This window comes from Spea bombifrons, chromosome 1 (genome assembly GCF_027358695.1).
Source record: "Spea bombifrons isolate aSpeBom1 chromosome 1, aSpeBom1.2.pri, whole genome shotgun sequence".
NCBI lineage: Eukaryota > Metazoa > Chordata > Amphibia > Anura > Pelobatidae > Spea > Spea bombifrons.
The window spans coordinates 28,735,335-28,879,513 of record NC_071087.1 but is presented as its reverse complement, the minus strand read 5'-3'; the positions used below and the strand labels follow the sequence as shown (position 1 = coordinate 28,879,513).

The window sequence follows — 144,179 nt, the reverse complement described above, 5'->3', positions numbered from 1 at the left end:
CTATGCCTACTCTATGTATATTCACCAAGCTGTTAGGTAAGTTATTTGCATGATAATTGGTTCTATAGCACTAAAAGCACATTTGAAAAATTAGCCCTGAACCCAGAAAAAGAGACACCAAAATGTTTTTAAAAAAATGTCCCCAAAGTCAGGGAAGGAGAGATACTAAAAAAAATTGCCCCAAAAGCCAGTATGCCAGTATGCCCCTATTCAGATTTTATGGGCATTGAAAAGGTCAGTAAAAAATACCTAAATACATTTTGTTTCTTTTTTATATGCCTATAGTTTTTATAGTTTTTCCATACATTTTTTAAAAAAAATCATACTATATATATATATATATATATATATATAATTATTATTTTAAAAGAAAGCCATACTTGAAAGAAACAATATATAATTTGTGGGGTAAACTAAATGAGTAAGCGAGAATTCACAGTTGAAAAAGGAAATAGCAAAATTAGGAAAATTGGGGTTAAACATAAAACAAAATTCAAATATACATTAGAAAGGCATAAGGATATCCAAAAAATAAGATGCAAAAAAGGACTAAATAAGGTTTTAGGTTTTTACAGCAGGAGAAAAAATGGGCAGTCTAGTATTGACTGCTGAATAGTTTTCTATGTTCTATGTTTATATACCTGAAATAAGCCATTCTGTCAAATAGCTGTGCATCAAATGACAGGGTTCCTGATTCTATAAGGGTTACCTCAGTAAGCCAGTCACTGACATCATGCTGCTATTAGAAGATAAGTAACTATCATTTTCTTTTTAGTATATCAATGTGAGGGAAAAGACTGAAAAAAGACTGAAAAAAATCATAATTCTTACAATATGTACTCACCTAGTATCTGATCTGATGACTAGGTACAAAAACATTTGGTTTACATCATTTTTCTGCCTTATTAAAATGTCCAAAAAACAGGCTTAAAACGTTTCAGGAATGTATGTCTGTGGTTAATTCTCATTTTGCATCCTTTTATTTTTTTCATTGCTAAAGAATACAAAATAGAAATGGAAACAGATTTACCTACTCATTCTACTATTCATTATATGTGTTATAAAAGGTTGCATCTCGTTTACAGAATTACAGAATTCAGGTAGAGTATAGACTGGATATAGTTTGGGAGCTGTATAGACTAGTTTTCTCTTGGTAACCGTAGGTTGGGTTATTAGTGGCTTTCCAGCAGTTATGAAGTTGGTTAAAACATGGCAGATATTTCATATTTTCATATAAAATTCTTTGTAACATCACCACTCAGCCGACTAACAATATTCTGTAATCCCCCTCTGTATGGGTTCCATGGCCATGGCAGGCGATATAACTTGTTTAAAGCTACAAAGTAATAGATACAGTTTGAGCTATGATTTTAAAACAAACATATAGTGTTCATTTAATAAAGAAACAAATTTGGGATAACATATAGCAGTGCTTTGGTTACTTGAAGCTTTCATGTAAAATGCTGTCATGTTAAGAAAGGGTGAATACCTTTTCATTGCACTCTATAACACAGAAAGTCATGAGGTAGGCTGCTCTGTGTTGCATTCTGTCCCCATTATATTTGTAATCATCAAATAATTATTGGACAAATACCATGACCTTTTTATGTTTTTTATTGGAATTCACTGATGATTCCCAGATTAGACATAGCTATGGCTTTAAGTAATCAGTCTAAACTATGTAATTATGTTTTGATCTTTTGACGTTTTCCATAAACAATTATTTAATGGTTTTTAAAGAGGAATTGTATTAATATTTTTTTAGTTGAGTACATTTTATTTCTTCCAAAGGAATTGAAATACTTATATAGAACCTTATCTGTTTACTATTATAAAAGGCCAAGGGAAAAATAAATGCTTTAGTATTTTGCAGCAATTAATCTGTTATTTAAATGATCAAAGCTAAACTATAATGGGGTTTTATGTAAACAAAAAATTGTAAAAACAAAAAGTAGTAAGAGAGGTAATAAACACCATTGAGTTGATTCTCCACCAATGTCCTATGTGCCCATATGGGTATATGGTTAAATGGGCACTTCAATAATATTAGTAAAATGTCAACGGGTTCTTATGTTGCTTGTTGTAATGCATCATTTAATCTCTTGTCTAATAATTTACGATTGTATTGTAACTGTTATTTTTTATCTTAACATTGTTATGTCAAAGTTATAGTAAATCATTCATTTTATACAGGAAACAAGAACAACAAAATACTACAATGTGTGTAGAATGCTTACTGAAGTTGTATTTCAATCATATTCTCCACTTAACTCAATGTAGTGGATTATATATTAGCTGGAACATTTCCAAACATTTTCCCATTTAATGACCCCTTATGTGAATGCACTTAGTCTGGTGATGTCAGCCTGCTCCTATTTACAATGATTACCATTACAAATGTTATAATTTGTCAATAACATTGTATAAGTAGATATATGAAAAAATAAGTGTTATTTTTTACTTGGTTTTATTTTTTCAAACTGTATGTATATTTATGTAGTTTTGTTAAAAGTACATAGTCTTGTTATTTAGATGAAAAACACATGTGCAATATAGGAATTAAAGACACATTTAAAACAAAAATAGGGGAAATAATAATATAAATGCCATCTAGATTTTATGAAGACTATACCTTGACAAACAAAGCTCCTGTAAGATGAAGTGAGCAGTTATATTCAACCACTATTTTCCAAAGTCATTTGTAGCTACACAGGTATAAAGAATCTCATGGCAGATACCAATGTGGCCATGACCTGGTTCTTGGCCTTGTCTTATGTTCAGATTAGCTCTATGTCTGTCATGGAAATGCTTAAATAAACTCATTATGTTAACCTCCACCACTTCTGATAGATGACAATGTCAATTAGATTAACTAGCCCACTGAAACAAAGGGGGCTTTGATTGCATGATAGGGCAATCTGTCCCAAGGTTTTGTGCCACGCGGACTGTCACCCTTCTGGACCTTGTCTCCCTTGGCCAGGATACGTCACTGGTCTGAGTTTATGGCTTTGCAAAATGTTAATTATTTCATAACCGTAACAACAAAATATTATAATTTTTCTTTGAACAAATTCATAACAAAACATTGGTTGGAGAACCTGCTATCAGCCTATTAAACATACGTGCATTTTATAGTTTCTATGTTTCAGCATGGTTGGGAATCATTTGGATATCAAATATTTTTTCAACAGTAATTCACGGAAAGAAATAAAATCACTTTATGGCCTCCCTTATGAAGAGTACGTAGAATATTTTATCTGTATTTCCAATGAAGAGCTGGACAGTGTCGTGTAGGAATAGAAAAGTATTTCATAAGTAACCTTGGAAATTAGAGCTCCAACTCTCTGAGGTCAAAACGGCCAGCCGCAAGCAGTTTATGAATCATTTTCTTACATAGGTTATGTTGAAGTTGGCTCGACTATTATTTTACGGTCCTCATATCATCTTATTAACCTTCAGCATGGGGGATAAGGCAAAAGTGTTGGATGAAATGCACTCAAACAAACTACAAAACTCTTTCTTGAAATGTAGAACAAATACCGTATTTGATGTGGAATATCTAATATTGAGTTTCTGCCATATGAAAAAGTCATTCCTGAATTTTTCTAGACTGTAATAATAAAAGCAACCTGAATTATTCTGCAAATAATTTTACAAATGCAAATATGCTATTGCCTAGAAAAATGTTGATAATGACACGTTCTAAATGTTTATATGATTTTTATCATTTCTGTTTTGATTAAATGCCTCCAAATAGTGATTCTGTACATTCTGCAGTCGATGCATACATACAATTCCTGCTAACAAGCACAGTACCCTAAAGTCCCTAAAATAAATAATATTTTGCTAGATAATCAGGGTGCCTTTACACTGGTGCCTATATGTCTGACCCCATGCTGGCCATCACCATTGTTCAAGGATTCCTCAAGAATCAGTAGCAACTATCTAATTATGTTTCATTTTATTTTAATTGTGATTATGTTTATAATGTATACACCCACACTTTAAAAAGTTAACCATAATTCAGTTTAATGTACAGTAGGCCATTCAGCTGAGATGATGTAACTCTAAATAATTCAGGTTAAATGTAACTATATATTACTACAATTACTAAGATATCAAGTTCTAGCATTGGTAATTGTAACTATTTGCTCTTGGGAGAAGCTTGTTCTAATTTTGTGAAATTAAATAAAAGTTATATCATTGAGTATCGGGTATCTGCATTGTTTCTAGTTATTGTTCTGCCTGCTTCTAAATACTCAGCCCTATTCAATAAACACTTCAAGGATCGCATGAAAGTTTACGCAGATGTGGATTAAATTCATTGAATTAAAACAAATTTGGCATAGAAGTATTTCTTTTATACAGATTACTGACATATTTATGGAAAATGCGTACAGCACATTATATCAGCTGTCAATGTTTACAAAACTGTCTGAAGGGATTATGTGCTGCACAGTGAATGTAAGAAAATATCACAAATGGTATGACATTAGCTTTCCTTTTCTATTTCCACTTAAACTTTTTTAAAGGACAACAGTCATGCACTGTTAAAAAGGCTAAAATAAGAACATCAGATTACCACATTTCATATTTTGAGAAAGAAATTCAGATTTATTTGTATTTTGTTCCATGTGATAATCACACTAGCTGTCACCAGTGTTGCTCCCTCCAAGAGGAGCAATCCAGCATGACAATTGTTAATTAAGGATTCTTAATAAAGGACTTATTGTGCAGGGTTGTACTAAAAGCCTAGTATCCAAGTGCACCAGTAAGGTTTTAACTATTTCAGTACTGCTGATGTTATAAGAATGGTTGCATTGTATTATACTATTATATATTATTATTGCATTAAAACCTTTTCAGAGACATAGTTCAATGTCCATTAATGCCTTTTAACCCACAGATTAATTAGACAAAGTAAAAAAATGTATCCAATTAAAAACTAGCAAAACCAAGACCAGTAACCTTCAAAACTCAACGGTCATAAACATTCACGAAGCTATAACAACTGTGGTTTGTTATATGGGCAAAGGCAGACATGCAGTTACATACCTGGGGGAGGGGGGCCTCCCACCCCGGATGCCACTCACCGAAGGGTGCGACACTGGCACACAGGGCCCTTGTGAACAATTTTGGACCAGCCCAGTGGGTCATATAACACAATTAAATGTGAGGCTACTTGTACAAAGAAAGCTTGTGAATGAAATCTGGAGTGGAGTTATGAAAGTGAGTGAGGGAAGGAGGGAGAGGGTAAGGGAGGAGGTATGCATGCATGGCTGCATGTACTACAGTGTAGTATTTCTGTGTGACCATGTATGTGTTCGTGTGTAAGCATGAATGTGTATGTGTAAGTGTGTATGAGCATGTGTATGTAAATGTGTGTGAGGATGCATGTATATATGCGAGCATGCATGTGTATGTGTAAATATTTGTGAGCATGAATGTGTATGTGTGTGTGAGAGGGAGTGTGTGTTAACATGAGTGCGTAAGTGTGTGTTAGCATGCATATGTATTTTGGCATCAGTATGTAAGTCTGTGCAAATGTGAGAGAATGTGTAAAAGTGTGTGCCTGGGGGGAGGGCAGGGGGCCGATGGGGGGGGTCAAATATAGGATCTGACTCTGGTGCCAAACACTGTAGGTATGCCCCTGCAGCTGTTACTTAAACTATGTCTGATTTTCACAGAAAGTTATATTTCCTATTCTGTATGGACTGTGTAGACGTATCCTATGAAAAGGACCAAGACCTTTTTTCAGTTGTGGAAGTAATATATTAACACACCAGACCTCTCCCTTAGATGTCAAATTCAAAATGCCTTTTATCAAGCTGCTTGTTATTTGATGCAACTCCTTAAGAATACTCCACTGATCATCTGGTACACAAGAACTCCAGTGACTGATGGGAATTATTGTGTACCACCATCAGTGTCTGACTCAGCATAAAGTGATGAGATTTAAGGTGTACAGTGCACATTAATTCCTATCACTATATACTAAGCCAGGCACTGATTGTGGTACCTCTGTCAGTGTCTGGCTCAGTAAATAGCGATGACAGTTATGCTGTAGAACTTTCAAGGTCTGAAACAGTATATAGTGATGGCAGATACGCTGTACCACCATTAATTTCTGTCTCAGTGTATAGTGATGACAGATATGATGTACCACTGTCAATCTCTGGCTCAGTATATAGTGATAGAATTTATGCTGTACCAACTTCAATGTCTGGCTCAGTAAATAGTGATGGAAGTTATGCTGCACCACAATCAATGTCTCACACAGTATATGGTGATGGCAGATATGCTGTACCACCGTCAATATATGGCAGTTATGCTGTACCACCGTCAGTGTCTCGCTCAGTATAAAGTGATGGAAGTCATGCTGTACCACCTTCAATGTCTGGCTCAGTATAAAGTGATGGCAGTTATGCTGTACCCCCATCAATGTCTGGGTCAGTATAAAGTGATGGCAGTTATGCTGTGCAACTTTCAATGTCTGGCACAGTTTATAGTGATGGTAGATATCCTGTACCACCGTCAATGTCTGGCACAGTTTCTAGTGATGGCAGATATCCTGTACCACCATCAATGTCTGTCTCAGTATAAGGTGATGGCAGTTATACTATACCAGTGTCATTGTCTGGCACAGTATAATGTGATGGCAGATATTTTCTGTACCACCGTCAATGTCTGGTACAGTAAATAGTGACGGCAGTTATGCTGTACCACTGTCAATTCCTGGTTTAATATAAAGTGATGGCAGATATGCTGTACCACCGTCAATGTCTAGCTCAGTATAACGTGATGACAGTTATGCTGTACCACCTTCAATTTCTGGCTCTGTATAAAGTGATGGCAGTTATACTGTACTGCCTCAATTCCTGGCTCACTATAAAGCGATGGCGGCTATGCTGTACCTCTGTCAATGTCTGGCTCAGTATAACATGATGGCAGCTATGCTGTACTACCATCAGTGTCCGGCTCAGTATAAAGTGATGGCAGTTATGCTGTATCACCGTCAATGTCTGGCTCAGTATAAAGTGAAGGCAGTTATGCTGTACCACCCTCAATGTCTGGATTAATATAAAGTGATGGCAGATATGTTGTGCCACCATCAATGTCTGGCTCAGTATATTGAGCCCCATTTGCCTCATTTTTAATCTGCCCCTGCCTGAAACCTTTGCGCTCTGCCTCCAGGATCTTCTTCTGATCCTGCATCTGTCCTTGTGGAACTTGTGGATTCCAAATTCAAGCAAGGTCTAACAGTGCAGGTGTTCATACAGATTTAAGAGGCACTAAATCGATGGATGTAAATTATGATCTCTAACCCATTTATCTAATAATAGGGGTTGGTTGTATTATCAAGTTTAATTATATTCTGTATGTTATTTCATTGAATCTGGGCCAGTCAGTTAATAAACTTCAGAACACATATTAATGCCACAAAGGCATTAGCCTGCTTGTTTTGACACCTATTTCAGATGCCCATCCCCATGTTCACATATTTCCAATCTACTGATTTATGGCTCTGCTTCATTTGGATCATTAGCAGTTAAAGTTTGACTTTGAATCTATATAGAGGTGGGGTAGATGGTCAATGGTGCAGCTCATAGGAATCAAAACCCTAAAAAAGGATGGAATTTCAGCCAGCTTAAACATGGTTCAAGTCTTGTTTTAAGTCCGTTCAGTCAGTTTTGTGATGATTCCTAAAGTACACCTTAACTTTAGATGCAGTCGTGGGCTATGATTAGTACAAGGTAAGGAATCAGCAACAACCTGGGAAATACATGCTGCAAATGCTATTTAAAAACACCTTTCTGAAGCATACATATTGGCAATTCCATCACAATATATGGTAATATATTTCACGGCCCACCATTATATCAAAGTACTCCGAACTTGGCAAGTTCCTTCCTATCCAAACATGGCCATATTGCTTGCCATGGAGCTGAATCAGTGGTCCTGCATTGCTTTTGACTCTATGAGACTGTCATGCTATTAATAGGCCTTTCCGGACACCATAAACAAGGTATCTCTGTGGTAGGATTCTTAACTCAGAAGTCTGTAATGATTTTGGATTTGTATTCTTTTGTATGCTATGATTAGAACTGAGTTTTCTTACACATAAAGAAGCAGTTATACTCACTTAACAATAATATCTTATTTTTTCTAAGTAAAGTGAGCATACTTTCAGAGCAAGTCTGCATGTTTTTCTTTAATTCATGCTAAATCAAAGCACACACTTTTCCAAATCCTTGATGATACTTCACTATTTTTTGTGTTATTCAATTGCAACTTTGGTAGAGTTCACACTTATTAGAAGTGCTAATGAACTGACACTTAGATACTTTAACAGAAACCACTACCCTCATCAAGACATACAATGGCTCAACATTTCATCTCATTTGAAATGTGGTATAGAAATGTGAAGTAATGTTGGCTGCATACCTTTTTTATCTGTTTCTGGTTAGTTAATGACCTTAAAAGTACATTAAAAGAAAGGAAATTCAGCTGACCTATGAAAATATCTTTATGCAAGCTTTAGCCTTTTAACTCTTCAGGTAACAGCAGACATATGCTCAGTCTCAAACTGTGATGCAGTAAAGATTTTACCAGCCATTGATATTCTCCAATGTTGTTTTGTTTTAACAATTGTTAATTGGAGAGTAACTAGAAACTACAGGGCCTAAGTGTGAAAATTACCCCAGGGGCCCCAAACATCACCAACCAACATGTCCCACAGTACCACCTTTGCTCTGAACAGCTCAAGAGTGATGCCTTTGCCCTAAGCATGTTATCAGTGCCATCCTAACCACCTAACAGCCTACCAGTGCCTTCTTTGCCCTAGCTTGTCAGTGCCCCAAATAGCTTACCTGTGCCATGGTTGCCCCAAAACAGCTTGTTTTTGCCCCGTGCACCCCCCAACATACTTTGCCACAAATACTACACGTAACACACAAACACTTACACACATCTGCAGTATCTCACAAAAGTGAGTACACCCCTCACATTTTTGTAAATATTTTATTATATCTTTTCATGTGACAACACTGAAGAAATGACACTCTGCTACAATGCAAAGTAGTGAGTGTACAGCCTGTATAACAGCGTAAATTTGCTGCCCCCTCAAAATAACTCAACACAGCCATTAATGTCTAAACCTTGGCAACAAAATATATTCCAGTCCATATTTAAAGGCATCAATTGAATTAAATATAACCTATGTTAGTATTGAATTCCACATCATGACCTCTTGTTTATTACATAGTCTTATTAATGAACAGAGCGAGGGTGGTATTGTCTTGATATCTCTTTATATAATGGTATCATAACCTTTCCGAGGATCTTGCCTTTCTTCATAACTAAGGTGTTTCATTCCTCTTATAAATTTTGTAGCCTACCTCTGACACCTTTTCAAGAACAGGCTTTCACACTTGCACTGCATATTCAAGGTGGGATCTTACCATTGAGTTATACAGAGGCAAAATTATGTTTTCCTCACGTGAGTCAATATAAATACCCCTATTTTAAACATGACAATATCTTGTAACAGCTGGGTGACATTGAACACTTTTGTTAAGTTTATTGTCAACAATTATTTTCCTTCTCATTTGATGATTTCCCAAACACAAGGTTTTAGGTAGAATGTGAATATTTCTTTTCCCGAAGTGCATAACTTTGCATTTGTCAATATCAAATCTCAATCTGCTACTTGGTTACCCAGTCCTCCAATCAAAATCATATTAAGGTGCTCTGAATTTAAAAAAATGGGCCCTTAGTAAATAAATCCTAAATGTAATCTTTGGCTTATAACAACAGCATAAGTGTATAATCATTATAAATATTCCAGGTGTTTTATCATTTAGTATATCTTTAATCAAGAAGATCCTTTAGAACAAGAGTCACCAAATCCATCTTGGTGATCTGCTTTAATTAACCCACTGATGTTAACCAATTCATCCAAGTTCTGTGACCTTTTGGCACAGCCCTCTTTGTCAGCTAACTCATGGTTCACATAGCAGACAGTGGAATATGACATCGCATAACAACATTGTGTGTAGCACAAGCCAGCCAATCACACAGAAGTATGTGCTGATCTGAAACCTTCACCACGATTTTGTTCATATTTGAATTCAACGTCAAGGCTCTCCACATGTCACAAGAATTTTCGCTGAGATACGATATTCCATCCCGTCAGCCTACTATTTAGCGATGGAATAATGAGAACAATTTACCCTATAAATACAATAAATAAGCATCAAGGGGTTTATAAAAAATACATTACACTATATTTACAAGTGTTTTGACATTAATAACAGTTTGAGCCAAAGTTCTTCATGTTAATAAACTGAAATCAGTGAGTCCAACTGAAAATTACAAATATTGGCTGCAATATTGAATGGTGAAAATAATACTGGTAAGTTTAGAAAAGAATTAAAATATGTATTATATTGTAAGTGCATGTTTTTTTTCTTCCTTTAAATGAAAAACAAATCATCAAATTTCATCCCAAAGGGTATGTAAGAATGGACTTTACCCCACCTTATGTGAGCTCATTTTTTATTTGAAGGGGCACTCCAGCCATTTTTAACACTGAAATGCATATGATAACTGTGTGGTCCCTTAAAATGTTTGTGAAGTCCATTTTGAAAATGATTCTGCAGCATCCCCCAAATGCATTTTCCCCTCTCCTCATGCCCCAGCCAAATGCCTTGCAGTAGATGTGTTTGGCTAAACACATCTTGTTGCATGTAATATATACAGTAAAAAACTTTGGTATAATGCACAGAATTTACCCGCTTTTCAAGCTTCCTAAAAAGAGGGGTGCATATTACACCACAGTACTAAGAAAAAGAATAAAAACAAACAAAAACCCTAAACTGTGGTTGCAATGCGGCTTGTGTCTGATCTCTTGCTCCCCCGCAGTCCTCCGATGCTGTCTGAGTTTGAGAGCCGGGAAACACTGCCATATCCTAACACTGATGGAGAGGGTTTTGCTGGTGGCTGTGCTTCGACAGTGTAAGAAAGCGTGAGGGAGAGTGGAAAAAACATCAAACATACAAATCCAGAGCTCTCTGCTTTATTTCATTTGTTTCATTGGGGGTCCCTCCCCATTTCCTCATTTAAACTTGTATAAATCCAAATGCACAAGTCTGGTGTGTATTATACATATGTACTTAACTTTTTCCTAAAACGTTTGGGTAAATTTGTGCTTGAGGATTATACACAAGAGATTATACTTAAGAGGTACAGTACTTACATCCAGTCAACCCCAGCACTGGCTGGGTTGAGCATTGCGTGCAGGGGTCTGTTCAGACATAAATACTTGTACGTGAAAAGTCCTCCCATTGATTCAATGGGAGTACTTTCTTGCCACTGATTGAGAGCTTCAAGTAGCCAATCAGTGGGGAGAACAGTTGGATCATGTAGGAAGTGGGGAGCTGCCACTTCAAGTTGTAGAAGGGGGTATAAAACCCATTGCTTTGGCATGTCCAGTACAATATAACTATTTAATCAAAAGGAATATATGGTGGGTATATCTCCCAGGCTATTTCTTAAGTATAAACCACCCACCAACAAAGAGGAAGAGAGGAGTACTGGTTTGGTCAACCCCATCCCAATATTTATAAACCCTGACCCTAAAGCATATATAATGGAGAAGTGGTTATTGCAGCCATGCCCAGTTATAGTATTTCTCAATTCACCCACACATTGTGTAATGTTTAAGAGGGGAAAGATTTTCAATTCTAATAACAACATCTATTAGATATTTCACAAACGAAACACAGCATATACACACACACATATATAGTGTCATATATATATACAGTATATATATTAATGTGTTTGAAATTTACAGTATATATAGATAAAACCAGTAAAAACATAAAAGCAACGTCAGGAATTCACAACCTTGTCCAAAATGACATTGGCTGCAAGTTGTTAGAATTATTTTTCAATATGCTTTACCCTTCACAGTTTCTGGTTGTTAAAACATACACAACACATGCCAAAAACTTTTTCCTCCAAAAAGGCTAAAGATTGATAAGGAAAGAATAGACATGAATCATTAGAGTGCTTGTATAGATGGTCAAACAGATTGTACATGATGTGTTTGGAATTTGGCTACATGCAATAGTTCCAAAAGGTAATCACGGCAATAATGTTCTGAACAATGGAATTCTGCTATTTCATTAAGAGGCCCAAAAGGCAAATTTAACCCCTTTGGGACTGGGGCTTTTTCATATGCTAATGACAAGAGGTTTTTTTTTGTCATTTTTACCATATGTTTGTTAAACCATGATTCCCCTTTTCCATGTTTGATGAACACAAATTATACATTGTTCTTTTAGGAGAAGTAGGCCCTTCTTTTAAAATCATAGAAATACATAAAACATAATAATTATTAACGATAATAGATTAAAAACACCCTATATTAAAATAGAATTTATTTATTTTTTGCAATTTTGTGTAAACATTTTTCTGTAGCTGCCATGAGTGAACAAAGACTCAATTTAAGTTCAGCAAAATCTTTTTATTACAGTCATACCCCATTTATTTTTTCATTTTTTGAAAGGAGAAGAAACGTTTTTCCCCCTCTTCTCCTCTTGATTTGTCTGTGCTGATCTCACTGTCATCACCAAGCAGGGCTCCATGTGATCAGCAATCGGAGATCCATACAGGGTGTAGGGACACAGAGAGGGGGATAGATAATTGAAACAGCCTCTCATCAGAAGTGGTAGGGGCTATTATGGTTAGAGAATTTAAATATGCATTGGATAGACATAAAGACATCCTGAGAAAAGAAAAAATGTCGGTGCGCTAAGCTAGTCACAGGCTCAAATAATATAAATGTGTAATACGAGGCCTACCAAACAGGTGTAAGCATGCTGCAAGAAACAGTGTATTGGCTGTACAATGTATACAAAAAACAAAAACTGTCTGCGCTTCTTACCCTAATAAAGTTGGCAACAAATATATAAACATAATATAAATGAGAGGTTTTGGTTATATGAATTGGCCAAAGCATAATTAAGCTCACCCGCCACGTCAAGGCACACTCTCAATAGGGTGAGAACCTACTCTCACCTCCTACATAGTGGGCACACAAAGCAGTTTATACGGCTACCAAAACCTTATTAATGTGTTGGGGGAGGTGCAATTAAACCTCCTCCCTATTAACCCCTGGACAGCAAGCTGCAACCAGACTGATGAGGAGCCAACAACCTCAAATATGTGCAAACAGGGAAAAGAAAAAATGTCGGTGCGCTAAGCTAGTCACAGGCTCAAATAATATAAATGTGTAATACGAGGCCTACCAAACGTTTAATTGCACCTCCCCCAACACATTAATAAGGTTTTGGTAGCAGTATAAACTGCTTTGTGTGTCCACTATGTAGGAGGTGAGAGTAGGTTCTCACCCTATTGAGAGTGTGCCTTGACGTGGCGGGTGAGCTTAATTATGCTTTGGCCAAGTCATATAACCAAAACCTCTCATTTATATTATGATTATATATTTGTTGCCAACTTTATTAGGGTAAGAAGCGCAGACAGTTTTTGTTTTTTGTATAAAGACATCCTGAATCTAGGACATGACCAAGGACAGGAAAGTCCAATTGCATATTACAAAAAGTACTGGTTACACAGAAGCATGTACATACACTCCCATGCACTAGCAGCCCCAAGTGGAAGGAGGATAGATAGCATTGACTACTGATTAAGTAAACCAGATTAAGATTGATTAATTTTGTTTTTATAGATTTTATATAGTATGCCTAACTGGCCTAACTAAAACACATTTGATTGTCTATAGAATTTATGATTAATCAGATATCTGATGTCTCTTGCGGTCAGTATGGGAGATGTTAACTAATTAATTTGCACAATCCCTCCCTTTGTTTTGTGTAAACTTGCCATCCCTAGAAAAGGAATAACTGAAGTTACAGTCCTTATCTCCATCCCCTTTAACCAAAACTACCTGATATGGCTAGACATTGCAATCCAAGCTGGAGCAGACTTTGACAGCAACAGTGTGACATGTCTGCTCCTAAACAAAGTCGTAGGGTCTTCTATCTTATGAGTATGAAGTCTCACTTGAAATATGCAGCTGTTTTGATCCATACGCTTGCTTTGTAGTAAGGCTTTAAAAGCTGATCAGAATTCCACATTGTGGTCATCATTTTATGGGACCATCCACTGTCTTTAATTTATCACCATTCATGTTTCAGTTGGAACCCTGTTAATGTTTTCGTCAGACTTCAAATTTAGCCCATAGTGAAACTAACATAGTTTACTTCACTGTTGTTATCCCAATGTAGTTGATCTTCTCATACCCACAGTTTAACCTAAGACTTGCATACTAAAAGAGGCAGAAGTACTGCAAGGTTTAAATGCTATTTCTTAGACATCTCATAGAAAATATTTTTTTCCTAAAATTTAGGTTACGACTAAGAAAAGCCTTGTTTTTAATACATTTTTCTCCAATATACGTTCTTTGATTCTATATGGAATGTTAATGAAATGCGGCTAGTAAAATGTAGACCCTTTTCTCCATAGCTAGTGTCAGTGTCTGGATGGTTAAGCCTGAACCATTCACTGTTAGTCTAGCAGACTGAGCTAAAATAACACATAAAATTACTGAAATGCGGCTGTCTGAAACCATTATATAATGCAAAAACTAGAATTCTTCAAACACAAAAAACAGTGCAATGCTTTTGAAAACCTTCTTAGATAGCACTGCTTAAAGGTATTAGGTATTGTTTTTCTCAGGTTATCTCCACACAAGGGAAAATTCAACATCCCATCCGCTCAGGTTTCAGAAGGTTAACAGTATCAGTGTATGCTGATGTGGAGAATGTGCTAGAGGCTTTATTTAAAAAAAAAAATTACATATTGTCAGAAGTATTTGTTAGTATAATAGGTGTAACTGGAGCAACTTCAGTTGAACCTGTTCTAACCTGAATATATAAAAAGGTAAGTAATGTAAGATTTGATCAGCACTGCAGTGGGTGAACAGTTGTGTTGCGGTTATAACTTTTGAGTATAAGTGCTAACCAGAAATTGTGTGATCTTCTTAGTCACTGGAAGCCACGTTTTGTTTGCTTGCATTTTTACATTTTGTGGCACTGGAGTAACTGAAGCTACTAAAGTTATTGGAATAACTATTAAAATTAAGCTTTAATCAGATATTAGATATCAGCCACTGGACTAACATTTCAACAAGAATTATTTCAAAAAGCATCATCAAAGGGCTTAGGGAGAGACTAGGGCTAGACTAGATTGTGCATTGCAGGACCACCAACAGCAGCACTACACTGTGCTATGGGACAGTATTTTATCAAACAATGATGCCGAATACTGAAAGAATCATTTAGATAAAGGAAAGTGATAGAGCAGCAGCAACAGAAGCATCAGTAGGGCAACAGACAGATGTTGGCAGATTGACACATGCAACCACATGGTATGGGGCACAATTTCCTCCAAAATTGGACCATTTTGATAAATTGATCCTTCAGAGGACGCAAGGTGATTGGGCAGCAACACTAGAGCAATTGGCCGACAGCGGATGCAAGAATCATACCTTACTAAATTAGAATATCAAGTGCTGGTTAACCTAATTTGGGCTGATTGCCTCAGCTTTGCAATGAAGAAAGAAACAATATGGTGTCCAACAGCAATATGGTGTCCAAATAGTCACGTCAATTTATTACACACTACTTTTGAATCGTTTTTTAAACCTTCGCTGTTTTATTGGAAAACAAGGAAATATCTAGCTATGCTAACATAATTGCAAAATGATGATCAATTAGCCTTTTAAACATAAATTGGGATTAACACAACATGCAATCAGAACACAGAAGTGATGGTTCCTGATAAAGGGCCTCTGAACACCTAAGACGATATTCCAATTTACAACATTAACTACAACGTATTTCTGTCTACGTACACATATATGAACTCTCCTTGCGTGTATACCATTGCAGAAGGTCTTATAGTTCTCATGCTCAGCATTCCCATTATGGTATATTTCCCTTGTTGTTAAGTTACTGATTGTTGTTGTTTGATTCAGCAGCTTTTGTAAGGATGGATGAGGGAAAAGGAAAGAACTTCAGCATGTGAAGTTTATTAAAATTGCTGGCTTAGCCACATGCAGCCACAGTCATTTCAGCCTCCAATAAAACTATGTGATGAAGTTGATCAGAGCTGTACTCTGTTGTTATTAACCCCAGCACACTAACTACACAGTATCAATTAAAACGTTTATAAAAAGAATTAACCCCTTAGGGTCAGGTGAAAACAAAAATGTATATATATATATATTTTTTTAAACCTCTTGGTTTTCGTTGAATATATGTTCTTTATCTCTCCACAGTTCCTGATCACAGAGAGAAGGGGAGAGCCAGAGAACAGAGACAAAGGCAGTGCTTACAAGCACCCTTTCTGTCATCTGACTGTATCTGTGCACAGTCGTGGAGCAGTCATCAACAGCGGTGACCCCACATTCAAGGTGCAGTGGGACCATTTTGAAGGGACATCTTTCATGACATATCTAGTACTTTATTGGTCATGAAGGGGTTGAAAATGTATTTAAATGAATAAATGTATTAATTTTCTAACTTTTTAACCTTTTGAAGGGGGCAGGCTATTTAGGGTAAGGGAAGCATCTGTGGTGTCCTTATCCCTGTTAATGTGGTTTTTCTTTACAAGTATGCCAGACAGCTGAGCTCACAATAGATCGCTGTATGTTGCCCTTTTTTTAACATCAATATGTTATTATGGTAGCAAGCAGCCATGTTAGATTGCCTGTTCCCTGGGTTGACAACTTCTCTACAGAAGGTGACATCATTCTAAAGGCAACTATGAAATGTTAGAAAGAAAACAGAAATAAAAGTATATAAATCAATGCACCTAAAACTAAAATGAATTAGTAACAGTCAAAAATAAGGGATAAAACAAATAAAGGCAACTTTCCTTGATATAATACGTGTTGTCAAATTCTTCATGGGTATCTCTTTAGATTCATATAAGGGAATAAAGAAAAGGAAAAACAAATATATGCAATATATTACGTTTAAAAAGGGAAACATGAAGAGGATATATGATTAGATTCTTGCCTTTAACTTTTAGCCTTTAACTATTAAATTTTACTTACTTTTACCAGTCATGAAGTGCCAACCAAATATCTCATATGTGTTTGCACTGTGCAAACACATATGAGATATTTGGTTGGCACCCTGGGTCCACTTTGCCTAAAACATATCACATATGGGGTTGGCACTGAAAGAGTATCAGCCTGACAAACTTACGTAGAATTCATATCAATGTCTGTAAAAATACTGTAAAAGTATTAAAGTCAACAGAATGGGTGGAACACAACCTCTAATCACTAGCAAATGTGAAACAAAATACTATTCAATATCATTACCCTCATTGTGCACAGTAGGAATGTTTGCTATTTTCCCAAGAAAATCAGGAGGAGTATTAAACACAATCAAGGTTAATGCACTGTGATAAATTATTGGTCACAGCATGTCAAGTTCAGGATGTGACCAAGTGCAAGAATTATGTTCTAGGCCATTGTACTCACCAAATCCATCATAGATTAAAATATCCTGACTGTAATGTGAATTCAGTTTCCCCACGAATATAATCTCATAAATATTACCATTTTCTTATAGTACTGTTAGGTTAATACTACTATAGCTAAAATACCTAATATAAGATATCTGCATTGATAAAATATATGAAACAGATGAAGCATAATGTAGAATTGTCAGCAAAAAGTAAATTAGATGTGTATTCCCTCTAGCATTCGTATTGGTTATTTCTAATGATAAAGCTTATTCACTGGCAGACCTCAATTTACAGTCTGATATTCATTGGACATCCTATGTGTGCCGAGTGGCTACATGGCATGATACCTTGTGGTAGATTGTTATCTCATTATTTTTACCAGCTCTATAATTTACACTGTAAGCTCAATGGGTCTGAATCTCTGAAAAACTATCTATCAGGACCCCGTTGGAAGCCATATATGTTTAACTGCACATAGAACATCACTGTTGAAGAGGAAAGCCACACAGTTAAAGTTAAGTGTGGAGCCATCCTGTGGAGTACAGATATCTGCTGATTGGTCTGTGACTGATCTGCAGCTTTTCTATGAATTACAAAAAAGGAAGTAAGATCCCATCACTGCCTTTAGGTCCATGGTGTAGCCAGCCTAATATGGCTGCTTGCTGCAATAGTAATAGTATGCTCCCAGCTGATAGATCAAAATCTCTGATCCCTGTAGACATACAGGGATCAGTGACTGTGATGTCACAAGTGCCCTCTACTCTAAAACCCCTCTCCCAATAAAAAAAATACATTTCTTTATTAATGTATCCCACAAAATTGGATTTACCAGAGATGCAAAAAGGTTGGCATAATTATGCATATGTGTAATTTCTACCCATCTTTTGTTTCTTTACTATGGTTATGGAAATGTGCCCCTTATATATAATTACCATGCATTATATTGTGTACAGTAACCTCCATGGACTGTGTGTGCAATCTACATGTGCAAGCATCTCATAAATGCATTTTTAAAGGGAGGGGGTTAAGACAATTATTTGGTTTCTGTAACTGTGTGAGATGCATGTTTTGCCTTATATATAGGTTTCTCTAGTTAAAGTGTAATTTCTTTATACGATGATCTCCTAACTATAACTAAAGCAAAAACACAAAACTTGGCCCAGTCTCCCAGAGGACCATGACCTTGAGCACACAAAGCGTTAAATATTTTTACCTATTCATTTTTTTTTTTAGACATGTTGGAGTCCTTTTTTGCATGTAATGTGCATTATTTTGTTTTTTTGAGTTAGAAATTGAGATTTCTGTCTCATTTAAGTTCTCAGCCTGACAAAAACAAACTGTTAAAATACATCTATATTACATATATAATTTGTTGCTCAACATAAAAGAACAGTAAAGTTTCACTTTTTTGTGCCACTCAGATAGCCAAGCTTTTGGTTGGTTCAAGTGATTTGTGATGATCAGTAATAGGAATCAGGGAGTTGCTTCTCTACAAAAGGTGACATCATTCCTCAAAATATGTATTGATTGTGAGCTTTGCATTACTTACACAGCAATTCTACTGATGACAACTTTCTAACTGTAACAGTAACTAAATTGAAGTCTGTCTTTGATATATTCCTTAATCCTAAAGACTCATAAGAGGTACATGTGCTTTTCATACTGAGATAAGCACAGCATGGGGAATTATTGAATGATGCCACATGTTTATAGATCTATTTGGTAAAATGCTAAAATATACTCACACCTATTGTTCCTTGGGTCAAGTAATTTCACAATGCATTATGAAGGCCTAACTTCATAATGTATTCTGATAATGCATAGTTAATGACGCAATCTCTCACCAATATAACTATGGCAAGGTTTGTTATACTTCTCTAGTGAGGACATTTTAAATACGTTGACAGAGATACTTAATGATATCCAGTAAACACAGTATTCCATTGCATCTACAAAGTACATAATTAGCAAGAAGTTGTTTTATTCAAATGACCAATATGTCAGGATGCCTGGGCAAGATTTCCCACACTTTAGGCAGACCGTTCCATAGCGGAAATGTTTCCGCCATGACCAACTGGGCAAGTAGTAATTCTAAATTAAAATAAAGAACAGCCATGGAGTAAGAGGATTGGGTGGAAGGGTAACATGACTCAGGGCCAGGAACAGGCAGTCCGTCTTAAGTTTTGGTGCCTGGTGGGTACCTGGAGGCTTACGGGATCCTGCTTACGGGATCCTTCAAATTGGGGAGAAAGAGTTACGGCCCCTGGGAACCGGTTATATAAGAGAGTGTGATCTGGTTACCGGATAGTTAAGTTATAAGTATAAGTTTATTTATAAAGGGAAGGGCTGGCCTCAGTCAAAAGCCAATTCTAGTTTATATGTTTCTAAGCGTTTGGCCATGCCTAAAATAGTGATATTGAAGTACAACAACTATGTTTAAGGGACACATATGTATTAAAAGCCTTTGTAATAAAGTGAAAAGCTACCACTTCTTAATCCATAAAAAACATGCTTGCAAATAGTTGATTTATGGTTTACATTATTCTTTTCTTACAGACTTTGTTAACTATTGTTTTTATGATTTGTGACAAATGTGCATTGTTTTCAAGAACAACATTCATAATTTCCTTTCAGCTGCTGCCAGTATTTCTCATATTCACTTTAGGAGCATTCATATATTGGATCCTGCTGATCTTCTACACCCAATGCATATGTTTTATGAACATATCAGTAAATCTTTTACATATTATAGTAGTTTAAAACTATTTGGATTGTGGGAATTAAATAAAAATGTCTTTCCTGTGTCGTTGATTATAATTGTATTACTTTAGAAATCTTTTTTTTACTTCTAGGTGCCATTTATTTAGTTATTAAGATGTAGTAGTTTTTTTCTTATTTTGCTTATGTAATGGTACAGCCACCACGAAACAAGCAAAGCTAGTTGCATATGTGGTTTTATATTAGAGCTTATGTTTCTATTATCATGTTGACATCACAGTACGTATGCCTTCAGAACATTCAAAAATACTCAGTATCGCTTCGCATTTAGTGTGCTTCCAATTATATTACATTCAACAATGCCATGCTACTAGAAAAGTGCAGAATACAAAGTTACTAATAACCTGAAAAATGACAATATAAAAAAGTAGCAACAACATAAACACATTTTAATTAGGACATACAATAGCAGAAGCGCACCCTGCTCTTCTTAAATTTGCACTCTATTAGGAAGGGGGATGAGATAGAATGAAAGACTTTTTTTAAGATGCCACGTCAAATGGGCTTGGGATATTTATAGGAGAAAACATACCTTTAAAACTGCAAACTTTTCTTCTCAGTGACCTCTGGCATTTTTAAGTTAATGTAACTTTAGGCCTTACTATAATAATGTATAGAACAATATAGAGCAATTGACAATTGGTCTAAAAAGTTAGTATTGCCTTTTTAGACCAATTGTCAATTGCTCTATATTGTTCTATAAATTATTATGTATTTTGCTAGATTAATAAATGAGGTATATTTCTTGCATAGAACACCTTATTTTACTTATATACGTAAAACTGACTTTTATATTATTTACTACCATGGACCAAGGACATAAGAACAGATATGTTTTCTAATCTCATAATCTCAAGGAATTTGCTATTGGCATCAGTATTTGCCCATTAGCTCATTTTGTAACCAGATGTAAATACAAAACTGTTAGATGTAATAGAGCAAGAGTGCTTAAATCCACATTAAAGCGTGGTCCAAAAGTATTAAGATTACACGCAGACACTGGGAGTTTAGTTTACACTGCCTCACTCAGATTTATCTTTGATGCGTGTTAATCCAAAACAAAAATGACAGTTGTATATTAGATTATCAGCCATGGATGTTTCTAGTATAAAAAGAATTGTTATGCTTCACTCAAAACAATAATAAAACAGCGACTATTGAGCATCTAGCTGCATCCCCTGACAGTGCTTGTATGATAAAGTGGATATACAATGGCAAGCACTAAAGAAGTCATTGTTTAAATACTTTCAGGAAACAATGTACTCCGAGTTGTTTACAGATGTGACTACAGTTGGCTTTGGCACTGCACTGACATTCTGCAAGTTTTTGTTCCACTTACGTTGACTAAAAGGGAGTATTTTCTTCATCACAATTAGAGGAAATCTCATTTGCTAGATTAAGCGTTTCAATCCTTATCTTCTTTAGCAATTTCTAGTAACTATAAATTATGTTAACAAACACTGATCAAATGGAAAAAGCAGAAACATGCCCTTTATCTGCTATTGAGGGTTATATGCAGGTGACATGCCTTTTTCAAAAAGTGACCTGTCCTTTAAATGTCAATATTTAATCTTTTCACGTTCAGATACAGCCGAGGGAGAACTCATTTTCTGTTTCATAATGGGAACGATTTTCATTTTGATTGCCAAATAAGTTTTTTTTGTTGTTGTTTTAAGTAAGGCATAGGTTTCCTAAATCTACAGTCACATAACATTTGTATAAACTATGAGCTGTACATAGATTTTGATCGATTGAGTTTTTAAAAAATGTTTTACATTCTGAGTAATAATGTCCACGGTACATGTAAACCAAAATTTCCTACTGGAATGCACACACAGGTAAATTAGCATTGATGCTGTTGGGAATTTCTTAAACTGAATAGATTTGTTAATTCAACAGCTTTGATCTATTGTATTTAAGATCGAATAAACTTTTTTATATGCAAGCTTTTGATGTAAAAGAAAAAAGTAAATCCCAATCCAACTCCCTACCCATGCCTTGGCAAATGCTTGCAGTTGCACGAGATACTAATGATGCCAATATTCTTTACCTTTTCTCAACTCTTTTGCTCATCTTAATAGAATGGGAGCTCTTCTTCATTGTGATTAAGCTCCTTTCAGCGCAAAACGCGTGAGGCAGTTGGCATATCTGAGCCACCATGGGCTTGTGAGTATTATTCTGAGGGAATATGAAGGCTTCTGAATGGTGATGCCCCATGGAGTATAGGAGGTGTGTGTTACAATTTGCTAATTACCTAATCTTAATAACCCAGCATACCAAAAAGGCATGTGCAGCAAGGACATTATGAGGATTGATCCAGAACCCAGTCTCTATATTGCATTGGAAGGCCATGAATATGCTGTACATTTTCAGTTAATGTGAATATAGTAGGTATCTCAGTGGTAATCTATGTATAAGACAAACTCTCCTCCCTATATTTACTTGGATTTAAAGAGAAAAAAATCCCGTGTGTCCCCTGAAAGCTGTGTTTATTTGCCTCAACCTCTGGGTATGTAACATGTTCTACATCTACATGTCTGTGAACAGGAACATGTCACCTTTTTTTTCTATGAATTCTATAATGATTTTCTATCCTCATTCATTATGTGGTGTTTTATTACGGACTAAAATAAAGACAAGTTGCCATTTTCTTCATAAAAATAATGGCAAAAACCTTGCCATAATTGATTGGTTAATTCAAGCCATGTTAGCACCAACAATTCATCACAGGTGAGTATCATAATTCTTTAAGAGGGTGCCAAAAATCAGTTGTCCCATTTTTATACTTTTCTTTTTTTTTTTACATTGTTATTGTTTCTTCCTCTGCTGTTCTGTATCAAATATATAGATCAAAGAGTGCATATAGACCAGTTGATTACACACTTTTTCAGGATACTGTACACGATGTACAAAATATTCAAGGGTGCCAATAATGTTGGCCATAACTAGCTGGAGAAAATAAAGTCCGGGCCTGTAACATCCATAGGGTAAGAAAGGCTACCACGAGTACCACAAGGTGAGGGCTGCAATGCCCCAGTGCCCCCTTCCACTTACAGAAACAGATATGGAGAAAGCACAGGGCTGGACCTCTGCCCATGCCTTGGACACCAAAAGCTCTTGTGTGATTTCCAATAAATGTATCTTTTAAATTCATAGTCAATTAAATCACAAACCTATTTCTTAACTAACACTAACTGCAGAGAAATAATGGAGCTTACCTTAATTTAACACACATTCTCAGCAGTGTTCCGGTTCTCAGTGATTATTGCTTGCTATGAAATTGGCTGATCTAGTTCTTTTTGATGAATTGCATTTTATATTATTTGGCTAAAACAAACAGTGTGGATGCAATAAATGAAACACAGGCTATAAAATTCCATGTGCTTTGCTCAATAAAAAGCACAATTCATAACACATCAACATAATTCCAAAGTAAACTCTGAAAATTAAACATGTTTAAATCTCCGATCAATTAATTAACCTTTAAATGGCGCAGAATCATCTCTGGACTTTCTGAAGCTACGTTGTTTCAACAGAATTTCCTGGGACGTGTTACTGCAGAATGCTTTACAATAAGCTCTTTGAAATTACATGGAGCACCCCCCCTCCAAAAAAGCGATCCGAAACAAGCTATTTTACTTGGATATTTGTATACAAACGTGGCTATGCATCATAGAACATGACAATTATGCACACAGAAGGTTATCAAGGCAAAAGTGGTGCTGTTATAGAGCCCAATGATAGGTCCTGACTTACTTAGTGTATTACATCGCAGGAAGCTGTTGCTGTATAAAATAAATAAATAATGAATTAAGATTGGCTCTCCCTAGGCCAATCAGTGGCTTTTCTCTCATGAAAATCCTTGAGAACGATTGTACAGCATTAACCCCGCAATTCCCAGTTTGCCAGTGTTTTGCCAGTGAAGCTTCCAGGACAGGGTTAATGTTGTCTTACCAGTTCTGATCTTCCCCTGCTGAGCAATCGCAGCATGAGAGCAACTGCACAGCGTTAACCCCTGCAATGACCCGATCACATCTATAACGTGATTGCGGCATTGAAAAGGTTCATGCCTTTTTTCTTCACCCCCCATAAGCTTGTGGGGACCCAATCACAATCAATGCTGTGCTGCGATGGAGCACTAGCATTGAAAGATAAAAATATTTAAAAAAAAATCGTAAACTTGTTACTTGGAAGTCAAAGGCCTTTTCAGTAAACAAAACACACACACATTACTAATAAAATTATTTTTTTTATTAAATGTTATGCTTATTATATTTTTTTTTTACTTTACTACAGTGTCTGATCACTGATTAGTGACACATTAGGTCACTGGTCATTCTCACTGATAAATGTCAGGTGGCTAAACTTATCCCTTACAAGTGATCTGATAGCGATTACAAAAAAAATAGGAAAGTCTCCAATGTGCAGCATTAATCCTGATAGATGCAAAAAAAGTTAAAAGGTAGAAGAAAAAAAACTAAATATCATGTGCCTGACATGTAAAAGAAAAAAAAACTTCAAAATGCTGTGTTCCCATTAGATTTGTGGTTGCAGCGAGCCACTTATAGCGGTAAAGTGTGTGTCTTTCAAATCTTTAACAGGTGTGCTTTTAGGGAATATATATTTAGATATTTCGGTAGTTTTATTAGATAAAATAGTATGATTATTTTTTATGTACTTAAGGCTTTTATATCTTCTCCCACAGTACAAAATTCTTCTGAAGTCAGCTACTAATGAAAAGTTGAAGTTCTGCCTAAAAAATGATATATAGTTTTTCTGTGGGTAAATTGTTGAAAATGGCCTGACCTCCCGGGGGGGGGGGAGATTTTGCCAAGATTATCACCCTTTTAAGAATCTTTCCTGTTTTTGATTGAAAAGAAGGCAAACTTTGCAACTTAAAAGGGAAAAAATCCTTTTTGACTCCAAATGGCTCCAAATCAGATTTCTCTTTGGATCAATTTATAGCCCTGCGTATTTCTAAAAAGATATCTAGACCCTTTTTAAAGGTATTTGTTGTATTTGATAGAACTACCTCTCATGGCAGTGAATTCCATACATTCGTTGTCCTTATTGTTGTCTATGAAACCTTCAATCTTCCAATGCCTTGTTCTTTGTACATTTCTGTTAACAAATAGGTCACTGGGGAGCTCTTTATATTATTTATATATATCTATATCTATATATATATATATATGCACATATTTATATAATGCTATAATATCCCATCTAAGATGCCTTTTTTTCTAGTGTATATCAATGCAACAGTTTTTTTTAGTTCTTTTTTGGTTTTTAAGGACCGATGCCCAGAATTGCATCACATCTTTGTGGCTAGTGAATTCTACATCTTTACTATTCTAACTGTAAAGAGCCCTTTTCACGGCTTTAAGTGAAAATTCCTTTGCTCAAATCTGAATGGATGAACTCTTGTTTTTTTTGCACAGTCCTATTAATTACCAGGTCATGGGGGGGGGTGGCTGGGATTGTCAACATGTATTTGATACTATATATAGTACTAACCAATGTTCTTGTATACTATACAGTTGTGATCAAAAGTTTGCATACCCTTGGAGAATTGGTAATATATGTGAGCAGGCAAAACACAAAAACACATTTTTTTTTTTCTTAAGGGATTTATATTCAACTGTAGATTATAAGAGAATGGCACAATCATAAAATAAAACATGGCAAAATAAATAAATAAATGAAATGACCCCTGTTCAAAAGTCTGCATTCCCTTGGTTCATAATACTGTGTATTGCCCCTTTTAGCATCAATGACAGTGTGGAGTCTTTTCTAATAGTTGTCTATGAGGCCTCAAATTCTTGCAGGTGGTATAGCTGCCCATTCATCATTGCAAACTACCCCCAAGTCATGCAAAGTCTTCGTCATCTTGCATGAACTTGCATGCAAATTGGCTGTCAGTATTTTCTGATAACATGCTGCATTCATTTTGCCATCAATTCACAAGATTCCCTGTGCCTTTAGAGCTCACACACCCTTAAAAGATCAGTGAGCCACCACCATGCTTCACAGTGAGGATGGGATTCTTTTTGCTATAGGCATTGTTGACCCCTCTCCAAACATAGCGCTTACGGTTGTGACCATAAATCTCTATTTTGAGCATGTCAAGGCATATTGTAACCAGGCTTTTCAGTGACATTGGCGCATTAAATGCTTCTTTCTGGCAACTGGACCATGCAGCTCATTTTTGTTTAAGTATTGTCATATTGTGCTCCTTGAAACAACCAAGGATTTTCTTCATATCCTGAACAATTCTTCTGGCAGTTGTGGCTGAAATCTTTCTTGGTCTACCTAATCTTGGTTTGGTATCAAGAGATCCCCGAATTTTCCACTTCTTGTGATTGAACAATACCGACTGGCATTTTCAAGGCTTTGGATTTCTTTTCATATCCTTTTTCCATCTTTATAAAGTTCCATTACCTTGTTACACAGGTCTTTTGACAGTTCTTTTCTGCTCCCCATAGCTCAGTATCTAGTCTGCTCAGTGCATCCACGTGAGAGCAAACAAACTTATTGCCTATTTATACACAGACACTAATTGCTATTTTAAAAGCCACAGGCGTGGGAAATTAACCTTTAATTGTCATTTTGACCTGTGTTAAACAATTATGTGATAATACATGGCTTCATATGATCACTAGCCTAATAAAAAAGACAATTTTGTTGCATGATCAGTCATATTTTCAAAATCAATGCCAACATTTCACAATTTCTGTCAAGGTATGCAAACTTTTGAGCACAACTGCACATAGTGCTGGTTAAGCAATGCAGCATGTAATGCTGAAACTGTTTCTCTAAATATAACTTGCCAAGACATATTATTGCATTGAAAGGGATCATAATGCCAGATAAGATTCCTGTTATGTGAGATAAAAATTGGCCAATATGTTCCAATTGTTAAGGAGAGATTATAATATTAGAAAATATTAACATTGCAACATCAAATGTACTTTTACACTGCATTTCACATATTGAGAAGCACCATGAGGCACGCGTGTTAACATTACCCATTATTAATGATTAGTTACCAACAAAAGGTATTGAAAGGAAATCCCAGTTCTGTTATACCATAGTAAGTATAGTAAAGTTATTCTTTAGTGTTCACATTACTTTTCACAAAAATAATTTACCAGTATAACAACATGTATATATATATATATATATATATATATATATATATATATATATATATACAGATGATGCTGTAAATGCATATTTGGATATACATTTTTGTGAGTGGAGAGAGGTCAACATCTAGAAATATAACCTGCAGGAACAGACAATATTCTACAATATTCTATAATAACAGGTGAACAAATACCCCAAAAAACAAAATCCTAAAAACACCCTAGCTCCCCATTGGATCCCTTTCCTATACTTTGCTGGCCCAGGCTGACCAACCTAAACACCCTCTTAACTTAAACCTCCCTGCTAGACCCAGCTAAGATGGGCTCTGTAGAACCTCCCTCCAGACAGGGCACACAGGTCCAGGCAGGTAATGCCTCACTTGGTTGAGGCATCTTCTTCAGTGCCTCTCCTTGCCCTGGCAGCACAGGAGAACTCCCTCTCCCCTCAACAGTCTCCCTGATTATGAGGCTTCAGGGAGTTTAAATGTCTATGCCATGATACACCACGGTTCATTAGGATTATTAAATGACTGTGGATTTGCAAGAGTAAGTCCCTCTTCTCCTTCTGTACTAGTATGTCTTAATGTTTCTTATTATTGTACCATGGCAATTTTAATGTTACTGTTTATTTTCACAACACACTGTTGTGAACGGCCCAAAGCTTTTGTCAGTTTCTGAAATATTTCTGTTTGTAGTATCCATTTTCCATGGATAAGAGGTTGACAGCTAAGAAAGTATACTTCAAGAGTATAGTTATCCCTGTTGTCAACGTATACAAATCAGGGGCATTCCTACAGTATTTGGCTCCAGGGGTGTATTCTGTATGTGGTCCCGAGGCTGGCCAAGCATCACTGGAGCTGCGCAAGCGTCTATGCAGCTTACCACTGTGACACCTGCACACTGTGTAAGGAAACTATCTTCTGCCGACCAGGGGGAGCAGGAACCTGGGCGGAAAAAGAGAGTTTCCTCGCACAGCCGTGGGCCCCATTGACATCTGCTCCCCGACTCCCTTCTTCCCCCCTGACGAGTGGCACCCGCCGTTGGGTATCACTACTGAAAAAAATGATATGCACTGAATATTGCCCTTTATGACATCTTGTGCCTTTAAACCTCCTAGAGATGTGCAGTTTCTAACCACAACTTAATGAAGATATTTAATCTGTTCAGAAGTTATGATCTCCTCTCATTAAGAACTTTCTGAAAATGTATATTCTTAGGGATGATGGTATATGATTTTTTCTTCTCTGAAAAGTCAACCTACACTCTACAAAGCCTCTACAAAAAAAACCTTTCTCTATCTTCAGACGTGAGCATCTTTCTTAAAAAGAATGAATTGCAATTATAGAGGAGGATTCCTTATTTTGAGTAAATAAAACATTGCATGAGATGGTCTGGTTTTATTGTGGCTTTGCTTTTAGCAAAAGCCAGGGCTGATCTAACAGCTGTGATTTACTTTCCAAGGAAAAATATGCCTCAATGACTTCCCCTCTTTTTGTCTGAGGAAGTCAAGTCATAATACTTTGGTTCAGAAGTGGACTAGCAGGGTTTTCTTGCAAAATAGACACAGGTGTCTGTATTGGTCCAGATGCTGCACACTGACCAACAAAATGGCCAAAGCGGCATTACAATCTAGTGTAAACCATTTCACAAAGTGAAGGGCTGACTTTTCCTCAAAGGGACGCTCCAGCGATCAAATGCACGTTAATGCATATGATAGCTACATGGTCCCTTTACATTTTTGGGTTCTCCTTTTGTCTATTTGCCCCTTTTGACACCTCCTATTTAAATGTCTTGCAGGAGATTTGTTTGGCTAAACACATCTTGCTGCATGTGATATACTCACCTCCAGTCATCGCCAGCACTGTCTTGGTAAACTCTTGGTGTGGAAATCCCTCTCATTAATTCCAATGTAAGCACTTTCTTGCCCCCAATTGACTGCTTCAAGCAGCCAATCAGTGGCAAAAAATGTTGGACCACAGAGGACAACAGCTGCTGCGGGGCTGCAAGTTATGTAAGGTAAGTGCTTCATTTTTATTTTGATTTGGTTTTGAATGAATGCACTCACAGAGTGTTTTAATATGCGTTCTTCTGTAATGGGGCTGTCAGGGACACTAATCTGTGCTGTTATTGTTAAATACTTAAACAATTATATTCCTCTAAACGCCTTTAGGAGACAGAGAGAAAAGAAATATGTCTTGATTATTTTCCTTCTCTTTACATGATGCAGTATGTATTTAGTGATATTTTATGAGGTATTCTGGGTGGAACAGCAAATGTAACCATATATATATATATACACACATATACACACGTCTCACATCTCACAGATTTTTCACTTCAATTTTTAGGCACACTGGCCATGTTTATCAGAGGTAAGTAGACATTTTAATTAAGTGCATGGCCAAAGAAAATGGGATTGAAACGGATATCTACTCCTTATCCGATGCATTGTACTTAAGAATGTTATAATCAAGTGTTGAAGGAAAGCCAGCAATGAGTTCATTTAAACACTAGTAACAAATTCTAAAATAAAATGAACATTCCTTTCGAATGAAAGTTTGTCATGTTGATAAATGAGCTTAATTCAGAGATGTTGCCTTATTTCTTTTAATGCATGCTGTATATTACATAATAACATTATTATATTTATGAAACGTATGCTGATTAGTTATTTATTTGGGGCAGTGCAGTTAAAAATTTAGAATTAGGTCAATACCCTACCACCTATTTTGACTATGGGAGATATTATGTTTTTTTAGCAGGTTCCGCCATTTTTGTAAAGAGGAAGGTAAAGAGTGTGCAGGAGAATTGTATCCTATTGTATCATATCATTACAGGAGAACTTGATGGGACAAATTAAAGGAGGGACTTGTGCATGAGCGAGTTACTGAATTTAAAAGGAAAGTTATATATTTTTCTTTGCATATTAGGAGCCACTAATGCTGGAACGTTTTTCATAGACATTAGTGAGGCCTCACCGAAACACTTCTTTCAGTAAAACAAAGAGTGTTTCACTTGAAAACTGCTTATTCATTTTCCCTGGAAGCCACCTACTTGGCACCCGTCCATTTCAAAGTGTTCCTGATCCAATCAACAATAATATACTTAACAGTGAAGCAATAACTTAATAGGGCACACTAATTAAGCAGATCCTGGAAAAATCCAGTGAAGATGGTTACTCCTATTATATATGTTCACCCATACAGCCATCTGTTCAATCCCAGAATTGCATGAAAAACATTCTCTGCCATAACATGGTGGATTATGGGTGTGCATGCATCCTGGGGCCATTTTTACAAATATGTTCACTCATTTTCTATTGTAAACAGTCTTGCACATTACAAATTTAAGATTAGACATGACTTTTTCGCCCATAAATGTGATAGCGAATTGGCTAGAAAAATGTATAGATGAAAAGTTACCCTCCTTTAAGTGACATGTGATTTTGTCAATGGCAGGTGCACTTTAATGTAGGTTACATTTATTAACTGATGTTTGTTACCACAACTCTAAAAACGCACACTTCTGTTGGTTTGTAACAGTACAACATTCAACAAACGGTTGGGCACAGTGTCTTGAAAAATGAATTGGTAAATATCCCACCTTTGGCAATTAAGGCATACTACAGATGAAGTCTATAATAAACTGGCTAACTGTTGTGGAATCATAATTTTTATGTTGCTTAGCCAACTCAGGTTGAAGTTTTTTGATATGGGAGCCAGTCCAACCGTGAAAAGATTGAGTTGTTAGTCAATATACTATATTGTGAATTTTACTCAATGAGTTTAAGGCCTCTGCTATTAATGATATCATGTGAGTGTTAAATATTAGCAGCTTATTTTCTGAACCATGCTTGATAATTAAATTTGCCATCCCTTACAATAGACTTATTTTTTACCATAACTCTCTGTGCTATTTAGTGAAGTCATTGTCAGGTTAACATTCTATCTTATTATTGCTTGCAGATGGGTATGATCGTTCATATGAAAAAAAAGAAATAAACCTTTCTTGCTAGATACTGACCAGATGATATGAAGAAACTGTAGGATATTGAAAATGAAGACCTTTACCCAGTTCTTTCCACCCTTGCATTCTTTTAATTTTTGTTGTCTTTTGTCATTCATTAAGCTATGTCTATAAGTTGTAAAACATACCTATAACTGTCATGATTTAACATTCTATCTGATCCCATGATATAAATATGCCTTCCACTTCCGCTTATATTTCAGCCTTAAGCAAGATACAAAATGGATTTCATTTAAGTGTCAAAGGCAAACATTTGTTTTTAGGATGTTAATATATGTAGTCAATTTTTAGCCTGTGAGAGTATATATATATAATGGCAGATTACAGTAAATGGGTTGATGGTACTTTACTTTAGTCAGCGATGATTACGTTTTTTAATGCTCAAATAATGTAAAACAGACACTTTGTAGCTGCTTCCTAATGGATCAAGATACAGTCTTACCCTATACGCCTTATTTTTACACAGCCATGAGAGTCCCCCAAATCAAGAGTGCGCAAAGTGGTTTCAAGATGAAAATTTTTCAGAGGTGAAACAATACAAAATCTGGCTATTGATTTTACAGTAATAACTAACCCAACAAAATATATATTACCAGGATTTTAAAGGTCCGTTAGAGCGACTCCATTGGTCGTCGGCAGGGGCCTCCTCTTGCATTAGCTGCCCTTCATTGGTTAATGCCAGAGGAGCTCCTTGCCGGTGACCAATAGAGTCGCTTGTACAGACCTTTAACTCTTGGATCCTCCCTGGGCCAAGTTTTTGCACCAGGAATTAAAGGTCTATTAGATTTCCATTCCCGTTAACTCCTGCAATGCTATGTAGACAAGGAAGGCTACAGGCCATGGGAAGGGACCAGGAAGATTAGCTAGGAGATATTAACGAAGACAAGCAGGACGGTTCTTCGTGTTGTGCTTCTTCGTCTTCGTGTACGTTTACTTGCCGCCATATTAGTTTATTCGGTTTGAACAACAAAAATGCACCATTCGTGTTTGTTTTAATGTTCTCCCGAATGCAGAAGTCTAATGAAAACACAAAAGAAACAATCTCCCACTTTTGTGCACATATCAGGAAATGTTCTTAGCACATATTGCATGGTTTTTCCATGTGCTTTTTACTGTCTCTCCTTCCCTGTGCTATGGGGACATTTTTAAAATGTTTTTTGTTACATGTTTTTTTTTTTTTTGAAATGTAAATTTTTTCTTTATTTTCAACATTTTGTTTTTAGTCGTTTCCAATACAGTGTACAAGTACAAAAGAACAAGCTTTCACATCAAAGCGGTCACGTAGAACAATATCCTTGAGTTTAGAAAATGTACAGGGTAACATGACACATACAGGCGTAGATAAAATAAACATAGCGACATCTAGTACACACAAAACTGAGTAGTGAGCTAGGAGAAGCCAACAGGAATATAAAAACGAGAAAGGATGCACACGGCAGCCCCTCAAAACAGAAGACACTCGACCATTTACGCAGTACTAGAAAGCACTGATGATGGAAAACAACCTTGGCTTCGAAACACTTTGTAACATAAAGAAAAAAGGAAAAACAAAAAAAACAACAGGCAAGGACTTATAGGGATCCAGTCAGGCAAGGTGGTACATCAAAGATAGCTATAGTCAGGTATAATAGAGAGCCATCCAATAAGCACATAAAAAAAAAAAAAGAATAATACATTGTAAGGTAAGTAGAGACCGGGCGCAACACATCAATTGACACCAATCCCCTCAAGCTTGCCACAAGGACGAGAGACGAATTTGGGGCCAGGGAGCCCAAATTTTCATGAACAAAGGTAACATTTGGTCATTTTGGAAAGACCTACGTTCCAGAACATGGATATGGTCAAGATGGTGTAGGACATCAGAGAGGCGAGGAAGCGCAGGCGATTTCCAGTTACGAGCAATTGATAATTTAACAGACAAAAAAAAATGAAAAACTAATTTCCGAACATGCGAGGGAGTATCATCCGGAAACATGTGAAGTAGTGCCAACTGCGGGGTTCGAGGGAGAGGAAATTGTAATTCAGACTCAAGTATATGAAATACCTTCCCCCAGAGCTCATGTATAGGGGGACAAGACCACCAGACGTGCAGCATGGATCCAACGTCTGGACAACCTTTCCAGCATAGAGGAGAGCAAGAGGGGAACATATGGGCCAACCTTTGCGGGGTGAGATACCACCTACACGCCAGTTTCTTTTGGAGCTCAATATGCTTAAAACAATGAGAGACACCCCGCATGGATTCTTCGGAATCTAACCAAGTTTCAAGGGAAAAGGTAGATTGCAAATCACGTTCCCAAGCTAACATATGGGGGAGTTTATTTTCCCAAAGACGCATCAACAGGGAAACATAGCACTGAGAAATCATGCCCCTAAAGGAGGAGGTTTTGGTGCACATATGAACAATAGGGTCATCATAAAGAATGTTAACCGTGTATGAAGGGGAATGTGAGAGCAGGAAGTGTCGTATTTGCAGGAATTTATAAAATTCAGAGTTAGGTATCAGATAAGCAGAGCTGACATCAGAGAACGATCGCAAAGAGCCCTTATCATAAAGGTCACCCACCCTCAGGAGCCTCTTACTTTGCCAACAATGGAGTCGCAGTTCTGGGATCAGGAGTTCTAGGGAAGTAAGCGGGGTAGCCCTAGTAATGTGAAATAGAGAATGTCGGCGTCTAGCTAATTCAGACCATATCTGTAACGAGCAAAGCGTGGTGGGAGGGAGTGGAAATAATTTCGGCCGAAAACGTGGTTTAAGCCACAATAATTGGGAAACCACTTCTAGAAATGCGCAATTGTTTGTTACATGTTTCATAACAAACAAGCATACAAATAATGAAGGAAACAGCTTAATGATTATATTTAGCTGTTGGGCTAGGAGTCTAAGTGGTAGTGTTGGGGTACTGTTGGTGGATAGTGGTGGGGTTGGGTGGGTTAGATGCTCATCATTGGTCATCATTGTACGCCACTGGCTATTGATTGGTGAGATTGATCAATGATCAGTGATTAAAGGGTCACTAATAAGTGATCAGATAGCAATTGGTTAAGTTGAAAAAAATAAAAAAAACAAATTGTGCATGTGTTCTTACCAATTGATCTGGGTGACCTCACTCTCTTTCCGACAGATGCTGTTAGGAGGGGCCATCCAGTGGATATTATAACCATTAGATTACTCCTATTGGTCAGCAGTGATTTGATCATCACCAGCCCACTCCAGATTGGCCCTGCAGCACTTTCAACTGCTGCAGAGTCTGACTAAAAGCAACTGACTTGGAAGAACCTTTTTTTTTTTGACACCCATAATTGCATCATAGAGGACGTGATCAAGGCATTACAGGGGTTAACATAGCATGATACATGGAGCAACCGTGCAGCAGCTGAATGTCAGCACCAGTCTCCATACTAGTGTAGCGAATTTCCTACTTTAAGTCTTTGAAGCTTTGGCTCAATTGCAGGTAAACCAGTGATCGTAGAGTTAAAGCTGCACAAGCACACACACAGGAGATCCGCTATCTTCTTTCCATGCAGGGCGGCATTTGAAGTAGCTACATAGCTGGCCCAGTTTGCCAACTATGGCATACATAGTTGGTACTTTACGGGTTAACCAAGCATGGCATTTGTTGTGTACTATCATCTATATGAGCTGTGTGTAACCTACACATATGGACAACTAAATACATTTGATAAATAAAGGGGGCAGGAATAATAAGACTGTATTATTCATTTGGCATAGACAGGAAAATAATGGAGAATATTTTTTGTAACGTACCATGTCATGTGATTTGATCTCGTAGTTTGCCTTAAAGTAAACTTCTATGAATAGTTCCACTTGGTGTTGGAAAAAACACATAGGTTTCCCTAGGAATAGTAAAAGCAGTTTATCATTTTGTTACCTAGATATAACTATAGCAAAATTATGAAAGTGTAACTGATCTTAAAGTGTTAATATTCGGTTTCTCCTTATAACCATGATTTTAAAACTTTTAAAACATGATTATAGACATGTAATGTTATGCAGTGCATGATTGATTACTGTACTTAAATATTAACTAAATGTTCATGCAAAAAAATCCTCAGTGTGTCACGTGGTTTCTCTCATCCTCTGTACATATACAGAATAACTCATCCAGTATCTGGTTTATAATATTCAATTTAAGACAGGGGAACAATGGCATATTTGGATGAAGCTTTAGGGATGGGTGTTGAAGAAAAGGCTTCCTTGAATTATTTCAAAATGTGTTTCCTGCTGGGTTATGTTCGGAAGGAGCCTGCAGCAGCACAGATTACTTTACAATCATAGTCTCAAATTATATTTCCTGCCAGGTTACTGTTGAATTTATTCATTACATAATTTGTGACCATTTCATCTGATTATTTCCAATGTTTATAATGCAAGGACCTATATATTTTTAATGCTAGCTCACTAAATTTTGGTTTTATTTAAAAATAAAAATTCCTATGTGCAATTAAAAATGAAGACAATGCAATTGTATTCTCTGGAACATTCACAAATGCACACATTCCCATACTTATTACTACAGTAATACGTATTACTACAGGCTGTAGGTTATAATTATGGTTGAATTATTTACACTGTTATAGGTTGTACACCATATGTGTTCTAATGCTATATGGTATTGAGGCCCATGGGGGCCAGAATGGGCTATAGTGGGCCTTGACTCGAGCACAGAGTAGGAATAGGCTTTTGGCAGGAATTGGGATTTAGGGGGAGGGGCTTTGGTGGGAGGTTATTTATGGTGAGGATTTCCCGGGCTTGGGAGCTATTTTTTGTAAGCATATCTAAGTTGCATGTCTCTATCTCCCCTTATTTTTCAGTTTGGGAGAAAATGTTTGCTGAGTTTATTTACTTTAATAAAAAAATTGGCTGTGGCCTTTTGTTACCCAAAATAATTTTGGTGGTTGTGCTTTAATTATTGGGCTTACCCAGAAGTTGAGGCTACAACGGTCATGCCCAGAATACCTATTCCAATTTTACATTGTATAGCATATTATATGTATTACAATTCCACATTGTATTGAACACTATATGTTTTATAATTTCACATTGTATTGCACCGCATAGGGTACACACAGTGGCGGAACTACCGGGGTTGCGACTGCAACCGGGCCCTGGAGTTCTGCCAGTCAGGGGGGCCCAAGGGGTGCTGAGCAGTCTTTTTCAGTAACCGCTCTGCGCCCTTCTGTCCCCTCTGCTCCCTGCCTCAGCGCTGCCCTGACTGCAGTGATGGGAGTGTGAGGCGTCTGTCTCGGGTGCCGGCGTTTCACGCTGAGCGCCGGCATATGATGTCATATGCCAGCGCGCAGCAGTGAAGCCGCGCGCACCGCGACAGAGAAATGAGACAGAAGCCTTGCGTCCCCACCACAGGAGTGCACGGTAAATGAACTACAAAGGGGGGTAGGGAGAGGGTAGATAGTGGGAAGGGGGTAGGGAGAGGGTAGATAGTGAGAAGGGGGGTAGGGAGAGGGTAGATAGTGAGAAGGGGATAGGGAGAGGGTAGATAGTGAGAAGGGGTAGGGAGAGGATAGATAGTGAGAAGGGGGTTGGGAGAGGATAGATAGTGAGAAGGGGGTAGCGAGAGGGTAGATAGTGAGAAGGGGTAGGGAGAGGATAGATAGTGAGAAGGGGATAAGGAGAGGATAGATAGTGAGAAGGGGGTAGGGAGAGGGTAGATAGTGAGAAGGGGTAGGGAGAGGATAGATAGTGAGAAGGGGTAGATAGTGAGAAGGGGGTAGGGAGACTATAGATAGTGAGAAGGGGGTAGGGAGAGGGTAGATAGTAAGAAGGGGGATAGGGAGAGGGTAGATAGTGAGAAGGGAGATAGGGAGAGGGTAGATAGTGAGAAGGGGTAGGGAGAGGGCAGATAGTGAGAAGGTGGGGTTGGGAGAGGGTAGATAGTGAGAAGGGGTGTAGGGAGAGGGTAGATAGTGAGAAGGGGTAGGGAGAGTATAGATATTGAGAAGGGGATAGGGAGAGGATAGATAGTGAGAAAGGGGGGTAGGGAGAGGGTAGATAGTGAGAAGGGGGTAGGGAGAGGGTAGATAGTGAGAAGGTGAGGTAGAGAGAGGGTAGATAGTGAGAAGGGGAGGTAGAGAGAGGGTAGATAGTGAAAAGGGGGTAGATAGTGAGAAAGGGGTAGGGAGAGGGTAGATAGTGAGAAGAGGGGTAGGGAGAGGATAGCTAGTGAGAATAGAGGGGGTAGATGGTGTGAGAGGAGAAAGATGGTGTGAGAAGATGGTAGATTGGGTTGGGAGTGGGGGGCCCTTAACAGGTTCTTGCACCGGGGCCCCGAGGCTTCTAGTTATGCCCCTGGGTACACAGTATTTCTTGTGGTCTTCAATCACTATTGTTGGTTATTAACGGAGTGTGGATAGGGTTTCTTTTTTTACACAAGAGTGAGCTGCGTATTATTAAGTGTGATTATTAGAAACCTGTACCCCTGATCACATTGACATTGTTTTTCTGTCCATTACATTATTTGTAGCCTTGTAAAATACATTGCAGGTCATAACATATAATTATATTAGATATTAAGATATTTAATAGTATGCCTTAAAATGTGAATGTTATTGTCCATTTTTTACATTGTATATTTCAATGTTGTTATTTTTCACTACCAAACGGCACTACTGAATCTACTGGTGCTTTATACCGTATTTGCTCGATTATAAGACGAGGTTTTTTCCAGAGCAAATGCTCTGAAAAATACCCCTCGTCTTATAATCGGGGTCGTCTTCTAATCAGACCCCAAAAAAATGGCTGGGGCCATGCTGCTTACCGGTCGCGAGCAGCGTCTCTTCCGTTAGAAGCAGGAGGACAGGAAGCTTGTAGCTTCCTCACAGAACTCTATCTCCCCCTCCCTCCTCTGGGGGCGGGGCCAGAGAAGTTGCTGGTACAGCCGGTCCCCTGCAGAAGTCTTCGAGTGAGAGATCTGCAGTTCAGGTAAGGGGGTGGGGGAGGGTTTTTGGGTAAGTATGTGTGATTAATGTGTGAAGTATGTGTGATTAATGGAATGAATGAGTATTTAAATGTTTGTGAATGTGTGTTTGTGTGTGATAGCATGGATGTGTAAGGGGGGTGGGGGTTGTAGCATGGCATAGGGAGGCTGTAATCCCACTACTATCATCCCCAGGTTCCAGCATGTACTGGCTGCCTTGGCTTGATAGGAGTGTGATTGCTGTTAGCAGCAATCACATTCCTATCAAGCCAAGGCAGCCAGTACATGTTGGGTTAAAAGGCATATCATGGGGCTGAGTGGCATATAGGGGGTTAAAATGCATTTCTGGACCTCCAGAAATGCATTTTAACCCCCTATATGCCACTCAGCCCCATGATATGCATATATACCTCCAGAAATGCATTTTAACCCCCTATATGCCACTCAGCCCCATGATATGCCTTTTAACCCCCTATATGCCAGAGTGGCATATAGGGGTATAAGGCATATCATGGGGCAGAGTGGCAAATAGGGGGGGTATAAAGCATTTCTGGGGGCAGAGTGGCATAACTGGGGGGGGCAGGTTGGCAAATAAAAGGAAATTTAAAAAATATATTTACATGAATTAATATTTACTGGTAAAACTTTTTTTCCTATAGGGTCGTCTTATATTCAGGCTTTTTGTTTTTTTCCTAAATTAATATTTTGATTTTGGGGGGTCGTCTTATAATCGGGGTCGTCTTATAATCGAGCAAATACGGTAAATACAATGTAATGTAATTTTGTAATGTTTTTAAATCCTTCTTAGGTTGCTGGCTTCTTTTCTGGTTCAGAATGATCAGAGGCTATATACAGGAATTACTTTCTCTTTCTAAAATGCAGCTGTGGAAGCTGAATGAAGATGGATCAGTGTAAAGGACAGACATTGTCACTACAGTTGCAGCAATAAAAGCAAGAAAACATCAATTACCCAAGACTCTTTTAATGCCCTAGGAGGAACAGTTTACTGTCCCTGACATCACCTCCAGACATGTGCATGGCGAGCAAAATGAGGTGAGGTCAGAGCATACAAAACCAGTTAACTAAAAGTTATGTAAAAAACAAACATAGGAAGAGAAAAAATATTTTTTCAAAATCAAAATGGGTTTTATAGATGTGGAGGATGTGTGGGTTGCAGGGAAACAAGAAAGATGGACAAAAAGATCTTGAAATTTGAGGCCCATACAAATGGAAGAGTCTTCTCTATTAATTCACTGATAACATGTAATACCAATAATCTTATTTATTTACTGACGTGCCCCTGCGGTTTGCAGTATGTGGGCAAGACCACAAGACTGCTTAAATCCCGCATTGCGGAGCACGTCAGAAATATAAAAAATCAAGTTTCCAATCATAGTGTATCATCCCACTTTAAAGAGCATCACAATTCCGACCCCAGTTTAATGTCATTTCTAGGAATCCATAAAATAAATAAAAATTGGCGAGGGGGGGATCATGGCAAAGAATTAAGCCGAACAGAGATGAAGTGGATGTTCGAAATGAACAATATTTCCCATAGGGGTCTAAACATAGACTTCGAAATCAATGAATTTTTGTGATGGGAAGACTCTTCTTAATATAGTTTAAAGGTTACACCAGGACCGGAAACCGGAAGTGCCCTACCGGGAGTGACATGCCGGAAACCGGAAGTCTGTGAAATTGGCGCCAAAACAATTGTTAGGCACATTATAAATATGTAACCAGAGGATAAGGACAATACACTTGAAAAAGACATAAAGTCGAAACATGTTGTGTTTTTAAATATACTTTTTATATTTGGGGAAATATAGGTTTTTATACCTAGTTTTCCTTATTTTAATAATAAAAGAATCCAGAAGGAAAAGAACTGTGTGGATCCTTTTACTACCTGGAGTGGGTTCAGAAGGAAGGCATCCTTTCGTTTACACCCCAAGTGGGCACCTGGAGCTGTTTATATAGAGCCTGTTTACGGCTCTATCCCATGTGAGTCTATTCTATACCCCATTACAATCATTATTGCATTTATGGGTTACACTATGATCTCTCTGTGTCTCTAGTTACAGGGCTAAAAGAGAGGCCTATAGCACATTTTATGCAAGTATATATATACAGATTTACTCTAAGGTTGTGTATTGGGGCATGTGTGCTTACACCTTTATGTTTATTGTTATTACTATTTGTCTATATGTTTATCTTGTTAGTCCAACAGTTATATTGTATAATAAACAGTATTTTTTCTTTAAACCATCAATGTTCTTCTTAGGATCCATTTTCAAAATCTGATCTCTATCTGGTGAGCACGCCCTTAGGGCTGCCTTTCTAACCAAATTTTTTTTAAATATATCATTTTATTATAAACTGTTCTTCCATTTATTTCAATTATTCCTTAAAGACACAATCCTCCAAACATTTTATCCTTATGTGCCCACATTGGCCAAAGGGATGCTGCCAAGCAGAGAGATGATGACTAGAAGATCTTAACGTAATTAGAATAATCTACCTTCAAGTTTTAGAGCAGATATGAAAGCATTATATAATTACTTATGGGGGCAATACCAGCTGCTTTTTGATGACCTGCTCATTAATTGGAGAGCCCTAAAAGGCCATCAATTCCGACTTGAAGAAAGGAGTTTTCACTTAAAAAACAATAAAGATGTGGAATTCACTACCCACAGACATGCTGCTATCAAATTCAATAGGTGTATTTAAATTTGGGCTAAATTATTTTTTTTTGCAAAGAAGACATCCAGTGATGTCATTGGTTATAAGGACATCATTGGTTGCAGCTGCCCTCCTCAAGCCAAGCATGTCTCCTGCATGAAAACAAGCAAGGGGTATGGAAAAATGTCTAACATTTTGTCAAGTATACTTTAAAGGAAACCCCACCCATTATGTAAACTTTAATGCATATGATAGCGACAGCGTTCCACCATGCATTTGCAAAAGAAACACCACTAAAATTTCAAAGGACCAGACAGCTATGATGATATAAGCACATGATATAAGCACAATACTTGGATAAGCTAGCATGCCACCGGCCCACATACAAAAACACTTGTGGTTATAGTGTTTGATGTTGTTTGTAAAATAAAATGTCATTCAAAGAAAATAAATATCTGTATTGTTAAGGCTCTTGAAGTCACTGGTTTGTCCGCATGATTGACATTATCTATTAGTACACTTAATCAGTAGGTTAAAGTTTACATGATGCCAAAAACAAGATGAACTGTATAGTGTTCCCTTTAATTGCCCTTTTTCTTGTTTTAGATAAGAAAGGTCAACTGTTCACTTTGTTTCCCAAGGGAAAATAGTAACACAATGCACACAACTCTAATATTAAAATAGAAGCAAGCAGCATTTGACATTTCCCAGTCAGTTGTTTTAAGATTTCTAAATATAACAAGTATTGTACCTCACTGCACAGCACTGAAGACCAGAATTCCTGCATATGAAATATAGAGAACATAGAAAATATTCTTGGTATTCAACAAAATTTGTCCGTCGCCATGTTCATATTCAACGAAATTCATCCAATATTTTAGTTTTCAGAAATCCCAGTCCGGGTGGCCATGGAAACAAGAAATAGAATTGTTTAATTAAAATGGTGAAATTCTCCTCCTCTTAGTGTAGTTAAAATGGCAGCCACAGCCACTGTATTATATTATAATATTTTATTTTTTATAATATATATATTATAATATTTTCATATTGTGCACATTTGTTTTCTTTTTCTTTTGTCCAGTGTTGTATTTGTTAGTTATACGGACGAATGGAGGAAATGGCAACATTTGTCATGAAAATGCATTTGTACGAAAACGAATGCGCAAGTCTAATTTAAACCCTCACAAGTGTTGTTCTCTTCATTCAAGGTTTTCCTCAGCTTCAGTTTGTGCTCGTTTGGGTCGCCGTGAGAACTAAGCTGCTGAGTGGAAAGAGTAGGCTGGTTTATTTTGCTTATTAGACCCGGGTATGCTCCATTGTGTCTAGCATCTTTATTCCCTGACTCTGGCTAATCCAGGTGGACACAAAAACTCAATGGCTCAACTCCCAGGGGACGTGGCTGTTATCGGTGAAGATCAGTACCTATAGTTAGTTTAGCTCTTTGAATTTCTACCAAGCCCATCCGAAAGTGCAACAGTCCAACACGCACACAAATCAAAAAGCTTAACAATAGCAGTTATTGGATACAGATTGACAGAGGGACTTAGAAGAGAAAAAGCTCCAAAGGCGAATCAGTAACCAGGATCAAGATTTCAGGACAAGCTGTCTCTGAACTAAATAGTAGAAGTGTCAAAGCAGAATCAAAAAACAAGATCTCAGGTCAAGCACGATCAAAACACCAAAAATAACAGAACAGGAACCGCAGAACAACACAATGAGTAACACCAACCAAGGGCAACAGAGAAATGGAGTAGGGATCATTAAATACCTGGCTTCCAGGTTCAGTCCAGGTCACCAGAGAGGTGGGGAGATATGGGTACCGTGCACCTTTGTGTGTGAATGTGAAGTGTGAATAGGGCTAGCATGCGACACTGTGGGGTGTTGCAAGCTGGCGTAGGAACAAATGTAAATACACTTAACAGAGTGTTGGAGGGGGGGTGGTAATCTGCTATGTTCTCACCCATAAGTGGAATACTCTGTGCTGTATTGTCTAAAATATCTTCCGGTACATAAGAAATGACAGTTAATCTAGACAAGCATTGATTGGTATCTGTGGAAAAATTGCTTTTTCCCTAAGTGATCTAAAGAAACAATATAAATCCATATAATAACCCCTTTATTCAATGTGTTTTTTCAATCTCTGTCAGGGCTCTACCTGATATATTGTGTACTAAGTCTTGTTGTGGAGGGTCGGCTCCTCAATACTGGTCTCCCTCATAATCCTCAAGTCTCCTGTGCTTTGGCAAATCAGTCGGAACCCTGGTGTAAAGGATTGCTTAAATAAGAGGAACTTGAGGAGGATGAGGAGAGTATTGTGTGAATGCCATTGTGATCTAGGCTGGTCCCCTTTGTACCAGTTATATATTCTGTTATTTAAATAAACTTATCTCTAATCAATTTCTTTCTCTTGGGCTCTCTTTCCCTCCAAAAGATATTTATTTGTTTTGTCCAGTTGTTTTTTTTATGTTTGTAAGCTGATAATGATCCACCGTGGTTTCTAAGTCTTTTTCTAATTGGTAAATGTTTTTTTCTAAACCTGTAATCTCTCTCTGCAGTGTCTCAATCATCATAGTCATGAAGTCTATGGAGCACTTGCTAAGTATCATAAACCACCCAGTGCACAAATCTTTATTATGCTTAGAAATTGTGGGTTGTAACCTGACCCTGAGGCCTCATGGAATTCTTTTATGTCATAAGTATTCCACCAAAGTTTTGGCATGTAATTCACAATTTACTCTTTTCTTAAACTGCCTTTAAGTTTAGTAATCAAACTATCCTCCTTAATGCACTGGATACCATAGTGTGCAATATACCGTATTTGCCCGATTATAAGACGAGGTTTTTTTCAGAAAAAAAATTCTGAAAAACCGACCTCGTCTTATAATCGAGGTCGTCTTGTAATCAGACCTCAGATCATCCCCCATGATACCTCACAATTACATCGGCAGCCGCCGCCGCCGTATCTGCCGCAGCCGCCGCCGCCTCCGTATTCGCGGCAGCCGCCGCCGCCTCCGTATTCGCGGCAGCCGCCGCCGCCTCCGTATTCGCGGCAGCCGCCGCCGCTTCCGTATTCGCGGCAGCCGCCGCCGCCTCCGTATTCGCGGCAGTCGCCGCCGCCTCCGTATTCGCGGCAGCCGCCGCCTCCGCCTCTGTAATCCGCGGCTTCAGCATCCTCCGATGCGGACGAATCACAACATTCGCCGGAAGCTGTGACCATAACTGATGCGCGGGTCACGTGGGTCGCGCTGTTCTCACCTGACCCAGCTTCGTTTTTTATGTTTTGTACCTATGATTCTATGCAAATCAGTCCTACCTGACAGTCTGTGCTCCTCTTCACAATTTGTGAAGAGGAGCATAGACTGTCAGGTAGGAATGATTTTCATAGCTGGTTCAATTAGGGACACAACCTAGAGAACTACATTTCCCATGATTCCCAGACCCCTTTAAGCGTGACTGAGGAGCATGGGACATGTTGATGGGACAAGTTGATGGGACATCTATAGATCTGCTATTCCCACTGACAGGTGAGCTATTCCCACTGACAGGTGAGCAAGTTTTTTTGCACATGTTTGCTATTTTACAGATAATCTGGTTGTTATATGTTAATGATTAAACTATTTTTATGACAAAAACAGTGGTTTTGATTTTTTTTCCCATTAGGGTCGTCTTATATTCAGGCCTTTTCTTTTTTTCCCCAATAAGATCCAAAATTTGAGGGGTCGTCTTATAATCGGGGTCGTCTTATAATCGAGCAAATACGGTAATGTGAAATTAGAATACATATACAATGTAGATCTAGAACACATATAGTGTACCATTTTTTTTCTTTTGGCAGGGCCTGGAACCTGAATGACTGCATTTTATAGAATATCTGAATTCAAATAATTGGAATATTAAACTTACTTCAGATCTATGTGGAAAGTATAATGATTAGGACCAAGATAGCTACATCCAATTTGACATTGTTCATCATGGCTTACCAATATCCCCAAAAATCAATCAGTTTTTATGTACTCTTCAACACTCTCTGTCACTTGTCACTGGAAGCCCCCCCCCCATTTTGTGCTACGATAACCGTGTGTGAACTTCCAATAAAACACTGGTGCTTCTGGTGACGTTCTTTTCCCCGAGTGGAGGATCATTTTTGCGGAAGTTCACCAGGAGGCTATGACTGAGAAAAGAGGCGAAAGGAGAACAATAAGATGCAGAACAAGAAAATGTGAGACATGGAAGCGGAGCCGTGAGACACGGAAGTGGTCAGCAGAGAAGTCAGGGAGAGTGCAAAAGAGAGTGAAAGACAATCAGTGTGTAAGAGAGTAAGAGTCTAAGAGAGTAAATGACCCCTGATTTTTGTCTGACACGAATGGGCAGGGAAAGGAATTCGTTGTCCGAAAAGGAAAAGTATTATAAATTGAATTTAGATAAACCTGTCCCCAAGGCTTCTTTATTTATTCCAAATGCATTCAATTTATATTCCCAGGTCTTTCCTTCATAGAAGTGAGATTATTAGATATGTCTTGTGGGGATTTGAAGTTACTATGAAGGCCAAACAAGAAGGGGAACTAGGTTTAACAGACCAGAAATTTTACTTTGTTTACCATCTGCAGACATCAACAGAATGGCATAACCACCCACCCCATAAATTGTTGGCTGGATTAGAGAAATCGAAGGTTTGTTTCCCTTTGAGATAGTGCTTGTCATTTAATTTATTGTGGTCTAAAGGCAGTGGGTGCGCACCTACTCATGGAAGTGACAATTAGGATTTGGCATGCTGGGTGAATGAGAGGGTTGCTTACTATTTGGTTATCGCCCCTACTTTCTTCAAAAACTTTTGCCTGTCCACATCTGCAATGTTCCAGAACCACAGGCCCTGTGGACTAGATGGAATTCAATATATACAGGTTACCTATTACCAGGAAGACATCATCTGAGCTGAGACTTAATAAAATTTGGACACATTTGCGCCCAAACAGATTCCCCAACATCTCCATCCTTTACAGGCACATGCTTAAGAAATATCTATCCCCTCATGGGTAAATGGGAGGAGTTATTACAGCAAACATTATTAGATCAACAGTAAGATAAGATATGTATTTTGACGCAAGCTTTTTCCCCAGACTCCAAAAGTCAGTAAACCACCTATAAAGTTCTTAGCTTTTGGTACAAATGCCTAAATTGGTTAACCAGATATTGACTTTCCTGTTGTGAGGGCCCCAATGTGATTTTTGTTTTGGTAAAAGAGGGTTTAAAACTATATAGATGGTAGTTCAGACACCATCGCCTTTTACTCTGGGTGTAATGCCCCCTTTAACATACTACACAGACGATCTCCATATACATATAAGTGTTCACTAAGCAAACATTTGTTAAATGCAGCCAAACACATGATTCTTTTATACTGGAAGACCCAGGTGATTTCTTTTTATAGAGAGAGGATCCTTAAGGTGTTGGAGGCAGCAATATATTTATCTTTTGTGCTGCCCTGACCGATGATGGGGAGGGCGGCAGGGGGTGATGCCCCAGGTCAGGCCAAGGGCCAAACCCCCAGCTGCCCCCCCCATCGGTCAGCATCCTCGATGTGCATTAAAAGTCATGCCATGCCTTTAAGACACTAAACACCAGTCACATTTCCGCACCCCCATGTCTTAAAGGTGCACAGTTGAAATTGAAATCTAGCAACTACATAACACCATTTTTCTACCATTTACTGATGTACGAAACAGTATTTTACTAAAAACATCTAATCGGTGGCAGGAAAGAAGAGAATAAAACTAATACGTTTATAGAACTGCTGAATTCCAGTTGACTTTTAGATTTTTTTTAGATCTTCTTGATTATATGGCTTGAAGAAAAAAATACAGAAATTAAAAGAAAAAAATAAGGATCTTAAGGATAGACATCCAACTGGAAATTCCTGAGTTTGTAACACCATTTTTCAATATACAGATGGGCATTTGGCTGAAAATTATCAATGATACCATAATTCAAGTGACAGTTTCTCTACCAAAAATATAGTATAAAAATTATTACGTTAACTTAAATAATAGGCATGCTCATATGCAATGTAAAAATATAAATTAAGTTATAATTAACTTTCCTTAGGCACAAAGACGACAAAGGAAGGGATTCTGTACAGTAAGGACAATAAAGGTATGGCATTCACTGCCAAGGGAGGTGGTGTTATCAAATACATTAGATGCCTTTAGAGCTTCTTGATCCAAGGAGAAATCCGATTGCCTCTTGTAGTCAAGAAGGATTTTTTTTCCCCTGATGGCAGAATTCGAAGTAGCTTAATTAGGGTTTTTTTGCCTTCTTTTGGATCAAGAGTACGAAGGTTATGTAGAACGGTTGAACTTGATGGACTTAGGTCCTTTTTTAACCTTATGTACTATGTACTATGTAACTATGTAACAAATCTGGCCGTACGAGTTATTAAGGAACCAGCGTAAAATATTAGTGGTTTTTCTCAACTTTACATGTGTTTTTCACCTTGATTTATTTAAATAAAAAAAAATACTAATTACTTTTCCAGTAATTAAGAAACTTAAGGAAACAGTGTTTGGCATAGTCCTGGCCTATACCGAGGGTAAGGATGGGTTCGGAAGAGGTTATATTATTGTTAATATGGTAATAGTATATTGGTTGTTATATTTTTGAAATCAGCATATGTACTAATATGCTTTATATTAAAAAAAGAAAGAAAGAAAAGCAGTGGGAATGAATGCCAAAAGCAATTAACTCCTCTCAATCTGGCACTTTCAATAGTACAGTGTGATTTATCAATAAATACACCCAATGCAAACCATTCATATGGTAACGCCCAGCCTATATCAGAAACAAATGTCAGGTACAAAACAAATAACTCATCAGAAAAATATGAATGTATCAGAAATGCACATATGAAAATCTGATTGAAGAGAATAAATTTTAAACATAATAAAATCAAAAATAATCAATCAATGTAAATCATAAGAAAGTCTTAAAACAATGAGGTCTGTGACCCTTCCAGTGTTAGAACACTTAAGGACATCTAGCAGCTGAAGCTGTTTTTGAGCACCAAAAACAGCACTTGCATGTATAGATCAACTCAATAAAACTCTGTATTTGAAGGTATACATAAATAATCTATAGAAACATAGCATTGCAGGTAAACTCAGCACTGAGGTTATAGATCACATAAACAACATATGGAAACAGCACTGCAGGTATTGATCAACTTAATAAGACACACAAAACCCTGTATTTGCAGCTATACATAAATAATATATGGAAACATAGCGTAGCAGATATGGACCAAAAGAATAACACAAAAACTCAGCATTAATGGTATAGATAAAACTCCCTAAATTACAGGCATAGATCACAGGTTGCACACCCCAAAGGCCAGCCCTGGCGTCCACATTGCCAACATAGAACCTGACCAAATTATGCACATAGGACTTGCCATCTTTGTCCCGAAACAGCCCAGCATGAGTCAACTTTGTCCCCAAACAGCCCACCCTGTGCCATCTTTGTCCCATAACCACCCTGCCAGACATTGATGGTAGTGCAGCATAACCCACAAGGCCAGACATTGACGTGGTAGGCCTCTGCCCCTAAAACAGCCTGCCTGTGCCACCACTGCCCATTTAGCAGCCTGTCTGTGCCACCGCTTCCCATGAAGAAGCCTGCCTGTGCCATCGCTGCCCCTTAAGCAGTCTGCCTATGCCACCGCTGCACCAGAAACAGTGTGCCTGTACCTCCTCTACCCCTGAAGCAGCTTGCATGTGCAACCGCTGCCCCTGAAGCAGCCTGCCAGTGCCGCCTCTGCCCCTGAAGCAGTCTGCCTGTGCAACCTCTGCCCGAAGCAACCTGCCCGTGCCTCCTTTGCCCTTGAAACATCCTGCCTGTGCCAACTCTGCCCTTTAAACATCCTGCCTGTGCCACTTCTGCCCACCTACTCACCCTGCCTGTGCTACCTCTGTCCCCCTAATCAGCCTGCCTGTGCCACCTCTGCCGCTCTAATCACCCTGTCTGTGCCACTTCTGCCTCCTTACTCACCCTGCCTGTGCCACTTCTGCCTCCCACTCACCCTGCCTGTGCCACTTCTGCCCACCTACTCACCCTGCCTGTGCCTCCTCTGCCCCCCTAATCAGCCTGCCTGTGCCACTTCGGCCCACCTACTCACCCTGCCATGTGCTCCTGAATACCAACCACAAAACATCTACTAGACTTTCAAATTTGTCTGAATTTTAGTTTTAACAGAATTTGCTATTTTTGTCAATGCATACAAATGTCCAAGAAGAATAAGGGACCCCAACGAAGCAAACGAAAATTAAGCTCTGCATTTTGGTTTGCGTTTCATTGTGTTTTCTCACTCTCACTCATGTAATTTCACTCTCTCACACGTTCTCATTCACACTATCTCATGCTCTATTTCAATGTCTACCCTACCTTATGCTGTGTATAAACAAACGCCCCCAAACCTCAATGAGCTGAAGTAACATTGTAAATAAGAGTGGGCTAAAATTCCTCCACAACGATGTGAGAGACTGATAAAGTTACACAGAAAACAATTACTTCAAGCTTTATTTTTGTTAAATAAATCATGACACAGTGTAATATGTCATGTGTTGTTTTTCTGAGGTTGTATTAATCTATTTTCCTAGACCTGCTAAAGAACAGATGTTATAATGTCCTGATATGTAAAACCATAGAATTCAAAGAGGGTATACATTTTTGTTTTTTTCATATGACTGTATACTGTGAGGTTGTCTGCCGTAAAACTAATAACTGGCTACATATACCGTATGACCATCATGCAGCCCTTATATCGAAGAATGTTCTTTTCAGATGTTGAAAGCTCTTCTTTTCCCATAAATCAATGGTATGGTACTAAGTAAATACTAAACAATGCAACCAGCTCTATATAACATTGCCAGTGCTGTAACAAACATTCAGAGGCTCTTCAACATCTACAACACAGCCTAGTCTGTGATGTTCATGGCAGCTGTTACTTTTGGTTTATAATTGTGTTATCTTTCGCTACGTCAGTCATGAAATGTGTGAGTTTGGTTGGAAAATTAGATATCACTTCATGGGTACTGTAAATACTTCATTTTATCAAATATGGACATTTGACTAAAGTATAAGGTCAAATGCAGAGATTGTTTTATTATCAACTTACAGATATTGATTTATGATATACTAATGTTCAGAGATTGCTAAAAGGGGTAAACCCATTTTAATAGGTTAGCTAAATGATGAAATACATAAAATATGCTCCTTTTCAAAATGTATTTTTATTCAAATACAATTACCTTGTGTGGTGGTTAATCCAGGTATTTTAAGTTGAAGTTTATGTTGAAGTTCTTAACCAAGTTTTTTCCCTGACGATATACGGTAACTCCTTTGGAGTTTATTGAATCCACCCTAAATCTTTAGCTTATTAAAGCGTACTACAATCAAAAACTGTATTTCATTTCCTTTTGATTTTTTTTTTTACCATTTCTGCTGGCATATATGGATTGTGCTAAGGCCAAAGGTATATTAAAACTGTTTGTAGATCCAAAACTGATTTCTTTATTCATTAATAGCACCACTCCTTTTACTAACCAGCATGAATTCTGTTTTTTAAAATTCTAATTTTCCTTAAGGGAATGAATGTTGTTTGGACCTTTACAGTTTTCTTGAATTCTTTCCAGAAAGCCTGTGCATATTCATATTTGCTATGCTAAAACAGCCCACTTTATTTTCTTTCAAACTATGTAAACATCTGTTTGAAGTTATTTTTTTAAAACAATCCTAAATATTCTATGCATGGTTTTAAGATGGATCATAATAATGGCTTACAGATACTATTTTTATCATGTGTGTATATATCTTTAAATTTATATCAAGGGGCACAAACATTAAAAGTAACAAAAGAAGAGCATTATTAACAGTAATCATTAACATTAACAGTGACATTAACTATAGTGGAATTTTGAGAAAATGTAGTCACCTTGAAAGAGCAACCTGGCCAAAGCATAACTCCACAAATACTAGATCCAATTGGAGTATGGTGTTTTTTATTATGTTAATATATTTTCTTATAATATTTTCTTATATAAAATACATATAAATACTGTCCATGTATTTATATGTTTATATGTTAACAATTTATTGTACTTGAGACTGCTTTTTAGCAATAATGTGTTGTTAATGTGTTGATAAAACTCAACTGGAATATCGTGCAGAATCAACAGAAGTGCATGGCATCTGTATAGTAAAGGCTCTTATTTTCATCCTCCCTTTTGGTTGGCGTTGTTAAAAATGTACTTTCAAACTATAGCCACAGACTGACTCAGAGCTCTATTAAAACAGTGATGTAGATGATTACATCAAACCAGACTCGGATGTGGCTCTCTCATAAAGCAAGGTGAAACATACCTCTTTAACTACATAATGAATCATGATAGTTTTTAAATGAAACTCATCTTAGAGTACAAAGATTGATGGTGAACTGGAGACAATTAACAAAATTGAGAGAGAAACAATGGAAGTACCTTAAAATCTTGGGTATAATACCCACAATTTACCCCTTTTTTAGGAGTTCTGATAAAAGACATGCGTATAATACCTGAATTGTTGCGTAATCACTTCCATGAGGGCAGCGTTTAACCCCACAATCACCACATTTGACCAGCGATCTTGTCCTAGTTGCCATTAGCAACTTCAGGGACAAAATCCAACCTGGAATTAAAGGTGCTTAAATTTAGTAACAAATAACAAACTCACCCACATAGATTATTCAATATAAAATATGCAATATTTAAAATATGAACATTTTAGGGAGTGATAAAATATGCACTGGGGGTATAAACCCCCAGCTATACCCCACCTCAAGCCTGTTCACTGCTTGAGAGTTCCAAAGTATATGTGTGTGTGTATGTATAAACCTTACTTCAGAATGGATAATGGGATTTAAAATGCACTTTTACTGGCATAACCATAGGCTTGTCTTTGAGCTGGCACTGCTGGGTTGTTTTTTATTCATTAAACAGTGTGGGAGAAAAATGCTTATCAGTAAGGACTTCTGAACTGCTGAAGCCCTGCTTCATGGATTTAGGCCTACTAAATTGTATGCACTTTATGGGGCTTGTACACCTCATCTTCTGAGGGCTTGAATGAGTGAAACGGCTTATTTTAGGTCTAAAGGTCTATCAGCAACCCTGGATATCATTCAGAATTGTTTATAATAAAGCTTGAAAAATAAGCTTGTGAACCTATTTGGAGTTCTCAATGTAGTACTATGGGTAACCTTCTCATGCCAATGACATTTTCAACTCTTTGAATTTTAGATTAAATTAGGTTATAGTGACATCAATAGGCAACTTTGTCCTGAAATTTAAGAAGTACCTTTGTTATTCCAACAGCATTTCAACATTACATCTAATGTGCTATTTCCACAGGGCTGGAGCTTCCTCTTCACTTCCTGATACAAGAATTGATTGTTCTTATAAAATTTCTCAGGATATTTTGGAATTATGCAGTAGTCATGTAGCCTGGTACTCCAATGCTCCAAGAAAGCACTTACAGTAGGTTTACTATGTAACGTATAACTCATTGGACTATGTACCAGCCTAGAAACAGGACTCGAAGCACACAAATCTTACTTACAAAATTAGTCAAATGACCACTGACCTCATGTAAATTAAATCACATTAATAGACATGCAGATGACATATATGGGGAGCACCGTGCAAATTTAAAGGGACTTCTTAGCTCATATTCATAAAAGTGCATGTGATGGCTGGAGTGTCCTTTTAAAGAAAGGTGTCCTGTTTAAAACAGTTGTTGGTGGGATATTAGTTAAGCTGATAGACTTTTGAAAATATTTACACATTCTGTTATAAGCCTACAATCAAATTCAAAAAACAAATGAATGTGAAAATGCCGGCCTAAAAACAAAGAAGGAATATGTGAAGCGAATATAAACTGCTGTTGAATTTGTGTGATGTTAATGGATTTTTCGAATAACATTCTAAACAGGTTTAACCCACATGAAAGCTTCTAAGTACAGTTGGAACGTGATAAAAGGTCTAGTATAACTGTCAACTCTTCATTATTTTTTCTCATTTCCTTAAATAGCCACAAACTCCCAGAGAGGTTTAAGTCAGACTTGTGAGCTGACATTAAGTGTGTCATACAAGAAAAAAATAATTTGCTTGACAACTTTGTCAGTTATTCTCAGTCATGATCCATAAAGGCTTTTGTTATATCCCAAAACAGCAGAAATAGCAGGGACAGAGGGGATATTTCGGCTCATCGAGTTCCCTATGAGAGCACCAGCAGATTCTAGAGCACAGTTACTAAAGGGAAGAATACAAAATTACTAATAATATTAAAATATTAAAAATGAACAGTACATGTAGTAACAATAACATGAACACACATAAAGCTTATTGGTGCAGAAGGAAGATGTTTCAAGCTAATTGTTGTTCAAGAACTCTTCCCACATTAAATATGCATTAGGCCAGCTCAGCCCTTCTTGCAGGAGAAACTCAATGGGGTTGGCACTTCCTAGTAAAGTCAGTTTGGCAAATATACCTCAAATAATGGTAGAAACAGGTTTAAATAGAGAAAACAGTACCCTTGTATAAACCTTTTTAGTTCTCGGTAGGGCTGCTGACACTATACCCTCGCATTGGGTATACTAGGGTGCATTCGTAACTGAACTATATACTATATACTTATATTTACACAGTGAACAGTAGCAATGAGTAAGTCACATAATCAAAAAGTGGACGGCTTGCAACTTTTTGCTCAAGGAAAATGTATAGCCAAATGCCCCCTACACACTGTATATTAGCTTGCGCTTCAACGTTGTTCTTCTAAAGCACACACCCAGCCATACCAGTTTACCTACCATACAAGATGCCATGGGAGTACTTGTCTGACACATCTCATTGCATTAAATGACCCTGCTCAGTCAGACTACCCCCCCAATGAGAAACTGGAACTGGCCCAGCTGCCACCAGTGTCACCCTGCCACCCTGGCTGACCCGTCCCTCTCAGGAAATAAGTGCTACACATTATAAGACATAAAGAACATGAATCTATTATCAAACCTAAACATAACATGTTCCCACAGATTTTCATTTTTTTTAGAGAGAAAAGCACTTGTATTTTTATAAATGATGTTTTAATTATTCATAATAAAAACATTTCAGGGATGTGAGAAAACCTGCAGGGAATACATCAGTGCATTCCTGCCCCTGGGTACATGCATGCCACAGACAGTTTTGTGAATATTATATTTACACAGATATAATTTTTAAAATAAAACTGGAAAATGTTATCCTCAGGAGTAAAATGAACTGTTTCTATTCTGTTGACATAACGTGACTAGCTTGTATACTATATGTTTGTAGGTTATCGGGACCAGGGGACATTATCTAAAGCCGTCTTTTTTGTTAACTGCTGTTTTTGTACATATGGGATATAGCGTGAGTTATTAATCAAATACACATTAGCCATAGTGAGCGCCAGGCTGCTTTGACATATCAATCACTAATTGCTAGTTTATACTGACAAGTCATTCTGTATCCTAATGATGCTTGCTTAAAATTATTCACTATTAATGGTGAAAATATTACAAAAAAAGCTAAGAGAGCTAATTTTTCCAACAAGTAGGATCCATCATCCTCTTCATGTATGAGCAATGAACATTACTAGAACAACTGGCCGCAATGTGCTGTCAACTACAAATCTAACCATGCTAACTAGCTGAAAACTGAAGCTTCAGCTGGTTACGTATTTGGGGAAAGTGTCTATATTTGTTGAAGGGAGAGTTTGTCGGTGTATATGCTGCTTCCTACAGCTTAAAAAAATGACCTACATTCACCCCTTCCAAAGATGCAACTCATTCCAGCATGATCTCCCATCTTCATTTCTGCTACTCCATCTTAGCTGGTCCTCCTCATGCTTGTCCTACAATTTATCATAAATGCTGTGTCCAGACTTATCTTCCTTACCCGTTGATCTACTAACACCCCACCTCGTGTTTTTTATTCACTGGTTGCCTGTATGCTTTAAGATTCAATTTAAAATCCTGACTTTCACCTTAAAAGCTCTTCATAGCGGTTTCCCTACCTACAGCTCCTCGCCTACCAAAAACAAATACACTTCTACCCAGTACCTCCACTCATCTGATGATCTTCTTCTGTCCTCTGCGCTGATTTCTACATCCCATGCACATATACAAAACCTCTCTAGAGCCGTCCTTCATATCAACTGATATTTTCATAGAATATGACATCCATGGTTATACACTTAACATATTATAATATTAAATAGTAGAGGGTTTTTTTAAAAATACTTTTATATATATAGTTCAGTCAGATTTCATTTATTTGACATTTTGCATGGACTAACGTACACATTTTATGGAGGGTATTTCCATAAGATGATTGTATTTTGCTATTTCCTTACAAGAATTTTAATACATTGCATGTGCCTATGCAAATACATCTGTCAGTGTTTTCTAAGGTAAAGTTTTTATATTTATTTCTCTTACAAATATATCTGATATTTAGGGATTCTTCTATAGTAGCTTTCAGTTGTTATTCCTTTGCACAATACATGCTTTTAATTGTATTTTGACTGTCAGGTTCCATTGACAAGAGAAAAGGAGAAACATAGTAAAATAAATAAATCAATAATAATACCAAAACTCCATTAAAATAACATGAGAAATGAAATTGGTTTACATTTTTAAAAGGTGTGTAAAATTAGAGTAGAATTCCCTAGCTATTTTAAATTGCAAAAATATTTCTCATAGTCCACATCTGATCTAACTTTCTCCAGAGATGCTGAATTTGTTGTTGGAATGAATGCCCTGTAATAAATAACACAAAGGACCCCGAGACCTTTCTAAAGGAAAGATCAGATACAGCAGCAAGCCTAGAATAAACTTTTGTTCACCTTTACCCCTTTCCCACAGAGTACTATTTTGAACAGCATTGACTTGGCCTTCTGCTGTTCATCTTGCCAATAGCTCAGTAGACGCCAATAAATTTTATTGAGAAAAATGAAGGCACAATCCTATTGAAATAAAAAGTCCATAGCCTGTGTAATGTCTCCCTTGGGAGTCCTTCATGAATAGTTATATTTTTTCAACTGTTTGTACTTGATATCAGATGACCTTCAAATCCCATAAGAAAACTACCGTATGCCATATTGTTCCCTCTAGAATATTCTGACTTGTTGGAACAGTTTGTACAGTACTGAGAAGTTTGTGAGATTTGCCAGATCATGCTGAGGATATTTTTTGAGATTTGCTGATATGTCTTACATTGGTGCCATCGTTGAGATGATTTATGTTTGCAAGAAATGTATTCTACCAGCATAACAGATGGTTAGACGTACAGAAATAGAACAATGTCTGAATGGTCTAAGTTCTTGAAAGATATTTATTACATTTATACAACAGATGTTGAAGTTAAAAGGGAAGTCCCATGGACAAACATTTTTCTTTGAGCATTAAATAAGCATGTAATATGGGTATGTATTTTTGTTTGTGTATTCGTACAAATGAATGAAATTGACAAATGTTGTTAGTTATAATTTGACAAATCTGAATGCGCAACTCTTGGTTTGTGGGGTTTATTTTTTTTGAGAGGGTCACAGTGTGAGACTTTTCTGAAAGTTCCAAAAATGCCTTTAACAATACTGTATGTATTCACCCTTTTCACTCCATGTTTTTCATGACTAGCATCCCATGACATGCCTTCAGGATCCTTTAAAGTCTCAATTGGAAATACAGCTATCTCAGGTCATCCAAGTGCGGTGGTCCTATCAGTGTCAGCTCATATACAGGCCATCCACTGATACCATGTTAGATTCCAAGAAAATGTGATCTGAGTTGAAATGATCTATGTCACGTCTAGTAAAACAGAGAAAATGTATATTAAATTGGGCTATGTTCCCGACCTAGTATGTGATATCCAATTTTCGTATAAAATGTCCTTGCAAACAATCTTTAATCAGCTATATAAACAAAAGTATGGATGTGTTATACACAGAACTAATAGAGTATACAGTTACCTTAAGCTTTGCACAAGACAGAACTGTATTTTAAAAAGCACACCCACAACAAGCGTGCAGTGACATTTTTAAATGGAAGGGAAAATGGGGCAGCAGTACTAAGGTCCTACTAAGTTGGCTGGTAAAACACGTTTCTGTTGCACGTACCCATTGTGATCAATTATTGGATCGTTTTGGAGTGGGAAGATCATATGTGACACGTGGAAATATCACCTGCAAACGTAGGAGCCAATTACAAAATGCCAGGTTACTACCGAGGGCTGAAGTGACATGGAAAAGTTAGTTCTGTATAGAGCCAGTTATTGTCCAGTAGGTGTCTGGAAGCAAATCCTGGTTGGAACGTTGACCTGGCATCTGGAAGTTTATCAACCCTAGTCATAAGATATCAACTGATTTCTCATTTATGATGAACATACTTTTTAAATTTAGAACTTAAAAGTCACCTTTAATTCAGTTAATGCTACAAAATTCATTTTAAAACGAGAAAAAACCTTTATGTCTAAAAAAAAATGCATACAATCAAACGACATAGACACTAGTTTCTGAAACATTTATTGAACGTTGTGATATCTGAAGCACTTCAACAACAGTGACGTTTTCAAACTGATACTTCAAAACCGCTCACATTGTACTGGGCTTATAAATAAAATATGAAACCTGAACTTTACTGAATGAATACCCATGGAATGTTGATTTTTGCAGTAAATAAGATGTCTTTTGTTTTATGGATTAAAGTACCTTTTAATTAAAAAAAAAAAAAACAGTTTTACATTATTTATTACATTATCAAAGTAAATTGTTAAATCATTCATGTGGAGTGTTGTTTCTGCTAGATTTCATGGACACCAAGATGACATATAGGAACAGTGGACTATAGTATTATACTATGTATAGAAACCTTACGTTTACAGCAACTCACTTTAAATATACAAGAGTCATGAACAATGAATTATAGAAATTGGCATACAAAAAACTATTAAATCTTATGGTCTTTTCTATTAGATTAAACATTTCGTGATGATAGATTCCCTTTAAAGACCTAAAATAAGTAATTGTCTCAGGGTGTATTCAATAACCACAGGAGTTTGCAGAAGAGATGAACATTATAAGACTTTGACTTAAGTATAGATCTATAAAGGGACAACCCAAGCCAGTATCTTCTGATACAAGAAAAGCCGAGCTGGCCTTGTAGGGTGTCTAGTTTAAATAGGTGACTCAAGAAATATCTATACATTGAAATGGTTATAATGCTCAACTGTTCTGCAAAATTCCAAGTAAAAAAAATGTATGCTGGAATGAAGAAAAAAAGTGAAGACGTGATTTGTGAGTTGCTGTGATACTTTGCATGGAAGTGGAACATGACAGACTACATGGGAACAATTGATGATGTATGCGACTTTCACTAAGGAATTGCTGCAGGCACAAAAAGACAACCAGAATTCTAACTAACTACATTTCTGATGTGTGTACTTTCTCTTAATATATTATCCTGACAACCTGGGAAGTCTTGGACTCCACCATCACAACAAAGATACATTCTACTTATCTGTCATAGGCAGTGTGGAAACTTCTAGAATTTCATGTCCTGATAGTATTCCAGTTAGGCTATTAAAGTAATGACTGCAATAATCAGTTTTTGAAACCCCAATGGGGTTTGTCTACAGTCCCATTATCATTAAAGACGTCCCTGAGTCTAGGCAGCTCCAGATGTTTTTAAGTCATGGAGGAATGTGACTATAGAGAGGAGCTGTCTATAGTCAGAGATGTCTTAATGAAAATGGGGCTGTGGACAAACCTCCCCATAGCGGGCCTCCTCATTGACCCCCCACCTCTCCAGTTGTACTTGATGCTAACAGGTCCTTCAGCATTTTAGGAAAATACAAAGTAAGGGACTGAAAAAAGCTCTTTGCATCATACCCTTCCTCGCACAATGTGGAGGCTGGTGATGCAGAATGACAGGATGTCATGACATCATAGATCTCTTCAACCAGCCCAACCATTATGGTCATTGCGACATCCTAGGAGTTTGCCTAGTTAACTTATATGGTGGGGTTGGCCCTGGTCCAACAACTGCTGTGGGTACCAAAGGCAAGCATGTCCCTTCTGGGAAGCTGGCCCCTTTTGCCCCCACTTTAAAGACTGTCCTGTTCAAAATTTAGATTCGATTATTAGCCTGTGTGCTATACACGTCTGTATATTTTTAGTGAGCAGTATTTAGTTTGGGAAAGCTGCTAAACTCAGTGCTTCAGTAAAGTGATGCAAGCACCACCACTTGGTCTGTGCACGTGCATGCAGAGGCATTTCACATGTGCGTTCATGCTTACCCTCACATTGAATATAAAATATATATACACCTTTTATGAAAGTGAGTGGGACTATATGTGGATATTAAAGACCAATAACAAAAGGTTAACATCCACTCATGTACTTGTTGCCACTGTGGATTTTAGTGAAATTGGCGTTGGCTTAATGGGTTAACTTATATGAATATACCAAAGAGTACACAAAACTTAAGTACAAGTGTCCGTAACAAGGTTTGTAGACGTAATTGATGCCTCCTGGGTATTTAGTGAAATACTTCTGTGTTGCACATATAATCATTTTTTATTCAAAAAAGCTTCTTGGTGCTTCACCACAAAAAGAGGAATTAGACATGAAATAGAGCTCTCTAAACACTTAGATCCTTGCACTGAACAATTATACTGCCCTGCTTCTGGCTGGAATGCGCTTATAAATATACAGGCATACATACATACAAAGCCATTTAAAACACAATCTGGCTATCAAGGCAAAGCTGATACACACATTCATAACAATGTTGGATTTACTCATTATACATAGCGTTGTAACACTGACTGATTTATGAAGGGCCATCCCTGGCAGGTTTCCCCTGCAAGACAGGCTGTGCAAGATCTAGATAACACATAGTTCAATTTGTCAGAATACTTAAACACCTATGCATTACTTTGTCCATACTTACAGGAGAAAACATATCATACAGTTGAGGCCTTAATGTTACAGTTCACCTGCATAACCACAATAAATTAAAAAAAAATCACTAGTAGTGCATGGTTTATTGTGTTTGGGATAACAAATAGGAGGCTCAATGGAATGACCTGTCTTAAAAATAGAGTTTTTGTGAAAAATCTGATTTTACACTATAATCACATTGACAAACAAGTAATTCAAATCCCAAGCCATAAATGTGTATCAGATATAGCAAGAATTGAAATATTTAAACCCCCTAGATAACATCAAAAGGAAAATTTCTAATGGATGTCAGGTCATTGCCATAGCTGAAGCTCATTACAATCAATGTGGTACAGACAATACAATGCTTCTTTTGATGTATTTTTTAGAGTTAAATGAATATATTTTTTTACTATGAATCAATCAGTATAATAACACTGTAAAATATATTACATATTGTGATGAAAGTTAGTGAATATGTTGCATGCCCTATTGGATCACTTTACTCAAGTTGTTTTTTATTGACTTCAATGTAGATTTATTTTTTTTGCTTCTTCAATCTAGATTCAGTGACTCCATATCTGAATCTAGACAGGGATTTGAATATGAAACCATTCATTTTTCACCATCGTTATCACAAATTAATGTTTAGACAGGTCATTCAATTGTCACTCTTTTTTTTTTAGTAAATATAATAAATCTATTTTATATTTTAATGGGAAAATACACTATTTTTACGGAATTTAATAAGAATGTCTTTGTAAAACAAGTCTGCTAAAAATGTGTAAAGTAACATTCAACTTTTTCATGGGATGTTTCATTGTTGTATGGTGGGAATCCATATATGAACTTGAGGATGACTGTATACTGTACTGCACAGAACGTAGAACAACTTGGGAACTGGAACAGGATTTCCTCCGTGGACTGAAAATCTTTAATGTTATCTCTCCTTGATTCTCATTAAGCATATTTGTCATTTTATAGTACAAATTTGTGGGGTTTTTTTTATTTTAAACATACTTTACATGATATAAAAATATGGATCACAGTGCACTTTTACATTGTTACTGCTATAAACACGAACGCTGCACAATATTTCTAGTGGAAATAAATTATATAGTCATTATCTTAATAAAAAAAATATTTGGAAAACCCGGGCTGCTTTGTCATTGGCTAAAAAAAAGTCCTGTTAAGTCCTTAAAATGACAGTCTCAGCTCATTTTAAACTTCAATTCCATACTTTTGCAGAATGCACAAAATGTCTTAATCCTGTTTTGGGTCTTCAATATAAAAGTAATCCAAAATTTGAAACAATGTTGTCCATGTTTTTCAAAAGTGTGTGAAGCCTGTCTTGAGAGAATGCAATCATTTCATATGTGGTCTCTTCCAGTACGTAGGAACACAACGGCAAACTTCTTCGCTGTAATAAAACCCAGCGTCACAACGTTTCGGTCGAGTTGCACATGGTGGTCTGTAGCAACTAGTAAAAAGAAATACAGAATATTAATAGTGATAAAACCAATAGTGTATTTTATCCTTTTTCTTTAATTTATGGTATCTACAATTTAACGTATTTAAATGGAGACATCAAGCTTAACACATTTAGGTAGAAACTACATTTAAAATAAGGTTAATTTTGGGACAATAGAACATGGGTTAGGACTATGTATTTAGGGATCGTAAGGTAACATCATATGGGGGATGGGGTTAAGCATTAGGAATATAGTCTTGGCACCCCAAACAGCACTAAGAATATGGTAAAGCTATTTGAGCAAGAATGTTGGAAAAGTGGTTTTGCTCCCATCTGCAGTACTTTAGCTGTTTTAAATGTATGTTTTTATTTCAGTATCACAGTGTAACAGTCCTTTCTGTGGTCTTTGTGTGAAAAATGGATATACCCAAGCAACTCCAAGAAAAAAACTGTGTCATATAAGCTTTCTGTCCTCAGTAGCCTTTTAAGAAGAGCTTATGTGACTCTACATGTGCTATAGTCTTTTGTGGCAACATATTTTAGCAGATCGGTCATATTCATTGTGCTACTGAAAGACAGTGTTGAGCACAATCACCCCTCATATTAATAAAGCTGCTACCCAGTTTTCATATTGGAGATCACTGGATGTCTGCTAAATTTCATTTTACTCTATTCCACAGACTTTGACCTACCAAGTCAACACAATGAATATGAGGTGCAGTCTGGGCCAAATCATTGTGTCTGCCATGGCAGCTTTTGACTTAAAATAGTCTTAATAAAACCCTGTCAGTACTTTATACCTGAGCCTTCCAATAACTCACTTTCCACCACTTAACCATGGCCAATTAATTTAATGGTCATTAGTTAGAGGTTATAACAGAACACATGATTCTTTAATCACTAACTTTATAGTCCTGGTACATTTAGCATACAAATTAAAGACAACTTTAAGAATTAACTAATGCAGTTTCCTTTCAACATGTACTTTTATGTCTACACATATGAAAAATACATAAGGCAGCATGAGAACAAATTTTCTGAATATTTACACTTTTTGGCTCTTTTCTCTTAATTTGTACTTAAATATTGGTAAATGCCAGTTCACTTGTGGCAGCAAACAGGGCCGGCCGAAGACTTAATGCCGCCTGGGGCGAAGTTTAAAATGCCGCCCCCCCCGCCGACGCCGGGGGGGGGCGGCATTTTAAACTTCACCGACGCCCCGGTGCTTACCTTTAAAGAGTCCTGCGGCGAGTCTCCCTGCTCTGCCACGGTGCCGGCTTGTAATGCTGAGCGCCGGAAATTGACGTCACTTCCGGCGCTCTGCATTACAAGCCGGCACCGGGACCGAACAGGGAGACTCGCCGCAGAGGAGAGAGAGAGAGGGGCGCCGAGCGGGTAAGCGAAAACCACTCGGCGCCCCTCTCTCTCTCCTCCGCTTCAAAACGAGCATAAAAAAAAAGTGCCGCCTGGGGCAATTGCCCCAGTCTGCCCCATTATAGGGCCGGCCCTGGCAGCAAACATAAGGTCCAGAGAATGCATAACTAAAGAGGCTTGGAATACAGGTGGGCCAGCCAAAGGCATTTGTCTTATGGCCTCAGTTGTCATAAGTATATAGTTAAGTCCTTGGCTCTTGTGGATAATTTGAGGACTGGGAAGGCTATTAACCTGCTGCAGTAACAATAACTATGCACATATACAACCACTATACAGACATGCTAATTCTTTATTGTCTGCCAACTCTGACATAAGACATAGCTTGAAAGGCTAGAGAAACTATAAACCAAGCTAAAGAAAGAAAAGAAAGGCACAGACAGAAGAGTGAGAAGAGTATTTTAGTATATCAGGTTGTAGAAAAGACAAGAGTGTAGATACTTGGACAGATTCAAAAACAAGGAGATCTGTAGCCTAGCAGAGTACAATCTCTGACAAAGCTGGGATTGACTCTGTGAAATACACATTTTGTTTTTACACAGAGCACATGACTTCCATATTCTATTGCAGCTATGGATAGTTTATTAAATAGGATTGTTGGAAGTAAGATGATTTCCAGAATGCAGGCAGTCTTTCACAGATACATTTTGAGTAGGCAGAGTAGGGGCAGGGCTGGACTGCCTCCCCTAGGGCTGATTTACCTTTTCCCCGCAGACACAGCCTCCAATGAAGCTGCAGGAGCAAAAGAGACTTTGTCCCTGCAGCTGCAATGGTAGCTGCAGTCACAGGCATGCGTATAGTAGCGGGCAGCCTCACTTTTACCAGTTAGTAGGGCACCATGTGAGTGGGAGGCTAAGGGAGGGAGTATAACATATAATGTTAGGGGATTATGGTTGAAAGGAAAATGATAATGGGGTATGAATATGGTGGTTGGGGGATAATGATGCTGCTTGGGTATTGGAATGAATTAGGATGTTGGGGGGTATGATGATGGTCAGGGGGCACTAACACATACATACAGCCACTCTAACACCACAAACTTTTTAAATAAAAAATATACTTTAAAATGCAGGGTTTGTCCCTACAAAAATATTGGGCAGGGGACCAATACCAAAAATATGGTATTCAAACATTTCCATTTCATTTTCATTTTAATTCCCAGTCCAACCCTGAGTAGGGGTAAAAGGCAAAATGATAATAGTGTGTCTTAGATAATCAATTACATGTGTAAGGAAGTCATACCCATCTGTCCACTCTTTATATTTTTGGTTCCTAACCCCTCTTGATTTCTTGGTGATATTATAGATTTTCCCATTTTAAATATTCAGATTAAAAGTTAAGTTTTAGATTTTTTTATATAAGTACATCCAGAGCTTGATATATAAACCTCACACACTTTTACTAAAACACCAAAACCATTATAAATTACAAAATGCAAAGCAATATAGTTTCTATCTGTTTTACAGCAATGTACTTTGTTGTGTTACAATGCTTGCATTTTATATAAACTTCATTTACCTGCATGTTTGATGATGAAATCTTTTTCCTTTCAAGAAGCATTTATTTGGCGATTCTAAGCACTCACATGTACATTTTGTGGGATTCAGTGGCTGGTGTTTTGGGCATGACTTTTTACATACACACTGGCACCTTTCTTCATCATATTCTTTGTTGGGTCCACAAGACGTTGACAGGAGTTTATTTTTACAGACACATTGGCATGATGTCCTGTCCAGTTCCTTATGAGGGCCACAGCTCGAAGGTACCAAACCTCCTTTGCAGACACATTGGCAAGTTTCTTCATCCAGCTCTTTATTTGGTCCACATATATCACTAAATTCCTCAGCTGATTCTAATACCAAAAAAAAAAATACAAATATTCATTTATGATATACACTACAGAGAAAAAAATATTGTCAAGATAATATAACTAATTTAAATAAAAATTCAACAGGATTTTATCACAATTAAACAAACGTGCTTCACGATTGAAATGCCAACAAGATTACTATAAAATATTGGTAAGCAACGGATATGACAATGATGATTAAAAAGTATCTTAAGCATTAGGGCTGAAACAACGAATCGATAAAATCGATAATAATCGATAACGGAAATCGTTGTCGACGATTTCCGTTATCGATTAATCGAGTGATCGATTCGTTGTTGGAGCACTCGGCTCCTTTTACTTACCTCCGCGAGCGTTCCCCGCTTCTGCTACACGCTCTGCAGTCTCCGCCTTCTTTTAGCTACGTGACGGATGTGACGCGCTTCAATCAAGACTTCAATAAAGTTTTAAACTTGAAGCTTGGAAGTGGAACGAGTCCGTAGCGGAGGTAAGTATTCTTTAAGTCTATGTGCGAATCGCTCTGTGCGAGTGGCTCCATTAGAACAGAGCGATTCGCTCTGTGCGAGTGGCTCCATTAGAACAGAGCGATTCGCTCTGTGCGAGTGGCTCCATTAGAACAGAGCGATTCGCTCTGTGCGAGTGGCTCCATTAGAACAGAGCGATTCGCTCTGTGCGAGTGGCTCTGTGCGGGTGGCTCCATTCGCACAGAGCGTTTCGCTCTGTGCGAGTGGCTCCATTCGCACAGAGCGATTCGCTCTGTGCGAGTGGCTTTGTGCGAGTGGCTCCATTCGCACAGAGCGATTCGCTCTGTGTGAGTGGCTCCATTCGCACAGAGCGAATGGGTAGGAGACTGGGTGCAGGGCAGAGTGGGGGTGGGGATGCAGGGCAGGGTGTGAGTGTGGGTGCAGGGCTGAGTGTGGGTGCAGGGCTGGGTGGGGGGGGCAGGGCAGGAGACTGGGTGTAGGGCAGAGTGGGGGTGGGGATGCAGGGTGTGAGTGTGGGTGCAGGGCAGAGTGGGAGACTGGGTGCAGGGCAGAGTGGGGGTGGGGATGCAGGGCAGGGTGTGAGTGTGGGTGCAGGGCAGAGTGTGGGGGCAGGGCAGAATGTGGGGGCAGGGCAGAGTTGGAGACTGGGTGCAAAGTGCCAGGGCTGGGGCAAAGTGCTGAGTGCTGGGCGCAAAGTGCCAGGGCTGGGGCAAAGTGCTGGGTGCAAAGTGCCAGGGCTGGGTGAAAAGTGCCAGGGCTGGGTGCAAAGTGCTGGGTGCAAATTGCCAGGGCTGGGGCAAAGTGCTGAGTGCTGGGTGCAAAGTGCTGGGTGCAAAGTGCCAGGGCTGGGTGCAAAGTGCTGGGTGCAAAGTGCCAGGGCTGGGTGCAAAGTGCTGGGTGCAAAGTGCCAGGGCTGGTGCAAAGTGCTGAGTGCTGGGTGCAAAGTGCATAAATATTGTGTTTGGGTTCTTGTACTTTGAAAATATTGTTTTTTATTACATCATAACAAAATAAGAACGTTAATGTAAATTTTAAGTTGTTTTTTAACATCCAGTTCATTAAATTATTTTAAATAAACGAAAAATTTGCATATTGGTTTTTTTTATCCGATTAATCGATTAATCGAAAAAATAATCGGCCAACTAATCGATTATTAAAATAATCGTTAGTTGCAGCCCTATTAAGCATTAATAGTTTAACGTGTAGAAAATGGAAACAACATAATACAGACAATCAGCCATATTTTACTAGGTTTAATAAAAACATTTAAGTTTTTTTTTGACATATATTGATTCCCTGTAGTCTGCTGAATGCCTATGCATTTTATATATGTTTTTTTTTTAATTTGTAATATAATAACTAATATAATTTATTTTCTATACAACCAGTTTCTTATTCAGTGTGCAGGCTAAGTAGATGTATGCATCACAAAATTACTCTGCATGTATCACTATAATACAGCTCACTATTCTTTACTGTAATATTTTTCTTTCTGTTCCACCACTCCATAGCATTAAAACAAGTAAACAAGACTATGGTAGTGTTTTGACTCTAATATTACATCACTCCTATTGCATAAGTAATAAGAAATTGTAGATGATCTAGATCATCATGATTAGGTCTTTTTATGATGATCTTCGTCCACATGCAATTCTTATCTCTACAGGAAATGAAGATATATGTTCAGATTGGAATAGGCTTCATTAGAATCCATTATGGCCTGGAATATCTTGTTTCTTTCTAATTAGTTCAATATGGTGGAAATCTCTTACCTGATTCATCTGCGTGAGAGGAAAATCCAAAGTCATGGTGTGGTATGCATTTACATAAATGATTGTTCCACATATGATTTCTAGGACATGTTTTGTTTGCGACTTGACATCTGTAACCAAAAAATTACATATTATTTGTTGATTTGCATTGTGCCATCACATCTCACAGTGCTGTACATTGGATAAACAGGATATAACAAATAGTATATCATATCAATTTGAGCTTATAAACAACAAAAGGTAAACAGGGCCCTGCTCAAATGAGCTTACAATCTAGGAGGTGTGGGTACATAACACATGAGGTTAAAATGGCAATGATTGAGGTGGACCAGCCACACAACTGTATCTTTACAGTCTACAGAATATTGTTTAAAGAAATATGATTAGACATATGGACAGGCTGATTAAAGAGTAAGAGGGTATGGCGGGCGCACAACAAACAGGAATGAGACAAGAAAATGTGAGGCAGTGGTTATGAAGCAATTGTAGAACAACCAGTGAAGTGAAGTGAATCTTAAAGCCACTTCTAGGTTACTGATATTAAGAACCAAAAGCAAAGAACCTCGATTAGAATAAACTTTTTTTTAATATATTTTAACCAGTTTTCAATTTACAAATAATATCCCCTACACCCTGCTGCTTGATCAAGCTACACAGACATCATTTTTTTTATATGCTGGCAATTTCACTCTTCAGTACAACGAAACAAATACGCGCCATCAATTCTATATATTTGATGGAAAACAAAGCTATATAGTATAATATTCCATCTGTAACCAAAAGAGTTTCTTAGAGCGCTGCAGGAGACCTGATTCATCCTCTCTGGCAGCTGGTGAACGTCTTCGCGATGCGCGCAGACAACCTCCACTGCTACCCGAAGCTTCCAGCAGGGCTTATATGAAGGAGCACCGGCGTGACGTGACCTTCTGGTGCTCAGTAATAGAAGCCCCGGCGGGAGTGTCAGGTAGCAGAGAAGGTTGCGCACATATGTCCACCGGCTGCCCCCACTTGACACCAGGGAGTCTGGAGCACGGGGGACAAGTAAAGGGATGTATCGGTAAGTTGAGGGGGGCATATAGGGGGTATAAAGCATATCAGGTGGCAGATTGGCAAATAGGGGAGGAATATGGCATGGCTGGAGGGGCTAATCGGTATAAGACATTTCTGGTAGGCAGAGTGGTATATAGGGGGTATAAGGCATATTAGGGGGCAGAGTGGCACATAGGGGGGTATAAGTCATATCGGGGGGCAGAGTGGCATATAGGGGCATATAAGGCATATCTGGGGGGCAGAGTAGCAAGCCTGGGGCAGATGTGCAGGTTGACAAATAAAAGGAAATAAAACAAAAAAAGCATTTTTCTCAATCATAGTTTTTATTAAATATGAAACAATAGTTTACATGTGAATTAATATTTCCTAGTAAAACTTTTCTTCTAGGGTAGTCTTATATTCAGGCTTTTCCTTTTTTTCTAAATTAATATTCAAGTTGTAGGGGGTCATCTTATGATAACAATAAGCAAATATGGCAATTTTTTCTTTATTTTTTGTATTTAACTTCCTGCTCTTTCCCTTTTGCTTCTGCTGTTATTTTATTTAATAAAACTTTAACTGCAAAGAAAAAGCTCAGTTTTTCCACTGATTTTTTTTAAAATCAGATCTTCTTTCATCTCTAGCTAATGTATTGTACCTACTTTTGTTTTGTTGAATTACGCTGTCTGTCCAGGTGAGACCCAGAGCCAGAAAAATAAACTAGCAATATTTGTTCTAGACAAGAACAAGTGCCAATTGTATTACCCTTAGAAGAAACAAAAAGATCACAAGAGAAATACTGCAGTTGCTATGCAATTAGGACACCAGTCAATGTCATGAACAGTTTGATGACTCACAATGTAGAAAGTTAACGTGTGTGTTCTGTTTACCCTTATTCTAATAGCATGTGGCAATTGTAACAAAATCTGGATTCAATTGGAATCGCTGTCTTAGCCTAGTTAAATGGCCAAACATAATGCTCCGCTATTAGGCTTTATCCTTTTATCAACCGAGAAGCCTGACTTTAGTGTTTGATAAATGTTTCACTGTGATGGGTGGCTCAAGATGTATTATTTCATAATAGGTTTTCACATGAGCGGAGAAATAACTGCTTTCTTATGTGTGTACATGGGATGTCAGTCACTTTAGAAAAAGTGTTCAGTATGTTGGAATGGACATACTTAAACCTAAGCCTACAAGGCCTAGCGTAACAGATTTGTATGGCCATACTTTTGAAGAAGAACTCTTCCACCATGTAATGCTGCCACATCCACCACTCATGATCTTTGGTGGCCTTACAATGTGACATTGTGAAACCTAGAAACGAAGCAGCACCCCTTCCTGAAACATGGCACTCTACTGCTAACATGTGCTTAAGAAGTTGTTTTATTGCAACCCCCATAAGGTGCACATGGGTATTATTAATTTAGGCAGCCAGGCAACAAGATCCTATTAAACAAAATATTTAAAAAGAAAAAAACAGTGAATCTGTAGCCCCACAGCCAACTATATAATTTGCCAATTCCAATTATTCCAAGGGAAAAAACCCCCCGAAAAACGCTTTTGTTTATACTAGTGTCTAGCAGGTACTTTAAGTAATCCTTTAATAAATAGTATATATCAGTTCTATAAAAGCTTTTTAAAAGTTTGAAAAAAGGTGTTTTTGCCAAAGGAATGTTTAAGGCCATTTTACAAGAGATTTACTTCTACACATAATTGTTTTCAAAAGAGGTGCATAAAAGAATTGTGTGTGATTTATTCATATTTTTTTTAAAAAAAAATTGGCTGCAAAATTGGCCCATGTTAAATAGACAACTATGAATCTCTTAGTACATCCAAGTTGCTGTCTCTGCACTGTCCAAAGCTTTCTTCTCTTTGCACCTTATGCCATCACAGCCCAATCACTCATGTCTACAACAGCAATCACATAAAGCTTTATTCTTCTGGAAGTTCCTACAATAAAAACTGTTTCAAAAATACACACAACCAATGGATTCAAATACTTTGCCACACTCAGCATGACAGAATTAGACCTTCGCAGCAACTATTTTATGTTAGACATTTGGATGTTACATTCTTTATCTGTAACTGAACTGTAAATGACCTTGGAAGAAAGCTTTTATTTTAATATAGCGTTATTATAGCTGGTCATCAACTATTTTTGTACCGCAAGGTTTTTTTTAAATGGGTGTAGCACAACTAGCCATGAAATCCTTATTTAGAGCATATATATTTAATATGGTTTGTAAACAAAAAATAAAGCAATACTCTTTGTTCTAAACACCATTTCTTACTATTTTTCTAATCACTGTTCATTCATCCTATTACTACTGTATTTTACCTGGAATCTCCAAACAAATCTGTGGCTCCCCCAGATACACACACCTCCCAACCATCTTGTTTTGAAGGACAGTCCTGATTTTTAGGCACCCTCTGTCTGGTGGAGCTGCCCATGTGTCCCACTTTTGTCAGCAGTGTGGATCCTTTGCTGGTTTGGGAGATCCTCTAATCTGCTTTGACTGTCAAAGAGAGCTATGGCATCCTTAGAGTTCCATGTTGCAACAGGACAGACATCTACACAGCTCCCACATTGTCACATGGAGGCCCACTGAAGGTATGTGCCACAAGATAGATGGGTGGTCCCACCCTGGCCTCACCTCTACCCATGCTCCTGACACCAATTCTAACCTGCCTCCCAACAATAGTGTCCTCATTTAGGCACCTGAAATGGGGAGCATGGGAATAACATAACAGTAGCACAAACAGTCAGACCACGGTATTACTCTTCGGAAAAGCTCCATGGGACATGTGCCTGTAATGTAGCAAGTGCTGCTATAAGGCTTTTCTCTGGTCCACTTATTACAAGTGTCCCCACACAAAAATACAATTGAATGAAAGCTGAATGGGGCATATAAAAGGTCATGAGGAAGGCACAGAGAAAAAAGGCTTAAAGGGACTACATAGTCTGAGATTTGGCTATAGTATTATGCTTAGTTTGCACAAGTTTGCACCAAAATGTGCTTTGGTAATAGGTTTAGAAGAGAACTGACCAACTTTTACTATATTAAAGGGACATTTGAGCCATCTGGCACGTTAGTCCATGTGATAGCTGGGAAGCCCTTTTAAATGATCAATAATCATGGTATTCCTCTTTGAAACAGAAAATCAGTGTCAAGAATTATCAGACCATGGAAAAAGAGAGGAGCTGCAACATCCCTATAAAGTTTTCTTTTTAAAAATGCATATTAACTACTCAAAGTACTTTAATACCCATTATTTTTGACGATATTTGACATTTTGCTATCCCTTTAATATATATTTTTTACATACATACATGTATGTGTTTTTAAAACATTTCTACCTCTCTGAAACCTAAAAGAGCATTAGGGCATTTGGAATGCATTCAGAGCCCCCTGTGTTTATTTGGGTTGGGACACAAAGCAGACGTGTATGCAATTTGTTCAAGATTCTTAAATAATGATTTAAATAACTATTTTCTTAAATCACAGTAATTAATGCCTCCAAAACACTGCTCTGTCTTCAGAAAAGTAATTTAAACCTTCCCTGTCTGTTTCACATTTCACAGTGTTTGATGATTAATGAAAATATGGAGTATAGGAGATGAGTTATGTCTTTAACACACACGTCGTCATGATAAATCCTTCCGAAGAAGATGCCCCCTGCAAATCTGGCTCATGGGACTGCAAACAATCTGGCGTCTTTACTAAGCAGAATATTCTAGGCAATGACTACATAACTACAAAAATGCAATGATTTTTTCATTTTAAAAATAAGCAATGCTATTCAAACAGATACCTTTTTTAAATGCATCACCTGTCATGATGCATTATAACAAATAAAGAATTATGATGTAACCTTAGATGATGGACACAAATCCATTACTTATACACAGAAAAAATTTATTCATAAATAATAATAAAAAAAACCATTAAACAACATTTTAAATAGTAATAAAAAACCTTTTCAGTTCGTGTGTGCCTTTGCAATAACTTTGACATTTTTCCCCGTTCATACGTCATATGTGTCTCAATGCATTTCTGAACAAATCTTTTGTGCGCACTGTTTGAAAGATTCATTGCCCAGATGTTCATGTTCTGTATCAACTTAATTGGCAGATGCACCTAAAGCTTAACCAAACGCTTGATCTATTTCAGCACGCATATTACAGAGCAAACTCTATTAACAGGTATGGGAGCTCAATACACGTACCTACTTTATATATTTGCATTTATCAGCTACCGCTATTGCCAGTTTCCCTGTTTTGCCCAAGGCTATATCTGTTCCATAAAACACTACCTTTTCTTTCAGATCCTCCCTTTTGCCTTTCGAACCTACTTAGATTTACACCTGTTGTCCACTTGAACTCTTTCTATACTTTTTTATATCTCATTCTACACAATCTTGCTATGACTAACCAGGCTTTGTGCTTTCACTTATTCTGGCTTCTTCCAAAGTTCCAAAGCCTTTTTCCAATTTCTGTACCTCCCTTCCACTTTAAAATTTCTACAATAGAATATTCAGTGATGATCTCAGAACTTGCAAGCCTGGCCAAAAAGTATCTTAAGCATTCGTATAAATAGGTATACAATGCATTCGTAAAATATAAAATAATTCCAATGGGTTTATAGGAATGACTCCCTATGAGACATGCTCAAGCTTGCCATTTAACAGTTGAACTATTCCACTAAGATTTCAACACATGAAACAAAGGGTGATGTGAAATATAAACTTAAGCATATTACCATCCAAAAACTTAGCTTGAATATTAACCAATCATGGTTACTCCTCTGAACCATCTGGGTTGCATGGAAGATAAATAATTCCCAGTCACAGCATTGGAATTGGAATTAAGAGTATTGATTTTTTTTTCCACTCAATGAAAGATGATAATGCTGCCATTGCCAATTGCCATTTAGGATGGACTATGCTTATGCAGATAGATTTATCTGCACGTGTGAGAAAATAATACATATTAGTTACCCCTAGGGAAACACTTCTCAAAAAAGCCATAGTGGCCACATGTAAACATGATATTATGAGTGACCTTCACAAATGGAATGCCAGTAAGCAAAATTACGTGTATGTCTGTGTAAACGAGTGTGTGTGTACGTGTATGTTAGAACAGAGCACTGAAATCCCTCTGAGAACAATGGGCTTTGGCAGTGACGTACCTAGAGGATTTGTCACTGGGGTGTATCCTATATTTAGCATGACCCTCCACTTAAAGAAGTATAGATTTACTAGATTTATCACCATTTCTCCTCCCTATCCGCGCCCCAATGTCTTGATTACTTGCTCCCTGTTGATCTAGTGTGGTGTTTTTACAAGGGGGATACACAATGATACTCTAATGATACTCACTAGCTAGTGATGCGATTGAACACCGGTGGTGTCACCGGCTCCAGTACTATGACATTCCTTTCCAAATCAGGGCACCTGTGTTGGGGGTTTGGCACTAGGCCAAAAAGGGCAACTAATGCCAGAAGTTGGTGGGGCTTGGTGTGGCCACTTGCCCTTCTAAAACAAGTAGCCCCCTAACAATGGCAATGTTGCGGCCGCTTCACAGACCTCCATTTATTTTACAGCCTCCTGGGCCAGTTAGGCCCGAATTGGTCCATGCTTCCCACAAAAGCTGGACAGCTGCACGAGACAGTACCTGAAAATCTGAACAGTCCAGCAAAAATCCAAACTGCTGGGAACATCTAAAACTGATGGTCTATGTAAAATCAGCACTAGAAACTGGCCACAGATGAGAACCGCATATACAATAGTAAAACATCATTCTTTTTTTAACAATTCATATGAAAATGTTTGTAGCAGCTATTTGGAAAGAAATTAACCCTAAAGGATCAGTTTACTGCCCCATGCAGCCTCACCAACAATGAATTAATATTAGCTTGTAAATACTTTAATATGAACTCTTTAACTAGTAAATCTAACCATGAGATGTTAATTAATTGTTCTTATTAATCTTATAAACAAAAAAACTGTATTGCAATTAAAAAACTAAACAAAAAAAACATGTTTAATGCTAACTTTCCACTAACTAAAGTAAACATGATCAACATTTATGTCATAGATGCTATTTTTTTTACCTGTAAATATATCATATTTTCACAAACATAATCATGCAATGAAATTTTTTTAAGTTGCATTACTAGTGAAGCCATAAAGACACTAAAAGACATGGATTCCTTACGGTTTGTACTGTTCATTGCATATGTTCCATGTGTTGTTTAACCAGGCCAGGCTGACTGAGGATCATAGGATTTGAAGTTCAACAAGCTACCATTTGGCTAGACATACGGTGAATCTAAACTATGCTTGCAGGTCCCTTTCAGTCTGACATGTATACTCGTTCTCCAAATCATGTCGAAGATAGTTTTAAATTCATATAGTATCACATAAACAATAATCGGGTTGTGTATCTATTATTAGAAAACACATCTTTGCATGTGGTTCATGGAAACTGAGTATAAAACATTTTCCAGATGTCATATGGCAAAAGCCTAACATTTCCTGTGTTTTTATTACAAACTCACATTCTATATAGCGTTTTGTCACTGCAGCTCTTACCTAGACGTCCTAAAGCTGAACCCAATGAGTATTATCCAGGGAGTTATCTTAAAATCAAAACACATGATGAGCCAGCTAAACAAGAGTGAGCTCAGCAGAATATATTACCCTTGTAAATTATTGGGCTAAATTATTTGCTTTATGTTATGTATTTAACTTTTTTTTTTTTTTAAACGCATGACATTTGCAAAGAGATGGGGCATGACGATTTAAGCCCCAAATCAATCCCCTAGTGCCTTCAAACAGCCTTGTCAAGCATTTCTCAGTAACCTCCACATTTCTAGTTTGTAAAATTGCAGTATCATCCTTAAGACTACACATTAACTATTCCCATCTTGGTGGAACAACTTTTCATTAACATACGTCAGAGGTTAGAAGACTCTAAAGGGCATCCTCTCCTTTTGTTACTGGATCCTTCTAGAAGCCCATATAGCATCCATGTCTCTGGATGGGTGACAACTTGGCTCACGTCAGCCTGGCTTGGCCTTAACTTGTGTCTCACTATAGCTGGTTTGCCAACCTATTTAATTCTAATGTGTTGGACCATAGTTAAAAGCTTAATAAAAAGTATTCATTTTGACAATTACTCACCATTCCGAATTGATTTCATTATGCTGTCGCAAGAAAACCTGAATTGTACCGTATTTGCTCGATTATAAGACGAGGTTTTTTTCAGAGCAAATGCTCTGAAAAATACCCCTCGTCTTATAATCGGGGTCGTCTTCTAATCAGACCTCAAATAGAGGTCTGATTAGGAGACTAAGATCCAGATCCCCCGCACCGCTGCAGGGGACCTGGATCCTCCTGTCTCACCCGACCCCCCCCCCCATACACACACTTACCGGTGCTTCCTGCTTTGTTGCCGGGGCAGCGGGTTGACGTCTACGCGATGCGCGTAGACAACGTCCGCTGCAGCCGGAAGGAGGTGTGGCTAGCAGCGGGGGTTGTCTGCGTCCGTCGCATAGACCTTCCCCGACTGTCAGAGTCGGGGAAAGTATACGCGACGGACGCATACAAACCCCCGCTGCTAGCCACACCTCCTTCCGGCTGCAGCAGAAGGCGACGTCAACCCGCTGCCCCGGCTGGAAGCACCGGTAAGAGAGGGGGGAGAGCGGGGGAAGGGGGGTGAGAGAGAGAGGGGGGGGAGAGAGAGAGGGGGTGAGAGACAGAGAGAGAGAGAGAGAGAGAGAGAGAGAGAGAGAGAGAGAGAGAGAGAGAGTGTTAGTTAAATGGGGTTATAGGGTGTGTGTGTGTTAAATGGGGGCATAGGGCATTTCTGGAGTGGCGTTAAGGGGGCATTTAATAGAGCACTCTGCCTCCTGAAATGCCTTATACCTCCCTATATGCCACTCTGCCCCATAATATGCCTTTTAACCCCCTAAATGGCAGAGTGGCATATAGGGGTATAAGGCATTTCTGGAGGCAGAGTGCTCTATACAATGCCTTTTAACTCCCTTAATGCCACTCTGCCTCCTGAAATGCCTTATACCTCCCTATGTGCCACTCTGCCCCATAATATGCATTTTAACCCCCTAAATGCCAGAATGGGATATAGGGGTATAAGGCATTTCTGGAGGCAGAGTGGCACATAGGGGGTCAAAAGGCATACCATGGGGCACAGTGGCATATAGAGGGTTAAGAGGCATATCATGGGCCACAGTGCCATATTGGAGTGGCAAGCCTGGGGGCAGATGTGCGTAACTGGGGGACAGTTTGGAAAATACAAGAAATAAAAACAAAAGAAATCTTTTTCTCAATCATAGCTTTTATTAAAAAAAGAGTTTACATGAATTAACATTTACTGGTAAAACTTTTTTCCTTTGGGGTCGTCTTATATTCAGGCTTTTTCTTTTTTTCCTAAGTTAATATTCAGATTTTGGGGGGTCGTCTTATAATCAGGGTCGTCTTATAATCGAGCAAATACGGTATTTATTATAATATTTTGACTTCCCTTCCATTGACTCTCTTTGTATAAACAATTCTCAATTGCCGAATATGGTTAAACAAATGCCCAAAAATTGTGATGGAAAATGAAGGGAAGCTTATTACTTACTGTGTTTGGGTTGCTGGCAAAGATCTCCTAATAATTGAATGAACTTGTCTGTAAACATCCAACTTCGACATGCACCGGCAGGAAGTATGGTTTGCAAAGCTAATTGTTACTGGCTTTACTGGTCCTTGAGACAACGGGACTGTAATTTCAAAAAGCTATGAATAAAGAGAAAAAAAAACTGCTGTTCAGTACCCAGCTACTTCATGCCATGTTACAATATAAACTCAAATATAGGAAGCTAAGTTTAAAGAGAACAAACAAGTGTAAATGTACAAGATGTTCGAGACTGGTACATATAACAGAGCATAAGTTTAAAAGAACAAAAACTGTATGCATATACATACTCCAGAATGTCAAAATATTTCCCCAAACTCCTTTCCATTGAGCAGCTTTATCTCAGTTCTGAATCAGTTGTGCTTTTAAGTAGGCGATGGGACATTTTTGCTTTATGGAGTGGGGCTGAGGGGATTTACTCAGTATTTTATTTTATTAGTGTTTATGAGACCTCTTGATAATTATGTATCCAACTAAGGTATTTATAAAACAAATCTAGCAACGTGGCTTTTAACACCTTTTGTGCTTTTTCTATACACATTATTGTTACTTCTTTTGCCGTAGAACGCCGTGATACACTCATTCCCACCAAACACTGTGACCTCCTAGAAAATAGGGATATTAAGCGAGGACTGGGGGATTGAGGTCCCAAAGAGAGACCTTTGGGAGTTAGTGAGCGTGTGAGTAGGGCCTTTATTTACTTTTATGTATTCTCTGTCTATGAGTTTGTTAGACCCAATCTGTTGTGCAAAGTCATACCAACTGCTAGACAGAGATATTTCAAAGAGCCAATTGGTATAACTCAGAACAAACTGGCCACAACGGAAAATCCGGGCTTTTCCACAGGTTTCCATTTAATTGAATATAAACTGTATATATACAGTATATACATATATATAGTGTTGTTTTTAAGCAATTAACTTGCAATATAGTCTCTATGCCACCCAAGTGATTGGACTGGACTATAGCCACCGCACACATTATCAAAGTCTATGCCACTAAATCACCAAGTATGGAGACCTGCACCGCAATGGGACCTGAAGTTACACAGTGCCTTTAAGAATAGTCTGTGCGGTTTTGTGGCAGGGGACTGCCATGGCCTAGGCCGACTATGACACCAGTGTTGCGTTCCCTGTCTTCGCTTTGAATCATTTAGATTTTCTCTACAGCAGGATAGCATAATATTTAGGCTCACATGGCCTCAGCAGAGAAACCTTGTTTTTGTTAATAATGTTTATTAACTACATGATGCATTATATTTTATTTCTTTCAGTGTGTTTTAACAGAAAGGTATTTGAAAGATACACAGTGGTCGCACAGAGAAAAACATGTGAAATGGACGTAAAGACTTTTACACAGGCCGCATCCCAAGGCTGAGTGTGTTGGAGGCACTGTCTGCAAGGGAACAAACTACGTAAGGCCTGTAATTCTGGGGTCTGCATCCAGTTAACAATTTCTGGCAGCTGCCACAAAGACATTTCTCGCATTTCTCCTAGCAGCTGTTTTAAATGTGAGAACTCTGTTAGGGGCTTTTAAAGGTGACATGGATCATAAGGCAGGCAATTCTAACCACCGACTCATGGAAGATTTTTTCACACTTTGGGAAAATGGATGAAAAAGTTAAAAAAAAAAAGAAAAAAGACGTAAGGGATTATGTCATAAAATAGCCTCCCATTTAAAAATAAACGTTTACACAGTGGCATTGTTTTTAATTTTCTTTTGTTACTCCAATTCCGTCATTACAAAAATGTAGTTGTTTTATAACTTGTATGTGTATGACAAGCCGCAGCTGGAATAGCCACTGAGTTTAAGTGACAGAAATAATAGACAAATGTACAGTTTTGGTCTGATACATAATTATTTGGATATAGGCTACATTTCCCATTGCTTTCTGCTTATAACCACACAAAATCCTCTCAGTAATGGAAATGAAAAATGCACCACATAGACCTTAGAGTAGGAAATAACAATCACTTTATTAGAACATGAGTAAAGAGGAATGTATGAAGGAACAGATTAAAAAAATGAGTTGTAAGCTCAAAAATCATTAATACCATCTGCTGATGAAAAATATTATAGGTACAGACAGTGTTCAATGAAATAGGCATAAATCATTCTACCACAATGCCTTGAGTTATTTTCAAAACCCCCAAAACAAGGTACATATGTTTGAGTGGTACTAGCTTTTTAAGGAGGTTTGTTAAATTGTTATATTTGTTGATATATAAGTAGATGATACGTAAGCAAAGCCTCTAAATCACATGATCTTATAATTATTCAATGTACATGCAGCCATCTCTTTTTGCTTAACCGCCTAAGGAGTAGGGGCTCTTTTGTACCTACAGGACCAGAGCTATTTTAATGTATTTCTTATGTTTGCAAGGTCTTTCTTTAAGACTTATTCCCCTCTTTCTACTTTAGTGGACATGAGCAAAATGAAACTATAGTTTAAACCTATAGTTATACATATAAACACAAATAGTTATCAGGAATGAGATATATATAAAAAAAATTATTACTATTATAATGTCTGCTCTTATGTGTAGCATACTATTAAAATTATTGCATTACATTTTACTTATAAAGTTCATAGCACTATTGTCATGATGTCAAAATGCAAAATAAATAATAATATGATACTGGTAAAGCCGGGGAAAAGGGCACTGCTGTGGTTACCTTGTAATATATTATATAACCAGGGCTGGCCTTAGGGATGTACATTAAGAAATTAATATTTTCTTAAAAAAAAACATTTTCTGCTGTTTCTACATCTATTATTGACTTTTAGGGCTGTAGAACCATGCCTTGGGACTCTTAAGAAACTGGGTGTAGGAGCAGTACCAGTCCTAGTTATACTTTAATGGGCAGTGGGTGGTCAGAACCTGAACAGGAACGTGGACAAGACTAAACACCACTTCACTGTGCAGAGAGTGAAGAAACTGACCTGCTTCACCCAGGGGCTCAGGGTCAAACCCAGCAAATTGCAAGATATGAGTAGGTTAGAGAGAGAGACACAGAGACTTGTGTCCCAGAAGGCATCTGTGTTGTGGTTTTCATTTTGGTGGGTTGAATATAAAAAGGAATGTAATAAGGACTTTTGACTTGTAATGAGCTCGTATTACAGTGGATATAAAATAACCAGGTTATTGTGAGGTTTATTGGGTTTTTTTCCCCCTCAAAGATTTCAGCTTGTTTTGCAATTGAATTGTTCACGTTATAGGTCACATTGAAGGTGGAAAAAGTTCTGAGATGATTTATCTTTGGCTCATTCTTTAAAATCACAAGAACCTGGCATTTTGACAGGGGTGTATAGACATTTTATATCCACTGTAGGTTTAGTAATATACTTTTGGGTGAATACAGAGAAGCGTTCCACGGAAGCACACATTATTTTTTTTAATGAAACAAGCAGATACAAACAAAAAAAATTACATTTTACAGTTTAACCCTTTAAGTTCAAAATTCAAGAAAGATCGCAATGTTAGTTTTAAACACAGACACAGTGACCTACGTCCAATATAATTGGACATTATTAGTTTCCTCGCTCTACTCCAGATATAATTTAAACATAACATGGTGGAGTCGGGACAATTTTACAAGCATCTCCCTCTTATCCGCTCCTTCATGCTTAGGCTCCTACTGTTAATAAAATGTTAATTATATCTGTGCAATTCTTTTGAAGCAGCTATTATTAGACAAAATGACCTTTCTGGTATGTATTTTTTTTTACAGAAAAAAATGCTTTTTCTGACCAATATCAAATGTAGTTAAGTAAAAATTTTGAAAACAAATTATATAAAAACTGCTTATAGAAAAAAGTCAACAAATATTTTGATTTATTCCCACTCTCTAGTGTAGAGCAATAAGAATGAATACCAATAAGTTTTTATGACTGTGTTTTTACAGGAGTTGGCAAAATTCCAAATCCGAAAAATCTAAATATCTTATTAAAGGCACAAAACAAATGTGAAAGATATGCTAAAAAGGCAAGACTTTTACAGTTGCATTGAACATGCTCCCAAAGTTCTGTTTGGCAGGAATGTTCAGCCAATTCACAAATTGCTAAAGGAACCAAAATATTCAACAGTCCGTTGTAGAACTGAAATATTCACAGCCTGCTGTGCCATGTTGGTTTGATTTTCTTATATTAGTATGTTGCCAGTTACACAATTCTTGTAGTATAAACTTGCTTTGCAGTTTACCCATTTTTTTTTGCTAGCATGTTTTCTTTTTTCACAGTTCTAGTTATTATTATCTAAAACATAATAATCTAAAACTTCTTATTATACTGCATGTGGTAGACAGAATGACTTGGCTTAAATCATTCAGGTGGACACTCTATTTAAAGTCTATGAAGGAACAGACTTAATTGCCATAAATATCTAAGCATGCTATTTGAGCAGGGAAAGTCACACAAAATATTACATGACAAAAATGTTTATGACTATATATATAGCAGGCGGATTTTATTCCTTGGGACACCCCCTCTAGATTGTAAAGTTCCCTGGAGAAAATGGTTTTAGGAGTGGTGTCAGAGATGTGGTTTAGGAGTCAAGACTTCCAAGACTTTTTTCACATGCTGTTTTGACCTATTGATGGCTGGGTAAAGAAAAGTCGTAATTTATACACGCATTACTGGACAACACCCCCATTTTTCCAGTTTTTATTGAAATTTACACAGTTCAACTCCAGTGAATAACCTAAATGGTACAAATGTACAAAACGTAGGTCAACACAAACTGAGAAATAATGCACATTTTAGAGTTATAAAACAGGCCTTTTCAGGGAAGATGTAAGGGGTTAACAACTTACAGTTGTTCTGCAACATTGACAATACATTAAGCCTTGAAAGTTGATGCTAACAATACCTACGTTGTCCCAACGTTTGTTGATTACTTACAAGCCCTCTCTCTGTATACAAGCAGTGTTGGAACAGACTGTGTTACTATACCCTCTTTAGCAATATGTGCACAGTATTGTACTGCAGGAAGTAGTATATTGCTCTCAAAATGGCAAAAAAAATCCATTAACAAACAATGATTGACAGGACATTGTAACCCTTAAAAGTGTAGGTCTTTCCTTTAGAGAAATTGCAAAGAAAATCAATGTGTCAGTGAGTACAGTCTCCTACACCATCAAAAGGCACTTGGAAACTGGAGGAAACTCTGACAGGAAGAGGTCTAGCAAACCCAAAGCCATAACAGAATCAGATGACAAGTTTCTCAGAGTGAACAGTTTGTGTGACGGCTCACAGAAGAACTGCTTCAAGTGCATAGCTTAACACTGATCGAAGTAAGCAAGTCTCAGTTTCAACTGTGAAGAGATGACTCCAAGCTGCAGGTTAGAATGGTCGAATGACAGTAAGAAAGCCAATGCTAAGGTGGCATTATAAGAAAAAAGGCTTGTCTGGGCCATGAAGCACCATCAGTGGACTACTGAAGACTGGAATAAGGTCTTATGGACCAATGAATCAAAATGTGAGATCTTCAGTTAATCATGGTTTTTGTACGCTGTCAAGTCGATGAAATGATGGTTTCTAAGTGTGTGACACCAACTGTCAAGCATGGTGGTCTGGGGCACTTTTTCTGGATCCAGAGTCGGCAACCTGCAGAGTGAGTGGCACCATGAACCAATACCACAGCATTTTGCAGCACCATGCAATTACCCTCTGGTACATGCCTAGTTGATCAGGAGTTCACCCTACAGCAAGATAATGACCCAAAACATACCCTCAGGTTGTGTCAGAACTACCTAAGAAGAAAAGAACAAAATGGTAGGCTTCAAAACTTAAACCCAGTTGAGCTGGTTTGGGATGAACTGGACAGTAGGGTGAAATGAAAGCAACCTACAAGTGCAACACATTTGTGGGAACTTCTGCAACAGTGTTGGGAAGAACTTTCAAAACAGGATTCCCACCTGCTGGTCTTCGGCTGCTCACAAAATGTGGAGTGGAGCACTGGCCCGCCCTACTCTCCAAGTGCTCCACCCCAGGGACCCAAAATACACAAATACCAGACAAGAATAATTCCATTATTAACAAGACATCTCCCTGGGGCTAGTAGAAACTATTGTGGGTAACCACCCTGCAAAACATAATGGGATATATACATATATATATATTGAATAACCCCCCACATCTATCAGAAACATGTTTTACAGATTTACTGTGGAAATATTTATTTAAATGTATTTGGGGTATAAAGGAGTAAAAGTGGTACAATTACCATAGCATCCCAGTAAGTCATTGAGCTATTCTAAGTTTGTAACATCTCTAAGACAAGGCATTTTTTAAACTTTACACCACACACATAATGTATTTGTTCATTAAAATATAAAACTTACATTTTATTTTCTGTGGAAGACAAATGTTGAGACTTACCATACACCATAAATTCTGTAGTAAATATTTGTTTTTGAAATATGTGGTTTTGAAAATGGCATCACTAATTTGCAACATGAAACTACAAGAATGCAAGAAATCATACTTAACTGAACTCAGAAGCAAACCTGATTTTATAAAAAAATAAATAAAGATTGATATATTTATTATAGTTCAAGAAGAGAAGAAAAAATGCTGTTTATGTACTTCGAAATCATATAACGTAGCATTAACCTGTTAAAACGGAATGTTATGTAGCCCAACAGACATTCTCTGCATATAACAACAAAATGTGGTTTCCTAAATTAGTCTTGTATTTCCCAGTTTACACACAATTATGAATGTCTGCGGTTCTGCAGAGAGTTGGGCAGGTCTCCTTCCCTTCCAAAATGGAGAATTGTTTTGAGTATGGGGTATTAATGTGTGTGGTGGAAAAAAATATAACATTAGATACATTTTGCTTCTGTAACAATGTGTTCAGACACAACTAACACTAAAGGGATGCTCCAGCCATCATATACACTTTAGGTGCCTTCGGTTTTGCAAATGCATGCAGTGCATCTGTGTGAAGTCTTCCAATTAAAGCACCTTTCTCTCCCCAATTGGCTGCGTAAGCTGATGTATCCTAGTATGTTCCCCAGATTGACTTTTCCTTAAACATTTTTTTAAATGCTTCCATTGCTTTGGCTTGGCTAATCATTTCATACAGCATTCAACAAACACTCTCCACCCCTTTGAGCTTGCGTAGTGCCCAACTTGGACATTTTGCATATGCCAGTAGCAGATACCAAAGGTCGGGTTGGTGACCAGCATTTGTTGTGACTTTTCCAGACAAGTGAGGTCTGTTGCCAGTTTCTTCTACTGCACTCTAATGAAAGCATTTCTTTTTCTTCAAGTAGGTTAAAATCTTTAATTACACATGCCCACATTACGTTTTAAAATTGGTAACATACAGACGATTTTTGGTTAACTAATGCAGAGGCTTTTTTTACAACAATAACGTATTTCAGACAAATAACAAAAAGCAGATCATAAGACGTGCAGTTCATCTGCACAATCTGCCTTCTGAAAGGTCAGGATGCTCTGAATGTTATACTATCCACTGAAACAAATCAACAGAGATTGGTTTACCTAAAATAATTGAATATGTAAATTACACATTACATATGGAAAAGAAAACATATAGAAAATGTGTACAAATGTACACGTAATGGGGAAAAGATTTCCTTTGTAGATAGAAGAATGATAAACTTTCACACTTAATATGTAAATTTGGTAAAGATGATACCTTTATTAGAAAACTGACATATAATGGATTGTAAACTTTCATGAGTATTTAGGCCTCTTCTTCAGGCATATTGTACATTTAAAGCAGACATTGTCATGCACTAATACATTAAAATGCAGACAGTCATAGCAAGGTACAGAGATTATTAATGGATTATTATACATTCCTGTAGTGATGTTAAAAGGAAATGAAAATGCTGTCTCTCTCTCAAGGTTGTTTCCTTACCTTTTCTGTCCGCTTCCGCAACCACGTCCGCTTCTTCATCTTCTATATTTTATCTTCTCTCTTCTCTTCTATCTTCAATCTACTATCTTCTATCTTTGTCTGCATCTCCGCAGACATAACCGGTGGGACTTGCGATGACGTCTTCTCCTTGGAGGAGAGGACTTTCTTGAAAGCACTGTGATTTCGCCCTATCTTGAACCCGGGCAATATGGCAGCGCTTGTGGTGACGTCTTCTCCCCAATCCTCCAATCGGGGGAAAGGACATCACCAAAATCACGTCATTTTGCCCTTACTTTTACTCTGGGCAATATGGTGGCGGTGATGTCCTCTCCCCTAAGCTCTAAGTGTTTTGTCTAGTGTGAATGTACTGACATATTTCCTAGTTAATAGTACATATGTATGTGCAAATAAGAAAAGGACAGGAAAACAGAGGTAAGGAAATTATTATTAACCTGTGGCCATGTGACAAAATATGGAAAAAAATGTTTAATTTAAAAGACTAGTGTTTGTGGCCTTCAAGGCCTGGAGTTGTATACCACTGACCTAGATTATTACTTAGACCTAATTATATAGAGCCATGAAATGTAGATGAAATACATATTTTACATATTCCTCTTCCCTTGCTGTCAAACCCATGGTTTAAGTTGCATTACATCATTCTAATAGTGTCTGGCAAATCCATACATTCAGTTGCATTACACAAGGCACTCAATGGTTCTGAATGATATGAGTGGATCATTGTAAAGCACCTTTACAGCAGCAAGCAATTCTGAACACAGGTTTTCCCACACATTATAATACATGAGATATGTGACATGATATGGATGCAATTTAACCTTTTTTAATTTAAATTTTACATAAATACAGATTTACATTAGACATACAGCAACAATATTCCATGTTAGAACATCTTAATCATCCTCATCTTTGTTGTAGATTAAGATGGACATAAGGTCAAAGAATTAGGAACAAAAGAACAAACAAAAAAACAAACAAACAAGAAAAGCAGTCTCAAAAAGGGATGCCATTTAACTTACTGTTTTGCTGACATATGTTGAGCTTGTGTTCATGCAGTGTAGACCTTCGCTATTACAGCAACCCCCACATCTGTACACGGATACACAAGGAGGTTTAAAGAAGGTGTTTGTTGCAGCTCCAAACTCTTTCCCCACATCTACACATACTTCACGTGGCATGCACAGGGTTTTTCTCCACTCAATTTCGATGCCTGCCAAGAAAGCATTATGTCATATGTTAACAAGCTGCCATAAACACAAAATAAATTGATATGAAACAAACATTTTTGGAAGAGCACTGCTGCCTTGATTTGTAGGTTCTGCATGGAAATGTAGTAAGCGGGGTATGGGTAAAATATCAAACCACCACTTGCCCCTTACAGCACCCTGAAACTCTATTAAATGTCTACATTGCCTTATGGAGAACTTGGCTTTGCATGTTGGAAATAACAACATGATGATCATTAGATTTTGTTCACCTATAATTTCCATAGGCCTCCAGAATAAAACAGCATATAATCATTTGATAGAATACCATGGCATGAAAGTATCGCAGTTCATGGATATGTGAATGGATTAAAGTTGCCACCAGTGCTTGTACCTGGTGGGGAATAACATTAACCCCACTGCTGTCAGCATGGATGTGAGTGGTGTGGGCAGACATTTAGCAATGGAATGTTTTGGTATATGCAAACTCTAAGTAAATTGTAGATTAGACCTCATTGAATCAGTTAAAGTTAGACAAGCTTATCTCTCACTCTTATTCCTCCTTTTGATCTAAATAGTCCTCCAGTGCCTATATTTGTAACACATTTCTTCAAAGCTCCTACCTTTTAAGGCGGCTAAAGGGCCATATTTACAAAGCTAAAAGGTGACCTTTAGATGTGTACTGTTGTGAGGAGGGATAGAGCTCACATCTGGGACTAGGTAGGTTAAAAGACTATTACTATAATATTTTTGTCAACATTTTAACATAAATATAAGCATTCTTTGTGGTCGTTTTTTGCAAAAGTATTCAATGAAAGCATGGGTGTCTAAAATTCAAAAAGAAGAGAAAAAAAAATCTGCCCCCATGAAATTTTGTCTAATTAATAACCAACAAAGGGGAGAAAGATTTTCTTTAAAAAAAAGGGGGTCTGGAATAACCAATTTAGTAAATTACAAAAAAGGAACGAAAACTGGAGGTAGGTCATACTTCACTGGTTGCTCTGAATAATTTAATACATATCATTAATAGTATTTAAATAAAAATAGATTTTTAAAGAGGTAAAGTAAGAAACAAAAAAAACAGCGTTTGTTTTTTTTATAGAAATATTGTATATAATATTTCCATTATTTTTCAAAAATATTGATTTCAACAAGGATTGCTAAAGTAATTCTTTATTAGATAAGTCATATATAGAAATTCCCTGTGCTTTAATCCACGGTGTTTTTTTTAAAACCGGTTTGTAAAGATGGCCATAAATAAACAAGATTTCTTTTGTTTGTTTGTTTTTTGTTTAATTATTTGTTAAGTTAACATACTAGACTGCAGCCAACATTGAAAGACCATCAGAATGCCTGACTTTCAGGTTTGCGGTCATTACCATTGAGCTAATTAGTAGTAGTAGTATTGTGCCTTATTCCTGCACTTACTTTTCCAGATATCAGCATTGTAATTGTAATGTGCAGCTGCAAATTTAACACTATGATCTCTTCTAGCATCAAAGCCGGATAGTCCTCCTTGCCTTAATTGACACTTGAACATTTTCCAAGATTCCGGGTAAAGAAGTGTCATAAGTTCATCCACACTGGACACAGCCCGTAGTTGCTCTTCCAATTCCTTATTTGGATGATCCTTTTAATGAAATAAAATAACAGTTATATTATATCAAACTGTCTGTTATTATGTTTTATACAGTTTGAAAAAAAGGTAGTGAGCGCTATGTGGTTTCCCCAAGCAAACCCCCTTCATTTTTACATTAAACTGCTACCCTATTAAAATTGCTAATAACAATAACATCAACAGCTTTTTTATGTTTTCAAGCAATTAACCGCTTCATTGACAAGTGAGACAAGTGGGTCATAACTATGTTAAGGGCAGGCATGCTTTCATGCTCTGATGTCACGTTTTAATGCTGTAGTCACTTAAAAAACGTATCCCTTAGACGCTTTCTTTCTAAGAAGCCATGTATTTATCCATACAAGGATCCTGATCAGAACTGAAAGACCACAGAGATTGATTCTCTAACTAATCACATATGTCCCATATAGTGCTATTTAAAGCTCTGTGTCAAACTGGCAACCTTTCAAAATATGCCAAAAAATGTGTTCAACACACAAGAGTTGACTGAAACATTTCTAGCTATTCTAAAACACTGTAAAATTAGCCCAGTTGTTTGTACATTCCAGATGTAATTTCTCAACAAATGAAGCTGTCTTCTTAACGCCAGTGGTCTGATTTTGAAAAATGAAGTTGCACAGAAAAATTACATCCTGATGTTGATAGTGTTTATTGCAAAAGCTGTGGTTTCGCTTTTTTTTCCACATGCCCCTCTCAACAAGTATTAAAAGGTCAAAATGCTTATTTTCCTGGCAAAAGTTACAGTACTATTGATGGTGAAACACAGTAATAATGTCTGTCATATTGTGTAATGCCATCATTTCAAACATGGCAGGCTATGAAACATTCAAAAACTGCTACTTGAACGTCACAAAATAATTTACAATATTTCTCTCAATGGCTAATCTTTGTAAATGCAAATATTATCTCATCTGGACTGAAACGGTAAACATGCCTTCTTGCGACTATTTACATTCGCATAGTCTGTTGACTTCAAGCTGTTTGTCTCAAGTGAAATATAAATATTTTCATTCTTAATAAAAAAAACATTTCTAGGCATCCTAAACAAGCAAAAGAAACTCTTAATAACAGAACATCTATGACATAATGGTGACATATAAACTGCCTATAATGCAACAGTAGAACAAAATTACAATCGGCTCTCCCGATGCCCTTGAGAAGATTACATTCCTGTTAATGATGGCCTCATCCAGAATGGATTTATCATTTTCCTGACTGGTCTCCCACAAAGTCTTGATGATGATTACAACATTTCCAGCAACTTCCAATATCTACTATTGCACCACAACTATCATATTTTTTAACTGTACAACAGCTGGATGGTAGCACTTTATCCAGTCCTGATCTAGATCATGATTGGCCATCTAATCATGCGTAGAACATTTTTGATCAGTAGTTTACATTTAATTTTATTTTATCTGGACCTACCCTGGACTGAAAAACAATTTTTGATATTTTTAGATGCTTCTTGTGATTTTGCAAGGGATCTCTTATGATCTACATCGTTGACTGGGGTACAGAGACTAATATTATACACTGCGCTGGTCGCTAATTAGTAAGATTACAAGAGTTAAATAATACTAGTACTATGATGTTATTTTGCAGATATTTCCTCATCCATAATTTGTCACCTTTGAAATATGAGACATAATTGACCTCTCAGGGCAGTGTTATCCCATAAATTAAAACATTCCACCAAGACATTTGAGATTTTCTTTAGACAGTAGTATTTCTATGAAGTTGATATTGTATTACATTGCAGGATTTTAGCTTGATGTACAGTATGTTTATTTAGTGTATGAATGAAAACAGTCATACAGCAGGATGTAAATATGCACAGCACGTAGTGCTGTTCACTAAGTATCTTGTTACAAAACTTGGAACAAGTTAATGATTAGAGCTAAATATGGCATTCAATCAAGTGAGGATGCCTTCAGAGGTTCTTCGGATGATTACTGGTTTAAATCAAGCCTTTCTACAACCCAGCAAAATAATTACCAGCCTCTTCAATTAACCTCAGCATTTTCTAACGTTGTGGCAAATGTTCCCCCTTATAGCCTTAGGCTATTATGGACCGAAAAATACGTTTGAGACCCAACAAACTATGTGCCACCTACTGAAAAATAACCATATTCACAATTTGTCTCTTAGGTTTGCAGAAAAGATTCAACTTTGAGTTTTCTCCTTGATCAGCTTATACACATTTTTAATATACCATTTAAACTGCACCCTTGCATCATTCAGGACAAACAGCATGATATCAACTGATTACAGATTGATTTTGAATGCTACATACACAATGTCAAAGAAAAAAAAGGAATGCTAAAGGAATTTTATAAACAGTACATAACACAGACACACATTGTCTGTAATTAACCATTTAAATAAACATTGACCATTACAGCAATAGGGTTTTTTTTATAACTGCATTCTAAGTACATAGGCAACATGTAGCTAGTCCCCTCTTTGCAGCTGTAACAGCTTTCATTCTTCTGGGAAGGCTTTCAACAAACTTTTGCGATGTTTCTGTGGGAATTTTTGCCCAGTCATCCAGTAGAGCGTTTGTGAGGTCAGGCACTGATGATGGGCGAGACAATTTGGCTCACAATCTCCGTTCCAGTTCATCCCAAAGGTGTTCGATGGGATTGAGGTCAGGGCTCTGTGCAGGCCAGTCAAGTTCTTCCACACCAAACTCATCCAAACTATGTCTATATATAGAAAAAGGGCGATTCCCAAACTGTTCCCACAAAGTTGGAAGCATAACATTGTCCAAAATGTCTTGGTATGTTCCCTTCAGCATACCAAGACATTTTGGACAATGCTATCCTTCCAACTGGATGAATGGGGAAAACTCCCACAGAAACACTCCAAAAATCTTCTGGAATGTCTCCCCAGAATAGTGGAAGCTGTTAAACTGTAGCTGCAAAGTGGGGGAGATCAAGTACATATTAATGTCTAAGTACTTTGAATGCAATGTCATAAAGTCCCTGTTGGTGTAATGGTCAGGTGTCCCAGTAATGTATATATATATAGTGCATATACATTACATTTACTTCATATACAGAGGCAATTGTTGACTAAGTGATTCAAGTAATATGTAAAGCCAATCACATGCCAATTCAAATCTCTTACTCAATTATTGTTCACTATCCTCTAAACCCTGTGGCTCCCCGTAATAAGCAAACGGAAATATATTTCTTTTAGAAAACATATTTTGTTTATGGATGAATCAAGGTAACCAGACCCTAATCTACTGTGAGTTATCATAGCTATGTAGTTCTTTAACTGTAGCCATTAAGGATAAATGAGTATCTGTATTCATTTCAACAGATTTAAAGTTGTTAAGCTGAAAGAAAAACACTTGTGTGTGTCACGGTTTCCTCAAATAGTATGTTTTGAGAAAGGCCATAAAATCCATTAGTATTCTCTTAGCTATTTATAGTTCCTCTAAATGAAATTAAACCCTGACAAAAAAGTGACCAAGCTGCTTTAACCCAACACTGTAAATCTCCTTTTATTTGATAATTAGCATTTAATCATATTACTCAGAAGGGCTGCGTTTCTACCGATGTGTCATTTGTCTTTTGTTTCTATTTTCTTACAAGCGAATTGCTGAGGAGTTGAGTGTGGAACCACATCCTCCCACAGGAACGTACTGTTTGTCTTCTACTGGACATTGGTTTAGTCACACCACAAATTGCAATACTTGTTAAATCAGTGTTGGAATGAAAATATCCTGTCTTCCAATGTTATACCGTGATAGTAAATGTGCAAGTCTGTAGTCACACTAATTACATAGTTGCCAATTGACCAGATTTTGACTGGCTGGTAGACCCAACTAATGGCTCAACAAGTGGTATATTTAGCCACTGCCCAGTGACGATGACCAAGTTACTGTGAAATAAGCTCAGTACACAAAGGTCATGGATAAGGGAGATATGTGGGTGGAGAGTGTCAGGCATGTCATGATATTCCCATTCTGTTCTGATGGACCATAACACATTTTGTTATGTAATGAATTATTATGTAATTAATACCAAGAAACACTGAACTTCTTGTCTATTGTCTCCAGGCCTGTTTAAAGTTGTGTAGTACTGGAGTACTGTGACCCTACATAAAGGAGTATTGTGACTGGAGCACTGTGACTCTACATAAAGGAGTATTGTGACTGGAGCACTGTGACTCTACATAAAGGAGTATGGTGACCCTCCAAAAACTCAAGAAAAACCTAAGCTTGCAGGGTATTCCTGTATTAGTTTCAAACTGGTACAATTGTAGCCCACTTTTTATATTTTTGTTTTAATAAATAGTGTTATTTGTATGAATATGGCTACAAAAGAAAGCCCCAGTTTTCCTGCAAAAAAAATACTAAATAAGAAGGAAATTGAGGTTTTAATAAAGATATAGCAAAACGCAAAAATGTTGTGGTCTTGTAGTATTCAAAAATAAGTGACAAAGCCACTTAAATGAATGGGACAACTGTAAACCAAAAAGTAGTAGGTATCATTTACATGATTAACAGTAAAGTAGAATAATAAATAGGACACCATTTTTGTATTGCAATGCTACAATGTTACACCACATTTACATGCCAACAAAAGAAAAAAACTGTCCCTTTAACCTGAATTTTCTCAGAGATAGATGTGCAGTTTACTGTGCTAGTAGAACTCATGTCTTAATAACTCACAAAAAACCCATTGCCTTTCTTTGACTGGACTATCAATATTAAGTTTGAACTATGACTGCAGAACACTGAACAAAACCAAAACAAAGGAAAACCAAGCACATGCCAAGAAAATGTCAGATTGTGGAAACGGGTATGCAGCTAGAATTCTATATTCTGTTTCACTAACTTAAAAAGAAAAGGGCCACAAAAACCATCCAGGTTCTTTAGTACAAATGTAACCCAGAGAGGACCAATTGTGTCCCTGCAGGCAGCTATTCTACCACTAGGGGGCAACAAGCACGAGTTTCTTCCGGTTTTATCTTTCGTTTCTCTTTTTGTTGCTTTTTCTTTTTCAAGTGTCTTTTGTCTGCAACTATAACACATTTGCATCAAATTTTTAGAGACAATTAGCTTTCGTATGATCACGTTCCATTTGTTTTTAGTAAGTCCTCAACTCTGTAATCAGGTAATACTAAACAATCTGGAATTTATTGAAACCTGTAATTTATTTATATGCTTTGCCTAGTTACTTTAGGTAATGTCATGCAGCCTGCCCCTGATGCCACAGAAGTTATCAGTGACTGTTAAACCTACATAGAATCACAGCAGAGTCTTAAAGATAAAAAAATAGGTTACAAGGCTTATCATTCTTGCAAATGAGGCTGACACTGATTAAATATTTTATCTAAGGCCAAGTACTTATAAGTCATTTATCTGCACAACTAGAAGTACATTAGCAATCTAAATAGTGATGTCATATGCAAAAAATGCACATGCATTTCACAGACCAAAAGACAAGACTGCATTTCTCAACGACGAAAATAATGTACATTTATTTGCCATAGTTTAAATGTACACATACTGTCTTTAACCACCTGTATGTTATAAATTCTGTAAAAACAACACAGAAAAAGGACCGTAAATATACATCATAGCAAAGTACAACAAGCACCGCAATAAAGATAGCTGGAAAAATCTAATTTATTTACAAAACTAAATAGCTAATCAGTGGTGGTAGTCTGAAGAGCATTTGGAACAATAAGCAAAATTGCACTTACCACCCCATCCTGCCTACTCTTGTCCCTCCCAAGGGCAGATGTAGAGCCTGACCTCGGGAGGAGGACTGTTGCTGTGTTTAAGGTGATAATAGAATAAATTTGATAATTCAAAATGATCATGTATGGAATTTAACTGCATTGCAAAAATGCAGTAAAAATTCTGCAGTATTAGCATACCTGGGAACTCTCCGGGTTTGACCTCTGGGTCGCGGGGTCTTGACATGCCCCGCTTCTCGCCCACTTTCCCTTTAAATGGTGGTGTTTCCCGCATCCGTCTGCAGGAATGCCCTTGATGTCGGCAGGAACGCCCCCGATGTCAGTGGGAACTCCCGCAACGCCTGCAGGAACTCCCACTGACGTCAGTAGGACCTTCCACTGACGTCAGTAGGACCTTCCACTGACATCAGTGTGTGGTCCTGGCCGCATACCGCAAGGGAAGGCTCCAGGTAGCCGGAGCCCAGAAGTTCCCAGGTATGAGTATTAGTGACTTGATTGAGAAAACAAACGTTATGGAATGAACATCACACAGTCATTTCATAAATAAGGATTAGCAGAGAGTTTAAGCTTGCCTCTCTGGTGCCTCTTTACCTAATATCGAGTTTGTCTGCCAATTGTAGTTTTGTCATTCCCTTTGATTATATATATTGTAATATGACTGCGTAAATTGTTGGCATTATATAAATATATATAAAATATATATATATATATATATATATATATATATATATATATATATGTAATAAAAATAATAATAATAAATGGAAAGTATTGTTATTAAAACAGTTCATAAAAACACACTAGAATTTTACCGTTTTGCTCCACTGCACTGAAACCAGATGTATGTAGGAAAAAATATAGAATGTTTGCAAACTATTCTACTAACAACATAAAAGTCCGTGTGGGAGATCTGTATTTATCACAATTTAATAAAATTGTGCCTTTTATAACAAAACTTAAAACACATAACAAAATAGATAAGGAAGATTCAAACGGAGAAGTAAATTAGTTATTTATTTTTCAGGGCCCTAACGAGCTTGGTGCCTAATGACTACAATGCTATCTCCGTTAAACTCAACAACAATTCTACAAAGCTGACAAATTTGGGGCATTGCAAGCCTTTGCTATTTCAGCTTTGCAATGCCTTTTTCAGAAATATAAAGATTCACCTTAGTTGAAAACATCAGAGCTTTCAGAACTTTTCGAAGAACAGTGAATTTCAGAGTTCCACTTGCTAAGATTAACAAGGAGGCAGCCAAGTTGTGTCAGAATTGTCCACAACCTGTGAAAAACGAGACAGAACATCTACCATAAACTGAAGCACATTGAAGGAACCAATGTTTCTCATTCACTGAAGCATCGTATTTGCCACTTATTGTGTTAAATCCAAAAATACTTTTTAAAAAAAAAGAAGAAAAAGGAGGCCATTTAGTGTCTGGAATTCAATGTTATTTCTGAATTTATAATATTTAATAATCTAATAATATAAGACACTACATGTTAGTTATTACCTTTGAAACAATAGGTTTCTGTTCTTGACTTGTAGGAAGGACAAATGGATATTAACTGGCACTTTAGGCAAAGATCATTTTAAAGGCACTGTAGCTTTGTTATTTTTATGATTTTTATTATATTGGTATAGATTTAATTTGAGAGATAACCGTGTTCTATTTTTCCATCATGCAGTAAGATACCAAATGTAATTACAGCTATTTTTAGACTTGTTTATATACCTTTAATAAAGCCGGTGCATTTCTTTTAAACAGAAGCGGAATTGTTCTTTATTACAGAATTACAGAAATAGTTGCTACACTTAAAGTAATCCTGGGAGCTCAGATTAATTATTCAGCCTTGCGTCTACGGCAATGCTAATACTTAAATAAAAAATATTTGGAATAAACGGCTGTTATAGCTGTAATTACTTGAGTTGAGGCTGAGGGATGAAATGATTTATTGTCACTACAGAAGAGTATTTAGTTTAATAATGAATATCACAATATCAGTATCTGAATAATCAATATTATATTTTCAAGGATAGAGGAGAATGTAATGTAATTCTTAATTCCAATGCCCTGCAAATTAATTTCTTTCCTATATTTAACAGTAAAATAAATTCAAACTATTCTCAGAAGAGGCACAATCATAAATCATGAGTCTGTATGACTATTATGAATCCACTTTTCACGCACATTTCTGCTAGGACATTCCCATACATTCTCCACCAGCCTTTTGGACAGTAGGTGCCCAGATGTTATTGAATACGTACATGTATTGTGTGCCTCAGCCACTGTAAACAATGTCAGGAAAGTGTAAACTATCCGAACCTGCCGCAATAAACGTCCTTACGTCATCAAAAAAAATCTCTCATCACATATAACCCCAACAAGCATTTGTTATAAATGGTAAAAAAACCAATAAGCTATAGTCGTGCAACTGGAATGCAAGCAAGTAAAGCTTGAGTTACCCAAACAATGTCTTAGGCTAAGAAGTTTAAAGATAATGTTGACCTAGGGAAAGATCTGATTGCCTTTGGTGTCAAGGAGAATTTGTGGGGGACAATATTGAAGTCTCACTTAAGGTATTTTTGCCACTTGTATCAACTTATGTTTGAAATTTATAGACATAAAGTCATATGCAACGACGTAATAGTTTAATTACTTGTAGAGAAGCATAGTCAGTTGAGTATTAATGGTTTTTGTGCTTATGAAAAATCAAGGACAATAAAGTCAGACAGAATTGGCAGGTTAGCGACACACACCAACCTTCTACACCTCTCAGATTTCTGAGCCAGTTGACATGACACGGCACAGTTATTGGAAAAATCACACACAACTAAGTATGTTCTATGTAATGTATAGTTATTGAAAGGAAATACAATTACTTTGTTCAGTCTACATTTTCTTACAAACCATATAAACCCATATGCCAGGAAGTAAATATGTTGGAATTTGGACTTTTTCTTTTACTACCTAACAATACCTTTACTGCACATTAATGCAATATTAGTCACATATGATTTTGAAATAAAAGAACAGTCATGGAATAATATTTATTCAATAAAAAGACGTCCAAACGTTCTAAGTACATTTGCTCGCATATTTACATTACATATAAACGAGTTAGAGTGGCCGTTTTTGGGCTGATATTAAATGCACCTGCCATGATCATTTAGCATGATTTATGATGATTCTGGGGTATCATCCAGCAGTTAATTACGTGTGTTATATTTTATCAAAGTCATTAAATGTAACAAGAAGTAATTTACTGTTGGATGAGATCCCAAAAATCTGGGACAGGTTCTAAATGAGTACGGTAAGTAGAAGGAGAGTGAGGTGAGTAAATCATTAATGATAATAATGATGTAGGTAAGTAGTATTGAACATGCACTGGGTAGGGTAACGGTACAGTATAGCTAGCATACATGTGTAAAGCACTGTGTATTGTGCAACGTGTATAGTGCCACAGTGAATTGTTTGGGATGCATGTCTATAGGCTAGGATGACTATGTTCCGGGTTTTGGCAATGTGTATTGGCTGTGTCTAGGGTGGTGTAAGTACATTGTAAAGTTTGCATGTGTATAGGGCAGTGCAACTGTGTACAGGGTAGTATGAATGTGCATAAGGGTGAGTGAGATAATATTCTATAGAATTTCTTTAAAACAAAAGAATTCTGAATTACGTCCAAACCTAAAGGTCAGGAAACAAAATTTGTTGTCCAAAAAAAATGAATGTGGCAAAACAAAAAATTGGTCCAAAACTATTTTGTACCATAAGTCACATTTTCACCATATTGTCTCACTAGTTTAAAATACTGTATATAAACAGAGATAACTGGAGAACTCGGAATACTGTAAACGCACAGCGCCTACTGTTGGTATGGATTGCCAGGACTTAACTGCTACACTTAAAAATCGAAGAACTAAAGGAAATCCTATCTCAAAGTCAATAAACAGACCAGATGGTTAGGACAGGATGAGATCAGAGGAGGTCAAAAGGAGATGCCAGGGTCAAGTACCTGCAGAGTCAACAAATGGAGAAATGCTCCCAAAGATCACCAAAATAGGCTCACTATACAGGGAAAGGGAGAGTCCGCGTTAAAGAGTTGCCTGGACAGGAGTTGTCTAGCTGGAATGTAAGGTCACGGCATCTGGCCTCATTCCAAATAAGAAAAACAGCCAGAGCATGGGACAAGACACAATCTTGCACACAACTACTGTATATGGGGACAATACAAAAACCAAAAGGTAAGGTCCTAACAGATTACATGGCTGGACATCTGAGAAAACTTTACTCAGCTAGTGAAATCAACTTCATATTGGGTGAAGTCACATCATAGAGACCCACTGCCAAAATGAGCTTTTTGTTCACTTGACGGGTTTAAGAAACAGCTAGGACTGGGATAGAGTGTTCTGCCCAAATTTGAAAATAATGTGTTTTCCTTTTTAACCATTATTTTATTTGGTCTGTAATATCTAGAGTGATCTTAAGAACGTAGGCGTCCACAAATTCAAGAGTGTAATTTTTGCCAAAATCCGATGTTTACAAACATGAGACTTTTGTATTTAGAAGGATTGCCAGATTAAATAGTTTTGTCATATGGACGTGTCTAGGAGTCTTACTGGCACCTCATTTGTCTTAGAAACATTTTTTTTTAATTCTTGTTTGCCATCTTGTTTAAACTTTTGCTACATACATTTTTACAATGTTTTGCTATTTAAAGAAACAAATGAAGCAATGCATACATTTTATATGGTCCAGGCACTCTTTAATAGGGGTTATATATCTCGTATAATTTCTCCTCTGTAGAAACATATCAACTCAATTCACATGAAATTAAAAATTACAATCTTATGGACTACAGTGTCCCTCCAATCAGAGATGGGGCATGACCACCTAATCCGATTGCGCCTAAGAGACACATTCACTAGTCATTCAATATTGTGAATTATGACTCGGTGACTATTTGGAACTAAAGTTAACTACTTGGAAATAGTGGTATAAAGCCCAGTTCCAGATAATTAAGTTAAAGCAGATCTATCAATGTTTTCTCGGTCAGCTCTTTTTGAGCGCACCCACACATTTTGTAAAGAGTGTAAAGTTTATTTGGTGTAAGTTAAACTCATAACTATTTTTATTTTTACTTTGGTACATTTTCCCAGTGTCAAATACAGTTAAAATGAGGGACTGGTGGTCAATTCCTCTAATATTCTGTACTTGAAAACATTGCATTTGGAATTCAATAGTAAAATAATTCATTGTTTGCACAAGCATATCTGTATCATACAGCGTTAAAGCAGCTGTAGGGTGCAGGGATAAAGCCAAGGAAAAAAATAAGAGTTTTGGGAGAAGGAAAGAAGAAATCTAAATTATTCGTTGGATTTTCACACGAGTCCCATTTTGTAGGGACCTTGCCAAACATGGGGTTAATTGGGGGTCTTTGAAAACAAGACTTTTAAGCAGAATGCCTTAGAATATGTTTAGTAATGCAAATCTGATTATGTGTCAACCACATTATGTGTCAACACACCTCTGTAAATATATAAATGTATGTATTTTACACTGCATTACAGAATACCCCTGACTATATCTTAGTGTCCAGGACAGTTCTTTATGTTGATAGATTTAGGATTTAAAAAAATCATGCTATTAAATAATTTCCTCAAATCAGACCATCCCTCGAACGAAGCTATGACAACTTATCAAGTCTTTACTCAGGATCCCTGTACATCGTTCAATAAAACCTTATCCTGAATTCATAAAATAAGTAAGTATGATGGAAACAGTGTCAATGATACTTTTGCTTAGTAAAAGGGAGTTTTCATATGAGCCTAATTATTGTAATAACACAGGCAGTGGTGTTTATTTGCAGAGGGAGAATATATATATATATATATATATATATATATATATATATATATATATATATATATATATATATATATATATATATATATATATATCAACTGAACATGACTTGCTGATTTTTAATCTATTCCTTCCACCATCCAAAAAACACCAGTGAATAATAAAGTGACTGCACAATGCCAAGTGTAACTGTGTAAATCCAAAACCTGCAGACAAATAGCCCTTTTTTGGTACCCAAGTGCATTACCGATAATTTATCCACTTATGCAATATAACCTTCCCATTCTTCAATATGTCATTCTATACAGTCTATCTTCCTGTCTATTTCACCTATTGTGTTACTTGGCTGTGCCTACAAAATGAATCCTCTCGGTCAACTCATCTCTCAACACAGTTCATGTAGAATGAAGAGCCTAATACTCCTTCCAGTTGGGATCCACAAGGAAAAACCTAGCTGTGATGAATGAACATCATTAACTACTCCTTATTTTTTGCTTACATTTGTACTTGCATATCTAAAATTTTCAGGATTTTGAAATTTAAAAGAAACACATACTTAAAAAAACTGACAAAGACTTAAGACGCTGCCCTCGTTCCTTGAATACTTTCTATGCCTAACCAAGGTCTACACGTTTGTTTTAATGTTGCCATCAATCAAGATATATGCAATTTCAACAGTTTTTTTCTTTAAGTTTGTTTAAAAATGATTTATGCTATTTATGTTTTTGCTGACTAGGAGGTATATCATGGAAATGTAAGCATATTAACCTTTCAAGTGCCTCTGTATAAGCAATTAATTTCAGATGTATTAACCCACTGTAAAGAAATGTTTTTGCTTTATTAGTTTAATTTTTGGTTTGTATAAACACAAACCCAAAAAATTCAAGCAACATTAAACTTTATTAATACATGTAGAAGATTTAATCAGACTTTTTTTTTAAAAGGTAATGTAAATTACCTAAATGGGGTTATTAAAAAATGCTCCTTTGTAGGGTCTACAGTTGATTTATTTACTGCCATTTTGTATTATATATCTCTTATATGCTCTGGTATGTACATTTGATACTGTGTGGTCTAAGATTTGACTCCTTCACGTCACTTTCCCAGTATGAAGGGTCAACCCTAGTGACATTCTGCTGGAGGAACAGCTTGGTTGGCTTTGTATAATGCATAGGTAAATCAGTAATCACCAGCAAACCCTCCCTCGATAGCATCCTTTACCAAATACCAAAAAATTGATTTTATTCACTAAAGGGAGAGTTGGATTGTCCAATCATTAGTAACTTCCTGTTTGCGCAATTTACTTTTTATACAAAACCCCACATTGAATGAAAAAATAATGTAACAGATGTGGCATAATTCATTAGCTTAGCTTGTTTTGAAATGTAACTTTTCTAAGTAATATATCAGCGATTAACAATTATGAACAGCATTCTTGTTTTGCAGATGTAGGGATAAAAATTAATTTAACATGTTCTCCATACTTCCTTTACAAAACAAAATCCTTCAAAAGCCAGTAATATAATACATCTTTCCGAATGTGGTGTTGAAGGAGATTTCAAAGAAAAATAACAGCTAAAATACAAATCACTCCAATAGGAAGCAATGCATAACTTCTATAGTGACCTTTCCCTCTGTATGCTGGGATTGGGCATATAAACCAGGTGGATGTTTTCAATGTTATATATGGCCATCAGTATATGACCATTGGTAAATAAACATCAAAGAATTCTCCTTTGATGTCACGGCAGTGATTACCAACTTGCAGTCCACCTTTCATTGAGGGAAAACGTGCATAGCTAGAAAACTTTTGTGGGACAACTTAGCTTAGACCGCAGAGACTTTTTTTTTAAATGCTGCCAAGATCCCCCCACCGACGCTGTTTTCTTTAGGAAGAGATCGCCTCTATATTGATGGTTGTACACTTGCAGGAACCAGTCCAGGAGAAGGGGATAGTTGGCAAGAGAATTGTGGTTTCAGCTCACTTCACTGTACATCATGGAGGTGCAACACTGGAAGGTTCACCCTGCCAACCCTGCATTGCTTAGTAGAAGAGGAGACTTTGAACAACTTAATTTAATACGTTTTGAAATTAAGGAGTTGAAACCACAACTCTCCTACCAGCTCTCCTTTTAGTGAATAAACACCTCTGTCCCACACAAGGCATTTATATGGCTCATTACTCCCGCAGGGTAGGACACAGGTTTTACTTACTTTACAACTAGTCTACGTATGGGCTTTCTGTATTTCCCCTATGATGTTAGGTCAGCTGTAAAGTGCTAATCGAACTTGGTGAAACATGTATACAGATAAACTTAAAAGAACATCTTCTTCATTTGTTTACCATATGTAACAAATGTGCCATGTTTCAAGCTGTGTACTCATATTCTCACAATTGTATTAATGCAATGTCACTGCAATTAATATGACATGTCAAAAATTCTTTGTAAAATTCAATAAAGTGACAAAAAAAACAAAGATTCAAGCATAAATCAGCCTGTTTAATACAAACAGTACTGTCACGGCAACTGAAACAAGTATTCCTGTATTCACGCATACATTATTTATGTGTCTGTAATAATACCGTTTTTCCGTAATTGCCATTAATTCTTGAATATCATAATGTATTCATGTTTATTAATCCATTTTAAGGGTGATATTTTCTCTTAGGTCAGTGTTGGTATCACGAAGCAGACACTGATTACATGAATAACAAACTCAATTTCTTACTTTGGGCCTTGTTGGCCTTTAGACTACTTAACTAATGCTGGACAGAGAAAGCCAATTTAATTTGACTGATGATTTTTCTCGGCTTAGTCCAGCATTTTAATAACTTCTATCAAGGGACTGGGAGTGGATCCTGATAAAGAGAAATTGTTTACTTTCCTGATTGCTTGTGTGGAAAAGAGAGAGATACAAACGCAAAAGCCTAATTACAAGTAAAATATTTAAAAAATGCATCGAACTGGAAAATCCTCGTGACATAATTCTTTAGCCACTTCGTCCCCAATCCATATCTCATTATTCCCCAAACGATGCTCCTCTCCTACTTTTAATCTCACTACCCTTCTCCAAGCCAATTAAACTATTGAGCATTGCAGACCTAGTGTGAACAACTTCAACAAGTAACAAAAAAAATACCATTATGATGTAATTGGATTTAAAGAGGAAATAATCCATGTAAAATGTGTCAGTTAATGGTTGTTAGTATGGCTTTTAAAACCAATATAATTTACATGAATAGTCACATTTTAAAACACATTTAATAGTTTCAGATAAAGCAGACGTTAAAGGGGAAGTCCCATGGAAAATCAAGTATTTTTCTTTGAACATTAAATACAGAGATGTATACAGTAATGTAAGAGTGCTGAAGAAAATTTTGGTTTATTTAATTTTGTTTCAATAAGCTTATATTATCTTCGGTCTGAGGCTACCATTGTAAACAGAGATATGATAATTTGAGTAACTTTCCCAGGTTCAGGCACCACACTGGGCTATTAGTCAGTGTCTGGGTGATTAAGACTCATCCAGTCTATTGTTTTCCACAAGGCAGCATGATAACAAGTCCAGGAATGTGTCTAGTAGATAACATACAAATAAAAACATACCGTACGGAAATAAAATTGATCTTAAAAAAGAAAAACAACACAATACTTCTGAAAACTCATTCTGAAGGTGATATTTTAAAAAAAAAAGTTTCTTTTTTAGCTTTCCCTTTTATAGTTATCTTACACTACACACCAATGAACACACGCACACATGCTTCTATGATGGGGAAACCAGACCAGGCTACAGATCCAAAAATACAAACCTGGATATGTTAAACTCTGTATAAATAAGGCAGCGGTAAGGGTAGGTATGATAAAGATAATTAACCATCAAACGTAATTGCTTTTTTAATAAACTTTAATACATTATTTACCTAAATAGATATAAGCCTGCTACTACTAGACCGTTGGTTTGTCCAATTATTATCCAGAAACTATTGGTAAAACATCGAAATGTAATGAGTATGTCGTCAAAGAAAAAATATTAATTTGTTGGGAATGGAAACTTTTAATTTTCCTAATTTTCTGACTACTGTGTAACAGGAAAATCTTACGACCAACATATGGCTCTTTTAAAGTTTGCCCTTATGAATTTTGACCTTTTAAATAAAGGTCGTCTTTATAAAATGTTTCCACATTAGTTGCCCCTGGAGCCGCTGCTTTAAAAACACGTTGCTAAGTACACACTTATAGGCTTCTATTTTTGCACATTAAGCAAATGTAACCTCTGTTAATGACAAAAAAAGGAAGGAAGTTCTTATCGCCAACAAAGTAACTTGAAGTGTTTCACATTGAACACTTATCCCTCTGTAACGTGATATTTGCCTGGCATTAGTAAAACATTAAGACACTTGGTGTTTTTCCGTTAAATAATGCAGGTTATACAATAGGTACAGAAACTATTTTAAAAAGGGAGGTTTGAAACTGTATCAACAATCAGTTGGAAAGCTCAAAAAGCAAAAAACAAAACAAACAAAGTTAAAAAAAAAATGAATCTGTAAAGAAAGAAAGAAAATGATTTCTCCAGGCCACAAAAACCAGGTCATAAAAAATCACTAATTACGTATCCAAACATACAATGTTTGGAGCATGATTTCTTTTCTAGAGAAAGAAACACGTTCACACAGAACCATTAATCTGTGATTAACTGCTAAGAAATTTCAGCCCACGCTAATACCAAATGCATGATACTATTCTGCAATACAAGTGATTTTAGTCCTTTAGGCTTTTCAGATCTGTCTAGGTTTTTACTATACGGTTTTGTACAAATGAAGGAGCCTATTAAATTCACGTAACATAACAGCTGAGAAAACTGTAGAACTAGCTATTGTCTGCCTCAACTCCCATTATTCTAAGCCACAACAAGATTCATATCCATATGGAAAGCCGCGTCGGTGAATTCCAGTTATGGAGGCTGTGATTTCCAACAATATGTTATTAATGCTTGTTGATTCAAAGCATTAACTCATAATATGGCACATAATTCTAAAAGTATAGCAGGATGTTCATCTCTTATAACACTGAATACGGTATAAAGTAGATCAGGTCTAACAGGTAAATATGCAACCTATGTTGAACTGCGGCTCACGTACTCCTTAAATGACATGTACTTAGACCTTAGGAAGAGAGAGTAAGAGAGAGTAACAACTAGGAAAAAAAACTTTCTTCTTTGTAATTAAGAGTCACTTTTCTGGATAATGAACACGTTCCTCTAGGGCAATGTAGTATACAATAAAACTTGCAACAAATTGCGTTCCAAAGTGAGAGACCTCCAAAATGAAATATATAAAAAGAAGAATCCTAAATATCATTCTGTCTGGCTATTCAAGGAAATTGGCCTAATCAGCCTATAATGTCTCACTGTCTTGGTCAACCTGCCACAACCAGCTAAGCAAGGCATTAAAAATCATGCTCAAGATATTACTGTTTTTCCAAGCAGATAATGGGGTCACTTACTAAAACTGGAGATGCATGAGACATTTCATCTGACTCTTAGTACTGTTTGTTATCAAGGGCCAATCCCAGTGAGCTTCTCCTACAAGAACTTGGTTGGTCGTGTAAAATGCATAGTAAAATGAGTGATGGTTCTTGAAAATTACCTCAATGATTGAACAAGGTATTATACAAGGTCTGTTGAGTCTTTCTGCAGAAAGAACATGCATGTGTTTCCCTTCATAATGCAATGTAAGATTGAGGAGATGAAATCTCTTTACCCTGGTAGCACAGGGAGAATTTCCTATCTCTCCAACAGTGTCTTCCGTGCCTTTGTGTAAGGTAGTTTAAATGTGCACGTTCTGCACCTGCTGGTTACAACAAAATACTAAACTACAATGTAAAAAGTCCTGACATGAATATACTTGATGAATGCTCGATTTGGCAAAAAATGGTTTGCATGATGTCCTCCAGCTTTGTCTATGGCTCCCTTTCTATCTCCTTAAGAATGATTCAAGTGCGTTTTACTATCTGGAGCTTTTTTACTCGCTGTCAAATTCTGTTTCTATGTTGTTGTCAGGAGCTGTCATGACCACCCCGGGGTTCCCGCTGCTCTGGTCCCGCTCGCTGGAGTACTAATGGTGGGTACCCTGGGGGTAAGCTTGCTCATACCATAACTGGCGTGCTACTGGCACACGACAGGAATCCACAGTGGAACTACTTTAAAGGGGAACACACTGTTCTTGTAGCCTTTGTCCATGCAAGAGCTATCTATAGTCTCTGGGTGTTGTTCTGTAATATTGCCTTGTTCTGAGTCATGCACTGGATTCCATTTTTTTTTTTTTGGCTTGCCTTGACCACGCGTCTGCCTTATCTTATTGTACTGCTGCCTTTGGATCTTGAACTGTGTACCAGACCTCTGCTTGATGTCTTGGGTACTAGTCCAGTATACTTGACCTTAGTCTGCCTTGACTATGATCGTGTTATTCCTATGTACCAGTTATATCAACTCTGCATTGCAGATCCTTATACTAACCCCTGTATCTGGCATGACAGAGCCTTAGAGTAATTACCATGCCCATATCGCGAACAGGAAGCTCTGTGGTCAGGATTCTGAAACACTTGTGACTCATCTACTAATCAAGGACTTTGATAAACTGAGGATGGTCGCAGTTTCCTTTGATGGAGCATTATATCCCGGTCCTGGCTGTTCCCTTCTGTTTACGTTGTGCATCCTCTGGTTTTGACTCCTGGCCTTGAACTCAAACTACGATCCTTCCTTGCCCTTTTGTTACCTCGCTTGTTGATTGAGATTATCTGTATTTTGACCCTTGGTCTGGAATTGTATTATTCTTTCTGGTTACACCTCTGTATTGTCCTATTGTTCCTCCTGTGCATGACCTTGGTGAGACCCTGTCACAGCCTCCTACTGTCTGCCAGACCCTGTCTCGATATCCTGTGTAATCCCTGCCTTGCCTGTAGATGGCCCTCAAAAAGAGAACAAAGGCTGCAAAGGAGACACTGAATCTACCAACCCCATGCAAACATCTGAACAATCACCTGTCCCTCCACAGAGACGCCTGCCTGACCCAGTACCCCCAGTTGTGACAGTTATAGCTATACTTAAAGTACCTGTATGTATTTTAATTTTAACTTTCTAAAGTATGCCAGTACATATTTTCTTCAATACATATGCTTCTTCTTGTGACCTTAAATTACTTATTGTATTAATTTAGAACAATATCCAAAATAATAGAATTGAAATGTCACACATCAGCATCATGAATGTCAACCATATTATTATTGTGGTCTCATTTATTAAAAAATAAAAACTATAAGGGATTGTGTTGATGCTTTTTGTAGAAACTTAAATGAGAGCCAACAATTTTGTGGTTCACCAAAAAAATTCTTGTGGTCCATATAAAGAACAAAGAGCCATTTAAAACAACAGACTGGCACATAGCCAAAGGGCAATCCTTACAATGTGGATACAAGGCAAAATAAGTCCCCATGGGTACACTTTATAAGAACTCAATTTTAGAACCTAATTCTTGTTTTATTCATGAAGGGTTACTATTTTTACTAGTGGTTGTTCTTCTGCAAATACGCTTTGTTTTTCATTGCAATTCTGTAATAATATAGAAAGGAAATTTTACATTGCAGTTCCATAATATGGAAGAGAATACTTCCTCAGTGGCTTAAAGCCGTTTGCCTTGCACCCACAATTATGGAAGCACTTGTCAAGCATGGAAGGTGTATGACGATGTGCATGTAATATAATTTTTGGCACAGAGATAGCTTGCTTCGCCATACCACCAGCAGGACTTATTTCCAGAAGGGTCATGGCAGGCTAACACAATCCCACTTTTGGACAACATGGAAATAATTTCAGTTGATGGATCTCAATGTTCTTCGATGCAATCCAGCTACAGATCCACATATGTTCTTCAGCATGCATTAGACCTTGGAATGGATAGGGCATATTCAAATGAAGAAAGAAGCCTAGCCCTAACCTCTAGATTTGTGGAAAGACACCCCAAAAATCATGTTATCCAATACCTTTTGTTATTAAAAAAACAACTGTGGCTCTTTGGTAAAAGAGTACATTTTCAAGTAATTTCAAGCACAATGTACCGGTATATATGTGTGTGTTACTTTATTAAATACACTTTTTATTAAATATATGTGGAGAACATCTTGACTACAACATCATTTCAATTGAACACCAATTAACGCAGAAACATAGAACTTGAAGGCATATTGGGCACAATCAGTCCCATCTAGTGTGCCCATTATTTCTGCCAATTACACAGATAGAGAGGTGGTTCTGCCACTTTATAGATCTCTGGTCAGACCTCACCGAGAAAATTGTGCACAGAACGATAGACATATTGGAGAGAGATTAGAGGAGGGCGTCTAAAATCGTGAATGGTTTGTAGGATAAAAGATATGAGGAAAGACTATAGCTTGGATGAGAGAAGAGTTTGGGGAGATGCGACAGAAATATTTAAATACATAAAGGGAATTTATGAAAGTATAGCAGTAAAGTTTATTTCAAAGGAGGGAAAAGATTATAAACATTATAACAAAAGGTTATAATCAAGGTTTAGATGTGGTGAAATTCTACTTTAGACATGTTAATAGTCTATTTTTTACAGAAAATATGTGTTCTATATGATGTTTGGAACAACCTACCTGGTGAGTTCCTTACAAAACTGTGTGCAAGTGTATACCTAGAATTTATGATGTTTTGAAGGTAAAAGGAGGTCAGACCAAATATTGATTTAATTTAGATTTTTCTTCTGTTCACTCACTTTGCATTTTGTCAAATAAATAAAAAAATAAACTACCGTATTTGCTCGATTATAAGACGACCCCGATTATAAGACGACCCCCCAAAATCAAAATATTAATTTAGGAAAAAAACAAAAAGCCTGAATATAAGACGACCCTATAGGAAAAAAGTTTTACCAGTAAATATTAATTCATGTAAATTATTTTTTCATGTTTAATAAAAGCTATGATTGAGAAAAATATATTTTTTAAATTTCCTTTTATTTGCCAACCTGCCCCCCCCAGTTATGCCACTCTGCCCCCAGAAATGCTTTATACCCCCCTATTTGCCACTCTGCCCCATGATATGCCTTATACCCCTATATGCCACTCTGGCATATAGGGGGTTAAAAGGCATATCATGGGGCTGAGTGGCATATAGGGGGTTAAAATGCATTTTTGGAGGTATATAGGCATATCATGGGGCTGAGTGGCATATAGGGGCTTTAAAATGCATTTCTGGAGGTCCAGAAATGCATTTTAACCCCCTATATGCCACTCAGCCCCATGATATGCCTTTTAACCCAGCATGTACTGGCTGCCTTGGCTTGATAGGAGTGTGATTGCTGTTAGCAGTTTGATATATATATATATATATATATATATATATATATATATATATCAAACTGCTAACAGCAATCACACTCCTATCAAGCCAAGGCAGCCAGTACATGCTGGAACCTGGGGATGATAGTAGTGGGATTACAGCCTCCCTATGCCATGCTACAACCCCCACCCCCCTTACACATCCATGCTATCACACACAAACACATTTAAATACTCATTCATTCCATTAATCACACATACTTCACACATTAAACACACATTAATCACACATACTTACCCAAAAACCCTCCCCCACCCCCTTACCTGAACTGCAGATCTCTCACTCGAAGACTTCTGCAGGGGACCGGCTGTAGAGCAACTTCTCTGGCCCCGCCCCCAGAGGAGGGAGGGGGAGATAGAGCTCTGTGAGGACGCTGCAAGCTTCCTGTCCTCCTGCTTCTAACAGAAGAGACGCTGCTCGCGACCGGTAAGCAGCATGGCCCCAGAAGACATTTTTTGGGGGGTCTGAGAAGACGACCCCGATTATAAGACGAGGGGTATTTTTCAGAGCATTTGCTCTGGAAAAAACCTCGTCTTATAATCGAGCAAATACGGTATTAACATGTCTAATTTTTTAAAGCATTCTTACTTTACAGCCTTTTTTTCACAAACGCATAAGACTTTTGCGCAGTACTGTATATCTTTACATTTCTTATTACATAACATGAAATGTTTGATGCACCAATGTATCCCTAGGTCTGTACCACATGTAGTTACCCCACCAACATTCCTATAGCTCAATTCCCAGTAGCAAAAGTTCAATCGCATCTATTTTTCAAAAAGAAAATGGCAATTCAAGGATGGCTTTACCCTCATAAATAGAAAAAACTAAATAAATGCAACATAATAAGCAGGAATCACAAAAACCTCAGCACACATAACAAAAGTACAAGATTCTCAATGTGCGTTTCATGTAAATATTTCTGTGATTTGTAATTCAGATACATTTTGCTTTCTATATACATCAATTATTTCCGCTGTTTATAATATCCTAAACCAGGGAATTGTATTTTGAGGTTTGCAGATTTATCAAAGAGAGTGATCCCCTTTGAGGGAAATTATATTAAATAACTAACAGCCAAGCTCAAAATAGGATTTCCGTCATGTGATAAACGCTGAACTGCATTTTTACCAAGTAAAACATTGGTTTTAAAGATGGGGATTTTGATAAATGTATGTCTTAGTGACTTAATGCTTTTTTTTCTGTCCACTTTTGCGTTCATGTGAATGATGTTAGGTTGAATTAAACCATACAAATAATAATTGTATTGCTTTCTTGGAAAGTTGCTTGGATTTGACTAATCTAACTAAATATTATTGCCAGGAAGTCATTTTTTACAATATAGTCAACAGAAAGCAAAACATTGAAGATGCTTTGGATACTTAACACTGAACGTATTTAGTTAAATTGGAGTAACTTAATTACGGTCACGCTATATTCAATAAATTGTCTTTCTTTAACAGCATGCTGATTTCCAGAGACATCTATCTGCCTGGCAAAATCCCATCAGTGTCATCAACACCAACGCTGCACAATGCCGACCCCCTTGGGATTGTCATAAGAGATCTGATTGAAACTTTTGGCAGAGGTCTTTATAGTGATCTAATATGGGGACTAGATGTCTAATTGAAACCGGCAGCTTCACTCATAGGCTTCTTCCTGGCCCACTTTTACCACTTTTACAAAGTTCTCATTGCTACATTTGGTTACTGACGAGGAGATGTAGAAAACCAAGTATCTCTTCCAAAGAAGCCTAAAGGTGAACTGTGACATTCCTAGCTTTCAACATAAACACATTTATTAAAACTGTCTGAACCAATAAAGCAACAAATAGCAACTTAACAACAGAACACACAACAGAATAATCTGGCAGGTTCATTGATCAGAGAGGTAAGGTGGCTGCTTCCGTTTTAGACAAAGCAACTGAGTTTGTAATAAATATGATTTTTTTTTAACTGTAAAGATCACTATACATGTCTATTTAGGGTATGGCAAAATGTGAAAGTCATTTTACCATACAAGTCCATGCATCTATACAGAGACTGCTAAACTAAAGGTACAACAGCCTAAGTTGTACCAAATAAAGAGACCTATTGTTTTACAACTATCTTAAATATTTATTTAGATGGAATGGAATGCATTGTATGTGTATTACTCCTAAACATATGGCCTTCTTCTTTGTATCAGAATGTCCATCTGTGGTCCAGCTAAGTTAAAGACCCTCTGGTTTTTTTAGGTAGTTATAATTATAAACACATCTATGCATGATTATCTCATTATCAATAAAGTGGTTTGTCCAAGCCTGGCTGTCCCCTTTTGATAAAAGTTTTACCCTCTTGAAAATGCATGGAAACATTAAATCAGAAGACCCACCACCACATTTGCTCTCTTTCCCCACCCCACAAGATCTGCAGCTTGGCAGTGTGGATGCATGCTATACTTGCCTTCAGCTATCCCCATCACTGGCTTCTTCAAGAGCTTTTTTTTTTCTTTTGTATAATAAAATAACTTTAATATGCATTGTTTCATTGCTGAGGCTGCATGAAGCACTGGAGTGTGCCTTAAGTAAACTGCTCAACAAAGATGTTTTCTATTTTAATCCTATATCTACTAATTAATATGGTAAAACGTTATACTCCCTGAGACATCAAGTTTCTTGATTTTGATTACAGTTTCGGTATCAGTTTACGGAGCCGATGATGTGGTGATCACATTAGCTGGCTTAATTTATTGTGGCTTAACTGGAAGGATTTGCACCTTCTAAACTGGTAGGTTATCAGTTTTCAACTGACGTTCCATTAGATGCATGCTACATTTTTCTTAACTTAGATAATTTTGTCCAAGATATGCCTTGGGTATATTTCCTCGATACTGTTACTCTCCAGCATCCATTGCTCTAAGGTTCCAGAAACACATTTACACCATGAGTTACAGAGTCAAATGAATACATTATTGTATTTTTCATCTAACTTGCATTGAGATTCCTATGAGAATCTGCATATAGGATATAAACAAACTTTTTTAGTAGATTTTGTTCTTCAAAACTTACCCAGATAACATAAAAATATATTTTACTTTTTTAATGTTCAGAAACTGCAACTCTTCTGCAAACTTTTTTTTTTGTGAATAAATCCCATGCACTTTAGTTAATAAACCCCTATGGTTTGAAAGCCAAATACTCCTCCAATGTTCCTCCATTTATAAAAATGTCACTTAGACATACAGCAATAGCTGGTTCTAGGGCTGCAACTAACGATTATTTTAATAATCGATTAGTTGGCCGATTATTTTTTCGATTAATCGATTAATCGGATAACAAAAAAAACAATATTTAATAATTTAATGAAATGCCCTGCACCCACTCTCTCTCTCTCTCTCTCTCTCTCTCTCTCTCTCTCTCTCTCTCTCTCTCTCTCTCTCTCTCTCTCTCTCTCTCTCTCTCTCTCTCTCTCTCCCATACGTGCCTCCGCTACCGAATCGTTCCACTTACAACGTTCAACCGCAAAACTTTATTCAAATCTTCATCGTTCACGCGCGTCACATCCGTCATTACGTAACTTCAAGCAGACGGACACTACAGAGCTCTGCAGCAGAAACGGGGGAACGCTGGCGGAGGTAAGTGAAAGGAGCCGAGCGCTCCAACGACGAATCCATCACTCGATTAATCGATAACGGAAATCGTCGACAACGATTCCCGTTATCGATTATTATCGATTTTATCGATTCGTTGTTTCAGGTCTAGCTGGTTCCATAACCCTCCTTCTCCTACATGTAAATATCATTTATTTTTATTTGATCCACTTCTTCAATATAACCTTAAACCACTGAATTCTATGAACACGAACAAACTGATTAATTTCTCATATACATCATCAACAAGGCCATGGAATTGCAACATGATTTCTCATGCAGATTTCATTGCTCTGCTTCAGCAAGATTCCTAAGAATTGGGCAATCCCGGTATATTCAAGTTTCTTAAAAAAGTTAAAAAAAAGAAAACAACAAGTAAGGACATGTTTGCACAGAACTGCTTAACAGCATTTTTTTAAAATAAAAGCTAAAGAGCATATAGTCTACTACATGCTTTACATCCTGTAAATATAGTTTAAGCCATATAACAGTTTTACATTTTTGATTGTTATTTATAACTAATTACAAAATGCAAGGATTTAAAGTGATGTTCCAGCCATCATACGCACTGCAATCCTCCTGACTCCTAGTTTCTCTCCCTCCCGCCTTGACTATTTAACTCTTTCTTAGCAGGTCTCCCTCATACCCGTCTTGCCCCTCTACAATCCACCATGTAGCTGCTGCCAGATATGTTCTTTACTCATCATTTTAATAAGACCTCTCCACACTGTCAGTCTCTTCTTACTTTCAAAGCTCCTCTTAGTGGTTCCCCTACTTACATCTCCTCACTCATCTCACTCCGAACCTGTGTTTTCTGAGTTCTCATGCATGCTTGCAAGATTTCTCAAAGACATTATATATATATATATATATATATATATATATATATATATGTCTTTGCCCTTTTGCCTGCCCCTGAGTTATTTTAAGCCGAACACATCTCCTGGCACGTCATATACCAACCACCAGTCAGATCCTGCGATGACTTAGGGAACATCACAGTTTCTAATGAGACTCCTCAAGCCTTTGTGCAGAAGACACTCCCACTGATTTCAATACAGGAGCTTTCCTTCCAATTAGTGGTGAGAATTGTTGGACCAGTAGGGCAGTTGCAGCTTCTATCTTTTTTTAAAAACAACTCACTAAATGCTTTAAAATGCAATTCTTCGTGTCTCCTGTGTGACCAGTTTACAGAGGGTTGTACTATTGTCAAAGAATGCATATTTGTGCCATTATACTGTAACCATCAGATGCATCAATAGATACTCCGGTTCCTTGGGTACACAGGTGAACTCCATAGTTTTACAGTAAGTATAAGTAATAGCATGGCCTTTAGCTAAGACTATCTAGACTAACAAGCCTAACAATGATTGTATTGGACAGGGCTGATTTTGTAATCTTTATCTTGTTCCGCCTACAAATGCGTGGAGGGATTCTACAGAACCCCCCCTATGTTTTACCCTCTCTTCTAGTCTTGCAGAACACAACTCCTGCTTTGCCACAATGCACATGCACAAAAGCCACCGCTAGCCATAGTTCTTCCCTCCTGACATGCCATGTAGAGCTTGCCTAGCTTTACCAAAAAGACAGACCCACTGTTTAAAAATTAAGAAATGTGTGCAAATAAAGCTATTCAGGGTTCTTGACCAAAATATCCCACAACCCCCAGGATTGAAAGCGCAAGCTGCCTAAGCGGCGCGCAAATTGTCCATTGCTGGACATTAGTTATATAACAGGGGTCACTAAAAGGTCAGGATAGTTAAGGCATAAAGTTTTGGTGGGCTAGGCTAGCTAAATCTAATTCTAGGTTACTGGGCAGGCAGTTTATTTAGCGCAGCTGATTGGTTAATCAGCTGTGCTGCAGCACGAGGTTTGAGTGGGCATTCTGTGCGGCGGGAAAAATAAGCACAGCTGATTGGTGCAGTCAGCTGTGCTTACAGCGTGTGGCAACAGTAAAATAAATAAATAGCTGCGCACAGGGAGATTAAATTCACCTCAGGAAAAATCTGCAAGGAGCTGTTGCTGAGCAAGCGTCCCACCCCCCCTCCCTTTTGTTTTAAATGTAAGGCATGTAATATGTTATATTGTCGTAGTTTTATAAGGGGTAAAGGTCGCCTCTGCGTTGAGGTGGACAGAGGCTTGGTGTTACACAATCTGGCTGAGAAAGGGGCGGATTGTATTTGATGTATTATATATAAGAAGTTATTTGGTTATTACGTTAAATGGTTTGTGTTGTTAATGCCTCTTATACCCTTTAAATAAAGCTACGGACAATTTTATCCAATTTACAATTCTGTGTCTGTGGTTATTTTATTGATTTGTTAGAGGTTAATATGTACATGCAATGGACATTACTGTTCTGGAATAGGTGGAAAGTAAGACAATGGACACTTATGTTTTAGCTCTGAAAATGTTAACAGACTTTGAATTGTTCTATACGGTCTTCTCTTACTATTTCATGTGGAATTAATAACTATGGTAAAATTGATAAATTTAACTTGAAATATGATGAGACAGCTGGCAATTTCCAGATAGACAATTCTTCATAATCCACACACTATTAATATATCAGTTGCAATTCCCTACAGCCAAATATGTACCAAGCCAAAACAAACACATATCACTCACAAATGAAAACATATCGTAACAACAGTAAAACATGGCAACGTACTTTAGCGTTTTCTGCATTAAAAGTCATTTTATTTAACTTTCATTTTAGGTATACACATTTGAACAAATAGGTTAAATAAATATAACTGAACACAGTAGGACATTCTGCTAGCAGCTTGTTTTTATTTACAGTTAAATGCAGATTCGGCCTGGCGGTGGCAGGGCAGCCCGGGCACTTTAAAACCAGTGGCCACCTGATGATGCAAATGCCGCCAACAGCAGCATATGCACGGCCACGCATTACGTTTCTATGCTCTCGTAGTCTGTGGCCTAGCATATTCAGCAGGCCGACGCACGTTGCAGTGCCGTATGGGACTCTATGCTGATTGAATAGGTTAAACAAGGTGAATTTCCTAGTTTATATAGCATGCACAGAACTAAGAACAGTCACTATTATATTATATTATCATAGTGGGAAACGTATTGGTCCATCTACAGCACACATAGCATCAGCAGTCACAGAACAGTAATTCCTTCAATCACGACTGGTAAATCTAAAATGGATTATGTGCGTTTGTCCAGAGCCCATTACTGGAGAACACCATTATGAGCTGACCAGGGCCAGGGTATTTAAGATGCGTTTTGCTTTTAGTAATGAAAGTTTTACTCATGGGTAACATAAGGATAGATTAGATTTGAATGTGATGGCAGAAAAACCACAAAAACAGATGTCCACATGAATGCCCGCTTGGCAGCAAGATCATATTTGACGTCGGTAAAATGATGTCATCATTAAAGCTCCCGTATCCCAACTCGTAAAAATGAAAAGTGGTTTGTTCAGAACCCTGTGCACATGTGCTTCCATTGATTTCAAGCAGCCATGGAGAAGGAGGAGGACAGATGCAGTTGCAGAGCTGCAGTTTAAATCCATGCTTGCTGGGGAAATGATCCATTCTGTCAGGTTATTGGCTTCAGGGTGATAACAAAGATAACATATTTGTTTGCCTGCAAAGTATTTCTATTTTTGTTCTTAAAGAAGCATTCCCGTGTCCCATGTAGCTGCATTAACAAAGAATGCAGGTACTTGGATATGCATTCTTTTTCAAGATAACTAAATGAAATAAAACACAACCTTAGGAGAAGCTGCAGAGTAGGAATGCGTTAAAAATGTTCATAGTTTACTTTTATCATTTGACAAGGTGCAAAGTGAACAGATAAAAAATCTAAATCAAAACAATATTTGGTGTGATCACCCTCTGCCTTTCAAACCGCATCAATTCTTCTAGATACGCATGAATAATCAGTGATTTTGTAGGCATATAGTTAGGTGTATGATCAAAACAGGTGCTAATGATCATCAATTTAATATGTAGGTTAAAACACAACTATTAAATAAATCTTAAGCAGCTGGAGAAACTAAACTGGGTGAGGGACAGCCAAACTCAAAAGTCATACACCATGTCAAGACTGAGCAGAGCAATAAGACACAAGATATACTACATCAGGATCTCTCCCAGGCAAAAAATTAAGGCAGACAGGGGTTTCCAGATGTTCTGTCCAAGCCTTTTTGAAGAAGTACAAAGCAATGGGCAATGTTGAGGACTGTAGACTGCCGCTGGCCAAAGAAACCTAGTGCAGCAGCGTCATGCTTACTTCCCTTCACAAATGAAAGATGTCCAGCAGTGCCATCAGCTCAGCATTGGCAGAACGTTGCTGGATTGTGGTACACCCATCTACTGTCCATGAATGAGTGTTTGCAGGCAAGAGTAAAGCATGGCAGGGGTTCCTTGCAGCTGCATTTCTGCAAATGGAGTTGAGGATTTGGTCAGAATTAACGGTCTCCTCAACGCTAAGTACAGGCAGATACTAATCCATCATGCAATACAATCAGGGAGGCATCAGACTGGCTCCGAATTTATTCTGCAGCATGACAACAGCCCCGAACATACAGCCAAAGTCATTAAGAACTATCTTCTGTGTAAACAAGAACTAGAAGTGATGGTATGGCCCCCAAAGAGAAAGAAGCAACAGAGGCTGCCTGTAGTTACTTCTCCAAGATATTTGTAACAACCTACCTGACGAGATACTTAAAAAAAACGGATGCTGTTTTTAAGGGTGGTCACACCAAATATCAGTTTTATTTAGATGTTTCTTCTGTTCACTCACTTTACATTTTGTTAAATAATAAAAAAATATTAACATGTCTGTTTTTATTTTAAAGTATTACTTTCTGCACCTGCCTAAAACACTTGCATAGTACTGCGTGTACTATCAACAGCTTACAAGAAAAAAACTGGGGTGAAAATATATGAACTGAACAAATGTAGTAGAATTTTTTATTTATTTTGGTTAATTATATATATATATATATATGTACACAAATACATACAATACATTTTACATACACGTGTATAGTACCTTTATATAAAATCATTTTGACAGCTAGAAGAAATTTCACGTTTGATGTGTTGATGCTCTGGAATGTGGAATCCTTTTTTTTGTAAGCAACATAAGCTCTGCCTGTTTTTAATTAAGGACTTTATTCTACTGGTTGTGTATATTTTTACAGAGAGATTAAACAATGTTGTGGCACATTATCAGCACATAAGGAGTGGAAAACAAGAGAAACAGAAGGAAATGGGAAATGTATTGTTTCATGCCTCTGTTTTATTTCACTTTGTTTGGGGAAGAATCTATATACTTTTTCAACACTGACATGATACTGGAAAAGAGTTGTCTGGAGAACTTAAGGATATGGACATGATTTGCTAACGAAAGAGCAAAATTGTAATACTGCAACATGTTCGAATACATTTTAGAGGACTAGTAAACGCGTACAGATTATTAAACACCCACCTTTGTATTGCTATTTTCAGAATAAGAATCAGTATCACAAAGACATGAAAAGTAAAGAAGAAACTGAGAAACTGAATGTCACGTTTCTCAAGATATGTGTATTAAAGCAGTAATCTTCAGTAAATATAAAGAGAATATGCAGGCATACCCCGCTTTAAGGACATTCGCTTTAAGAACACTAGCGAGTAAGGACATAGTTGCAGCACAAGCATTCCCCTGTTTACGCTTCGAAAGACCAGACACATAACAGCACAAGGCCAGCATGTCAGTTTTTCTTTTGAGCATCCTTTGTGTCTTTTGGGCATTTTGTGGTTTGTGTTGTAAATGACCTGATGATTGCAGTGCTGTACATACATTGATAAGTGAGAAAAAAGGTAATGCTTCACTTTCATCTTACATTCATGCTCTGGACCAATGTTCCATCTAATTTTTCTTAGTTGGCGTGCGCAGAAAATTTCTCTTGTGCAAACATTTTCACAGAGCAAAAATTTTGTGCGCACAATATCCGCGCCGCATAAAGTTTCAAAAAAATTATTATTTTTTTCTTTTTTGGGGAAAAACTGTTGTGCGCACAATGTTTGGACGTCTGCGCTCTCTTAAAAAGCTATGTGCGCGCGCACAAGCGCACAACTTAGAGGGAACACTGCTCAGGACCCCATTGTGTACGTTAATATGGGATTTACCTGTAAATGTCCTTTTGCTTCTGCGATCACATGAAAAATATCTCTGTTAGAGACTTCATAATTTCCAACACCAATTAGTTGCTAAATATCGGAAATGCATATATTAGATGTACTACTACAGTACTCTGACTACAACCAAGAGACACCAATGATACAGTGAAGGCCATTTTTACAGACATGCCCTGACATCATAGCAGATTCCAAACATTTGGAAGCATGTCATGCCGCCAGCAGCTAAAGTGGCCAGTAGGTGGCACTGCTGATTTAAAGGAGAGTATGGTGGCCTGTCATAGTGTCGTCTTTGCTGTACTGCCCACACTAGTCTTTAAAATGACATTTATATTCTCTTTATAGTTACTAAAGATGGACAGGCTGCTTTAATAGATGCATCTAGAGAAATGTTAAATTTGGTTACAAATATATATTTTCAGACGCCTCATGTCCCACTGTAATAATACATTTAATAAAACTGGGGACCTTCGAATGTTTTTGGACAAAAACTCCCATTACACAGGGGGTAGCTAAGAATTATGGGCAAAATAAGAGTTGGAAGGCAGCTGGTGGTGGCGGAAAGCAGGAGGGTTACAAATAAAGGTGTATTATACAAATATCTATCCAGTTGTAACAAAAAGAAAAACCTCCTGCTTTTTAAGTATATACAGGGCTAGCATTACTAGGGGGTGACGTATGCCTCATATTGTTTTAACTTTTCTGTGGTGTTTTGGTTTAAATATAAATATTAACTCCAATAGTGTGATTACTGACCGTGTACTAACAAAGCTCCCTGACCTCTAAATTCCCAAGATATTATGTAGGAGCTGATTATAGTTCTTTATTTAGTTAGGCCTCTTGTAGAATCTAGAGCTTCCCCCCCTTTGTCTTATGATCTTCCAGACCTCTGTGTCCAGACACCAAAAAAAAGATTCATATAGTCTGGGCTTTAGAATATAAGCATAGATTAAAAATTGGAAAGAAAAATGTAGTGTGGCCAACTAGTGCACCCAAGATAGTGGAAGATAACATTTTCATCTTCCGTGATCTAAAAGATCTGTCTATCTTCTGCACAGGCCTCCAGTCAGCGAGAGCACTTGTCCAGATGTGTGAGGACTTCTGCTATGCCAAGAGCCTTCCTTTTATTTAACTGTTTGTGCAGCACAACCAACCCATGTGTTAAGTTGATGTATCAAACCGTGTTTTAAGCTCCTTTGTACATGAAGGTAACCGTAATCCTCATTTCTCCATGAAGGTAACCGTAATCCTCATTTCTCCATGAAGGTAACCGTAATCCTCATTTCTCCATGAAGGTAACCGTAATCCTCATTTCCTGACATTTTTTTGTTTCAGAATTCTACAGTGTTGTATAATGTCAATGGGTTAACCATACACGGGGCAATGATGCTTTTCCAAACCTGTCTTTCATGCGTCACTAAGATCATTTGCATGCCAGGATCACTGGTTGCAGAGCATGATAAATGGAGTGATCTGTTGAATGGTTGGCCACACTGTTTTGAGAACTTCTGTTAAAATAATTAATACGAGGGCCTCGTTCTAGCGATGTACTGAACACAAGCCCTATTTCCATCTAGTGAAGAGAGAAAAGTTTACCTTTTGTCATGCTGTATTAAATAATTAACAGTTTGAGGGCCATGGAGCATATGCATTGCAACATTGTAATGCTAGCTACTTGCTCCATTCTCATTGCCGTGCGTGGTATCCTAATGTTTTACCTTTACAGCATTTCACTGCAGAGATCCTGTAGTATGACTTATTTTCTTTCAGATGATAAACCATTACCAGAAAATATGATTTTTTCTTTTTTAGAAAGATGCTTAAAGGTGATAAAGCACTTCAAAGCAAGCTAAACTTGCAGCAGGCACAGATTTCTTAGGTTAGGTCTTAGTAACATAAGTATCAAAAGGCAAAAATCAAAAACTTGTGGTTTTGGGGCAAACTTTTATATATTGCAGGCCCTTTGTAAATACTTGGAAAGCTGACAAACTATCTTCTGAGTTGTTTATCTTGCTTCGCTATCACTTTCCTAAGGAGTACATGTAACACTGATTACATGATTATGGTTTTGGATGGAATAAATTAAACAAAGGTTCCCCTCCCTTCAGTTAGGGTCAGTGAAAATGTACTCTGAGCACATCCTATCACAAATTACTAAACATGTAGTAATTTGTTTGCGCCTACTGGTTATTGGGTTCAAAAGAGTAGTAAAACACGCACTGTTTAAAAGCAACTGATTAAAATTCCCCTCCGGCACTCAAATAGTTTGCATATGGCAATGCCAGCTGTAGCTATAGCAATGTGCCACCGATATGCTACCGAGCTGAGACGATAAGCACCTACTATGTACAGATAAAAGTAGCATTTGCCACCACAAGGTGGCGCTCCAGCAGCTCTGAAAATATGCGGTACACCTGTACCTATTCTTAATTCTATTACTACCGCTATTAGAAAAAGTACATTACTGTATGTTAATTTTACTCGATTTTCACATTTTTGTTGTTCATATGCCTAATTATTTACATAGCAACAGAGTTTAATTCTTCAATAGCTGTAACTTTATTTCTCTTACTATCTCTTACTCCAGGTCTTGTGTTCATTGAGTGTCACACGCAGAAACACAGCCAATCCATGCGAACAGTTTTAAGTGTAGCTATGCAATAGTGGTAGGTTTCATAATTGGATGCATATGCATTTATTTCTAGGCTGTGACAATAGCGGCCTCTGGCATTGTATTCAAAGGCTTCTTCACCATGACTAGAAGTTCACAACAGCTGGAGTTCCTTACGTTTTCTACCCCTTGTTATCACAAACGCAAAAGTGCAAAGCTTATCTTATAACACTAACAAGAGCTTGAAGCAATTTCTCCCTCTTGAATGTATCCTAATTTAAAATACTTACTGTGAAACATTAAAAATACCAAATGACATACAAGCCTAGTGTATTTGAGATTAGAGGTGCTAAGACCTGCCAAAAAATAAAAAGTTGCAAAATGTCAAATTGCTTTTTTTGGAAGAGTATTGTAAGCATTACTAAAAATGTGAGCAAGGGTCAGAAGACTTGGACTAATCCACTACCTCGGTTATACTGTATCATGAGTACTGTAATCCCAGTTTATTCAAATTTCCATAGCTCAAAAGACTATGATTTTTGCTTCCAAACAATTTAACCCATTGAGGGTCATAACGAGAAGCATGATATATTCTGTTAGCCTGATGCTCCAAGTGTTGCTATTACAATGTGACAGGTCTGAAGAAGGGATATGCAAGCTCACAGAATGCTATGTTTTCTTGGCTAATTACTAATGCAATGTTTCCACTACTTGGAAGTGCTAATCTGTTTACTAGTACAAGAAGAAAACAAACAATTGTATGCTATGGGTTCCATCTGATTCACATTCAAAATATACAAACTTTTCACTCAGACGATAGCTGCCTTGGAGGCTAAAATTCCACGTACCTCCACCTGCTGCATTTCCTTTGGGATTTCAGCTATTTTCACTAAATATTTTTAGTTCTCTCCAGCTCAATGCAAAGAAATCACTTTCTGGAGTACACACAGTACCAATACATATATTACATGTGACTTATTCTCTTTCATATAGCATGCAATAACCTATGTGGGGGAAGACATTTCCTTCAGAACCATATATTATATATTAGCTAAACTAATAAAAACTTTGTATAAACCTGGGGCATCACTGGTATGTCCACAATAAGGGTGGCATGTCCATGTGCAGCCAACAAGGAAATAGCATTGGCCTTTTCTGCAGCAATGTTGACCATTTGTTGTGTGGACACTAATGGTTGTATGCTGTGTTCTTTTGGATAACAGGATTTGCAGATGGTGATGGTCTGAAATGGGTTAGCATGTTTTTTTTTCTTTTTCTGAATGCCAGGAGAGTGAGCAATGCTTATTAAACACCCATCTGGCACTTAATAGGCACTCAAAATCCCAATTCATCATCTTTCAAAACTGCAAAGACTGCACGTGAAGACAACATGATGTAAACTTATCCAGAACAGATTACACTATTCCAGGGATGGCAAAAAAACAAAACAAAAAGGAACAAAAAAACCCTAAATGATTCACAATTTGGCGTGTCCACTGATACTGACCTGCCTACAATATACACAGTGCCTAGAATGGGCAAACCTCTGCTAATGCCCACTGGCTGGGATGATGGGAGTTGTACTAATTGCAGCTTTATTTCCAGATAGTCTCTATCCCAAGCAACTCACTAGGATCCATATCTTTATTATAAGAGTAAAGAACACCTTAATTTATATGGTAACATTTGCAATACTATAATCGTTGCTTATTAATAATGACTATAATGAATATGGGAGACTTTATCTGAAGATATAATTAATAGCCCTAGGCTTTATATTTAAACTTATAAAAAAAATCTATGTAGGTCCAGGAAAAAAAAAATAAAAAGGACCCAAGGAATTCCATGAAAAAGTGAGGATTTCTGTAGCACTCTGTGTATACAAACTGTAATCCTACTTCAGCTACTGGCAAATTAGATAAATACCATTATCTCACCATGGCTCTGTTTACCTAACAGTAATTAAGTAATAATAACACTGCTTCTTTCTCAGCTAGCAGCTTTGCTACAGTTGTGAAAGCAGAGCACCAACAGTGTCATTATACCACACAAGATGTACCTACACAAGTAGGAGTGGAAAGGGGCTTTGGGAATGGCTGTCCCAAAACTAAAAGCTTTTCTAATTATGGAGACAAATTATCTCTGAAAAGCCCAAAATGAGTGGAAACACGTGCTTGTGCATGGAGCAGGGAATTCTTAGGTGGTAGTAAAAAAAAATATATATATTTTTTTAACCTGTTTGGAGCCATATGTTCCTTGAACTATAGACTGGAACTTATTACCTATGAAAAAATACATATTTTCTAAGCTTACTGTATTTTAATGTACACTATTGGACACAAACCATACAAGGTGTGAAAAAGAAAATACCACTATATTTTTGCAGATGTTACATATCTCCATGGATGTTAAAAATAACCCAAATAAAATTGCACAATTTGTTCCATGTTGATGTGGAAGGGAAGTTGGCTGTAGACAGTCCATCTGTGCAAGAGATTGAGAGTGAGAAGGTGGCACTAGTTAATTGCACTAGGCACTGCTAGCCACAAAGGACTACCAAGTCAAATCCTGGCATGCCATCTGACCACACACAAAAAAATTAACTAGACACACTAAAGCTATAAATCATTAATATAAAACTAACTTCAAATGCTTTCAGGCTTTTTTTTCAAGAACCTTCTTTCTCATCTCTATATAAAAAAGATTTACTGCCAAGCATGTCTTCTGTTTTCCATTTTTTTTTTTTTTTTAAGAAATTAAAATTATTTATTGAAGTCCTCCTAAGGCAAACGTCCCAGAAAATTAAAACCACACAAGTCTAATTTTAAGCAAAAGTACCACTACTTTAAGAGTCAGATCCAGATATATATGTGAAACATTTTTTTCTGCATTGTCACCAACAGGTTGAACCACATCAAGGTTTTGTCAGGATGGATCTAGACTTTGCTACTTTGTAACCTCCAAGCTGTGGATACTGTCACTCAGCAGGGTGGCTCACACCCCACGGTGACATTGGGAATGCCCTTACCTTCGTGTCGAAAAATTCCGGATCGTCGTAGTACCCTTGTCCTGACTCGTAAGCCGTGTCCCCCTGGATTAATACTGAGTAAAGAAAAAGTAGGGCTACTTCCAGCAAGTGCATTTTCCAGTCCAGGATAGGGGGGTCTCTTAAAAGGTGCAGGGTACAAGTACAGGGTGGGCTCCTATAGTTAATCCTTACTCAGTCCAACAAGTCCCGGATAATCAACCTCTTTCAATCAAGTGATCCAAAGGGAGCCAGTTGAGGAAACCAAATAGTCCCAGGAAGGTGGACATCCGAGTTGATTACTGTAGGTTACTTTGAGACATCTCTATAATGACAACATGAAGGAAGATTGTGCAAGAAGCCAGCAGAAAATACAGTGTTACAATGTAGCTACAGTCATGCACGTGGATGATGAGTACAATCCTAGATCCTCTTGTAGTGCTGTGTGTTGTAGCATAAGATGTCAGTGGTAAGTAGAGAGAGCTTGAGAGTCCAGTCCTCATGAGCAACTGCTTGCAAGCATGGCAAGTTTAACGCAGTGAGTGTGAGAGGCATAGGAAGCACACACACACACACACAATAATACCTCCCCTCCTCTCATCCTCTGATTGTAAGAGAACCCACTGCTCCTCCTTCACTCCCTTCTTACCCCTCCCCCTTGTCAGTGGCAGGAGGTTGAACTATTACAGAAAATTCTTTGCTCTATTGTGATGAACAGCTGTTCATTGCCGAGCACTTAGAGCAGCTATTTTGTTGGAGTTGAAGATGTGAGGATTTATCCTTGCCACTGGTTATTTAATCTTCAATGACTCTTCAAGCACCTACCAGGTAGTCATTTGAGCTAGGTATTAACAACTGTATGCCAAAGCACACACACACACACACACACACACACATATATATATATCTATATATATATATATGTATATATATATATATATATATATATATGGTATATATATATAGATATATATATATATATATATATATATATATAGTATTTCACATAGGGCTGACTAATAACAAAAGATAACCATTAGAACAGTTGTCAGCTTAATAAACTTGAAAGCCTCTATGACAGGGGGTAGACAATGTAACCATGTAGACCCAGTGGGTATATATATATATATATATATATATATATATATAATACAGAGCAAAAGGTGCATTAAGATAGCACAATTTGTAGTGGGAAGGCTGAAAGATTCCGGCTTAGTTTGAACAGCATTCAAGGAAAAGCAGTGCAAGTAGCTATGATTAGTTATTCCAAATAATTGGCATAATTCTAAAGTTGTTAAGAAAATGAAAAAAAAGGATATGACATCATAATGTAAACTTCTACTGCACTACTAATTACTAAGGGTAGCCTCAAGAGAATAAAACCTGTAGGAAGCGGGGAAGGGAACACTAGTGTAAGCCAGTCTTTTTTCCCCTGAAGTTTTCTTCTTTACTTTGGAAATCATTTTATTTCCGTAATTTCAACAGGAATTTGCAGAGATTTCCATGCATTAGGAGTGAATAGCCAAGATGTATGTTTCCTACATATACAAAAAAATGCCTTCTAGGATATGTATATATATATATATATATATATATATATATATATATATTGTCACTCTAGTTGGAGTCAACCTGCACATGCATGCTCTTTGTGAATATAGATAGCTCTTTATTTATGTTGATCTGGTCGAACTCCAGGGCTTTTGGGAACATACCAGTAGTTCTGTATATACCGGTAATTGATTGAAGACAAGTGATTTCATAAAATTCAACATTTAGATTGGACTGATTGTGCTCTAGCAATGTTATGTATCTATCTCTATGCTTATATAGAGCATAAACAGGATAAAGCCTCCTTCTATGAGCTTAAGAGGGCCAGCAAAGGGAAAGAGGCAAAAGGTGGATTGTCAGGAAAAGGCAAGAGAGATTAGGAGGTGATGGATGGGAATGCCTTGTGATAGAGCCAAGTCTTTTAGCTTCCACCTGAAAGTTGCAATTTTGGTAATATAATTTGTAGTAATTTCAGAAAAGTTTACTGATCCTAGTTTTTTGACTTGTTGAGATGGGGAAAGAGGACATGAGGAGGTCACCTATGGTGGGGTGGGGTTCTGCTACTTGTTAGAAAGTAATGCTTGATGGGTGAGAACTGGTATTAAAACCGACTTGATATCATGCAATGATGTATCTTAACTTCTACTTGTCAGAATCCACATGATTTTGCCACCTCATTATGCTACCCCTCACCTATTGTTAAATTGCTGATTGTTGTTGGTTGGTCCAACTGCCTTTGTGAGGTTTGGTAAAGATAAGGATGAGAAAGGGAATGGCACTGTTCTGATTCTGTATGGGCTCCGGAGTACACTGTTGTATGCACTGTGAAATTATGATAAACATTTGCGAGGATTGAAAGAGTGCCTGTCTCATAATTTTTTTTGATATTACATGTGCTTTTACATATCATATCTACTTCCAGCAGTATCCAATTGTTACTTGTTTATTCTTTTTTATGGGGTTGTAAAAATCATTAAACAAATTAAGGATTAGTTGTGATTTTGCAATATTTGTTTTTTTTTGAATCCACATTCATGTCCCAGCTCTCAACATCTCCTTCATCTACCTGGCCCCACCTCAGTATATATATATATATATATATATATATATATATATATATATACCATCTTTAGTTTCGATTATTATTATGGACCTTTAATACAATTAATTAAAATGATAATTTAACAGTTGTACATTTAGCAGTTGTCGTCAACCATAGAATGGGATTTGTTTTTGTGCAACAATGAAGATAAATTATTAAGTTTATATTTGCTATTGATTGAACTCCTAAAGTGTAAAATACTTACCCCTGAACAGAAGAAAAAGCAGGTGATGGAGCAATAGAGGACAGAGAGCTGCAAAGACGGTACGGTGTTATATGAGGCAAAACACAATCACGAGAGACATTCTTGCATGTCATCAGATCACATAATTGTGACAATAAAACAAATGCAATAAGGAGAACTATCTTAATATTACTATAACTTTTATCTGTATGTTACTTGAAGACAAAGAGATACAAAGACTGTGTAAAGAATGATGCTCTAAAAGGATGTCATATATTATATTGTTTTATTTATTTATAATTTTATGAATGTTGAATAAGTACATTTCGACTATGGTTTTTTTTTATTAAATGAGCCTCAGTTTTCCACTTGTGGTTATTCAAGAAGTTGTGTGTAACATTGCCGGCGTCCCATATATGTTGATTTGGTACTGTGGCGATAAAAAGACAGTGATACCTTTTATGTCCAAAACAGAAATGGACAAACCACGGATCTTGGATTAGTAGTGGAGCTGGAGTAAAATACCATAATGGACACAATAGTACCATAAATGTCAAGGAGTACATCACCCCAATACAATGTTTCTGGCTCTACACCTGCCCCCCAATCTGTGTTCTCTACTAAAAATGAGAAAGTATAGATAGCATGGATTAAATTATGTGAAACATTCAAGTAAGTGGATTTTTTTTTTTTATAAATACTTAAACTCCATTATGGATGGATTTAAATGAATAATTGAAAAAAAAAATTCATGCCATGTAGATGTTCATTTCTTGATAATTCATCAGACTGACCAAAAATTTGATCAATCAGGTTACACATTAGAACACTTAATGTATTGCTATCTTTACCCACAACAACTAGCCTGTACCATGTTTGTCCCCAAACAGCTTACCAGTGCCCCAAATAGCTTGTATGTGCCATTGTTGATCCCAAACAGCTTGCCAGTACCCCAAATCAGCTTGTCTGTACCATCTTCCACACCAAACAGCTTGTCAGTGCCCCCAAACAGCCTGCCTGTACAATCTTTGTCCTCAAACCACTTTCCCTAAACAGCTTGTTAGTGCCCCTGATAGCTTATCTTTGTCCCCACACCACTTATCTGTGCCATCTTTGCCATCAAACTGCTTGTCAGTATGAAAAACAAAAAGAACCACCTTCACGTGAAAATAAATAAATAAATGAATATGTACCCTACACGTTCTGCTGCTCCCAAAATAACACTCCTCACAAGTGTTCAATGAATCAATAAATCGAAAAGGGGCGCATAAACATGTGGAAAAAATAAATTAAAAGAATAATAGTGTAGTAAATTCAGGTCCAAAATTAAAATAAGTGTAGTTGAATGCACTCACAAAAGTGACTTTAAAAGGAAGGCCCATCTTGGCCCCCACATAGCCTGTCTGTGCCCCTGCTTACACCACTTACCTGCAAGAGTGATGTGTCTCTCTTCCTCCGTGCTGTGTGCTGAATAATTCAGCATGCAGGAAGTGGATGTGATGTCACTTCCTGCCCACTGGATCAGTCAGATACAGTGTGCAGGGAGAGATTGCGGGAGATCATCTGGTATGATCTCAACACTCTCTGTGCCATTAGCTGTGAGTATTACAAACACCTAGTGGCTTTAAAGGGGCGTACAAGTGGTTGCATTTTGGAACATTATTTTTTTAAGAAGATGATAAAGCATCTTACCACTAATAGTATACTTATTAGGCATCTTACCACAAATGCAGTTTATATGGCACATACTCCTTATAACCAACCAATAATGTAAAGAAGAACAGACACTACCTCATAAATGGTAGTGAAATGTAATTTTTTACACATATTTACAGTATGCTGGTAAATGCCATTTTGTGTAAAATAAATTATCAGTTAAATGTGCCAGAAATATGAGTACATTTTAATGACAATGCTGCCATGTATACTAAAGCACCTGAAGTATCAGTGTATTTTTATTGAGGTAGTTATAGCCCCCACTAATAAATCACCACAGATTTTACTTGAGGTATCTAATAATAACAGATACAATATATGGTTATTTTAATGGTAAGTTTAATGATAAAAATTAGTGGCTGGCCTGTCCTTTTTTTTCTTCTGGAAATTTGTTTATAGTGGGGTACAGCATCAATAGTGGGTCCTGTTCAAATGTCCACATTGGGTGTAAAAGAGAAATACACCCTTTGGGTCAGTGCATCTACCTATCACCTAAAAATAAATCTTACCAGCAGAATTATTCTAGTAATAAGTAGCTTGTACTACAAAATAAATAGAATGTGTTATGTAGTACCTTTTTTAGGGTTTTATAGATTGTATGCATGATGTAACATTTTTAGTTATTCTTGCTAAAACTGCTGATTCATTTGTGAAACATGTTTTGTGTAGAATGTCTGTTTAGCTAGATACCTTATCAACACACAGCATGCCCTGTTTTACAAGACACAAACAACATCCAGACTAAATAGTGCATACAAAATACGTCATCCTTGTGAAGAACGTCAGACCTTATTTGGCAAAAGTACACTTGAGTATCTATGGCCACGTGTGAACATAGTTATTGAGTTCTACATGTGCAGTACTGTAATATTCACATGTCATTGTTGGATTTTATTCCATTCGTTTCTTATTGGCTATGTTTAGTCAATATGGTGTTTTTTGTAAGAACCCTGGATAGGAAATCTATACTCCCTACTTCCAAATACTTTTACATACTACCCCAAGCGTACTTTACTTCTTTAGGAGGGACAGTGCCTTATCCAAATCCATCTGTCCTTACTTCCTCCCCTAATACTCTTTTTTTAGGAGCACAGAATGTTTGCTGGGTATGACAATACCACAGCCATAAAGCCTTAATTGTCATAATAATGTGTATAGAATTATTTATCCTATAAATGCCTTACCAATTACATAAGTAGCTATCAAACACTCACAAAGACACATTTTTCTTGGTAAAGCCCTAGTCGTGTCTTTAACCAGCCTGTAAAATAAAACTGCTTTTCTTTGGTTATTTGGACAGTGTTAATCTCGGGTACATTAATCTATATCGCCAACTCCATAGCACTGTTACAACAGGGGACAGTAAAATTATTTTTTGGTCCATTCATTTTCAGACAACAAATTTCATTTTCTTCCCTTTCAGTTCGGACGACACCCAGAGGGTTTTTTGAATGCGGAAACTTTGTTGTCACTCTCATTTAAACAAAGGTAAGAGTCACCCTCATTCGCTCTTGTGTTTTACAGATGGTGTGATGCATGCTGGTCGTAACTCACTGCCAGCCAATGGAAAGGCTGTTGGGGGCCGGTGGTGATTGTTTCTGCAATAAAGTCAGTTCCTGTTTTATCTCAATATAAGTGTTGTCTTGTTATTGGGTTTAGCCCCAGTGCTGCCCTGTACTGTATTGCTATGCTTTTGTATGCTACAGTGCCGCTGAGGTTCTCAAAGAACTATGTTTCCTGCTGTCTTCGACGCTAGTCCTGCCTGACGGTTGAAGTTTCATTTTCCCGGTGGCAATGAAGAGAAGGAAGGATCGTCTGGTGGGTGTACCCAGTCAGGGTACAGGTTGTTCCCGTCACACTTCCCCTTTACGTTCTGCGAATATCTTATGATTTATCCTAACATAGGTAGTGCAGGCAAAAAGATGTTTGGTAATAATGAAGAGCCACCTATGGTGCTGGAAATGTTTAGTAGTAATATATACGTACACCAATTGCATTGGCCACAAGAGCCCTTTCTTATCCTCAAGACAAGCATTGTACATTTATACATCCATGCCAATGTTCTTTAAAGGACATGTTTCATTATGCGACTCTACATAGTAATGCAGCATCATCCCTTGACACTAGCGGTTACAGATAGAATCTTTATTTAATATGCAATTATTTAATTAAGGCTTAGTGGTACGTATTACCTTAGCGAAACAAATCATACTAATATTTGTTGAAAAGCTTAGTATTGTTATTTATTAGTAGCACATCTTTAATCATGCATAGTTAATATCTTTTAAAGGTATGTCTGCAAATCTGCATGCTTATTGAATTGTGAGATGCTTAACCTCTAATGATACCGCAGTCGAATATAAACAAATCTATTGGTAAAATAAAACAGTTTTTATAGAAATTATGTTTTTATGCATTAACATCTCATACAATATCTAAAACATATTTTTAAACAAATACAATAAATAAAAGTTTATGTTGAATACAATTCAAGATCTGAATACACAATGACTAACATTTTATTTATTGCTGCAAGAAAAATATATAATTAGCAGCCAGTCTGAGTCAACAAGCATTCTATATAATATGTTTAAAACAAATGCATTCTTGTTTCCACTACAGAAAATAGTGACTGCAGAAAAAAACAAATAAAAATATGTCCAGCAGTATCTCTCAAGTTAGTTTAGCTGCCCCTGATTCAAATTACCCCATACATTTGTTTTATAAAACGTAGTCAACCCAGTGTATTTTTGTATATTTATATTATATTTTGTATATTAGCACATAAGCATCACTGTTGACATCACTAGTACAATTCCCCTGCACAGCAATCAGGTGGTTACCTGTACTGCAGAGGGTTTCCCTACGGGGTTCCCCTTTTACAGCAATCAGGAGGATCCTAGAGGGAGCCCTCCAATTGCTGTTTGCAGACCCATGCTGTCACATCAAATGGATTCTCCCAGACGAATGTAACAACGCTCAGTAATCTGGCAGCTCAAGACCCCAAATTTTGGCCCCAGTTCATAGAAGGGAAACTGGCCACTGCCTGTGCAAAGAGGTCATGACATAGAGGATACATCCTTGGTCCTCAAGGACCATTTTTTTGTGACATATCCTCTACGCCCATAATAGTGAAGGAATTAATTGCTTGACTTACTTTACTAAGTAGTTATTTTATATATATATATATAAAAAAAAATATTTGTAAGACCCTATCCCTAGCCGCATCTCTAACCACACTCCTTATTCTATAAGTACCTTTCTTTGGGCATGTGAAATGTTGAGAGGTGTGGTTTTATTAATTATCTAAGATGAAAGCTGCCGATATATTCTGTAACGACTGCAAACCATACCCAGTTAAGCACTTGTTTTGGACTCTTCACCTCCTGTTCAGTAGGTAAATGAAAAAATCCTCTGCTTGATGAAGGACCCAAGGATTCTCACATTAGAAGTCCAGGAAAGCTGAAAACGGGTAAACCATGTATATATAAGGCAGCGCTCAAGGTGGGCTGTCTGAAGCAGCAAAGCAACACCCCACCGCCAAATCTAGCAGTTTCATCACCAGTTTCTTTCTACCTTTACCTGCATGCAGAAAGGTGAATTTGAAGTTGGCAAATTCAAGCTTGGCTTAATAGCTAATAATGGTGTTGGTTGGCAACTGTTCATGGAACATGGAGAAATTGCAAAGGTAGTTAAGGACAGGTAGTGAATTAGGTATTCCTTTTTTTATTAATAAATATTGTGCTTTGATGTTTGAAGTTATGTTGAGTAAACTGTTTGGGGACCCAGTTACTCTATACAAAGTATGGAAATAAATTTTTTAAAAAAGCTTTTAAACAAATGTCTTGGATATGTGTGTGTTTGTGTATATACACACTACAGTGTCAGTTCAAAAATTAGTATTTTTCGTCAACTTTGACAAAACCTCTTTCATACACTACTCATTAAGGAATAAGTTTGCGGCAAGCTAGCAATGAACTGGCAATGAGGAACCATTAAAAAAAAGAAAACATTATCTTAAGCTGACATGTAAGGGCAAAGGTCAGCCATTAATTTTCAGTGATAATCTGCCATCACAAAAATTTGCTTCTTCATTCTAGACTTCTCAATAATTTACCAAATCACTCTGACGCAGAACTTATGTTTTCTGTGGTTAATGGTATTTAACTCGGGAATTCCTTACATTAGAGGAAACCTTATCCTGATGAAGCAAAAATAATTCATAGCTTTGAAATATATTAGTTGTAAGAGAAGGCACAAGGTCAACCTAAGGGTGGATTCTCTTTCACTTATGTTCATCGTTAGTAGAACGTATAGATTAAATTATCCTAATTAATATACACACTGTGATTTATGAAATAAAAATTAGGCAAAAAAAGGGAATAAATTATGTTAAAGGCTGATGTTTATTTTCGATATGTTTAAAGAACATGACTTGGACTCAGAATGAGCACCCATTTTTCCATTCTGATCTTGAGACTATAGCTTAGATGTTTGTACTGGGATCCATCTGCAAAGCATGCAAGGATAATTATCTGTGTGGTCCACACAGCTTGCATGTTTTCTTTGTAACCTCAAACGGGCTGTAGCATATTTGTACTCCCTTAACATCAACAATGATGAAAAAAGTGTGTTAACCCAGGATTGTTTCCACAACTTAATGTAGGGCAGCAGAATACAAATCCCCAAGGGCAACCAGCAGGATATGTTCTAACGATTAGAACTTAAGCATTGGTAACTCAATCAGAAGAGTATCAATTCCACGGTCTATGGTGAGGCTTAAAGAGGATTTACCAATTTTTCTCAATCTATATTTCAAAAATGTATATGCTAAATAAGCTATGTAATAGTGTTTACATCTTAAAATAACCAAACTATAAGACCACCGTATATTTATTCCATATAGCTTCAGCTTCCATATAATGAACTTTTTAGCTTAGTATGTCCAATCAACAACTCCTAGTGTAGTTGCCATGAATGAATTTAATTATGTTAAATAGAACATCATGATTTTATAGTTACCATAGCAATATGTGCAACGGACCTTGGCATTATTTAAAAAAAAATTGTCTTATTAAAGAGGAATTTGAGAGAACTTGAGCGTTACAGATAAGAATTCAAATATATCTCTCTCTCTATATATATGTATGCAACTGGCAAGGGCTATACACAAAATGTTTTAATATGGTCAAATGACTCCAGAACACATTAAACATAAAATTTAAAATTACATGTGTGGTAAATATTCAATGTTAAAATACATATAAAATAATATATAAAATAGTATACAATGATTCAACAGTCATGCGTCTGGGTTTAGATATAAAAAACAGAACCTGATGCGTTTCGCCGCTGAAAAGCAGCTTCCTCAGAGGTGTAGGGGAGTCAAGACAGCCCTGCCAGAGTCAAACAATGTGATTAGTCTCCTGACTACAGTACTAAATACATCAACATTACAGCCAAAAGAAACCACAGTGCTAGTCTATTGCTTTAGACCAGAAGTTTTTTGGGATGTAAAAGAAGAAGTTCTCCTACTATTGGAGATGTTTCTTTGACACGGAATGCATATCCCACATCTGTGAAAGCCTTTCTTAAGTTGAAAGGGGTTCTTGCCTTTATTAGTTGTTGACAAGAAGCTACCTGTTAAATTAGTTCGTAGGTTTGGAGCTGGTAAGGGTCACACATGTCTCTAAATAGTACTTATTCAGCCAAGTGAACAGAATGGAAGTGGTTGGCAGAGAAGGTAGCGAAACATTAAGAGAGATTGAGAGAGTCAACGGGAGTGTGAAAGAGAGAGAATGAGAATTAATGTAGGTACCGGCAACACATTTTATTTCCGAATTAAAAATTCCCCCCTGATTTTTGTCTGAATCGAATGGGCAGGTAATGCAATTAAAAAATGTGTCCAAATCGTTTTGGCCCATTTGCACGTCTACTTGTTAATACTAAGTCATGGGCTACTAAACAACACACTAGACTACACAGTGAAACTCTGACTACTCTGACACCTCACATTTACCCGATATTAACATATAGTGGGACAGCCCTTTGATTACATAAATGCTTAATTACAGGATCATTCATCCGTGGTACTTTGAGCTATATCAGCACTATAGATAAATGTGCTAGTATGAATCAATTCCATAAAAGTAAAGTAGCCAAAATATACTATGCTAAACAAATATCAGTGACCTGATGACAAAATACTACAATGAGGAGAGTGGAAACTAATAAAAACATTAAAATGGACAATATACAATATCATAAGTTAAGACATACTGGTAAAAAGGAGAAGAAAGGCATTCTCTTGTGATCTAATAATCTATTACAATTTCCCTCTTTAAATAAAAAAGAATAATTAGATGTTTCAAAGTTACTCTAAGTGGGGTGAGGTGTGAGGTGAAACGTGCATAAAGTAAAATATGACCGATCAATAATCCGTATCAATGAATACATGAAAAGAAAACCCAACCTATGTTTGGCATTACATAAAAGGAAAGGTGATGCAGTACATCATCCAGTAAACATGTAGGAGAGGTTTGTCCAACCAAGGCCTTCCTATCCTATAGAAATGTGTAGAGTAAATCTGTCTATCTCAACAGATTCTTTTATTTGCCTTTTAGTTACCGGGCTCTATTAATGATCTCTACCCACAGAAAGATCTAAGAGTCTGCTTGACTTGTGGCTAAGGGTGAGCTGTTTTAGGCAACCACCGAAGATACCCATACATGCCAATTCAGAATTCTTTTGAAGAGGACATGGGAAACATTTGGAGTTTGGAATAGTAATTCTACAGAGAACGCTTCGTGAACACTAAGCTGATTTGCCGGGAATTAGTAAGAAAAAAAGTGAGCTCCAGTGTTGCCATTGTATGAAAAATATAAAATATTTCTTCTTTCAATAAACACCTCATTTGTGGAAACTGGGAAAACTATAGATGCAACTCTTACTTACAAGTAGTAGAAATGATTTACAAATTGTACCAGCAGGTGGCAGTGTTATTTCCTTTCTTGTGGGTTAGAAATACTGGCTCTTTTGTAAGCAGACATTAGATCGTGGTTTTAAAGTTGTGTGCTGGGAATGATAGAAAGCAGGGCATACAAATTTGTCTAATTATCTGTTAAAGTGACAGGAAACAATTGCATAATTCCAATTATACAACGAGAAGCATAAGTAGCTTTAAAGGAGGCAGTGATATTTAAAGAAAAAGTATGTAAATAGTATTATTAATAGTATGAATATCTATTCAAAATGCACATCTTCTAGTGTAAAATAAAATAGGTTAAAGAAACATTGGAACACCTTTGTTACAACTTTATAATTATTAATTTGAATATACTAAAATAGGTGATCCAGTATAAATCTTGAAGGAACAGACTTTTTAAGTGGTTAAATAAAAATTGGGATATGATTTATTTTATTTTATTTCAGTTTAAGAGTGACATCTGCTGGCACGCTATATGTAAAATGTAGTGTACTAAATGGCGTTTACTCCTAACCACTTAAGGCATGCGACTTTGCTTTGAAAGTTGAAGAAAGCAACCAATGGAATGAGCTTGTGTGCTTCCAATTAACCCTGGAGCTGGTCATGATAAGTTTCAACATTAACCCTTTAATATACCATCCAAAAGATTCTAATTCAGTGACTCACTAATAGGGGCAACCAAAAAAATTATACCAATGGCCCACTACTTTTTGTACCAAAAAAGACACCTTTCATGGATTTTAGCTATAATTTTGTAATGATAAAAAAATATCTTTAAATGAGTGTATAGAACTAGAATTGTGTGCTGTATCATCCTGATAATCTGTTGATTTATAGTGAGATCCTGAATCTGGTTTAAAATACTTGAAACTTGGGGTCAAAGCCTGAGCATCCCCAGCTCTGCTCATGCTTGCCAGAGATTGAATCCTTTCAACAAAGTCAGAATGGAACAAGGACGTTGGAATTTTTGTGTTGAAGAAGACTTTCCTGAAAATATTCCTTAAAACCAACATAGAGTGGGAAAATCATGATTTTCTTTAGCGAATGCAAAAATAATATTAAAAATAATTTGCCCTCTTTATCATAAGATATAAATGTTTCTTTTTATTGTGGTGGCTAGAGAGAAAACAAACACTTTCTTTAACACAGACAGGATAACATTAAGACATACATACATTATATCAAAAGCTACATTTTTGAGAAGTTGTAAGTGCCGTATGCCATATTTTGTCTGTAGCAGCCTTTAGTGACCATTTTCCAAGGATTGCTAACTTTTCACTCCAAACGAAGTGGAGTGAGTGTGAATAAACACAGACCATCAAATGTATTGGAAATAAGGTGTAATGACCCATTGTCTACTCTTACAAGCTTTAATCCACATTTACCGACATTTAACAAATTCCACTCACTGAAATAGTTAGCTCATACATAAACATCACACCTTTTAATGGTCTAAAAATGTAATCAGGAATGAAGGTTTGAGATGGTGTATTTTCACCCATTGATAATGCAAATTAATATAAGGAATCTACCATGTGAGTCTAAATAATCCGTCTGCAACGTGAATGGCTCCACTTTATGTACAATATTAAAGTAGTAAGCCATCTTTGCTGTTGTGGCAATGCTGAATGGATCTTTTTTTGGAATACAAACTAAGAATGCTATATGTTGTTAAAGGTCTGTGGACAGTCCTTAGGGTTTCCCCTAATGCTAGCCTCCATTTATGAGGGAGTTTAAGGCTGTTAAAGGAAATTATTTGTGGACCTGGAAATCTTGACATTTGTTCCTCAAGGAATTGACAGCTCTCTCCAGTAGTCCAAGACGACGTCCCAGTGAGCTGAGCAAGACAGGTATGGCTATAGGTTGTTGAAAACCTACTACAACAAAAAACAAATTATAACAAAATGTAACACAACTGTGGAGAGGACAAGTTAGGTCCACAGGAGAAATAAAATGAGCTCAAGTAGAGCTAACAGTGACATTTCATATAAATGTGATGTGTGGATTACATCATGACTGCAGGAGAGTTTCAGTGCTATGCAATAAACTTAAACTAAACAAACTAAACTAAATTAAGCAACAACAAAAAATACTACTGGGTGCGTTTTTTAAATGTAATGCCCATTAACAATTTAAAATGGTTCTAACATATTAGCAAACATTTTACATTCCATTTAAGCTTTCTTAAATGTAATTTTTTACTCTTGTTTTCTTGGAATGAGTGACTCAAGGAGATTGCAATTCCTTTCTCCTCTACGCATTACATGCTTTATTATACCTTCAAATATTAGACATCTATTCATTCTCAGAACTGCTTCAATTCAATAATTAGGTATGTAGACATTATACTTTTGTTATACTATTAAGATATTAACTGATATTAGGACTTATGTCTTACCCTCTGGTTGTCATTACCAGTGTCTCAGTTTTCATGAACTCTGACAATTTTGCATTGGGCAATGTCCAAATCGGGCTCTAGACATGGCGGGTTGCAACATAGCTGTAGTGTGGTAGAACTACATATTGATGTCTTCATTGGGAAGGTGCTCCATCGGTTTGCAGGGGGTAGATCAGAGCTCCATTGTGACCAGGTGCTTTATGACAGCATGCCACCTCTTTAATTTTGCACCCTTATACTATATACATAACGTATATCCTGTATATTTTAGATAAACCTTAGCTGCTCATCCACACATTTGTTGATGACTGGTCCACTTAAAGTTAACATGTAGTTTCAAAATGTAGTAAGTTGGTGACAGTATTATATGCACCATGATTTATTTTTACATGATTTCCCCCCATCCTGCCATTTACATGCAGTTAAAAGAATGTGATGTTTAATTCTGTTTGGTGTCCGCTTCACTCCAATACCACAAAAGTGGTGTTAAAGGGGCTTTAGTTATATTCTACTTCTCAAAAATTCCTAGGAAAACAAATAATTGAAAAGTTAAACTGTCTGGGACATTAGTTTGGCCCAGTGGTAAATCGTCATGTGCAGCTTGTGTTTCCTAAATGGAAACGTTCTTATTAGTGTATTTATAAATAACAGTGAGGCAAGAATATTTAGAGCTTTTCTCAATGTGCTTTGCCAGAAGATCTCTCTTGAGTGGTTATTATCTGGGGTTGTAAGAGGCTTTGGCCTAGAAAGTGGTATTTTACTCATTTTAAAATGATCTGCACAGTTTTATGAAGACATCTTCAACAAAAGGAAGCCAACTGATTGTGCCAAATGGACTTAGCACACATTTTAAATATGTGCTTTAAATTATTGCAACCTCATTGCATATTCATTCATGGAAATATGAGGATGTGCCATAGTGCAGTTGGCAGCAGGCAAGCCTTTGTAATGAAAGTGTGTTAAGCTGCAGCAACATCCAACTTTGGTTACACAAAGCAATAAAGCAGCCCCGTGACTGGGAAACTCATCATGACTGAATAATTCTGGCCTAGCCATTGTGTATACAGGTAGGTGACATAGAAATCACAAGGACGTTTGGTGTTTGGGATAAGGCTTTGACTGGCCATCTGGCACAACGAGAAAATGGTGACATGCATCATCATTCCAGAGATCATTTTTATTCCTTACCTGCCACCTTCCTATCAAGGTTTTCCTCTTTCTTCTATCCTTCTCATCTGGTTGCCCCCACCTTTTTTGCTTCTTACTGGCACTAAATACACTATTTTGTGCTTTTCCTTATAATTAACTCAATTTACTCTTTAGTTAACCCTAGTTAAACTGTACAATGCATCTTTATCACCCCTTAACCTTTTTGCTGCCCTCAGCTCTGTTGTCTACCTTGTTAATTGTACTTCCCAATTCTTCACTTTACTTTATTTATTTTTTTCACATTTCTGAGATCATCATTTCAATCATCCCAGTATTTTATCATTTTCCAGGATGGGGGTGTGGATAGATGTCGATGTACCCCAAGTTTGGCGAGACCTATCTACTTTTACATGGCTATATTGCTTACCAAACTCCGAACTTGAGGTACTTTGACTTAGTAGCGAGCTAAGCAATATATGGCCATATAGTCATACCTGGGACTCTCCAGGTTTGCCCAAAGATTGCCGGGTGAAGCACCGGTTCTCCGGTTCTCCAAGTCAAGACCCGAATCCCTGAAAGTCAACTAATTATTCAAGTTAAAGGGTATCTCCTATCCCGGATAAAAGATGCCCATTCATTTCCAGCAGATGTACAGATTTCAGGGCATACATTCAAAGTAAAAACATGCTGAATATTTTTGTATCTCATCTACATAGTTATCAACAAAGTTTATTTGAATCATCCTATTTTTTATAAACCTTTGTAGTAGTGGTTGTTATATATATATATATATATATATATATATATATATATATATATATATATATATATATAATTATTATACAACTATACTTGTTTTTTCCTTCTAAGTTGCATAGAATCTGGACAATCTGCCTAAATGTCCTTACTATCTGCTGCTAGTAACTCAAACCTAGTCAAAGAGACGATTGCTTGATAAATGTGTGATGTCATCTATACTTGACTTTAATCTAACAGCTAAGATTTTAGAGAAAAATGTTATATCCTAATTCATTAAGCAAATAGGTCTATAGTTAGAGTTATACTGTAGGATGAGTCTTTCCCGGTTTTTAGTCTAGCTGCTTGTAACATTTCTGGGGGAATACGATTTCCTACTGTAATCTCTAAGAAAGATTTTAGTTAAATTGAAGATATTCGACTTTCAAGTTTTTTACAAAAAGCACCATCTTGGCCAAGAGATTTACCATTCTTTAGGTTTTTTAATGGCATCTCTCATCTCCTCCAAAGTGAATGGCTGGTTAATGTGATTCAGTTTTTCCACAGAAAATTCCTGATTTCATCCTTAGTTTTACAGTTCCTTGGAGATTATATAATAATGCATACATTTCTGCAAATGCCTTACTGATCCGTGTTGGCGATCTAAAGATCTTATTCCCCACTACAATTTATTTTTATTATTTCCTTCTTTTGTAGATATTTTAGTTTATTAGTGAGTTATTTGTTTACTCTGTTGTTAGTACAGTACCATTTCTTAGATATATTATTGCTTTATTGTTTTTTTTTCTAAAGTTCTGCTACGATTTTTTTGCTTTATATTAAATGCTGTAAAGGTGTTGGGATTTATCTTGTTGATCCTTTCCTCATTTTCCAATAGAATATAAAAATCTGCTGGGTTTTGGATTCTGATTGTCTTGTTTGCACCTAGTTTTATAGAAAGACCCGTCACACTCTAATGTGTACCATAAAGTGAGATTTGTTACATCTCCATTATTGTTTGAAACTCCTATATATAGGTAATACAAATGCGTCGGTAGAGGGCAAAGTATTTATACACAAGGTCACGAGCAATTAAATTGGTAAGGATTTCTTGGGAGAGTTGACAAAAGAGAGTAGAGTGTTCCACAGTAAAACATTCTCATGTAGATAAGATTAATAAATCAATATCAATATAGACAGTTCTTTAAAAACACATCTAGAAGGCAGTTTTTCAGTAGCAGGTAGAGGATTGCATTGGGAGGCGGGTCCCGCGGGCGGGAGCGGGCGGTCAGACACTGTACCTGGGGGTCCCGGTAATCCCGCGCAGTCCCGCAAGGCTGCCTTCTCGCTGCCCCCTTATAGTGTCTCCAGTCTTGCTCCGCCCAGGAACAAAACGGAGTCACGTGATGTGACGTCACTTCCCGTGACTCCGCCTTGTTCCTGGGCGGAGCAAGAGAAGAGACACTGTGGGGGAGCAGTGAGAAGGCAGCCTTGCGGGACTGCGTGGGAACTCTGCAGTTCAGGTAAGGAGGTGGGTGCAATTGGCCACAAATGTTGCGGGAGCGGGCGGGAGTGGAACGCCCACATTGCGGGAGCGGGCAAAAAATCAGCGGGAGCGGGATTAAAAAAGCCGTCCCTCGCAGGGCTCTAGTAGCAGGTGAAGTTCAGTTTTTTTGCTTTATTTAGAACGTTTTTTGCTAAATTAAATCCATTTCTAATTCCAAGATTAATTTATAGGCAATTGTCCCAATCTCTGGTTTCTGAGATGTGGTGCCTCTATAATAGATGTCCAGATTATCCAAACGATCCATGTAGAGAGCAATAATGCTTTTGGAAACATGTTATTAAGTGGGCTTGCTGGTGTTTACCTCCATAGTGTTACTGCTTCTTGCCATCTTTCCATGTTGCAGCTTGGTGATCATGAGTCATTGAGAGTCATCGAGAGTCGATGTCTGGTCTCAGGGGATTCAAGCAGGGCAGAGACAGCTGGCTTCTGCAAGTTTTTGCTACTCGGAGGGAAGAATTCTGGCTGCGGTTACTGCCTTAGGTATGTACACTCCATCGCTCCCCCAATCTCTGCACATCGGTGTGCATTATTGTGTCATGTCATTACCATACCTGGGAACTCTCTGGGTTTGACCCGGAGATTGCTGGATGAAGCACTGGTTCTCCGGGACATGACCCGAATCCTTTGGGTCGCGGGAGCGGGGTCTTGACACACTCCGCCCCCACCCATTTTTCCTTTAAATGGGGGTGTTTCCCACTGCTGTAAATTTGTAACTGAACAATGACAAATCAGATCTTATTTATGTCCATCTGTTAACATTAATACATTTAGTATGTTTGAATTTTTTTGTAACTACATTTAAGTCAGGGTTATATTATAATGCTTTCCTTTTATTTCAACAGCAAAAAAAAATAATTCCCCGTTTTTATCAGTTAAACAATTACAAAAGCTAATTTATTAATTATTTTTTTATTTTGACATTGAATGTCTCTATAGCTTCACATGGAAGGCGTCAACTGATCATGTAAAGGAGAGTACATTTAGACTCTGGGGTGTGATGTAGAAACAAAACTAAATATTGATGGTAGGTTTCTGGCTCACACCGAAAGCACATTTTAAATTTAGAGTGTAATTTTTCTATTGCCAACTACTAAATCAGATATTGTTTTTGGACAAGGTTTGAAGTTTCATGATGTTTTGTGTAGCAGAGTAAAATAAAATATACCACATTTCATCAGATAACATATAATGGAGAGGGTATTATAATATATAGCATACATTAGTGTTACATTATGAGATTTGTTCAGCAGAGTTATAAAGTATGAAGAAACCTTTTGAACACACAGGAACATCTTTTTCTTTGGCGTTTTTGTATGACACTCAGGGGAAAGAACAGCTATTGCAGCAAATTCTTTTGTTCTTAGGGATGTTAACAACACTTCTGATTCATTATTATAATACATTAAATGTTATAGGTCCTGTAATAAGTATAATATTTCAAATCAAAACTAGTGTCTGTTATTTGTAAGAAAATATAAGTTATTCCTAATATTTATGAATGTTATTTGGACATTATGTTTAGCATGGACAAAAAATGTGTGCAACAGATATGTAAATTGTTGTTTACATTTTCTTAAGCCAATACGAAAAGTAATGTTTTTTCCTAATTATTTCTTGAAAATGAAAAATTGTTTCCCATGTACATTGTGTATTTACATATGAAGGCAATTTGTTCAGTGCCACCTAGAAATATTTTTTAGATTACTGCAATCTAAAGGGGAAGACCCTAAATAGATCAATTCATTTGACCTCATGAAGATTTGATTTCCAAGCCTTTAAAAGGAGAATTTGAATCAATGAAAATAAAAATGAGTATTTATTTGGGGAAAACATGTTAACTTTTATGATTCTGGCTGATAAATTATCTTCCAGTTTGTTACATGAGGATTTAGGTTTGTGGAGTGTCACAGAAGGGAGGCTCATGTTGGAAGACATTTTTGTCACAGTATAATTGGCAAACATGCTGACCACAGGTATAGTGCTAGAAATCTGAGTTGGAAATATTTACTGATGCATTAGGCTCCACCAGCTTTAGTGTCTACCTTGGAGATCACTGGTGTGTGGAAGAATGGCCTCCCCGATAAAAAATTGTTATGTGATTGTTTGTATCCCAGGGTGTTTTTGTTCCTTTAGGTTTTTTTTATTGTCTTCTGTTTTATTGTCACATCTGCAGTTCAGGAGGCATGTCCTGAAGGTGGTTTATGGCATGTTTATCAGATGTACTGGGCCTCTTGGTTACTTCTTGGGTGTAATGTCCATATTTTCATAAGTAGTGACATATCCAGACCTAGGTCAAGGTGCGGCAGGTTGAGGGAGCGGTGGCAATCCACCTGCTTCTAAACCAGGGGACATATGACCCTCTTGGATGATCATCTGTTGCCTGCAGCTAGCATCTTTCAAAGGGATGGTCACAGAAGTCGACCTGGTCCCCTAGTGGGCCCGGTCACAGTTGTGACCTCTGCGATCATAAATGATCAACTTACAACTTACACTTACTTATACCTTTTTTGATTCTATTTAATTTATCTTGTGGTCTGTAAAAAAACAGTTTGTAGTTACTCATCTCCATTCTGCCTTTTTTTATATTCTTGTGAAGATGGGGCAATAAACAGGCGTTTCTACTTGCAATAAACATTAAGATTCAGTAGAATTACAAATATATTATTAGCCTACCT

At 37.1% G+C, this 144,179-nt stretch overlaps 1 protein-coding gene across 2 annotated transcripts; it reads right to left on the bottom strand.

Moving 5' to 3' along the window:
- Positions 1 to 61,172: 61,172 nt before the first annotated feature.
- Positions 61,173 to 124,676, bottom strand: VEGFC (vascular endothelial growth factor C). Of its 2 annotated transcripts, XM_053459597.1 has the most exons (8): positions 124,121 to 124,210; positions 94,579 to 94,691; positions 87,481 to 87,682; positions 85,867 to 86,057; positions 76,884 to 77,038; positions 67,205 to 67,314; positions 64,617 to 64,950; positions 61,173 to 61,676 (listed from the first exon to the last, which is right to left on the bottom strand). In XM_053459597.1, exons 2-8 carry the CDS (start codon positions 94,591 to 94,593, stop codon positions 61,562 to 61,564), a joined length of 1,122 nt encoding a protein of 373 aa, XP_053315572.1. In that variant the 5' UTR covers positions 94,594 to 94,691; positions 124,121 to 124,210; the 3' UTR covers positions 61,173 to 61,561. The 2 variants fall into 2 exon arrangements, with proteins under 2 accessions (XP_053315572.1, XP_053315565.1); XM_053459590.1 differs by lacking the exon at positions 94,579 to 94,691 and having other exon boundaries at positions 124,121 to 124,676.
- Between the last annotated feature and the right edge of the window lie 19,503 nt (positions 124,677 to 144,179).

Coding starts and splice junctions, on each gene's coding strand:
- VEGFC (XM_053459590.1), bottom strand. CDS start 124,234: ATGCACTTGCTGGAAGTAGCCCTACTTTTTCTTTACTCAGTATTAATC. Junction 77,039..85,866: donor CAACATATGTCAGCAAAACA/GTAAGTTAAATG, acceptor CTTTATTCATAG/CTTTTTGAAATTACAGTCCC. Junction 64,951..67,204: donor CTCTCACGCAGATGAATCAG/GTAAGAGATTTC, acceptor TTTTGGTATTAG/AATCAGCTGAGGAATTTAGT.